Source organism: Astatotilapia calliptera, chromosome 3 (genome assembly GCF_900246225.1).
Source record: "Astatotilapia calliptera chromosome 3, fAstCal1.2, whole genome shotgun sequence".
In the NCBI taxonomy this organism is placed as follows: Eukaryota; Metazoa; Chordata; class Actinopteri; order Cichliformes; family Cichlidae; genus Astatotilapia; species Astatotilapia calliptera.
Genome location: NC_039304.1, coordinates 48,285,259 through 48,429,437, shown reverse-complemented (window position 1 = coordinate 48,429,437; position 144,179 = coordinate 48,285,259). Strand labels below are relative to the sequence as shown.

Sequence of the window (144,179 nt, the reverse complement as noted above, 5' to 3'; positions counted from 1 at the left end):
ACTGTTGCATTTAGTGGATCTAAAGTGTAGTGTTTTACAAATTTGAATAACAAGCCAAAAACCTCCAGTTGGATGTCAGAAGGAGAACAGGAATCTAGTGGAAGAAATCAGACAAATAAACGTTATCTACCTGCTGTTGGACCCTCATGAATAATACTTGATTTATGGTTGTGATATTGTAATTTTTTGTGTTGATATTTGACTTTCAAACTACATAAATGTGCTTCTTTAGAGTACTCCAAAAACCCAGCAGTGTGTAGGTCAAGTGCTGCGTTCACTGGGAGTGGGATAACTGTGAAAAAACAGAAAATTGAAAAAAAAATACAGCAGACTGCAGTAGACCCTTGTTGTCACTTCAGCTCTTTGTATATTATGAATTTTTTCTTCTCCCTGGCTGATGTGGACCGACAACAACAAAAGCCCACAGTTATACCAGATCCTTATGGTCTGCCATTCACTGCCAGAGGATTTTTCTTTGTGTGTGTGTGTGTGTGTGTGTGTGTGTGTGTGTGTGTGTGTGTCTTTGAAAACTATGTAATAGTGTTATCCTTTCTTTTTTCTTTGTAATTATTTGCCAAATCGTTATATAAACTGTAGGTTCATACTTGCTTACGAAATAAATCTAAAGATTCATGTAAATTCGTTAGTCTTGTCTTATTGTTTAAACTCTCTAGGTGCATTTCAGACTATGAACAAATACATTTTCTTTTAATGTAAACTTTTGCTTTTATTAGATAGTCATGGTCCAATCAAACTACCATTTAAGCTGCAAGGCTTCTGAACTCTGCTGTGAAACAGCTAACAGATCATCTGCAGAGGAATGGTTTATTTGAAGAGTTTCATTCAGGTTTCAGAGCTCATCACAGCACAGAAACAGCTTTAGTGAAAGTCACAAATTATCTTCTTATGGCCTCTGACAGTGGACTCATCTCTGTGCTAATTCTGCTAGACCTCAGTGCAACACTCAATACTGTAGACCATAATCCTCTATTAGTGCACTGCTGTATTGATTGCTGGGCTTTTTGTTTATTACTTTTGTTGCTTTTCTTGTTTAAAAATAGAGAAAAACAACATGGGTCAGACTTTTTAAATCTGTTTTAAGAACCTTTGACTGATGCTGTTGTCCTAGTCTCAATGTACTGATGGATACTGATAATGAGTTTTCTTTGAATTTCACCATGTTATATCATTAATTTAAGTTTAAGTGACTCTAAAAATCACATGATTGATGGCTCTGGCAATATTTTGCACACCATGGCTAGTCAGCAGTTCAACAGCACCGATTACACATGGAATATAATTGTTACAATGCGTTGTGTGTATGTTTGCACTATATATACACATCTGATTTATGGCTATAGAGGCTTTTTGTATTCACTGTTTTAAAATTAACATTTCAAATATTTTGCTTACTTTCTTTGATGTTGTTAGTGTCATGGTCTGCGGAGGCAGACCGTGCGGGAATGTATATGGTGGACCCAGGTGCGAACACAAGCGAGGATGCAGGAGTGGATTTAAACAAAAGCGAGCCTTTTATTATGGCTGATGAAAGGAACAAAACAGAGTGAAGGCAGCATATGAGTAGTAGCTCAACAGAAACCTAAACTGGACAAACTAAGGAAAGGCTATGGCTGGAAATACGGAACACAGGGGGTGGGAACACAGACGACGCGACACAGACTGTATGAAACACAGAGACTAAATACACATGAGGGATGATCAGGGGAAGTGGATGCACACGGGGAACACAGGTGACACTGATAATCATAACAAGAAACGGCAGGAGTGAACGTAACACTGATGGGAGATGGGCAAAGTAAAACAGGAAGTACACAGAGGTTCAAACAGGAGGAGAGAGAGCACGGGGAGAACGCAGACATAACGGGCTGGGGAAAACATAGAATAAAACACAAAGAGAGACGAGGGCTCATAAATACACAGAGGGGCACACAGGGGGTAAGAGTCACGAAGGGAAAACACATAAGGAACAACGTAACAGATCAACCCAGGAAGCATGGCCTAAATAAAGAACAAAATACAAAAGTACATGAAAACTAAGAATACTGGGCCCACATGGCCCAGGACCATGACATCACCCCCCCCTAAAGGGCTGGCTCCCGACAGCCCAAACCCGAGAAACAAAACAAAAACAGAAAACAACCCACCCAGGATAGCTGCGGAGACGAAGGAGACGACGGAGCAGTTCAGGGGACCGACCGCGCGGAAGGCAGCGGCGGCGGCTCTCCAGTGTTAGGCGTGCTGGCCATGGCCTGGTGGGCACAGGACCAGTCGAGGTAGGACCAGACGGTGGCGATGCGGGGGCCGGACCAGGCGTCGCTGCAGAGGCTGAGGCTGGACCAGGCGAGGACGAAGACTCGGCGGAAGCTGGGCCAGACGAGGACGAAGACTCGGCGGAAGCTGGGCCAGACGAGGACGAAGACTCTGAGGCTGGGCCAGACGAGGACGAAGACTCTGAGGCTGGGCCAGACGAAGCACAGGCTGGAGCTGCAGCAGACGAAGCAAGGGCTGGAGCCGCAGCAGACGAAGCACGGGCTGGAGCTGCAGCAGACGAAACATGGGCTGGGGCTGGACCAGGAGGAGCAGAAGCAGAAGGTGGCTGGATGGGCGGCTCGGGCCCCCCAGCAGACGTGGCATGGTGCTGGAAGGGCGGCTCGGGCCCCCCAGCAGACGTGGCTTGAGGCCGGATGGGCGGCTCGGGCCCCCCAGCAGACGTGGCTTGAGGCCGGATGGGCTCCTCGAGCCCTCCAGCTGACGTGGCGTGGGACTGAACGGGCCCCTCGGACCCTCCAGCTGAGACAGGAGGCTGAACGGGCCCCTCGGACCCTCTAGCGGACGAGACATGAGGCTGGACGCGTTCAACTGACATCTTACAGTTAACAGTCCAGAAGCAAACAGATGTCAGATGTCCTGAGGCAAAGACCAGCTCATTCACTTTAAGACTTATGTAGGCTGACATAACAGGCTCTAAAACAGAAAGTCCTGTTTCCATATTCCTCCCTTCAGTCTCGAGCAATGACAGAGCTTGACGGCCCAGATAAGCCGGGTCAGCCACAGGGAAAACAAGGACTACAACATTCCCCAGAAAAACACGACTTAAGCCTTCGCGGATAAACTCCTGGGCAAACATGAAATGTTCAGGAATGAATCTGGGCGATGAGAACTGACTAGCATGATGGCAGTAAGTGTTATAGCGACTAGGAACCATGCGCGAGGTGGACTGTAACTTAAGGGTGTTATGTAGTGTGTATGGTGAAATGGGTACAGCTAATGCTGTGCTAGCATTCCTAGCTGAGACGGGTGATGTTACACAGCTCATGTTACCCTGATTTGACTCCATGTCGTCATCTTTAGGTTCCAACTTGAGTTCATGATCAGCGTTCTCAGTTTTTAGTTCATTGGGAATAGGAGCAGCATGCAAAACAGGATTACACCTCATCTCACACTCAGTACTCTTACACTTTACGTCATGACCCTCCTTTAAACAATCCTTATGTGCTAAGGAAGCACAGGGGCCTACTTTAAGTAGCTCGTTGGTGAGCGGAGCGGGCTCGGGAAGGGAGGCATTAGCAACAGGTAACTCAGTCTTAGATGGAACCCCAGGCACATTAAATGACACAGAAGAAAACACTTCCACCCCACCCCCCACACAAGCAACATCATGGCCTGTGGAACTCTCTTTCAATCCAAGTGTGGTGTCAGGGGCCCCTACAAGATCACTAGGCCTGTCCAAGATCCTCTCTGAAACAAATTCACTTGGCTGTGACTTGGTTAGCAGAGCATTACTCAGCCTGAAGTTAGCACTGGCTAATTCTAAAACAGTGATTTTCTTTTCACAAACAGAAACACACGAAACAGGGGATTCCCCGGTCGGCTTAGAGGCTGGACAATTAAACACCTGTTCGGGTGGCGGTGACAAGAACACCGGCTGTGACTCCCCAGTGTTGGAACTCACAGTCTGAGTGGGTCTTACTCCCTGTTCGTGGAAGCCAGACGAACAGACCACACCATTCACAGTACCAGAGTCAGCCATTTCCACACTATGTGTCTCTGTTAACTTTGACCCGTGGCTCTGTGATTCTGAGTCTAATTCATCTTCTATGGCTTCGATGGAGGCTGGTGATGACAGGTTGCACTCACTCACCTCCGGTCGTCGCGCGATGCGGTGGCGACGCGAGCGCCGTTTCCTCTTGGCCGTGAGCCCCGTTAACGTGGAAAGTGGAGCCTCTTGCGGCGTCGCAGAGGCTGAGGAGGCAAGGGTTGGCGGAGCATCAGGCGGGGGCTCCTGGCAACTCCGGGGGCCCCCAAAGGCCAGGCGTGTCCCGCGGAAAATCTCACCGTAGTGAGGAGCGAGCCCTGGCTTCCCCTGTAGCTCCTCCTCCAGTTGCGCGCATGCGGCGCGCTGCCGCTCCTCGAGGTCGAAAGTCATCACCTCCACAGCCTCCTCGTGTCGCTCAGTGGAGGGCGAGACATGCCGTAGCGATGAGCGACGGCGACGAGAACGCCGCTTTCGTCTTGAAGTGGACGCGGACGTAACTTGGATTTCTGTAGGCGACCGGCTCCTCGTCTTCCGACCACATCCGCGCCAGATAAGAAGCGGGAGAAGAGTAGTCCGATCGAGGCGGCGAGGATGGGCGGCCGGTCCGAGGCGGGGCGGCTGGCGGAAGCTCCTCCTCGGAAATGAGCCAGGGCTTCCAGCGTAGCTCGTCCTCCCGATACGCCCGCAACACCTGCTCTTGCTCCTCCTCACCGAAGTCGACAGCCTCGGGCATCTCCGTGCAGGCAGGCGGTGGCGAAGATGCGGAAGCTGATGAAGTGTGAGCCAATGGTGTGTCGGTGGTGAGCCTCGCTGTTCCGACTCTGACCGCTACCGGCTCATGAGGCCGCGGGGTAACATCGCAACAACATGGCTCTGGCGAAGGCGCACGCACACCGGGCCGCTGCGGCTGCGGACGGAGTTGGAGAGTGGTGACGAGAAAGTCAACAATCAGTGGGTGTAGTGCCTCCCATAACCAGGGAAATACAGACACGCATACTCCCACTTGACGGGCCAACTCCTCCCGTTCCTCCACTCCGGAACACTGCAGCCATTTAGTACAAAGCGCCTCCACCGTCTGGATGATCTCCCTCTCGTGTGTCACTGGGTCCAGCATGGTCGCATCGTACTGTCACGGTCTGCAGAGGCAGACCGTGCGGGAATGTGTATGGTGGACCCAGGTGTGAACACAAGCGAGGATGCAGGAGTGGATTTAAACAAAAAGCGAGCCTTTTATTATGGCTGATGAAAGGAACAAAACAGAGTGAATGCAGCATATGAATAGTAGCTCATCAGAAACCTAAACTGGAGAAACTAAGGAAACGCTATGGCTGGAAATACGGAACACAGGGGGTGGGAACACAGATGATGCGACACAGACTGTATGAAACACAGAGACTTAATACACATGAGGGATGATCAGGGGAAGTGGATGCACACGGGGAACACAGGTGACACTGATAATCATAACAAGACACGGCAGGAGTGAACGTAACACTGATGGGAGATGGGCAAAGTAAAACAGGAAGTACACAGAGGTTCAAACAGGAGGAGAGAGAGCACGGGGAGAACGCAGACATAACGGGCTGGGGAAAACATAGAATAAAACACAAAGAGAGACGAGGGCTCATAAATACACAGAGGGGCACACAGGGGGTAAGAGTCACGAAGGGAAAACACATAAGGAACAACGTAACAGATCAACCCAGGAAGCATGGCCTAAATAAAGAACAAAATACAAAAATACATGAAAACTAAGAATACTGGGCCCACATGGCCCAGGACCATGACAGTTAGTCTTAGAAGCTGTTATTGAGTTTGCTTCAGCTGGGCCAGAAACTTATTATTATTATTATTATTATTATTATTATGTATTCACTTAATCTGAAAAACTTCTTGACACTCAATCTTTACCTAGATACCTTTGGTGTAGCAAAATAATTTATAATTGCAACTACTACCATCTGTTTATAAACACAGAGATCGAAAAGTTTCCTAGTGATGAAGAACCACAGAATAGAAGCCTGGATAAAATATTCTCTTTTCCTGAAGAGCCAGAAAATGAAGCTCTGATGAAGCAAGAAAATGTACAGGGTGGGCCATTTATATGGATACACCGCAATAACATGGGAATGGTTGGTGATATTAAAGTGCTGTTTGTGGCACATTAGTATATGTGAGGGGGCAAACTCCTCAAGATGGATGGTGACCATGGTGGCCATTTAGAAGTCGGCCATCTTGGATACAACTTTAGTTTTTTCAATAGGAAGAGGGCCATGTGACACATCAAACTTATTGGTAATGTCACAAGAAAAACAATGGTGTGCTTGGTTTCAACGTAACTTTCTCAGAGAGACAGCAAATGATTTGTGCAGAAATGAAGACACCCAATCTGGTAATGGGACAAAAGCACAACCTTTACAATTTAATAATAACACTGAGAGAAGAAAGGATGAAAACCCAAATCAGAGTCAGGTGGACAAGAAAATCAGCCTAAACAAAGACACAAGTCAAAGACTGATACCTGTATTAAAGAAAACAGAAAACAAAACACAAAGAGTTCACCTACTGAAAAGAAGAAAGTAAAAAAAGGTAGAAGGACAAAAGGCTAAATTACAGATATTTAAAGAGAGAAAAAATGATTGGTTTTTTGGTTTTTTTTTTAATATTTATATTTTATATTCAGTGTACGGTTGCAGTTACTAGGTCCATAGTGTGGTGTCTTGCAGATTTGCTTAACAAGCAAAAATCCCAGTGGGAGATACAAACCCCTTAGGTCTTGTGTCAGGACGGACATCCAGTGGAACAATCTGATCAGTTGAAACATGAGTTACCTGCTGTTGAACCTCCTCAATAATACCTGTTTTGTAATCTTTTGTGTAGGCATTTACATAAACTACATAAATGTGATCCTGTGCTTCCAAAGTGCAGCAAGGTGTATATCGAGTGCTGAGTTCACCGGGAATAAAAGAAGAATGAAAAACACAAAAAAAATTTAAAAACACAGCAGACAGTGGCTGCAGTGGACACTTTTCATTGTTTTTAACCCTTAGTGCAACTTCAGGTCTTTGTATGTTAGAAATGTGTTGTGCTCCATAGGTCTCATGGACCAACAACAACACCCACCCACCATCTCTATGGTGTGCCAAAAGGTTTTGTGTGTGTGTGTGAGAGTGTTCATCTTTTTTTTTAAATTCTTTTCAGAATCATTATTTTAATTGTATCATGTTTATGAAATAAATCTAAATATTCCTCTGAATCCCTTAGTATTGTTTTCATATTCAAACACTCATACTAATGTCTTTTCACATACTACTACTACTAATAAAAATATATGAAATATTTCGATGCTAGCTGCTGGTATTCTGAAGTTTAGGCAGATTTTAGACAATGGAGCATCAGATTTCTTTGAATTTCATTTGAAGTTTGTGCCTTTATTAGATCGTGACAATTAGTGAAAGGCGGAGAAAGTGAGGGGTGGGGGGTGACATTCAGGGCTAATGGAGAATCCACACGTCTGTATTGAGCACAAAAATAATGCATACATTTAAAAAAAAAATCTAAATACCAGGTAAGCAATAAAACCTGAGAAACATTAGTGTGATCCTGGCACACACAGATTCCTGGGTTTCACTTTTAGAGCTGATCACTCAGTTTGGCTCCATATGTTACTCCAGCTCTTTTCCAGGTCAGCTCTCTGCCCACACTGCTGCACTCCTCCCCCGCAGCTGAGCCACAAACCACACTTCCCATGAACAGAACAAGTTTATTCTTGTTTTTGTTTCTTTTTCTTTAAAAAAAAATGAAAATGAATGATGCATTATTTAACTTCAAGTGGCAGCAAAGGATTTACATGTGTGACAAATTTTGTGTTCGCTAGACTTCACTTCCCATTTTGGTTATTTCTTACATGTTTCTGTGATGAGCATTTCACAAGTTTCAAAACCTTTTTTAGAAAATAAATCAAATATTAGTTATTTTTCAACAATTTTTATTTTCGTTTTTTAATTTCAATAACAAACCAAACAAAAAACATATTCTTTATTTGCACACCAAACCCCACTCCAAACACTTTCCCATTACCCCTTGTAATCTCATGTGATCTTGTGAATTTTGTGAGTCCAGGCAACTTACCACTCATGGAGCAGAACCATGCAAAGATAAGCAACATGTAATTACACGTTTATAACATGTGAGAGCTTTGATTTTAATAAAATGGACATTGGATGGCAATGTGCATAGACACTCTACTAAAAAAACATAACAATTGTTAAAATGTTACAATTTTAACAAAGCAATTTTTTAAAATCTCCTTTACATATCAAGTATGGCTTTAAGTGGGTTTTGTCAGGATACACTGTGTGGCAGGGAGATTTTAAACCCAATCTGTAGGACTGCAGAGACAAAGGGCAAACACGAGAAGAATGCCTTATAACTGGAACTCACAGAAGAATGCAAAACAAAGCTGGGCTTCAGCCAGAAGTGCAAAAACCAAAACCATGGAACACAAAAATATAGCTTTTTATTAAAAGTGTAATAGAACACAACAGGGAACTGAGGAAAACTGAGTGATTAAATATACGCACAAGATAAGAGCGACACAGCTGGGGAAGCAGAAACATTGGCAAAATAATAACATGAGAAGACCTAATTTAGTTGTACACAGGAAACATGGAAGAGCCTGTGAAAAAATAACAAAAGACAAAACCAAAACACCAAAAGCAGAAAACTAAAAGAAAATGTTTAATTCAATTTAATTCACTGTTCAATTCAACATTACAACAACAGTCACCACAAGGCACAAATAAACATGAACTGAAACTCGACTAGATCATTACCATAAACTTAGAACTATAATTTAAAAAACACTGGAAAAAAAGAAAGAAAGAAAACTCTTAAATCGGAACAAAGAAGAGTAAACTCGAAGCACCCAGTCAACGACCCAGGAACCATGACAGGTTTGCCTCCTTTCTGCAGTTTACTGTTCAGGTGTTTGAAGTTTGCTCATTGTGGCCTGTAAGAAAGGGGACAAAAATACTATTATATAATACTTAGCTTTTAGAGGAAGTTGATGTTCAGGCTCTTTTTTTTAACTTAATGTAGCCAGATGGGCTACTGTCCATTGCTCTCTCATGCTCTCACTTTCTGTAGCGCTGCTAGTCAGGTAAGTCAAGTTGCACTTTAATTGGAGGGTGGGGTCTGCAAAGGGCCATTACTTTAAAAGGCAACATCAGAGTAGCTTGAAATTGACATAGAATCCCTGTGAGTTTGTATACTGTCAATATAAACTGCAGTTAGTCTGTGGAAAGATGAATTTTCATTTTAAGAGCATTCTGAAGTCATTGAAGAGTATTAACCAGTTTTATTTTTTACAATTATTATAGATGTTTTAAGGCTGTAAAACCCCTCACTACATACTTTATACACTTTTCTCAGACAGGCATGAACATTTTCACACTTTTTTCTCTTGTTTAAACACTATCAAAGTTTAAAGCTTCACAGAAAAATAAGTCCAGTATTGTAGAATGAAACCAAAGATTGAACCCTGTTTTCAGGACCAGAACATGGGAATAGACCAGCTGTGAGAGAATTTAACATTAATGAATCAATGGTACGGAAGTACAGGAAGCAAGAAGAATGAGTTGAGTAAAGTTTGACTTATCTCCCTGCTTTAAATAATGCGTTTTATTATGCGCCTTATGGTCCAAAAAATACTAACTTCTACCTTCCTTTAGAAGTCTGACTTTTTTGTGTGATGGTCAGCATCCTGCTCTGAGCGCTACCACAGGTGCCTTTGACGGTGCAAAATGTTGTTGGTTTTTGGGGGGAGAAAACTTACAAACATACAGTACAGCACTGCAGAGTCACACTGCTAGTGATCAAAGATTTATGTAAACATGTAGTAGTCTAGGGCCAGGCAACAACATGAGTGAAGCACTCGCTCCCCCCCAAGACCCAAGCAGCCACAGGAAACAAATCCGTTCTTAGTAATGTGATTTATTTATAAAGTGGAAAAAAGAGGAACAACACAACGGGAGTGTCAACACTTCAGGGTGAGCCAAGGCCAAAATAATAAACAAAAACAAATGTACACAAATCCCGCACCCCTGACCTTACCAAAACAAAGTCAAAAATAAAGACAGAGTCTGACCTCCTTAACTAATTCAAAACAGGAGAAAACTGGTGATCAAAAGAAACGGCAGCTCACCCCTACCCACTCCACTTCCACAATATTCAAACAGCACTGCAGCCAGCAGCTGCCAAAGGTACACTGTTGGGTCGTGAGGGGAAACGCGAGGACCTCTCCCACCGTGGCACTCCAGCCTCCTTTTAATGGGCGGGTCCTCCAGCTGGATCCAGTCATGTCAGGGTGGTGTATCCAAGCACCAGTTGGAGCAGGGTCCTGGCACAGCTGAATTAGCATAAACAGATGCATTACCTGCACAGAACAAACACATGAAAATGTAAGTTCGTAACACCCCCTTCCATAAGAATTCAACAACCCTCCTATTGTTTAATTAGTCTGTGGAAACATGATTTTCATATTAAATACTGTTTTGTAAAATGTAGCTCACCTTAGGCCAAAATAGTCTTACTGTCTGGATGGGTGAATAAATGATCTCCTATGGTGAACTCGACTCTTCACCTGCTGGGGGACTCAGGGGCAGTGTGGAGCGTGATAATCCTGAATCTGCCATTGTAATTGAGAATATGTTTTCTTTTAGGAAGCAAGCATTAATTTTTTTTAATATAAGATCACTGTAAATATTTGTGGAATGTGACTTAACTGTTCTGGCATAATTTTATAAAAGGAAGCAAATAAAGAAAAAAATAAAAATCCAATAAAATGTCCAAATGCTAATAACATAAGAACCCAGTTCTTGAGTTTGTTCTGTCTTGTTTATGATCACAGTGGTGTAAACAGGTTGTTCTGAGATATCGTCTGAAGGGGAAGAATCATCTGTAGGCAAGAGAGGTTATTATGCACACTGAAAAAAATATGTTGTTGGATTTACTTAATTCAATGGTGGACATTTGTTGCACACAGATGTTTTGCTTTGGCAGCAACTTAAACAATTGAGTTAAATTAACACAATTTATTCATGTTCAATAAACCTGTGCAATTTGTGTTGATAAAATGTGACTTAAACATGTTTTGATGAAGTAATTTGAGCTCTTGAAATATTTTAATCCTTCACAATTTTCTCACTTTATCCCAACACCATTCAATAACTTTTACCCAATACTACTTGGTCACTTAAATACTACATGTTATCTTCAAATTACATTTTGCTATTATATTCTAGTATCAAATACACAATTTTCAAATGGAGGCCTTATAACAGATTGTATTGTTCTCTTCCAAGATGGTTGCTGGCATCCACCAGTAACCTTTCAAAACAAAATGTCTAATTTCACTGCATTGACAGTAGGTAAAGAATTAAACTGACATTACTCCACTACTGAATCTATATAAACCAACAGTTAAATAATGTCAGTTCTTCCGTGTTCTCTGGAATCAATCACAGCAAAGAAATTAGACTCTTTCTTTTGAAAAATGTTGGGAAAGAACAATACAAAACATTCTATTTAAGGCCTCTGACGTCAAGATTCAGTTAAACAACAATTATAACTAAACAATTTGAGGTAATGTTAGTTTCCATTAACATTAAATTAGGTTACTGAATTGGCAAACACCTTCCTATTAACATTACCCATTTTACCCCAATAACTAAAGAAATTAGCACTTGCAGGTCAAAACCTTTATTCAAGAGATGCAAAAATAACATTGATACGGTGAGTGACTGTCAAAAATTACGGCACTGATCATACTGTGACATCTTGGTTCAAAACAGCAAGCTTAGAAATATTCAACGTTCCTTACTTCAACTGAATGAAACTGAAAATACCATTTCACACGGCCCATATGGGATATTTAGACTGCATAACTGTTCATGCTACATCTCTTTACTAGTAAAAGGAAGAAAAAATACAAAGAGAAATTTAAAAATGCTGCCAAACAGACAGAGAACTTGTACAGAGCAAAAGGAAAAACAAACAACAACAACAACAAAAAAACGGCTCGTCCTCATGGCAGTTGCAGTGTATATAAAAATGAACCCTGCGATCTGTTCCTGGAATTGAGCTTCAAAAATGCAGCAGAACAAGTGTGAGATTTAAATGTCCTCTCACCTAGAGCTGGTCACCTCACATGCATAACAGTGAGCTTCGTTGCAGGAGCAGTTTTGTCTTAGTTGTGAGCTTTTCTTGAGAGCTGAGTTGCTTCCAACTCCATTACCACCCTTTGAATCACCTCAAAAGTGTAGCAGAGTTGTGATGGGTAACTCATATTGAAGGAATAAAAAAGGTCCAAACAGCATGGCTACGGCAAAGGTCACGTTATCCAGATCTTGAAGAACTACTATACCCTCGATGATGATGCCAACGTCAGAAAAGTCATTGCCTGGTGCATCCTCTGGAGACAGATGTTCATTGTGGTTTTCTCAATCTGTGCAGTGGCCTCAGTCAAGTCCTGGTTAAACACAAAACATTTCTTTAAGATTCCTTTTTAAACTCATCTCTTTTGAATCTACCAGTTCTAATGTTAGAGTAATTTAAACCAATGCAAGCAACATAGTAAATAGCTATAGCCAAAGAGTGGCCTGCCATGCTGCCATTCATGGTCTAACAGAGTTTCTAAGAGAGGGTGAAAAACATAATTTCAAATGCTTTACATTCGTTTTTCTTAGAAAGACACCGGCCCATCAGAAATCCAGGTTTTGTCACTCAGAAGATGTTAGAATTTAGACTTTCAGCCCCACAATTTGGTTAGCTGTTGGTCTTTTTTTTTTTTTTCAAACAAAAGCTAATGTAAATATTGGTGGGATTTTCCTTTGTTCACTAGAATGACAAATTTAAAGTTTTTTCACACTGATGTGACCCCTAATACAGGGGTGGGGCCTCAAGGGCCGGCAGCTGAGTTCACTACCAGGCCTCATGTGAACTTCAAATTATTAAAGAGGACTACTGGTCCTAACTGGTCCAATGAGGATCAAGTGGATAACTAAATGCATTTTAAAATGTTGCAAAGCCACAATCTACTCATAAAACACTCACCATGAACTCCTGCACCAAGATGTTGCAATTGTCTTTCACACAGATGCGGAGCACTTTGATGAGACTCCCTTTGAGCATTAATGTCATCCTAAAGTATTATAACAAAGAAAACAGAGATTTGTGAACTTTTCAGTAGCACAGAAGAAAATGATCCCAGACCAAAACTTAAACCAGTCAACATGCAACACCAGCATCTACAAAGCAATATCAAAAGTTCCTGTTTGACATCAACTTTATGGATATATAGTTTCCAGAACATTTATTTTTTTAAAAAGATCAATTTTTCTCAGTGGGCCAGTAAATGCATGACGAAAATTATGGCATCCTTTCGGTGGAATCAGTACTCACAGGTAATAGTTGACTGTTTCAATGGATGCAGCATAAAAATCTTTTACTGACCTAATGCAATACATATACACTTTGTAGTTAAAGAATTTTAAAGTTCTTACTGTCATCATGGCAGCTACATCCTTTAGCTTTGTGCCCTGTTCCCCCAGTCACTTTGCAAACACTTTCAGCAGACTGTCAGAGAGAAACTCAGCTCCGTCAGAAACCTTGACTGTAAAGGCATGGTTGGGATGCACTGGAATGCTGCATTTCATCTGAAATGACATAAAATTATTTTGAAATAACAGCAGGCACTGTGCTTGGTTAATCAGTAATGTTTTGTTGAATAAAAACTGTGTTTCCAGATCTTATGGGATTAAAAAAATCCAAAGATGTTTATTTCTGATTTGCAACCCAAGAACCCACAAGTTACAACCTCATTTTAGTTCAAGTGTGCATTAATGTGAGTCCAGTAATCACCTTTCTGACAATACATACAGGTATAAGTCAAACCTATGGCAGATTTTGGATTTCTCAGTTGTATTAATAGGGTGGTCTATTTGAGTATGCATGCACCTAATAATTATAAAAAACCTATTATAATTAAGTTACAGAAACCTTAAGCGAAAATAGAATATACTTTCTTACCATAACACCTTGAACCCACAATCCATCAGCTGACTCCTGGTGAAATGCAGAATAGATGTGGTCTCTCAATGTGCATCAACAAAAACAAAAGGACAGCAGGTGAGGGCAGGAGGGGTAGGGATGTAAGCTAGCATAATGCCGCTGATGATATTAGCTAAAGCTGTTCAATGTCCAAAATCTCACTAACACCACGGTGCAGTAAATACACAATGTAACTGAAGAGTCAGTTGACAAATCTATTCACACAGAAAACCAAATTATGTTATGAGTGCCTCATAATTAGGTTTAATGTGATATTACGGCTCTTGTGCCAAAGACAAATTCAAATGAAAAAGCGCCAATTCTTTGATAACAGATAAAACAGCAAATAAGCTAACGGCTCTTTTTTAGCATGTTACATGGCGGCACTTTAGACGTTTAACTACATTTGGCTGAAATATGGTAAATATTAATTCAAAAAATCAAGACATACCAAAAAACGTAGAGTTGGCTGCTCGACTTGACTGAGATGGATGCATTTTTTAAACCACGATCCAAAGCCCGCGAGATGAAATCACGCGTGGTTTCACGAGATTTAACGTTGCTATCTTATTGACTTACTTCACCTGAACATGATATAAACAATTTAATACACCCTTTCTGCATATCATGTAGTTTTTACACTATATAGTTACATTTATCTTTAAAACATGAGGCAATTGTGTTAAATACATGCAAGATGCTTACATAAATCCAAGAGATGGCCAGTCCCTTTTTTCAGTGCATGTATGTATTAGAATATATATATTTATACAATAAAACTGTTCTTTGGTAGCCCTCACGCTTTTCTTTTTCTGGCTTTGTGCTGTGGTTTGACCTAAGACAGTTTTAAATCATCAAAGCATCAGCAGTGTCGAAAACGAAAAACCCACATACGACATACTGAGCAGACACAAAAATAATCCCTCGGTGGAGCATATGCCATGTAAAAATACCACACTTCACTTTAAGCTTTTATTTTTTTAATTTAAGATTTTAATTTTGTTATATATAAACTTACTAGAAATTGTATCATTCAGTCTCTCAAACATGCGATACACTTTTAATCGATTTAAATTGATTAAGACAAAAGTCATCCAGTCCCACTGTGACCTTGACTTGGACTGGTTAACAAATTGGATTAAAATTGGTAACAAGCATGAAACTGAGTAATACAGTAGTTATAATTATTTCTCTCTCACCTCCTGGATGGTCTTCATCTCAGTTTGATGTTGCTGTTGATGTCTTTGAGGAAACTAATGAATAGAAGAAAAACAACAGCATTAGAAAAAAATTAAAAGGGAATAAAAGACTATTCTAATAAATCATGTGAACTGAAAAACTGATTACCTCTGTGTTTGCAAGTATTAAGAAATCTGACTATCAGCAGTATCATCATTAAAATAAACAACAAAATCCAACGCAGGAAGAAGACAGGAGTAGAAATAGGGTCATCAGACTGGGTCTCTCCTGAAGAATATGCTGCAATGACACAACTTTATAAATATCTTTGTATGTGTAATTGTGTAATTTGTCTGACTTTAAACATTAAAAATTGCGATATCATTTTTATAACCTAAACATTTTCATCAAGACCAAAAAGCAGAAATCTAGTTGTTAGAGTCACATTTCTCTCTCTATGAAGCCCAGCCATAGAAATAAGTAAATATAGTTTTAGCCTTACATCTGACATGAAGCCAGCTTTCTGGTGATGTTCCAACACCAGAAATGCTGCACTTGTATCGTCCTTCATCAGACCTGGAAACACTGTTAATTTCCATGTTATCAGAAGGGCTCCGGTCTATGAGGCCATCGTCTTTGTAGAAATTTGCTCTTTGGTTGGTGTGAGTTGTCTTGCTTATGCAGCGCAGAGTCACATTGTTTCCCTCAAAAACAGGGAAAACTGGACTCTGTAGGATCACAGAACCATCTGAAGAAAAAGCATAGCATTGTATAGTCTTCACAAGAGAATAGAATATAATAAAACTTCAGAGGCATGGTCTACATACATATCTATATACAAACATAGATAGATAGATTGACAAAAAAAGTCTGAATGACAAATACATTCTGTACAATACAAGACAAAGTGGATAATAAATCTCACCTAATTTTAAAATAAAACTCTTTACTAATTTCACAAATATGATGAACTTACCAGTTATGGTAATGTTGACACTGTTGCTTCTCTGACCCCCTTTATCCTCACACCAGTACTCTGCACTGTCTGTTACATACGTTTGAGTAATTGTGCATGAAGAGGAAGTTGTTTTACTGTTACACGCTGGACTAAAATGTTCTAACAGTTCCTCAGAGGTTTTGACTCCTCTCAGTTCAGCAGAACCATCAGGGCTCTCACAAACAAAAGATAAAGACTTGAATTGAAAGTGTTGGAGTCTGTTAGGAGTCACACGAAGAGTAGCTGCACCTGAAAATTAGAAACATCACAAGATTAATAGTTAACAGAATAATCAAAATTCTTATAAAATGTGTTAGTAAAAGATGATTAAACTTAAAAGGATTTTAATAAACATCATCAACAGACTTGTAAGATGTTTAAGTCAACCCCAACTTACTCACCCCCCAAAAAGTAAAAAGATTATTTATTTTATTAACGTCTCTAACGTACTCACCCATTTTTTGGGTCAAGCTATTTTGAACATGTGTCCCCAGCAGAATAACTTCAAGCATTACTAGATCAGCACAGGAAAACTTTAAATTATTTCATGTACAGACATATATACAGTAAATCTGAAAATATAAAAATAAACCTAACAACAATTACTCACATAGTCTGAAGCAGGTAGTTGTAATCACCATGTTGCTGACTGCTGACTGACTGAGTAACAGACTAAAATACAACTGAAGAATGTCATTGGGGGAGGGCAGGTTTCCTGTTCCTGTGCAGTTTGTTTAGTCATAATGTCTTCAAAATATATGAGTCTGCAGAATTAAGGTGTAAAAGAGGTCCCCATTACTGGACCTGTTCCTCTGGTTCACTTGAAAAAATGAATTGTGTGCTTATTACATTTCCAAGAGTCCAACTAGTTGCCTGGACATGTGATATCCCAAGATCTCAAACCACAGGAAAATGACTGGGGTTATAATAAGGCTGAAAATGAATACACACTCCACATGTATGCTATTGCTACTTATTGTTGTTTAACCTATCAAGGATTTAAAGTAAAGATAATTCTGTAACAAGCCTTGTAATCATACCTTTCCTACTTTTGGGGGGGTTTGGAGGGACACCTCAATTGCAGAGATAAATAACAGAATAAAATACTTTCTAACAATTTACCATTTCTCTTGTAAGCAGTTGTTACCTGCTATATAGTGCTATTTTTGGAGTAGTTAGGGAAACACTAAACAAAATTAATTAACAACTCCTTGCTTTGTTTCTCAGTCAGTCTGCAGCATGCTCATTTTTGTGTGAAATGTTAATGTCATCACCGCTGAGTGCAGACATTACATTATAAGTCATGAATGCATCCCCACACACAGCCCCAACAGGTTATTAATTCCTAGCCAATTTCTCATTGACATTGCTCCCAACTCTGCATCTGAGCCACTGACTGCACTAGATCATCATGCTGAGCCTGGGAATCAACACCACTGTAGCAGGACATGACCAGATGCTTGGCAATGTGGTAACAATGTCTTTTATTTGCAGCGTTCTTTCTCCTCTGAGTGTCTATGTTGGCAGCTTTTCAGCGCTCCTTCTGCAGCCCAGCGTTCCTCAGCTGCGGCTCCCTCCACTACTCCTTTCTTCTCCAAATCCTAGCAGCTACTGAAATTGTCACGGTCCTGGGTCAGTGACCCAGTGTTTTGTGTATTGTTATTTGTGGTTTGAGATTTCTAATGTTTAGTATTGGTTTTGTTCTGTGCCAGTTTGTTTCCTGCTTTACTTTGACAGTCTGTGCCCTACGTTAATCTTTCTCCCTGGTCCCATCTGTTAATTGGTGTACGCTGTGTCCTCCAGGTGTTTTCCCTTTGCCCTGTTTTCCTCTTGTATTTAGTGTCTATGTCTGCTCCTGCTCATTGCCGTGTTGTACCCTCATTCTGCCCTGTGTGTTTTTGTTTCCAGTTCAGTTTCCTGCCCTCTTAGTTTTGTTCTGTTTCTTGACTTATGCCTGCAATAAAGCAGTGGACTTTGAGTTTAAATTCTGCCTCCACGAGTCTGCATTTTGGGCCCTTTTTTGTGCATGCCCGCCCACAACCATGACAGAAATAGGGAAAGCGTGGTTAGAGTAATGGCTATGAATTTCTACTTTCAGCAGCATATACAGTTTTTCCACCTACCGATAACAACTTCATCACTAAAATCTGCAATCAATTCAGGAATGAAGCACCTGTATGTTCCTTCATCAGCCTTACTTTGGTGAGTTTCAGTGATACATCTCCTGTTTTCAGTTTCTCAGTGGACACTGACGATCTGTTCTTGTAGGTTGAGTTTTGTATCAAAAAACATTTTTTCTCCTTCATTTATGTCAAACAAAGCTGTATGAAACGTTTCTCGCAGTTAGTATCATGGTTGCTAGGCAACCTGAGCAGCTCGACGAAGGCTAGACGGTCCCATTTCTCAAGCCTCTCACTTCCGCACTTCTCGTACATGCAGCTTTGTGTGACATAAATGAATAATAGCTATAATAAAAATAATAAAAATAATAAAAGCCCTGGAGTTTTAGAATGTAAATCCAATATATATCTATATATCTATATCTATCTATCTATCTATCTATCTATCTATATATATATATATATATATATATATATATATATATATATATATAGAGAGAGAGAGAGAGAGAGAGAGAGAGAGAGAGAGATACACAATACATTGGCATTATAGATCTTGACAAATTAGACATTTTTAATTGAGCTATTTTATTATTTTTCTGAGAATTTCACCAAAATAGGTATTTTTGCATTTACACGGAGAGAACGAAGCATATGAAGGATGAGTCTGGAAAAAAAGGAGAAAGAACAGCTCATTGCAGAAAGTAAGAATAACACAGAAAGTGCAAAGACCAAAGGGATACATGGATCTGGAAAACATAATAATGTAAAGCAGAAACAAATTCTTAGGGAAAAGACACACCTATGCAAATTTTCAAATGGCCACTGAAGAACTTTTGCTTTATACTTAGCAGGTGTTACGAAATTAGTTTCACATCCAGAGACGGCACCGGACTCAGTAGTCATTTCACAAAACCTTTATTCATCTTATTAAGCATGCATCTTCTAGAAGGGGAGACGTGCAAGGCCGGTGTCCCTCTGCAGATCTTCCACTCTTTTGTTTGTTACAGTCAGCTTTATAAAAGCGATCCCATCATAAAACCCCCATGGTGTGCTGCAAACTCTGTGTCTGTGTGTGTATGCACGAGCACGTGAGTGCCTGTGTGTGCGCATACCCATGTGTCTATAAGAGTGCACATGAGTGAGTGTGCATGTAGGTGTGGGTGTATTACAGTTAAAGCACTATGTATGTGTCTCTGTATCTGTGGCTTCCTGTCGGTCACAAAAGTAATCTCCTCACCCAAGCTACACCAAATTCCTTTAGACAAAATACAAAACACAGTTAACATATTGCAAACACTGAGACCCCCACTCTGCATCCACTGGGCCATTGGACTGTTATTGTCTTACATTTACAGATAAGGTGGAGAGTCTCCTGCAAACCTGCTTCCAAGTTATGGCAATTATGAACTTTTATTAAAGGTACAAGCATCAGCAACCCCCAACTGTAACTTCCTGTTTCCAGTGTCCATAAATTCCTCTCCCTCTAAACAATTACACACACTCTCAAGCCTACAGCTAAGCCAAACTAAAACACACAGCCAAATCCTCCCTTATTCCTATGATCTACAGCTGGACCCTCTCATCTAAGCAAATTTAACACATTGTATCCTAATAATTATTTTCTTGTACTCACACAGGTAAATGTCAAAATGACAGGCAGGAAAACCGAAGTAAAGGAACAGAGGGAAAAATCAGTTTGCACGTGGCTGAGATACACAAACAGAAAGACACAATCCAGAGAAACATCATTTAGAGCAAATCCTGGAAACCTTGAACATTTAACTACAACATATACAACAAACTTTAAAGGAAAACTAAAATAGTTCAACATCATGTCAAGAAGTTTGCTAATGTCTTAACATCAGGTTTATTAATATACTCTACATACTTTTAAAAACTTGATTTTGACAGTAATCTAAAAAGACAAATCTTCTGTTAATAATTTTATTAAAGGATGAAACACATCAATGGCATTCACTTACAGTAGTGTTCTGTAAATACTTCCTGTTAATGATTCCCTAAAGAAGGACACTGTACTACATTAAAGTCACAGCTCGGCAGTAGTATTTGGGCCTGGATTTTAAAGTCATTGGCCTTCTGTGGGTGGTTGGAGCGCTATTTGAATGGTCATCTAGCCTAGCAGACATTGCACTCCTGTGGGTGGTTGGCCTACAGGAGGGTGGGCCCATGTCCCCTGTCTCTTATCTGGCTCTAAGGTGATACAGTATCACCTTTACGATTTATTTTAATACTCTGGTTCAAAAGTTTTGCACTGTGAATTGGACACTCCATATCAAAAAGCGGCTACATGTCATGCAAATAAGTGCCTGAACATGGAGTTTTTCCACCTATAACTATATAAGTAATTATATAGTTATAGGTGGAAAAACTCCATGTTCTGACAGGTAACAGGTCTTATGGTGCCCCTTCTGACTAGTAAATACTGTCAAATTTTCAGGTTATATGAGGCCAGAGTTTAATAAAGCAGCTTACTGGTGCATGGCTGCAGAATTTTATAATTGTGGTGGTTACAAGATCAATGTATAGCCTCTTAGTCATATGTAATCCATTTTAGAAGGAGCTATGAACAAAAACTAGAGAAAAAATAACTCAAACACACACAAATAGATAACATAGTCGTGAATGTTGTTAAACTGTTAAGTGGATTGATAACTATAGTGAGATTTTTCTGTCTTATTAACTTAAGCATTAATGACTAATGTTTTCTTATCACGGCATTAAAGCAATGTTTGTGATACTCAACTTTTCCGGTTCAGTAAACCGTGCATACTGCAGAAGTGTGTCCCTGAAAACATTTTAGACCAATATACAGGTGTGGAGTACTGCTTTTTACAGCTCAGTACACAACATTGAACAGAGTAGATTTTAACAGTCTGACAGGTAGATAAGATCTGAGCAGGCGCAGTTCAGGTTATTTGAAGTAAGGACTTGGCGAGCGTGTTCAACTGGTAACGTACTGACTGCAAAGTGAGCCAACATTTTCTCTGGAACATGCCTCAGCACAAGGGCAGACGATTGTGTAAATCTCGACTCAGTGTATGGAGCACGGTGTTTTTCTACACGGTTATCATTCTTCAACTGACACACATCATTGGAGGTAATGGATCCTCATAATTGATGAAAACAGCCAGTATACTTTTGATATGTGCACTTATAATGCACACAATGTCACAGTGTGTGCAAAGTATTATTAACACCTCTGTTTAACATATGTTAATTAGCACCATCATGTGTGTGACACTGTCAACAAAAAATGATCAGCAGAGGTGGCAATAGTGCAGATACTACTATTAAAAAATACTTCCGTAAAAGTTATGTAATGATTCATCTTCTTTACTGAAGTAAAAGTGAAAAAGTACAGGCTCTGAAATTTACTCAAAGTATGAACGTGAAAAGTATCTCTTTGTAGGACATTTCTACCAGCTATTTTTGGACAAGGATAGCTGAACCTTAAACCTTAAACTATATTAATGTAATAACAAAATTAATTAATAAATGGGAATTCTAAATTTACTCTAATTTTATTTTAATTATATTCTGCTTGAATCAGTTACGTAGAACATGAACAGAGCAAAAGAAGGAAAATGAAATAATATCTTTATTTTCTATGTCCACATTGTTGAGGTCTACTTTGCCTATAAACTGGAAAATGAGTAGGGATGAAGTTAAAGCAGGATTCAGCAGGTGGAGGAACTATAAAATTGGCTGTCATGGTGGGGAGAACAATCATCACTCAAAATAGTTTCTATTGAGAGCTCCAGTAGATTCTATGGGTGTGCAGGCTGTGATCAGCTGACCTGGGCTACTACCAGTGGCGGTCCTGGCCTGTTTGGCGCCCCGAGCGAACAGTCCCCCCCCCACACACACACACACACATAAAACATATTAAGGATTGTACATTAACATAAAGCTGTTGTACACACACACACACACATATGAAGAGAAAGAGAGTATGCATTACATGCAAACAGCTACCAATCGGCCATCATAATTCGTCATACAATGAGAACAATTGACAATGACTAATTAATATTCAAATCTGTAACATAATATATTGTTTGGAGTTTAAACAACCTACTGTTGTTATTTTTACCATTTCTTCTTGGAGCAACTGTAATCCACATTATTTCCTTAGTGATTAATAAAGTATTCTGATTCTGGTTGTTTCAGGATGACCTGCCATTATCCAATGACACATCTGCTTACCTGTATCTTTTGCTCGTTTCTCTTCCTCTTCTTTTCTCTTTTTTTTAAACTGAGGACCTGATGACTTTGAACTTTTCTTGTCCATCTTACATTGGTTTTCATTTTGCACTCCAGTATGAACATAAATCCCTCAACCCAAGGATCACCACAACATAACCTAACACACTTACACCTTAGTTCACAGATTCACTTTGTCTAAGGTTTATTTCTGGGATTTCGCACAACCCAGGATTCAACTCATGAATACATAGTGGGTTGTGTGAATCCCAGTTGTATGAAATCCCAGCAGTGAGCAGGCGCACCGAGGGCTCTCGCGCTCACTCGTATAGGATTTCGAAAAAACATCGGTGCAAATTATAAGTCTGTATCATAATGTCTGGTGTTTTCGTGTTTGTTATTTTGTTTTTATTTTGTTTTATTTTGCGAGTTGGTTATTAGATGCTGCTCCAGCCACCAGTGAATCCCTCACCGCCCCGCTCTCTCCTCTCTGCGCCGCAAGCAGCAGGCACACCTCGCAAACGGAGGGCGCCCTTACTCCCAGCAAATGGGCGATAGAAAACCGATCGGTGCCTATGCCATTCCCAATATGCGCTGGCTGATGTCGGGGCAGCATGAGTACGAGCAATTTTTTTGTTTGTTTGTTTTTTTTGCCGATGCCCGTGATGCCACACGATGCCGCCCCTGGCAACTGCCCATGTCGCCCGTATCAAAAACCGCTACTGGCTACTACTGCTGCTCTGAGGTTCACAGCTCTTTGTGGATGTACACAACTGAATTCAACAAGATGTCAGCAAAAGTTTCACAAGTTGTCCTGGCTGATTTAATCCAAAATGACAGTACACTCTTCATGCTCTCTTTTTTTCTAGATGGTATGAAGGTGGAATTCAGTGAATTAATCTGAGCACGATCAGCTAATGATCATATTAGTCTCTGCTTCCCTTTATGTTACCTAACATGAGCACAGCCACTGTGCAGCAATCACACGCTGTTCTTTACTTTAAACCCATCACAGTGCAGAAAACTAACCTGTTTATCCTGCACTAATATGCAACTTTTAAAACTTTTTAAAAAACACAGTTATTCTACCTCAGTTTTTTTTTCAGCACATTTTACAATATGAAAAAAACATAATGTCACATGTGCAGATTGCATATCTGATTTTAAAATATGTGGAGCTACATGTAAAATATCTGTGAAGGTTCTCAGTCATCCAGGTCATTGTAGTCAAAGGAGCTTGTGAAGAAAAGCGTCTGGACTTCTTTAAGTTGCTTGAAGACGTTTCACCTCTCATCTGAGAAGCTTCTTCAGTTCTAAGGTCCGAAAGAAAACTCCAAAACACAGACTTAACAATGTGGTGTATGCTGTACAGTGCAGCGAGGAATGCCCAGACCTCTACATTGGAGAGACCAAACAGCCACTTCACAAGCGCATGGCACAACACAGAAGAGCCACCTCCACAGGACAAGACTCAGCAGTCCATCTGCATCTTAAGGATAAAGGTCACTCTTTCGAGGATGCCAGTGTTCACATTTTGGACAGAGAGGACAGATGGTTTGAAAGAGGAGTGAAAGAAGCCATCTATGTCCACTGTGAGCGACCATCTTTGAACAGAGGCGGGGGTTTACGACACCAACTCTCTGCCATCTATAATCCAGTTTTGAGTTCCCTCCCCAGACGGCTTAACGCCCACTCACATCCTGGGCCATCTGACCTCAGGAATTCGGATAAGGTGGGGCCAGGTTTCACAATGAGCCCACCCGAAACCCTGGCTGATTGGGACCCACACCCAGTTTCACACCTTGGCTCAGGCGATTAGAGGATCATCAGGGGTCCTTTTGTCCCTCTGTGGGGGGTCACTCCCACTAAGTTACATGTAAACTTTACATTTCCAGTTCATCAGACACCATGAAGTAGTCCTTACCTTTAAATCTAACCCCTTTTCTTTCTCTTCTGTCTTGTCTTCATTATCTTTCTCCATCTCTGAGTGAAGTTAGCTCTCTTTCTTACTAATACAGCAGCTAGACCTTTAGCTGACATTTGTTGAGCTGATAAAAACGAAATAGAAGTTACCTGCCACAAACTGCCCTTTATGCTTGCTTGTCTTTTGGACACATTTGGAGTCATTCCAATGATGTGCAAAAAAAATAGAAAAAGAAAAAAATACAGAAATAAAAAACAAAAAAACAAAAAACAAAAACAGCCCACTTTAACCCCTGACTTTGTGTCACAATTTTACCTCTTTCAATCTTTTTATACGTCATCCCCTGGTGATTAAAACATGAACAGGACACCTTTCATTTGTTTCTGTTTAGGTTCAAATATGTTTGATATATGAAAGCTCACGGTGATGAAATAATAAGTCCCGTCAAATGCTTTAAAGCAAAAGTAACAAGTCTGTTTTGAAAATTTAAGTAGTAGAAGCAGTACCAGTATCAGCAATTCTTGCCCACTACTTGCACCCAATGTATATTTACAACAATATGTGTATATATTCACCATAAATTTTCATAACTTCATCAAATGCTGACCATAGAGTGTTGTCACAAGACTGCTCTTCAGGGAAATCACTCCCAATGCTGACATAAAACAGGACCAAGCAACAAGATTTGCCAACACCTCCATCTGCTGGACCATCTCGGACTAGTCCAGCAGTTTCTCTAGCTCCTCGTGATGCACAGCTGCCTGCTCCTGGTGCATTGCTACCAACTCTGCTACCATTTGAGCCAGTGCCTCCACTGACTGCACTAGGCAGATCATCATGCTGAGCTTGGATACCAACACCACTGTAGCAGGACATGACCAGATGTTTGGCAGTCCTTTACAACAGTATTTTATTTTATTTTTATTTCATGTATTTTATTTGCAGCGAGCTTTCTTCTCGGAGTGTTTACGTGGACAGCTGTTCAGCTCCCCCTCTGCAGCCAAACGTTCCTCGCCTGCAGCTGCATCCACTACTCCCCTCTTCTCCAAACCCCAGCAGCCACTGAAATAGGGAAAGTGTGGCTAGAGTAATGGCTATGAACTCTTAGATAGGGACGTTTTGAACTCAACAACCAATAAAATTTGACTAAACACAGACATTTTAACTTTCATTCTTAGTAGTGCCCTGACCTGCGTATTTGAACAAATGCATCTATATTACCAAATGTGACACCGTTTTGGTAGTTTTATCTTCTTTTGCTCTGTGTTCAGTCTAATTCAAAATAGGATAAAAAATTCTGGCTTGTTTGGAAGCATTTCCAGGAGAAAGCTGTCATGGTCTGGAATCTGTGGACTCTGTGTTTATGTTTTGTGTTTATTAATATCCAGTGTTTTAGTGTTCTCTGTGCCTCCCTTCTGTTCCTTGTGTTGTGTTTAGTGTTTTTGGTTCTATGTTCATGTTTTCTGTTTTGCTTCCTCCCAGTCTTGTCTGATTAGAGTCAGCTGTGTTCCCTGCCTGTCTGCCATTTCCTCGTTCCAGTGGCTACTGAAATACAGAATGCATGGCCAGAGTAATGGCTATCAATTGTGTCAGCCAGCCTTCCCTCGCACTGTCCCCTGAACCCACTCCTCCACCCCTCCCCTGCAGCTGAACCGTGAACCACACACTGGCAAATATGCATTTGGATATTCTTTGGGTGATAACTGCATTTAAAATTGATATCAGCTGATGGACTGTTTTGTTTTCCACTACAAATTTTATCTTAGCACACGACCTTTTGAATGTAGAAGTAATATCACCAGTTTAACTAGTTTAACCATAGTTTGCAGAAAATGTAAAGACAGTAAACTGTTAGGTAGACCTGAAAAAGTAATAAAAGATAGCTATTTTAGTAAGTTAAAGAAAGACAAAAAGTTCATAAGGAACTGAGAAACTTTCCTTTCAGATAGGGACCTAATGAACTCAACTAGCTATAAAATTTGACCAAACACAGATATTTTAACTGTGTTAAATGTTCAGATTCATGACAATACAATTCAAAATAGGATTAAAAAAAAATTCTGGCTTGTTTGAAGGGATTGCCAGGAGATAACATGTTCTTTCTAAAGAGACCTTGACAGTATCACTTTAAATTTGCAAAACTGCGTTTGGTAAAATGCATCGCTGGGTTACCACTAGTTCTGAAACGGTTGGATGCTGGTTTTGCCCAGACCAGTTTATCTCTAAGTCTAGCTGTTGAATGTTTACATGTGCTGTCATATGTTGCTGATTTATTCAAGGTTAAATCTAAACATACACAAACATCATACCTGTCACGGTCCTGGGTCTCCTGACCCAGCGTTTTTAGTTCTTTGTGATGTTTGTATTATTTTACTTGTGTGAGTTATTCTATGGTTTCTAGTTTCGATCCCTTGCCCTTCATGTTGTTCAGTGTCCCCTCTGTTCTGTGTAAGTCTGTGTCTGCATGTTTGAGTTCCCCTCTGTGTCTCTCGGTTCTTAGAGTCCTCTGCCTTATGGTTTATGTCTCTGTGTTTCTTAGTTGCTGTCTCCACTGTGTCAAGTTCGCGTCTCTGTGTGATCCTTCCTGTTTTACTTTGAAGGTCCGTGCCTTAGGTGAATGTGTCCTGCTTTGCTTGTCTCGTCAGTCCTGATTTCTCCCAGCTGTGCCCTCCTTCTGTGTCTCATTCCCCTCGTTACTCCCCAGTGTATTTAAACCCTGTGTTTCTCTGAGTCAGTGTCGCGTTGTCCCTCATGCTGTGTGGATCGCCCTGTGAGTTTTAGACCATTGTTTCCCAGTTTAGCTTAGTTTACTTTGTATGCTCGTTTTTCTGTTACCAGCCAATAAAGCTGTGATTTTGAGTTCATCCCTTGAATCTGAGTCCTGCATTTTGGGTCCAACTCCTGCCTGCCGCACAGCGATTCATGACAATACCAATAAAATGTCGTTATAGGGCGTTGGAGTTGACGTCACGCATTGTGGGATCGCGGTGCCATGTCAGTAGGCCAGAAAGCAAAACAAGCGCATAGTGTTGGAGTGTTGGAATCGGGACTGCCAGAACCATGCTCAAAATCAGCGCAAAAGACAAAGGGTTGTATCGCCACCGATTGCGCCAAGATGCCAAGAGACGGTACTTTGAAAAAATTGCGTGCATCGGTAATGTGGACTCGTATGAAAAAAGGAAATGGAGTGGAAACCCAGATGACCACTGTGACCTCGTTGTGTGGACACAGAGAGACCTTGCTGTGATACGCATCTTCCCTGATGTGGATTTCTTGGAACCGCGTTTAAAGCAACCACAAGAATTAAAGTGTGCCTTCCTGAACTTGTTGGCAAATACTTCTCCAAACAAAGTGCTGCTCTAAATAACCATTAGTGTTTCATTTTGTGGTTCACGATTGATGCCAGCTGTGTGTTGCCATGTAAATAGTTTGCATTTCATGTTTATGTACTTGCTAAGTACATGTGAACAGATCTTGAATAAAAGAAAAACCAAAACATACTTTTCTCTTTTATTGAAACCACTTTACAGAAAGTACAATTATTTACAATGAACTACACATGCAACACAGCACAGCATGAATATTCAACAAGAGCAAGTTTCATTTGGCCCTGGTTTGACAACCACACTGGGGCACATATTCACCAAAACACAGCAAACCTTAACAATCTTATCAAGCAGTGTTGTGTCTTCACCCTCACATGATATGAGTAATCGGATTGGCATTGTAGTGTGTAGCATTTTGAACTTGCTGCGCAAACTACCTATTACTTGCTCAACATGAATTCTGAGGTGGGCAATTGCTCTCGTTTGTTCAATGTCCCTTGCATCAAGTTGACAGTTGCCTTTTGTGAAAGCTGGAATCTTGACCTCCGCACACATCATTCCTACAGCATCTCTGATGTCAAAGCCTCTGTCAGCCAATACTACGTCCCCTGGTAACAGCTTTTGAAGAATGCCACATTTCTCTGTGATGTGTTTATCTGATGCACGCCCCCCCATCCCCTGGAAATGAAAGAAATAGCTCCATGGGGTGTAATCCCAATGAGGTATTTTATGGTGTGTGTACCCTTATAATGAGAGTATGTTTGTGCACGTGCCTTTAAATTAGATGGTCTTTCTGGTCGAATCTCAAAACAGTCAACAATGGTGGCTACTCGTTTTCCAAAAGTTTCAGTAAACTGTGGAGGCATTGTGGCCTGCACACAGTTTCTTCGATATTGGCAGGAAATCTTTGACAGTGTTGAAGAGGGACATTAAGACAGCATAACAAGGTAGTCCAGTGTAATATCTTACTTTTTTGGTATCATCCTTTAAGAAATGTTCATTCAGCTCTGTCTTTTGCAACTGTGATCGAAGCAGTCTGTTCTCCTCCAACAGCCGGTTTATTTCTGCTCTGCCCTGTTCATTGCACACACAATCCTTTGTCTGCCCTTTAGCTTCCGTGACGCTGTCTGTCCGATCACCACTGTCCACATTTGCATCTGGTACCTCAACCTCCACTTGTCCAACACAACTGCTGTCCACTGTCTCCATGACATTGTGATTTTGTTGTTGGTCTTCTGTCAGATCTTCATCGATCACTTCTGCACGGGGCACATCTTCAGACTCTGCAGCTGCATAACGAAAGCCTGTAAGATAAAATTAATGCATACACATAAGGTAAATGTACACCAATATTCCAATGACAGGTGTGTGATTCATCTGGAAGTTATGTGCGGATTAGTGTACAGTGATAGCAATTTAGTATGTTTTTAGAGGGAGGGGTGGGTTCTTTACCTCCGATGGGTGCTCTTTTTCGCTTCCGTTGCGTACGCCTTGCGTGCCGGTCCGAGTCTGACACAGGTATGTTGTCGTGCCCCATGTGCAGTGTTGGAGTGTGGATTTGTTACACCCATTTCATATGCTGGTTTGCCTGCAATAATGCCAAATCATAAGCTACTCAGTCAACATGACGTGGTTCTGCAGCATCACACATTAGTTTTATCTCATTATCTATGACCGCAGCGCATTGAAAATAACACTAAAAGCCTTTTAAGAGTGATATGAATTAATTTAGAACTCATCGGAAAGAATATGCTGCGAGCAAACCAACAAAAAGCTGGGGATTGCAGAGAACTCTCACCGCTGCAATCCAAGCCTGACGTCTTTGTTTAGTAATATCGGATACATGGGATCCCTCACGTTGCCTCCAGGATGGAAAACGATTAAAAGAGAGCCCATTATCCAGCTTCTTGCCTTCACGATCATGTGATCTAACGTTGCAACTGACAACACAACACATATGAACCATAGCTGAAGCTGTATCCTGTGTCTGGCCTACTGTCATGGCGGAAGGGGGCGTGGCCCACCTCCCGTGACATCACGCTCCAAAGCCCTATTCACATGTTACGTTATAGACTATGTGCATGTTAGCATATGCTACTTCTGGTGCGGAAACTCCTGTGGGGAGCTTTGTTTCCGGTGTCCTATTCGCGCCTTGTTTACGGTCCAAAACAAGTTTTTTTTGTTTTTTTGTTTTTTTTTTAAGTCCAAAACAAGTTAAGCAAATGAATGAATCAAGGGGCGATTTACATTTCTATAGATGTCTTGGGCATTTACCCAATATATCTGTAAATGATGTTCATCGACTTGTCGATATTTTTCCCCCGCACCTCAGAGCAAAACAGAAAAGGGATTCAAATGTTATATTTCTCAGCTGTCCCTCGTTTATCGCGGGTGTTATGTTCTAAAAATAACCAGCGATAGGTGAAATCAAGTAGCCAATTTTATTTTTTGGCAGTGCAAAACGTTTCGTCGACATCCAGTACTGCAATTCAGAGTCACACTCGATGCAGCGATTCTGTAGTGTACAGGAGAGACGTCACGGAGGAGATTGTCTGCAGCGATCAGGACGCAGGACACAATGTGACGTAAAAAATGTGCAAACTTGCACTAAAAAATCTGTGAAACAGCGAGGTGAAAGGTGAACCATCTTATAGCAAGGGGCCACTGTAATTTTGAAAGTCACAACATACCCTTCTTAAATACTAATGTATAGAAACCGTTACCAGCAATTATTCATTTTTTGTGTGGCTTTTTTTCACGGTTTGTTAACATGCTGTGTCGGTGTGTACTTGACTAGCTGATATCGACATAACGGGGAAACATCTGGTTTGACTATTCTTCACCTGTAGTTTGAATGCTGAACGTTTGCCTGTTTTCAAGTTCTGGACATGATTTTGGAGTATATCTTCGCAGTAGTGATTGACCGCAAAGTAAAGCTACCGGAAATGTACAACCCTACATCCGGTCTCAAACCAGGAAGTTAGCATTTTCTCGTGCACAGGGTCTATAGTTAGAATGCACTGTTTGTATGTTTGCATCTGATTTATGCCTATAGAGCCATTTTTGATTCACTGTTTTAAAATGAACATTTCAAATATTTTGCTTTCTTTCTTTTATGTTGGTAATCTTAGAAGCTGTTATTGAGTTTGGTTCCGCTGGGCCAGAAACTTATTGTTATTATTGTCATTATTATATATTCATTTATTAGGAACATTTTCTTGTCAGTACATTTTCACTTAGATACCTTTGGTGTAGCAAAATATGCAAAATAATTTAAAATTGTAACTACTACCATCTGTTTCTACACACAGAGATTGAAATTTTCCCTAATGATGGAGAATCACAGAGTGGAAGCATGGATAAAATATTCTCTTTTGCTGAAGAGCCAGAAAATGAATCTATGATGAAGAAAGAAATTGTAGAAGTGAATGACACTGGACATGTCAGTACAGAACCTGAATCTTCATGTCAAAATGAGGTGGAAAAGGAGTATGATATTGCCAACAAAAATATTCCTCAGACAACAAAAAGTGGCACACAACAAAAGTAATAACCAACCAGGAAGAGAGACAGCAAATGCTCTATACAGAAATGACGAGGCCCAATCAGGTAATGGGAGACAAGCACAACCTGAGCAATTTGAGAATAACACCAAGAGCAGAAAGGATGAAATCCCAAATCAGAGTCTGATGGATGACAGTGGACAAGAACATCACCCTAAACAAGGACAAGAAGCAAAGAATGATACCAGCACTGAGGAAAACAAAAATAAAACACAAACTATAAATGATGAAACAGCATGTCAGATTCCAATAGTGAGAAAATCCTCTCTCTACTGCAGGGGTGGGCAGTTGCAGGCCCCGAGGGCCAGTGTCCTGCAGGTTTTAGATCTCACCTTGGGTCAACACACCTGAACAGAGATGGGCAGTAACGCGTTACTGTAATCTGATTACTTTTTTCAAGTAACGAGTAAAGTAAGGGATTACTATTGCAAAAACGAGAATGTCTCACGACAGTGACGTAACCGAGTGCGCCATTAGTGACAACAGCTGTGCGCAGATCAACAATGGATCACATATGGATTGTGGGAGAGAGTGTGAGCGTGCAGCATTTAAAGCTGGATAAGATGGCGCCTGTGTGTTAGGCACGCCGTCTATCGCTCTCCTTTATTTATTTTGTTTTATTGTTTTTAGTTAACTTTGTGTTACATGTGTGTTGTACTTTTTCCTATGATCGCCAGACATTATTGGAAATAGGTTTATCCATCCGGATGTCTGACTGGCCTGAATATGACAGTGTAGCCTAGTACAGGATAGGTTAGGGGAAATTAAAGTAAGATGGAGAGAATGGGCCAATAGCTAGATTCGTAGGAGGGATAAAGTGAGTTGCGCGGAAAAGAATGACTGGAGCCACAGGTAAAGTTGCTATGAATTGTATTAAACTATTTAGCAACAATTTAACAGCATTTCATGAACAGGAATGAAAAAATAAAATACAGTGACAGCAATAATAATAACAATCAGAATCCTATCTGAGCTCAGATATGTCAGTCTTGCCGGCTTAATAGTCAGTGTTCAGTCAAGTCAAATCCAATAGGTCAAAAGTTTGTGATTGGTGCAATTTCGTCCTACCGCACTGTTGCAATTGTTCGTGAGAGAAGAGCAACCTGCCCTTCTGGGCCAACTCAGAATGGCTGTGGTTCAGTTCAAAGGGAAAGGCTCGCCATCTTCCTCGTCAAGAAGAGATCCAGGTCTCACGATCCCAAAGAAAACCTAGCCAGCACACTTCTAATGTTCAACTCTCAGAGAGGATCTTGTCCACTTCATCCGCTCCCGCGCAGATCGCGATGGTTTCAAGGTCCGAAATGTTCACAATAAATCAGGTCCGTTTCTCCAAGGTCCATGCAGATCTCCGGTATGGATATTTGCTCAATTTATCAAGTTTATAGTTATTTTCCAGCGAAAAGATTGGCGGTGAAAATCAGCGATGGTCTCGTGCACCTCCGTCTCTCTCTGTGTCTGAGCACGTGATGGTACAGAGCAGGGGAAGGCGGGGCTTGTTCCTTCCTAACCAGTAGGGGTGTTAAATACACTCTTTGGGTTTTATTCTTATATTTATAGTATTTATCTTTTACTATTGATTTACTTTAGCTCAACTCAGTGATTAACAGAGTAATGATAAATCCCAATTAACAATAACATGTTGTAGTGCATTACTGAGTCGTGTAAACTCACTGGGTTACAACAGCCAAGGCTTTTTTCCTCCCTATCTGGAACCAATACCACCGTACTGGCGTTCCCTACCACCGTCACCGGATCTGCGGAAGCGACGCAGGAGACGGGGTAACCGTGGAGGTCGTCTTGTGAAGCTGAAATCCTGGATTTCTCATTTTCCCCATGAGCTCCGCTGCATCCGCCGCTTTTGTCCGCGACTATTGGTGCCATTGTGTGCCTTGGATCCGGTGGACTCCTGGCTGGTTCCTGTTGTTGGGTCTTTCGAAAATGGTCCAGCAAAACTCTCTCCTCTACGGCATATGCGCTGGCGCGGAGTTGACAAGAAAAATCTTCGACCGGTGGATCTGGTTGCTAATACCTCGGAAGTTTTAGACCCAGTCCCTCTCAGGCTGGGTCTAATAAATACCAGGTCGGTGGCCAACAAGACCTTCATATTGAAAGATTTTTTTCTCTCTCGTGTTCTGGATTTACTCTTCCTGACTGAAACCTGGATTTCTCCCAGTTAGTTAAGCGCTTTCATTGAACTTGTACCCACTGACTGTACCTTTTTTTAATGTTCCGAGAGCTTCTGGTCGCGGAGGAGGGCTTGCTGTTGTTTTTAAGGCTCACTTGGACTTGAAGCAGCTGAAAAGTGCTGATTTTCTAACACTGGAAAATAACTCGAAATGTTAGAAATATTCCAGTGTTAGAAAATCAGTACTGCTCAGTGTTAGCCATTGTTAATCTTCAAAACTGACTAGGTTACTTTTAAACGTATAACACTGTCAAAAGTGTTAATTTAACACTCAACAGTGTTGTATTTAACACTCAGAGGTGTGGACCCATATAGACACTCTCTAGTGTTAATTTAACACTGGAGATTTTGCTGTGTGTGCTTGATGTTGTTGCCCCTTTGAGACTAAGAAAATGTAAATCTAAGACTAATCCTTGGTTAACAGATCATACCCGAGCTATTAGAAGACAATGTAGGAAATGTGAAAGACAGTGGAAAAAAGACAGCATGTCTCCCTGGAAGCCCTAAAGATTAGTTGGAAAACTTATCAGAGGGCAGTTAAGGCCGATAAACACTCCTACTTTTCTCAACTTATTTCGGCCAACTCTCACAACCCTTGTGTTTTATACAATAAGATTAATTCTGTACTTAACTTGGAGGGTTACAACCTTTTGCCGTCCTCTGAGGCTATGTGCAATAAGTTTATTACCTTTTTTGTGGACAAGATTGCTAGCCTGAGGCCTCTGATTCCACCTATTGTTGATCCGGCCATGCATGCTCCTTGCTCAAGCCTATTCCCTGCTTTTGCACCAATTTCTCTGCGTGACTTAGAGGAGTTGGTGCTACATGCTAAGCCCTGTAGCTCCCCGAATGATGTTGTTATTCCCGCTTTCTCCAAAAAGTATTTCCCATCATTGGACCTTATATCCTGAAAATTATCAATACTAGTCTGTTAACCGGTCAAGTTCCTAATGGGTTTAAACATGCAGTCATACACCCCTTACTTAAGAAACCTGGCCTTGATAGTTCTACTATGTCAAATTTTAGACCTATCTCCAAACTTCCCTTTTTAAGCAAGATCTTGGAGAGGATTGTACATACCCAACTGTTGGATTATTTGAGCGACTCGCAATTGTCTGAAATCTTCCAATCTGGTTTTACGCCCTTTCACATTACGGAGACAGCTCTTGTTAAAGTTATGAATGACATTCTTGTTGCTACTGATCGTGGTAAATATGCTGTGCTTGTGTTATTGGATATGACAGCTGCATTTGACACAGTGGACCACGACCTGCTGATCTCCCGCTTACATCACTGTGTGGGAATTTCTGATCTGGCATTGTCATGGATAAAATCATATCTTTCCGAAAGGAGTTTTTGTGTCAAGCTGGGGCTGGCCGCTTCCTCTGTGGCCCCTCTGCTTTGGGGTGTGCCCCAGGGATCTATCCTTGGGCCATTATTTTTCTCGCTGTATTTACTCCCCCTTGGTGCGATTTTTCGTAAACACGGAGTGTCATTTCATTTGTATGCCGATGACTGTCAGCTTTACTTACCTTTTAGTCATTTGGATACCTCCCCATGTCAATCACTGCTTGACTGTCTTAGCGATATCAAATCAAATCAAATCAAATCACTTTTATTGTCACATCGCATGTGCAGGCACACTGGCACAGCACATGCGAGTGAAATTCTTGTGTGCGAGCCCCACAAGCAACAGAGATGTGCAAACACAACAACACAAACCAGCAAATACAAGAATGGCTACATCTGAAACTATATATGTACAATATATAATAGTGTATGCATTTCTGGATGTGTATACTAAATATTATCCTACGTGTGTGTGTGTGTGTGTGTGTGTGTGTGTGTGTGTGTGTGTGTGTGTGTGTGTGTGTGTGTATACACATTTTACAAATTAAATAGTAAAAAAAATAATAATAATAATAATAAATAAAATATATAAAAATATACAGAGTTGAATATGTGCAAAACAAGTGGCATTTATATACAGTGTGGAGTGCATAGTGTTGCGATATTAAATTATGGATGGCAAATAATTTTTTTGAATTTTAATGGTCGCAAAACGGAAGCAATTTTATATGGCCCGCATCGTTCTACTGATTCTCCAAATGTTGATTTTGGTGATTTGACCTCTCATCTGAAAAGTTCAATCACTAATCTTGGTGTTAAACTTGATTCTGCGCTTACTTTTGAAGGTCATGTAAATGGGGTGGTGAAATCAGCTTTTTATCACCTCAGACGCCTGTCGAAGGTTAAGCCTTTCCTTTCCAAACCCAATTTGGAAACTCTTATTCATGCTTTTATCACCTCACGTCTGGACTATTGTAATTCCCTTTTAATAGGGGTCGGGTCGGGCACCTTGTCACGCCTGCAGTTAGTGCAAAATGCGGCGGCGTGATTTTTAACCGGTAGTAGGAAATTCGATCACATCACTCCGGTTCTGGCTTCCTTGCATTGGCTTCCCATTGAATTTAGGATTTGTTTTAAAGTCCTTTTATTGGTTTTTAAATCTTTAAATGGTCTGGCTCCTGTCTATTTATCTGATTTGCTGAAGCCACATGTTCCTCCTCGCTCGCTCCATTCAGCTGAGCAGCTGCTGATTTTAAGGTATTTTTAATTTGGTTGTTGTTTTGATCTGTGTTGTTCAGCACTTTGGTCTGCCTGGTGTGTTCGTAAAGTGCTATACAAATAAACGATGATGATGATGATGATGAAAGCATGGAAGCACTGACCTTACTTTGAGTTTGATTCCATAAAAAGTGACAAAAACATTAGCGTCCGTTGTGGGTGGGAAGAAAACTTCTTTTTACAGCGAAAAAAAACCCTAAACTTCCAAGCAAGCACCGAGTGCGCAACGACGTAATGGGGAAACTCACAGAGTAACTCGCGGATTCTTCAACTGACCGCGGCACACCTGCACCAGGGTAAACCTCCGCCTACCGCAGTCCTGCTTTACAGGTGAAAATAGAGCAACAGGACCGCTGAGTCTTTGACTTTATTTATTTTCTGCTGTGTTTTACTTGCATCTATTTGAAAGAGTGAGTGTAAACACAAAAAATATTTTAGTTTATGTGCTGGAATGTGCAGAAAATAGGTTTAAATGTTAAACTAATTTATTCAAGTCAGAGAATGTTGCATATAATTTTTGCTTGATGCATAAAGTTAAGAGATTAAAACTGATAAAACAAGTTTAAAAAGGAGACTTTTCCATTTGATTACATTTTGTATGATGGATTATGCAGAAAAAGTAGAATTGGGCTGAAAGATCTATCGCTTTATCACCTCTTCAGGTTGTAAATCATTTTTTTTATAAGTAACTAAGTAATCAGTAAAGTAACGGGATTACTTTTTTGGGGAAGTAATCAGTAAGTAGTTACTGATTACTTTTTTCAAGTAACTTGACCAACACTGCACCTGAATCACATGATTAGTTCATTACCAGGGGCCCGTTCTTCGTACCTCGCTAAGTAGGTTAGCCGGATTAGATTGTTGACGATTTCGCGTGATCCTGGATCAGTCGGTTCCCCGAAGCTCATCCGGGACTTGCTGTCATAGCAACAGAGCCGTAAGCGTAAACCTGCTCGGGAGCAGGTTTACTTTATGTAAACAGGATTAGATCGCGGCCACGCAGGTATGTCCGCTTCATTTATACGAAAGCAACAGCGATATTTTTCCACTGTTTCACCATAAATAAATATTATCAATGTAACTAAAGATAATGCAGCACTTGATCCTTTTATTGATGTCACACAGATACATACAGGTCATTTCCTAAAAAAGGGAAATGAACTATTAACATTCTATTACATGTATGTGATTATTACAGATGTAATTCATATTTCAGAGTAGTAATTGTAAATTACTTCGTGTAATCAAGATGAGAGACCACGGCTATAAAAGCGAAGGTGGATTTGGGAAGCCTGTCGCAGCCATGTCCTGTCCGTATACGCGACCAACCCATTGCGGAAGGTGCAAGATTGATAAGGAGAGTCCTCAGAATTCAGCGTATATTGCGGGATAGACAGGATCCTTTAGCTCAGCGCGACAGTGTGCTCATAGAGAGATATCGATATTCCCGTGAGGGTATTATTTACTTAACCAACTTGTTGACGAGGGGGTGCAGGACCACCACCTGTCTTTTTTTCCTCTGCCCTTTTCTTGGTTGCTGTTATGAACAAACTAACAGAGTATTACAGGCCAGTATTACCTTGCCAAGAGACGCAAAGCAATATAAGTGATAAATATTACCATTCTGTAGAATACTCCTGTATTCCACTTTTACTTGTTCCCATGTTCTTGTGGGTCCTGTTGTGGCTCTAATGTGAAAGGGGATATAATATAACATATTATAATATAATATAATGCCATATGATATTGGACAATATAGTGTCATATGATAGATCTACCCTACCGCCTACTGGTGTTGGCCAGAGGGGCCGATGGCGCGATATGGCAGCCTGGCTACAACCGTAGCTGCCTCCACCAGTGTGTGAATGTGGGAGTGAATGAATAGTGGTATCGTAAAGCGCTTTGGGTGCCTTGGAAAGCGCTATATAAATCCAATCCATTATTATTATTATTATTAAATTACCTACGAGTTTGATTTGTCAGCAACTTTCTGCCAGCCCTCTCTCCTTGCTTTTGCAGCCTTTGCAGTGTTCTCTTGCGTTTTAATTAAACTCTGAAACTCCTGAAATCCCTCACTCATGAGTTCTTGCTCTGCTGCCGGAAAATACCGAGCACGCCCCTTCGACATTTTCGCCGACCAATCAGCGGGTTGCCGATCAATGTTTCTACTATCGATGCGTAGCCCCTTTTACGACACCCAGTGATGTCACATTCCTGCGTCCAGCTGTAGTAATCGTCAACAGCAGGTGTGTTCGGGGAACCGGATTAGCGAGCTCACGGTTAGCGCGATGATTTGATCTTGGATGTGTCATTTGATCTTGGATGTAGTAAGCGACGTACGAAGAACGGGCCCCAGGCCTCTGGAGAACTTCAGGACATGTTGAGGAGTTAGATTTAAATTAGCCATTTAAATCAGCTGTGTTGGTTCAAGGACACATCTAAAACCTGCAGGGACACCGGCCCTCGAGGCCTGGAGTTGCCCACCCCTGCTCTACTGTGATAAAGAAAGAAAGCAAAAACAAACTAAAAAGAGTTTGTTTAAAGTTTGGACGAAGGAAAGTCAATCTACACCCAATTTAACAGCAGTATAAAGGACGGCGGTGGATAATAACAGCTAATGGACAAAAGAAGGGCGATCGTGGCTCAAGAGTTGGGAGTTCGCCTTGTAATCGGAAGGTTGCCGGTTCAAGCCCCGGCTTGGACAGTCTCGGTCGTTGTGTCCTTGGGCAAGACACTTCACCCGTTGCCTACTGGTGGTGGTCAGAGGGCCCGGTGGCGCCAGTGTCCGGCAGCCTCGCCTCTGTCAGTGCGCCCCAGGGTGGCTGTGGCTACAATGTAGCTTGCCATCACCAGTGTGTGAATGGGTGGATGACTGGATATGTAAAGCGCAGACAGTGGCTTCAGTGGACACTTTTCATTGTTTTAACCCTCAGTGTCACTTCAGGTCTTCGTATGTTATAAATTTGTTGTTCTCCGTATGTGTAACGGACCAACAACAACACACACCCATCATCTCCAGGGTCTGCCAAAAGCTTGTGTGTGTGTGTGTCTGTGTGTGTGTGTGTGTGTGTGTGTGTGTAAAACTTTAAATTTTATGTACAGTAAGTGTGTGTTTTTTGTTTTGTTTTTTTTTCTGAATCATTAATTAAACTATTTCATATTTATGAAATAAATCTAAATATTCCTCCAGCTGAGACTGAAGAAGTCATTTGGATGTGAGACGAAACAACAGCTAAAAACGCTAAAAAATACCTGAATGATTGAGAATGTATCAAGACGTTTGTCTGTGTGTGTATAAAAGATGAGGGGCAGTGGCCATGGCCAGGGATGATCCGAGTGTTTGGTTGGGATGTTTCTCTCCACATTGCAATGTGTTTATTAAACACACTCCAAAACACTCACTGGGTGTGTTGCAGGTTATTGTTAAAATTGAAGTACGCTTAACTATTGAATATTAACATAAACAAGCCTAAAATACAGCTTTTTATTTCCCACCACCTTGATAGCTACAGATACAAAATGTGAAAGTTCCGTTACTGTCAATACTGTTTCAGACCTAATGATAATTTCTTAATTTTTTAACAAAGCAAATTTTCTTAATTTCCTGCACATATCAAGTAAGGCTTCAAGTGGGTTTTGTCAGGATACACTGTGTGACAGGCAGATTTTAAACCCAATATGCAGGACTGCAGAGACAAAGGGTAAACTCGAGAAGACAGTTTTATTATTGGAACTCACAGGAGAATATAAAACAAAGCTAGGCTTGAGCCAAAAGTGCAAAAACAAAATCACAAAATAGAGCAATAGATAATAATAACAAAAAATATAATATGTGGGAGAACACAACAGGGAACTGAGGAAAACTGAGTGCTTAAATATACACACGTGGTAATCAGGGAGAGAGACACAGCTGGGGAAGCAGAGATACTGGCAAAATAAGACATGACATATCATAACTTGAGAACACCTAATTTAGCGGTACACAGGAAACACGAAAGAGTCTGGGAAAAAATAACAAAAGACAAAAACAAATCACCAAAATCGTTATACTAAAAGAAAGAAATTTAATTTAATTCAATTTATTTATAAAGCGCAAGATCCCAACAACAGGGACCGCAAGGCACAAACAAATATTAACTAAAACTCAAGGACTACATCATTACCATAAACTTAGAACTAGAATTTCAAGAACACTGGAAATAATTAAGAAAACTCTTAAGTGGGAATGAAGAGAAATAAATTCAAAGCACTCAGTCAACGACCCAGGAACCATGACAGGTTTGCCTCCTTTTTGTAGTCTACTGTTCAGGTGTTTGAAGTTTGCTCATTGTGGCCTGTAAGACAGGAAAAAAACACTATTATATAATACTTAATTTTTACAGGATGTTGCCCTGATGTTCAGGCTCTTTTTTTTTTTAACTTAATGTAGCCAGACGGGCTACTGTCCATTGCTCTCTCATGCTCTCACTTTCTGTAGCGCTGCTAGTCAGATTATTCATGTTGCACTTTAATTGAAGGGCCATTACTTTAAAAGGTAACATCAGAGCAGCTTAAAATTGACATGGAATCCCTGTGAGGTTGTATACTGTCAACATAAACTGCAGTTAGTCTCTGGAAAGATGAATTTTCCTTTTAAGAGCATTCCGAAGTCATTGAAAGAGTAGGTTGTATATGGGCAATTTCAAAGGGCTTTTATTTTGGAAGACAAAATAAATCGAACGGACTTGATATTGACATGGTATGCCTGTCAGGTTGTATACATTCGATATGAACTGCAACTATCCTGTGGTAACACGATTTTCTTTTTAAGAGCATTCTGAAGTCATTGAAAGAGTAGTTCACATGCCACAGGGAGTTGCGCGGAATTCCTTTTTGGGGTATGCTACGATCAAATATCACAACAACTATAACCGGTACAGGCCACAGTTCACTCGTGTGGTGCCAGTTACTAGGCCTGTGTATGTTTTAATTTTGTTTTTAAATGTGTGTGTGTGTGTGTGTGTGTGTGCGTGTCTGTGTGTTTGTATTAAATGTTGAAATATATATCAGTGTTCTTTTAGGTTTTTATGACTTTTAATGTGTTTTTTTGTCGTTGTTGTTTTGTTTTTCTTGCAGTGAACTGAGAACACAACAGTAGCTGTGGGACCTTCGGTGATGGGTCGTTTTCCACACCTCCTGTGTTTTACAGCACAGGGTGTAGATTTGGTTTTTATGTGTGATTTTCTTCTTTTGTGGTCCTCAGCTACTGGTAAGTCCAGTTCAATATATGGTGGCTTTATTTAATTTAGGACACTGTTACAGAATAGGCTGTGCCACAGTCAGTTTTTGTTGTTTTATTCTTTTAGTTTTTATTTTAACAAATGCAATTAAAGATATATTAGTATTGGAGGCCATCTTCCTCAGTCATGCATCTTTGAACCTGTGTAATCTTTTATTTAATTTTTTATTTTAACTTCTTTGATCACTTCATCACATTAAGTTAAATTTTTTCCTTAAGTGTTAGTAGGTGGAATAAAAAAAGGTATATAACTTGGGTCTAATGATAATACCAGAGCAAATCACATAAACTAAACGGGACCATAAAATATGGTTTACAGTAATAAAATTAAATATTTATTTACATTAAAAATATTATTTTGTAAATTCTAAAATGTAGCTCACTGTAGGCAAAAATAGTCTTACTTTCTGGATGGGTGAATAAATGACCGTCTCTGGAGAACTCGACTCTTCAACTGCTGGTGGAATCGGGGGCAGTGTGGAGCGTGATAATCCTGAATCTGCCATTGAAATTGAGAATATGTTTTCTTTTAGGAAGCAAGCATTAATTTTTTTTAATATAAGATCACTGTAAATATTTGTGCAGTGTGCTTTAACTGTGCTGGCATAAGTTTATAAAAGGCAGGAAATAAAGAAAGAAATGCAATAAAATGTCCAAATGTTCATAACATACGAACCACGTTCTTGAGTTTGTTCTGTCTTGTTTATGATCACAGTGGTGTAAACAGGTTGTTCTGAGATATCGTCTGAAGGGGAAGAATCTGAAGGGGTTATTATGCATAGAATTAGAATATATATATTTATACAATAAAGCTGTTGTTGGTAGCCCTCACACGTTTCTTTTTCTGGCTTTGTGCTGTGGTTTGACCTAAGACAGTTTTAAATCATCAAAGCATCAGCAGTGTCTAAAACAAAAAACCCACATACGACATACCGGGCAGACACAAAAATAATCGTTCTGTGCAGCATATGTCACATAAAAATACCACACTTCACTTTTAGCTTTCATTTTAATTTTGTTATATCTCAACTTACTGGAAATTGTATCATTCAGTCTCTCAAACATGCGATACACTTTTAATCGATTTATACTGATTAAGACAAAAGTCATCCAGTCCCACTGTGACCTTGACTTGGACTGGTTAACAAATTTGATTCATAAAAAGATAGAAAGCCATAAAATTGGTGACAAGCATGAAATAGAGTAATACAATTGTCATAATTATTTTTCTCTCTCACCTCCTGGATGGTCTTCATCTGAGTTTGATGCTACTGTTGATGTCTTTGAGGAAACTAATGAATAGAAAGAAAAACCCAGCATTAGAAAAAAAAAATGAACAGGGAATAGAAGACTATTCTTAGAAATTAATCAAAGTGAAAAACTGAATTACCTTGATGTTTGTGAGTATTAAGAAATCCGACTACCAGCAGCATCAATATTATCACTAAAATAGGCAACACAGTCCACAGCAGGATTAAGACAGGATTGTAACTGGAGTCATCCGACGGGGTCTCCGCTGAAGAATATGCTGCAATGGCACAACTTTATAAATATAATTGCATGTGCATTTTTTTCTACTTAAAACAAAAAGTTTCAATGTGATTTTTATAACATAAACATTTTCATAAAGACCAAAAAGCAGAAATCTAGTTGTTAGAGTCACATTTCTCTCTCTATGAAGCCCAGCCATAGAAATAAGTAAATATAGTTTTAGTCTTACATCTGACATGAAGCCAGCTTTCTGGTGACGTTCCAACACCAGAAATGCTGCACTTGTATCGTCCTTCATCAGACCTGGAAACACTGTTAATTTCCATGTTGTCAGAAGGGCTCCGGTCTATGAGGCCATCGTCTTTGTAGAAATTTGCTCTTTGGTTGGTGTGAGTTGTCTTGCTTATGCAGCGTAGAGTCACATTGTTTCCCTCAAAAACAGGGAAAACTGGACTCTGTAGGATCACAGAACCATCTGAAGAAAATGCAAAATGGATTTTTTGTTTTTTTTTTTAAACTTTTTTAAAAAGGTAAATGACAAATACATTCTGTACCATACAAGACAAAGTGGATAATAAATCTCACCTAATTTTAAAACAAAACTCTTTACTAATTTCACAAATATGATGAACTTACCAGTTATGGTAATGTTGACACTGTTGGTTCTCTGACCCCCTTTAACCTCACACCAGTACTCTGCACTGTCTGTTACATACGTTTGAGAAATTGTGCATGAAGAGGAAGTTGTTTTACTGTTACACGCTGGACTAAAATGTTCTAACAGTTGATCACTGGTTCTGACTCCTCTCAGTTCAATAGGACCATCAGGGCTCTCACAATCAAAAGATAAAGGCTCATACTGAAAGTGTTGGAGTCTGTTAGGAGTCACACGAAGAGTAGCTGCACCTAAAAATTAGAAACATCACAAGATTAATAGTAAACAGAATAATCAAAAATTCTTATAAAACGTGTTAGTAAAAGATGATTAAACTTAAAAGGATTTTAATAAACATCACCAACAGACTTATAAAATGTTTAAGTCAATCCGAACTTACTCACCCCCCAAAAAAGTAAAAAAAAAAGATTATTTATTTTATTAACGTCTCTAACGTACTCACCCCTTTTTTGGGTCAAGCTATTTCGAACATGTGTCCCCAGCAGAATAACTTCAAGTATTACTAGATCAGCACAGGAAAGCCATAAATTATATGATGTACAGACATATATACAGTAAATCTGAAAATATAAAAAAAGAAACCCAAACCTAACAACAATTACTCACATAGTCTGAAACAGGGAGTTGTAATCACCATGTTGTCTTACTGCTCACTGACTGAGTAACAGACTAAAATACAACTGAAGAATATCACTGGGGGAGGGCAGGTTTCCTGTTCCTGTGCAGTTTGTTTTGTCGTAATGTGAGGTTTGGGAAGGTTACTTTTAAAATGTATTCCATTACAGAATACAGAATGCATGCCCAAAAATCTATTCTGTAACGTATTCCGTTACGTTACTCAATGAGAGTAATGTATTCGGAATACTTTGGATTACTTAATATATTATCATGCTTTTTACAACTACATGAATGTACCATTGCTGTGTGATTTTATTACTATTACTGAAGGTTACTCGCCATACCAATACCAACTAGATTTTTAAATCTTAATATAAAATGAGTAACAGTAGGGTGGACATTAGGTAAGGCTGCATGCTTTGCAGCGATTTCGTATAGAAAACAGGGCCGTGGCTCCAAACCGTAGTAAAGGGACCTCTGGCTAATACGTTGGGTTCTGTGTCGGGCTCGTAACCAAAAAGTACCTTTACTTTGTTGTCTGGGTCAACTTTGCTAGCGAGAGACAGAGAGAGGCGTTGAAAGGCTGCTCCAACAGAACTTGTTGTTTCAGAGGAAAACACAAACACTAACAGTTGAGTCTTAATAGCTTACTTACAACTGGACTCGTCAGGCACTCTTTTTGGCTGCAGTGGTTATTATTATATTTACATGCTTCATACATGGTATCCCTGTAAAACTTTGCCTCTTGCCTTCATATTAAATAATTTTTTCAATAATACTTTTTAAAAATATTTTTTCACATCATTGTGCGGGCAACAAGTAGAGGTGACATGGGCTGCAAGATTGAAACACAGGAATGAGAGCCTCTTATTGTGTGTTTTGTTTGGGTTTCCACCAGCGTGCAATTACCAAAAGAGGGAATAGATTTCCTGAGGTCAGATTGCCCAGGATATGAGTGGGCGTTAAGATGTCTGGGAAGGGTTCTCAAAACTCCATAAAACTCCATAAATTAACTTTTGCATCGGTTGGATGAACTCAATCAAATCAAATTGGACTCAGCTGCAGTAAATAAGTTAATTCCTCAGTTAATTAAGGTGTTCCAACTCAAGTACACTGAGATGGAATAATAGAACTGCATAATGCTAAGATAGCGCAATTAATCATTTGGCAATCCTATCCATGATTGTTTAATGCTCATTCAAATACTTTTTATTTTTTTTTAGTTTTGGTTGAAATACAGTAATTACCGTAATTGTCGGGCTATAAGCCGCTACTTTTTCCACAAGCTTTGAACCCTGCGGCTTTTAGTCAGATGCGGCTTTTCTATGGATTGTCCCTGATTTTTGTCATATCGTAAGACGATTTGTTTTGTTTGTTACGCTGTTGTATGGCACTACATTGCCTGGCGGAAGGGCATGTGATCAGACACACAGTATCGGGGTTCAAGAGTGGTATGTTGGTCACGTGTCCATCCGCCAGGCAACATAGTGCTGTACAAGTAGCGCGAAAAACAAACTTCAAAGTAGCGCTAAGCGTTCAGCGGGAGGCGTGGATGACGAGCGGCGATAAACTTGCGAAAAGCAAGTTATGCTCAACTCCACCGGTGGAATCTGACAGTGTGGAAAAGTGTGAAAACATCCACGATCACCAACGGATTTGAAGGGCTGGACTGCTGCATGATGGAGAGGAGGACACCGCCACGGCCCTTCTGAGGCTCTTCGACTCTGACACTGACAACGAGGAGTTCTTTGGTTTTGAAAGTGACAACGAAGGAAAGAAGCTGAGAGTGGATGATGAAGCCATCCTGAGCCTGTTTGTTTCCGACACTGGAGAAGAGGACTTTGGTGGTTTTAGTGCGCAGGAAGAAGAGTGGTGGTGAATGACTGACTTTTCTTCTTGTTAAAGCCGTGTCACTGCACCTGAGCCTAAAAGGTAGGCTGAATCTATTTTTCTGGTGTGCTGTAGGTTATTGTTATGTACTACATTTGTTACTCATTTATGAATGTTTCGTACTTGTAATTACCGCTACTTGTACATATACCTAAAAAGTTATGCAAATATGTACCCATAACTTGTTTTTCAAAATATTAATAAAAGAGGTGTGTCTCCAAACAGCCATCTCTTTCCTGACAATTCGCTTTGTGCATATTCTCTTACATATGATAAGTCAACATTGAAACACCTGCGGCTTTTAGTCAGGTGTGGCTAATGTATGTACAAAACAGGATTTTCCCCTGATTTTAGCTTGTGCGGCTAATATTCAAGTGCACTTTGTAGTCCGGGAAATACGGTAATTGATTTTATTTATTTATTTATTTTAAGATTTCAAGCTCCAACCTAGCAAACACATGCTCATGGAGCCCATGTGGGGACACTGTGCAGACTCACAAACCATAGGTGTGGCCTCTGTAGCTGACGGTCTGATCTTCGTTACCTTGAAACTCTGGCTTTGTGTTGAATAATTATGTCTTTTACCTTTAACCATAGTACGACACATTGTTGTTATTGTCATCCAAAGACCTCTTGGTTTACTCATGTCAGCTTTCCTTGAGCCCCAAGTTTTTCTTCCTCATTCCCATGCCAAACATGCCTTATTGTGTTCCTCTTTTGGGCTCATTTCTCATTTAGGGCTTTTATTGCATCATTATTTGGGAGTTGTGCTTTGTTGATAGGTGGAAATCAATCCTCTGTTTCCCCACATTTTCCATATTTCATTGAGGTGTCTTTCCAATTATGTCTGTATCTTCGTCTCTTTTCTCCTTCCAACATCTTGTTCTTCACAAAGTTCTTGAGCTGTCTTATATTTCTGGGAGGTCCTGGTTCTTCTTTGAGAAATCTTAGTTGTTATTTAATTTCCTTTTCTGTTTCATTGTTCTATTAAATTTGTTCTATATAATTAGACCTTATTGATGTTGTTTCTTATGTATTCATTTCCTGCTTTTATTTTGTTGTTATTTATTTCAGCTTCATTTGTAATTCAATATTATTATTGTCAATTCCTTTCTTATAGTACTTAAAATTTTTCAATTGTCTCTTTTACTGTATGTTTTGTAATTACTCTGGTCTTTGTTAATCAATTTTTCTTTTCTCTTTCTAAAAAAAGAGTTATTAATTATTATTTTAATTTTAAGTTATTTATTTGTTTTTTATTAATGGTTCTTATTTTATTTCATTTTCATTCTATTTTTCACTTCTACCTGTGTCCACCAGGGATGATGCTTGACCTCCCTCTGTCAGATGGAGCCAGATGGCGCTTTATCTCAATCCTACCACTAGATGGCACTAACTCACTCTTTTCGTTAAAAAATTGCACACACGGTGTGGCACTCTATTGAATAGACATGTGGTAACTACTCATGTAAGCAGTTGTTACCTGTTATATAGTGCTGTTTTTGGAGTAATAAGGAAAACACTGCATCAACAAAATTAATTAACAATTCCTTGCTTTGTTTCTCATTCAGTCTGCGGCATGCTCATTTTTGTGTGCAATATTGTTAATGTGAAATGTATTTATTTTTCATAATTCCTTCTTTTTCTTTTTTATTTTATTTTTTTCATAATTTTATCAATTATGCACTTATTCCTCTCTTCTCCAAACTCAAGCAGCTACTGGGAAAGCGTGGTTAGAGTAATGGCTATGAACTCTTAGATAGGGACCTAATTAATTCAACAAGCTATAAAATTTGACTAAACATGGACACACTAAATTTTCATTTTTAGGAGTGCCCTGACCTGCTTATTTGAAAAAAATGTATCTATATTACCAAATGTGACACTGTTTTGATAGTTTTTTTTCCCCCTTTGCTCTTTTGCTCTAAACACTACTGGAACAATGTCCTTTGGACAACAAAGACCAAAGTGAATAGGTTATTACATGCCCAGTGCCAACCAAACACAGCATAACAGCAAAAACATCTCATACTAGCTTTTAAGAATGGTGATGATTTAGACTTGTTTTGCAGCCACATGACCTGGGCATCTTCAAGTTATAAACTCCTCATACCAAAGTTTTCTAGAGGTAAATATATGGCCTTCTGTTCAACAAATTCAAAGTAATGCAACAGGACATTTAACCCAAGCACACCTGAAAATCTACACCAGAATGACTAAAAAAGAGATGGAGTTGCCATTGTCCAGTCAAAGTCCAAACCTCATCCTGATGGAAATTCAGAAACGGGACATTGCAAGACCTGTGCACAAATTACCACAAACTTCAATGAACTGAGGCGATATAGTACAGAAGACTGAGCCAAATTGTTCCGCAACAACATGAAAGACATGAAAGTAATTTGAACTAATAATTTTCTGTATGATTTTTTTAGCAATCTATTGCTGATAAAAGTCCTCCTTTAAGTTATCAAATGGGTTGTACTTAGATTTTCACACATTTTTTCTGGATTTGAACCCTATTTTTGTCAACTAATAACATGATATCTAATTTTACCCCATCCTAAAGACCAGATTATATGTTTCATATGTTAGGCTATGCCCTCTCTATTTTTGGTAATTCCATGCCTTTGGACCCATGTCACCTCTACTGCGGCCCGCATGATGATGAGAATAATTTAAAAAAGAATAAAAAATTTAATATGAAGGCAATATGTAGAGTGTTACACGCATAGCCCTAAAGAATGTAGCCTCATGGGCAGTGTAGTCTGTGCTGCAGGGAGAATGAACTGCCAAGTCAAGTAAACTACTAATACTTGACTGTACACTGTGTTCGTATTTTCCTCCGATACAATAAGTTCCGTTGGAGCAGACTTTCAACGCCTCTCTCTGTCTCTTGCTAGCAAAGTTTTCGGTTACAATCCCAACATGAACCCAACGTATTAGCCAGAGGTCCCTTTACGGTTCGGAGTCGCGGACCTGTTTTATATAAGCGCAGAATATATACGAGATCGCTGCAAAAAAAATGCAGCCTTACCTAATGTCCACATTTTATATTAAGATTTAAAAATCTAGTTGGTATTGGTATGACGAGTAGCCTTCAGTAATATTAATAATTCACACAGCAATGGTACATTCATGTAGTTGTACAAAGCATGATAATATATTAAGCAATCCAAAGTATTCCGAATACATTACAAAATACATTTTGGGACATGTATCCTGTATTCTGTAGTGGAATACATTTTAAAAGTAGTCTTCTCAACATTGAGTATATATATATATACACTCAACAAAAATATAAACGCAACACCTTTGTTACTGCTCCCATTCCCCATGGGATGGACGTAGAGACCTAAAATTCATTCCAGATACACAATATAACCATCCCTCCCAAACAGTGGTCACAAATCAGTCCAAATGTGTGGTAGTGGGCACATCTGCTATATTGAGATAATCCATCCCACCTCACAGGTGTGCCACATCAGGATGCTGATCTGACATCATGAGTAGTGCACAGGTGTACTTCAGACTGCCCACTTGACCTGTTGAACTTAGGGAGAGGTCAGAGGTCAAACTTTTAAGGCTTTTTGTCAATTTTCCACTAACGAGTTATAAAGTTGACCTTGAAGACCTCGGTAGATGTAAGCTAGATTTTAATGGATTGTTATAACATGATCCTGCTCTACACCCTACAGAGTTTTATCAGAATACATTCAAAACTTTAGAGCTGTTGTGTTTACAGACAGAATGAAATGTAAATGCTACCAAAAACATGACCTTTTTGTTGAAGGTAATAAGAAACTCCTGAAACCATTTTGAACTCCTCTTTGGTTTACATGTGATCTGATGCAGTTTGCAATCAAGGTCAACTGTCCGTGTGTTCATCATGCTCAGTGTTTAGCTGATAAATACCAAGTGTGTAAGGCAATGAACGTTAGAAACTGATCTGACCGGAATGTCTGGTTTGCAGTAACTTGTTAATCATTGTCTCAGTTTTTGTTTCCTGCTCGGCTCCAGCAACTCGTTTCACTTTGACAGTTTGGATCAGTGTCGGAGTCTGGGTCTTTTCCTGTGGTAAGTCTTTGCCTTTATTTGTTTCTTTGATTTCTTTATTGTTTGTTTTGTTTTTCTTTAGTTTTTAGTCAGAGAACAAACAAAAAAGAACCTACTTCTACATCTTCCTGAATTAACTCTGAATTAAGTCAGACTGTTGTTTCTTTGTCAAACTGTGAGCACATACAAGATGAAAAAATGTCTGTCAGTTGTTAAAAGCTCCCACAAAGCTCCAAATGTAGCAGCAAAGTGTGAGAAAAGCTGTATTTATGTTTATAAAGAACTGTTCCTGGAGTCGTGCAGAGACCTGCACTCAAAGCAGGACTTTGTCTATCGAGGTGACTTAAAATAAACTCTGAGCTTTCAGTTTTAGTCATGTGCTTAAGTTACACTGATACTGGGCAAGTTAATTTTAAACTAAAAGATCATAGTCTAAGCTGATCTGTGTTCCTGGTGAGTGTTTGAAGGGTCACCTCCAGCCTTGGCTGAGTCTTTGTGCTTTTCTTTAACGTATTTGCCAAATAGAGATAAAACACAGAGCTGACTCACTGCAGCAACAGGTTTCTCAGATTTTCTTACTGTCATGACAGCCACATACCCACAAACTGCTGCTGAGTGGGTGGAGTCAACTCACATGAATTGTTTTGGTTTCTTCTTTGAAAATGACTGTTTGATACAAACTCTGGAGCCCAGCTGTCTGAAACAACTGAATATGAAGCACATTTTCTGGAATTCTTATACTTAGACTTATAGCAAAACCACTCACTGAGTTTGCAAAACTAAAAGCACAAAAACTGCTTTGCACTCAGTTTGCAATTTTGTAACACACACTTTGCAAAACTGTAGGCACAATTCACTGCACAACACTCAATTACCAAATTTCCAACACACTCCTAGCAAAAGTATACACATGTATGGCTATCATTAAAACTAATTTGCCAACTGTCTGGCACACTTTCACATGTGAAAACTTTCTTAGATAATTAGTTCACTTTGCAATCAGCCTAAGCACTATAATACAGGTAAGCTGTGTGTGCGGAGTACAATGGAGGGAGCAGGAAGAGTGAGAAGTAGAGGAGGCCGAGGAAGAGGACATGGAGGTGAAGAAGTAGGATGAAGAGGACGACAAGGACAAGGAGGAGCAAGAGGAAGACGAGGAGGGGGGAGAGGAAGATGAGGAGGGGGGAGAGGAAGGGTAAGAAGAGTAAGAAATAGAATTGCTGATGACATCAGAGCTACAATAGTGGACCATGTAATCAACCGTGGAATGACCCTGAGGGTAGCTGGCCAACGGGTCCAGCCTAACTCGAGCCGCTACACTGTAGCAAGCACCATAAGGACATCTTGAAATGAGAATCAGTTAGCACAGTCACTTTGCACAAAGAGTTGTAGCACTGCCATATGCCAATGAGAAACACACCAATACCATTGATGTAAAAATACTGAAGTTGTTACTTTACAGAATTGCTAGATGACCAGATGCTGGGGCAGAGGAAGCATGTTCACTGCAGACCAAGTAACCCATAGAGTCATTATGGCGATTGCAAATAATCCTATACTTGGAAATAAACACTTGTGTTTGTTTTGATGTGTTTGAATAAACACCAGTGCTTGAAGTTTGGATCCCTCTATGCTTATGGATCTATGACAGAAGTATGAGCTCAAACTGACATAGCCTACGTTGTGCACAGAGAAAGCAAAAGCCAGATGTGTTTTGTATTCATACCATCAGTGTGCAGTTGGTGCATTGTGTGCTTAGTAGATGATGGCTTGTGTGTACTGTTTGATACGGAAACACCATTTTTACGAAGGTGTGAAGAGTTAATCTAGCTGTGTTTGCTTTTGCAAGAGAACTACAATGTTTTGATGATTGGGTGACAGGTTTTTTTATTTGTGTGTAGAGTTTTGCAAAATTAGCCAATAGTTACAAAAAATGTGCTTAAGCAATCAGAAAAAACTGTAAGTTGGAATAACAGAATAACATAATCCTAAAATAAAGCATTTTAATTTGGCAGTTCTCTACAGGATTGTTTTCTGTTCAATATTTATTTTTTGAGTGTTAGTCGAAATAAATAAATAAATTAACAAAAGTAAAGGCTTTTTTAAGCTCATACCCAGCAAATGTGAACACATGGTACAATGAACCATGGTACATATAAAATTTGACCTGACACACTGATATGTTTTTATCACTGTAAAGCGTTTATTGACGTGACCCACACCTCCCTGCAGCTGAGCCAGGGACCACACCTCCACAGTACATTACTGCCACTAACTGGTGTGTAGTATGGAGTAGAACATTGCTCTATATTCCACTGAGAACTGTGGAGATGTGTGGGGAGGGCAAACTTATATCTAGCGGGCCCCAAGTTGTAATGAAGTGTAATGGAAGTGTTGAGGGGCAGAACTACCATGGGGCCATGGACTAACCCTCAGGGAGAACAAAGAGGATTTTCTCTGAGTAATCTGTCCATTTGGTTTACCAAATGGACAACACTGTCCGAGCTTTCTTTCTTTTACTTTGTTTTTTACAGTTTAACTCTTACTTTCACATTTCTATAAGATTGTAAGAGATTTATCAGCAAATCTGCTCCCTGCAGCAAAAATACAGCAAACAACTACAAACTCTTTATGAGCTTTATAAGATAACAAAGAAACAGTCCTCACTAACACTGTTTTTTTATTGCCGCTGCAGTGTTTCTGAAATTTATGTGTTACTTAGTAACAGCCTCAAAGTTCACCTACACAAAGACAGTGAAAGTGAAACTATCACTGATCATTTGTACTTGTTTTTCTTTCACAGTAATTCAGTGAGTTGCAGAGAGAGAGCACAGTCAACAGGTGCGTTGTCTTCTAAATTTAATGTTTTATTAATGGGACATGTAGTTTCTGTCTAAAAAACTGTTAAAACCGTTAGAGTCAAACTTGGTTTGAAGAATATAGTCCAAGTGTGAGTTGTTCTGAAGCTTTCATGTAGGTCAGGTCATCTATAAACCAGATGTATCTGTAACTTTACAATAGGTGAAAGTACTGTAATTGCATAAGGCAGATAGGATGATCTACACTCAGTGAAGTACTGCTACAAAGAAAAGCATGATTTATGTAGATATGCAAGTTAGATGACAGAGCCCAGGAATTCATTTAGTCCTAATTGTACAACTTATGTTACTGAAACACAAAACAGAATTTTCCAGTCAGCAGTGGTTTCTATTGTGTTAATGTTTTCTGTCTGTTTTCAGAGCTGCAGGATGGCTCATCAGCAGAATGGACTGTTTCCTCAACCACTGCTCAAAGCTTTCAGTGTTCTGATCTTCCACATTCTCCTAAAGGATGTCTGTAATGGTAATTCATGCATAAATAAATATTGTTGTGGTTTTTTGTCATATTTGAAGCACACATTTTAATTATTTATATTTGTGCTTGAAACATGCCTTCATTGAGATCCATGTTTAATAAGTCACACTGGCAGGATACAGAACAGCTTTTCAGTTTCTGTCAGCAGAGGGATTTGAATAGGATAGGTATACAGTATTATACATCAACATACACTGTACTCTGACACCAACATAATCTTAATAGTTTTAGAATCAGAGAATATGCTTGTTAGAGACATGGCTGACTGCACAGCTACATCTTGCAGGGAATTGCTGAAAAAATTTTAGCCCATTACAAATTCATAGTGATTGTGATATTTAGAATCAATTCATGCTCTTCGCTCATCTGCCATAATCCACTGGCAGAGGCCATGTGATGCTGTTGGCCTCTGCTAGCACCAATTTAGTGTAGACATAAATACATGACAGTTTGAGGTGAATTGTCTCTTAAAGGGAAATAACAACTTGGGGTGAACATAAAAGTTTACAGTTTAGATACATCGAGTCTCCACATCACACCCTTAGGTTCAGTAATTTAAAAAAATATTGTGAGATAATGCTAAAAACAATCCCTTCTGGCCATTTCTTATTTAAGAATTATGATTACTTGTTTTCAGGTCAGCCTCAGTTGATTGGTCCATCTCAGGCACTGGTGGCAAGAGCTGGTGATGATGTAATTTTGCCATGTCATCTGGAACCTGCATACGATGTTTCTACAAAGACACTGGAGTGGACAAGATCTTCGCTTGACCCTAGATTTGTCTATGTTTCACGTGCCAGTCAGGAACTCGAAAAATTAAAAAATCCTTCTTTCAAAGGAAGGACGTCATTGTTTGTTGATGAACTCAAGTATGGAAATATTTCACTGAAAATATCCAAAGTGAAATTTGCCGATACAGGGACATACAAATGCTTTATTCCAGATTTGGAAAAAGAAGCTTTAGTCAAGCTAGTTGTTGGTAAGTAGCTTCATGTTGATGGTCTTGCATTGTACAGTCTTGTCCCTGGGATCATTTGAAAGTTCTTTGTTCTTGCCCATGGTGATGGAGAGGTTGAATTGGAAGAAATTGATTCTGTAACATTTTATCTGGGCTTTTGGTTGATGGTCTTTTTTCCTTGTTTAAAATTAAGACATGACAAAAAAAATTGAGACATTTCATTTCTTTGTAAGTGACCAAACTTAGAAATTCAGAACTCTATTAGCTTTACTGGTACACAAGTATATTTTTGAATCTTATAATATCATTAATGCCCCTTGACTTTTAAATTTCATGTTTTCTTTTGCTCAGCATCAGATGCTGCCACCTCACCTATCATCAGTTTATCAGGGATTGACAAAAACAGAGGGGGAGTGGTGTTACAGTGTGAGTCTGCAGGCTGGTATCCAGAGCCTGAGCTGCTGTGGTTGGACGGTGAGGGAAACCTCCTCTCTGCTGGACCTACAGAGACCCTCAGAGGTCCTGATGACCTCTATACTGTCAGCAGCACAGTGACTGTGGAGAAGAGACACAGCAACAACATCACCTGCAGAGTCCAACAGAGGAACACCAACCAGAGCAGAGAGACACACATACATGTTCCAGGTTCAAATTAAATTATTACATTTATCAGTGGCGGTCCTAGCCTGTTTGGTGCCCGGGGCGAGCACTCCCTCGCTCCCTCCCTGAGACTTTAAATCATCAAGCTGTATATTATGCGCTGGCATGACATCGGGGCAGCATGAGTACGAGAATTTTTTTTTTTTTGCCGATGCCCGTGATGCCGCCCCCCACTATGATGCCACCCCGGGCAACCGCCCGTATCCAAAACCGCTACTGACATTTATGATAGAAACACTTTTTGAACATCTGAATTCCAGAATTCTAGAAATGTGTTTTGTTTTTTACTATTTCAGAGGATTTCTTTGAGATCCCGTCCAGTTCTTCAGCTGTCATCATCGGTTTGGCTGTTAGTTTGGCTCTTTGCATCATGCTGTTAATTTTATCAGTTGTTGTTCTTTTACGTAGAAAGAGGAAACACATGATGAGTAAGTCACTGATTAATTATTATTTTTCACTACTATAAATCAATGTTTTCATTGAGACTCTGATGAGAGGTTTAATATTTTAATCCAAGTTTGGGCATTTCCTTCTTATTTAATTTTAATTTCAAAAAGAGAACAACAGAAGGCCAAAGGATCAGACTGACTCAGTAGATGATAAAGGTTCCTCTGAAAAGAAAGCCAGAGAGACAGAGCTACTCAATCCCAGCAGTTCTTCTACCACAACTGAGAAGCAGACTTCATGCGTGAGTAGATAAACACAAATAAGTTAAATATAAAAATGTTTACTGTTTTTCAAAAATTAAATTAAATACTTCTCAGGATTTCACAATAAAACTACCTGAAATAATGCTCAACAGAAAAAGAAAAAAACTGCACACGGTTACCACACAGACATTATGTACATTATGTGCCTTATGTGCATTTACTAGAGTGAGTAGAAAGAGTTCTCTTTTGATATTAAAGGAATGAAGCAGAAATAATGTGAAAACAGTGTGTTTTCATTTATCATTATCAGATTACTACTTCAGTAATGTCACCACAGTCTCTGTTTTAGTAAAAATGTTGCTACTGATGAAATTATTTTATATAATGTCAGGGGTTTAGACATTTGTTCACAAGTAAGAGAAATAAGACACTGCAGACCGACTCAGAGAGTTTTAAGACATGCGCATGGGTGTGTGCCTCTCAGCAAAATCACACACACTCAAGCGCAGGCTGGTTGCTTTATTTATAGGGTAAGAAACTGATTACATAGTACTTCCTCTTTTCAGTTACAGGAGGAGAGGTCAGGCATTATCTCAACCTGTCTGACCTTTCAGACTGGGGTAAAGAATACAGAAGTTTATCATGCTTATCTGACATCACAGATACTAAAAAAGAATACATTGCGTTTGTGTTAACAAATAGACTCAGTTATGTGAAAATATATGAACACTTGAAAGTAAAACACACTTGATTATATTGTATTTGAATATAAAGCACATTTGATTTTACTTGATCATATTGCATAATAAAAATCCTCTATCATATAATCAAGCTTTTCCTGGACTTTGGTTGATGACAACACACATCACCAACAAAGACAATAGGCGTGCTCATTAATAAAAAAAAACCCATATTGATTTAAAAATACAACCCAAGAATGACAAACAAGTTTTTCTATCGCATCATTGTGTTTTATCTCATATGTGCAGATTTATTGATTGTGGCTTTAATCAGTGTTGTGCTCATGCTTTAATTCCCGTTACACTTTAAAGTAATGTGTTACATTATTTATTACCTGGAGTAAGTAATCCATTACACTGTGTTGTATTAGTTTTGTGTTACTCCATAACAAATGCCGAAATGCACCTTCACATAATTACCATTGATAATATAAACATTAAGAGTACAATCTCACAGACTGACACAAATCTTCATCCTAATGACACCAGTGGTGACAAGGTCCAGACATTCTGTCCTTAAGTAGAAATACAAACACTAGAGTTTAAACATACTCAGTAAAAGTTGAACAACTGATTCAATTTCTTTACAAGTAAAAACTCTGAAATGTACTCAGAGTAAGAAAGTAAAAGTAGCTCTTTGGACGTTTCTACCAGCTATTTTTGTGCAAAGCTAACTAATAATGATAATAATAATAATAATATCAGTAAATGGGAATACAAACATTAATTCACTGTAAATTTTAATTCTAATAAATGTAATTAGCTTGAATTACTTAAGTAGAGATTGAGCGACATTGTAGAGGGTTTGACTTTTACTCTGAACAGAAGATGAGCAATAAATAAGTTAAAGTGGGATTTCTCCATCTCCGAGTGAAGTTAGCTCTTTCTTTTCAGTGTCTGTGAAATACAGCAGCATTTCTAATCGTCTTCTGTAAGAAATAGTTCTGTTTGTGGTTTCATGCTCATGTAGTAACTTTATGAAGCTGGAAACCTGCAGTCAGCTGAGACTGAAGACGTCACTTGGTTGAGTCACGAAACGTTTCTCCCACTGAAAACGTCCAGATGAACAGAAACTATTTTTTTGGTGCACACAAATATGTTTTGTCTGCTGATGTTTGTTGAGCTGACAGAAATATCTCATTTGAAATTACCTGGCTCGATGCTGAAGTACCGCAATATAGACAAAAAGTAAAAAACGTTAACTCCTGACTATGATACTCAGTTTTGCCTCTGGTATCTATTTCATCTCATTTTATGCAAAATCTCCGTGTGATTAATAAACAAACAGCATCGCCTTTCATATGTTAGCGCTTATGCTCAAAGCAATGTGATGTTTGAAGTGACCTGAAATAATAACTCAGTTTTGTTAAACCAAAAGTAATAATGAGCCCGTTTTGTGTGACAAAGTCATGTGCTACCCCCCCCCCACCCTCCCCCCCCCCCCCCACACACACACACACACACTCTTTAACCCCTGACTTTGGCACATGTCATCTGTATTTATGCGATATCCTCATCCTGGCTCAAATTGGTTTGATGTTTGGAGGCTCAAAGTGATGAATATCCAAAGTGCAAAAGCTAAAGTAAACTTAAAAAGTTCTCAGAAAAATAAATACTCAAGTAAAGTACAGATACCTGAAAATTCTACTGAAGTACAGTAACAAGTATTTGTACTTTGTTTGTCTGCCATCTCTCAGTTGCCAATAACTTCAAAGAGGAAACTCCTGAAGGAACAAGGGAGGAGGGAGGAAGCTGAAAAGAACCTACAGAACATTAAAGAAAAGGTTCGTATTTGTTATTTGTTATTTATTTGTCATATGTGTCTTTGTGTTCCTATTAAATGTCTCTTTATCTCTGTATTGTAAAGAGTTATGAAAGAGATTATTTTGTTTATTTGTTAACAAATGTCTGAAACTGGAACTTTTTCTATACATTGAACAAAATTATAATTCATGTTGACATTCAAAGAAAGTACTGACTTGCAGAAATGTAGCAACTTTCTCTGATGATGTTATGGACTCTGCTGAGACAGCATCTGTGCTCGACTTCCTGGATGGATGGAAGAGAAGTCCTGATGATCTTCTCTGCAGTGATTTCGTCTCTGAGGCCTTGAAGCTGTCAAACCAGATGGAGACACAGCTGCTCAGCACACTTTTGATGCTGCCTCAGTAGGAAGTGGAGATGATGGAGGAGAAAACTGTGCTCTCCTCATCCAAAATGCAAAGTGCAGAGACTGCCGAGACTGTTTAACCAGTGCTGTTTAATGACCAATCCAGGCTGTCAGTTTTGCATGTTCTCCCCGTGCCTGCACGGGTTCTGTCCAGATAATCTGGCTTCCTACCACAGTCCAAAGACTTGCAGTTAGGGAGTCTAGGTTTACAGATTACTCTGAATTGCTCATAGATGTGAATGGTTGTTCTCCTCTGTGTTTATTGAGGAGTAATGGGTGAGGGGTGGTGTAGGTTCAACAGCTAACAAGATGGTGTGTCGGTCAGAACACAGGAAGGAGGACAAGAGGTTTCCACTTTGCTGAACTGTCACAGTCAGCTGGTTTATCGTCACTGCAATGCTCAATGTTGCCAATAGTCTGTAGTAAATAATAAGTTGCCGTTTGACCAAATATATTACAGCAACACTGGTTCAACTAATATAAACTCAAAATATAAAGTAAGATAAAGTTACACATCCATCTATCCATATAATGTCCATGACATAATATATAAACCAATAAATATTACATTACTGGGTTCAACAGTAACATACAGAGAACTCAGATTAAACACAGTGGTAACGTCATACTACAAGCAGAGACATTCACTGTCTCTAACCATCATTAAATGCGCCATCGTGTGGCTGAATAAAATTACTACACTATGGCGGCACATCCCTTATTCACCACATGAAAACGCGCTATAACCAATGTTCCCTCTAAGCTGCGCGCATTTGCAATCGCGCACTGCTGGCACGGTCTCTGCGCACAAAAAAAATCTAACCTGAATTGAAATTAAAATAAATACTTTAACAATTCATTCTGTTTTCCAATGTGACCGGTGACTGGCTGCTCCAGCCAATGATGCGATTCACATTCGCATATACACAGCTAATCAACATTGTTGACAGGCTATAACAGCGTCCTTATGTGCCGACACCAGTGTTTTAGCTAGCAGAGCGGCGTGGCTGATGTGGAATGAAGCTACGTTAATGACAACGTGCAAAACCATTGGAGATGTGAGCAGGACAGAACAATTGACGGAAAAAGTGTGGACTTTATACCAGTTTTTAAATTGTGTTGATAGGCCACGTAAAACCAGAGTTGTGATTTAAAAAAAAGTATGCAATGTTTGTTTTTTTCCCCTGAATACTATCGTTGTTTATATACCGGTATACTATAAGGAAAGTGCTTAAAGGCACTCTCCTCCTGTGAGCAAAAACAAAACCAAAAAACAAACAAACTACTGTTTTCTATTGGTGGGAAAATGTACCATGTCGACCAATCAAAAAATGATATAGCAACATGGTATTTAGTTGTTTAGGAAGGGGGGGAGTTTGACTGCGGTGTTTTGAGATGTGAGAGATTTGCAACGTTTAGCGTGTTTGGAGGCTAAAGTTAGTGTGTTGTCTTTTGTAGTTAGTGTGTAGTGTAGTCAATAGTTTTGTTGTGTGTGTCAGAACAATGAGGCAACTACTGAATGTTACGGGTGTTACAGGAGTGATACATCTCCTGCTGCCAGGCCTGCAGGTATCAGGCTGTTGTTCTCCTTTATCTCATAGTGGACAGAAATAATTTTTTGGAGTGGCACAAATTATTTGTGTGGCATCAAATTTGATGCCGAACAGCTGATTGTTCTGTATATAGTTTGAAATGTTTATCTAAAAAACACCTTGGCTGCATTTTTAGGTAAATAGCTGCAAAAAACTTTGTTTGCAAAACTCAGTAACTTTTTTTTGAAGAAGTAACTATATAATTAATTGCCCAACATTGGTCATTATTTACTATATTTTGCAGACAGAGTTACAGGACTCTCTCCCAGGCCACAGACTCGTATGCATAATACAAGTCAGAGCTTTATAAAAAAAAAAAGAAAAAAAAGAAAGTTGTGAGTTCAAGTTATTTTTACTTCCAATAGTGTTAACATAAACAGGTCATGAACAAGATTTGTTTTTTTTAATTTTCATTGTAAGTGGGTTAATTAAATTAGCCCTTAATTAAAAGTAGTCTAACATAAATGTAAATGCTGTAATTTGATTATTTTAATAAACCATGTAACTTGGATAGATCCGATGCCGGCGTGACCACAGTGCACATGTTTAATGTTGCTCACAGTGGTCCAAGGGATCGCTCAGGGACTTTGTGTGTTTGCTTAGACACATGAAAAATTAGAGGGAACATTGGTTATAACCAGTGTTGGTCAAGTAATCAGTAACTAATTACGGATTACTTCCCCCCAAAAGTAATCCTGTTACTTTACTGATTACTTATTTTCAAAAGTAATTAACTACTTAGTTACTTTTTAAAAACACGATTTCCAACCTGAATAGGTGATAAAGCGATAGATCTTTCAGCCCAATTCTACTTTTTCTGCATAATCCATCATACAAAATGTAATCAAATGGAAAAGTCTCTTTTTAAAACTTTTATAGTTTTATTAATTTTAATCTTTTAACTTTATGCATCAAGCAAAAATGTAATTATATGCAACATTCTCTGACTGGAAGAAATTTGTTTAATATTTAAACCTATTTTCTGCACATTCCAGCACATAAAATATATTTTTTTTGTGCGTTTACATTCACTCTTTCAAATAGATGCAAGTAAAACACAGCAGAAAATAAATAAAATCAAAGACTAGCGGTCCTGTTGCTCTATTTTCACCTGTAAAGCAGGAGTTGGGTAGGCGGAGGTATACCCTGGTGCAGGTGTGCCGCAGCGGTCAGTGGAAGGATACGGCAGTTTCTCTGTGAATTTCCCATTACGTCATAGCGCACTCGGCGCTTGCTTGGAAGTTTAGGGGTTTTTTTCGCTGTAAAAAGATGTTTTCTTCCCACGCACAATGCTAATGGACGCTAATGTTTTTGTCACTTTTTATGGATTCAAACTTAAAGTAAGGTCAGTACTTCCACGCTTTAAACGCTGCACGCTCATACTCTCTCCCTACTTGATATATGATCCATTGTTGATCTGCACACAGCTGTTGTCACGACCATGGCACTCGCTTACGTCACTGTCATGAGACATTCTCGCAAAAAAATCACGGTTTTAGTAACGCAGTAACGCAGCGTTCCTATGGGAAAGTAAAGGTAATCTAATTACCGTTTTTGCAATAGTAATCCCTTACTTTACTCGTTACTTGAAAAAAGTAATCGGATTACAGTAACGCGTTACTGCCCATCTCTGGTTATAACTCAGTAGAAAGTAATTGAAGCCACGGTAAAACTGGAGTTTGTAAATAAACATATTTAAGGTAACTTACTTTCAGGCATTGACTTAACACTTGGAGTATCACTGTGAAGGATTGCAAACAGGAACACAGCTTACATCATGAGGCGATAACCAAAAACTGACCCAGAAGTACCCTCTCTCCCTCTGGAGCAGCAGCACAGCACATCAAACTTATGCTTACGTCATTTCCCATAAACTCACTCAGAACAATATTTCAGGAACATAAAATCTCAGAGCCTTTTATACAGTGTTAGCCCTGTGATAGACACCTGACCTCTCCAGGGTCTGTATTTATTTACAAAAGGCTAACACATAGAAACAGACAACCATTCACGTTCACACCTACGGGTGTATGCGTTAGCCCTGCGCAGACTGGCAGCCTATCCAGGGTGTACCCTGCCTCTCGCCCTATGACAGCTAGGATAGGCTCCAGCCCCCCTCAACTCTGGGAAGGATAAGCACTAGAGAATGGATTGATAGTTTTCTTGTGTTTGACTGTAAATAAAATAATTTACTTTCTTTATAAATTACTCTGTACAGTCTGTATTAGGGCTGGGCAAAACGATTATTTTCCTAATCGATGAATCTAACGATTAATTTTTCAATCCGATTCTATTTTGATTTGATCCTCAATTATTTCCCCATTATTTGACTTGTACAGCAATTTCACATTTACTAATTTATGTATCTCAATGAAAAACACAAATTTCTTCATTTGAACACCTTTTAATAAAAAAAATGCAAAATGAAGTTGTAGTAGTAGTACAATCTTATATTAGAGATAGCATTTAACAAGAAATGAAATGTGAAAACATATATAAAATTAAGGAAAAGTTAACAAAACATTTAAAATAAATAGCAGCAATGGTGTCTTTAAACAAAATGTAACATTCACTTTGCTTTCTGCAAAAAAGTGCTCTTCATTCACAAAACAAAATTCATTTTGTTGCCGTTTCTCACGTTTCTCTGTGTGTGTGTGAGTTCAATCATCAATCATGTTAATTACATGAAGTAGGTATGGATTGGAGATTTAATAAAAACAAAATCCACAATAAAATTCTAGTTCAGTTTTCTGTTTTTAACAAAAAAATTAAATGCTGTGCAAAACAAATATGAATAAAGGAAATCATAGCCAAAAATTAATAAAATATAAACAGCAGCAATGGCATCTTTGAACAAATGAAACTTAACATTCACTTGCTCTCTGCAAAAAAAGTGCTCTTTGTTAACAAAATATCCATTTTGCTGCCTTCTCTCCTATTTCTGTGTGTGTGTTCAATCACGTTCATCAGATGAAGTAGTTATGCATTGGTGTGGAGGAATGTTAGCATTTCTATATGCTCAGCAGTCAGGCTTGCCCTGTTTTTGGTGACAATGTTTCCAGCAACTGAAAAAAGCCTTTCACATGGTGTTGATGTGGTATATACAGCCAGCAAATGACTGAATCACTTCCTTTTCTGTTAAAATATCCCCATTCTGTAGAACTGCGTGTTCGGGTGGAGTGATTTAAGTCGACTGCGGCTGCCTCACTCATGTTGCTGCTACTCGCTGAACCATGTCTGTTTTGAAAGTGACAACACATCGACGCACAGCAACGTATTTTACGTGTCGACATAATCGATTACGTCGACGCGTCGTCCCAGCCCTAGTCTGTATCATTAAAAAGACACCAATCAGATTGAGTAAGGGGACACAATGGTTGGAAACATGTTGCTCACAGTGTGAAACTTCAATAGTTTTTTTCACTTTAACCAACAAAGTTCTGCAGAAACATCAACATCTGTCTGTCTGTGTTTCTTTCTGACAGATGATCGAATCTGAGATAGAGAAGACTGAATTCATTCAGAAGCTGATGCAGACACTTCTTACACTGGATTCAAAGCTCAGTGAAAGCATCACTCAGCAGACAGAGGTAAACATGGACATATGTGATGCTGTCATCCTCCCAATGATCACAGACCTGTGCACTTATATTCCTGCAGTTTTGTCCAGCAGCAGTTTGTGTGTCATTAACCAAACACAACTTTGACATCCAACAATCCAAGATTTTTCACATCATCCCACAACACTTAATGTTGTTAACATCAGCACCCTTATATTTACATCATACAGCTTTAATGTGATTCTGGTTGTGTTTCATTATTGTGTCTTAAACATGAACATTTCTTCCTTCTGCTCTTTCTTCATGTAACATTTCAGCTGCAGTTAGAGAAGAAAACTGAAATCATCAATCAGCTCCAAGAAACATCAGAGAAACTGAAGAATCAGCTGGAGAACAAAAATCCAGAGGTTTGTCTTTCAGTTATAAACATTGTGATTTTGCTGTTTTAACTCTCTTTGTGAAAAGTATAATTGTAAACATCAGTATTTACTCACCCTTTTGTGACCTCCAGGTTGGATTATTGTAACTCTTTGTACTATGGTCTTCCCTCTTCTCTTCTTCTTATACTGCAAACAGTCCAAAATGCAGCAGCCCGCCTTTTGACTGGTACCAGGAAATGTTGCCCTATTACTCCTGTTCTAGGTAGCCTGCATTGGCTGCCCATAAAGTACCGTATTCAATTTAAAATATTACTCCTAACTTTCAAAACTATTAATAAATTAGCACCAAGTTATCTTAGTGAACTTCTCAAACCACATACTCCTGCTAGAACACTCAGATCTGCCACTCAACTACTTCTGACCCAACCCAGATCTCGACTGAAGTCCCGGGGTGACCATGCGTTTGCTCTGGCTGCCCCGGTACTGTGGAATACCCTTCCTCTCGACCTCCGCGCATCTGACTCCATTGCACTGTTCAAATCACGATTAAAAACCCACTTATTCAATCTTGCCTTTCCCTCTAGTTAATATTTCTTTTATGATTTTATATTATGCACTTTTATGCTCATTTAAATTCTTGTTTGCTCTGTACCTGTTGCTTTCCTATGTATCAGTGACAGTTATCTGCTTGCATACTTAGTACTTGCTTTGGTCCTATTTCTATTATCCTCCTCCTATACTCTATCTTACTTGTTAAGCACCTTGGGATACCCTTGGTTTTTAAGTGTGCTTTATAAATAAAGTTTATTATTATTATTATTATTATTATTATTATGAGACTCAACTGTATAAATAAACTAATCTAAATCTAAAAGTCTTAAATATGAGAAAAAGAACTAATGATATGCAAACTGTGGATCTCAGTAAATGAACACAGTCACCTCCTTTACAGAGATTTTATGGATGTGGGAAAAATAGGATGACACAATGTAAAAAATGCTCCACAGCAAAGAAGAAAAAGTCTGTCCTAAAATCAATGTGTCATCAAATTTGATATGTAGCAGTCTGCCAGAGCTGAATATTTATATGTTCTTATGTTAATTTTATTTTCTAAACTGACAGCATTTTGTGTTGTTGAAATTTGAGCGTCATATTAAATATTGATGTTATCACGCACCTGATCAAATAGCAGTAAGTGAAGTGAGATTTAAAACTTCTGTTTATTGTTATGTTTGATGTGATTAACTGTGTGTGAAGAGACAAAGATAAGAGTGAGAATATTGCACATGTTCATTTCATTAAAGACACGTTACTGGATCCTTGTAAAAGCTGTGATTATGTTTAAGTTCATTATTATTCTACAAACCTTAAACTGACAACAAAAATAAATGTGCTATTAGACTGTAGAGTATATGAGACTTGTGTGGTGTAAGGTCATAAGCTGGAGCAGAGTAGCACTAATCCTCAGTAGTTGTGTTTAAATACAATTTCTAAAAAATAAAGTGATTTTAGTTTTTGTGTTTTTAAACATGTTGCTCACACTGTGGAGCTTCAACAAATTTGTCACTTTATCAACAAAGTGCTGAAACATCAACATCTGTCTGTCTTTCTTTCTGACAGATCATCATATCTGAGAGGGAGAAGGATGGAATCATTCAGAAGCTGATGGGAACATTTCCTACACTGGAATCAAAGGTCAGTGAAAGCATCGCTCAGAAGATGGGGGGGAAATAAAGTGGAGATGATGGAGGAAGGTTTCGAGAGGGTTTTCAAAATGCTGCGTTTTTCCTTGGGGACAACGCCATCTCAGTTTGGATGGGAGGCCGAAACGGAGAGAAAAAGATGCTTTTTCAAACGAAAAAGCATTAGTGTGGACGTAGCCTGAGTGAGTTTTGTCAGTGAGGAAGACCAGCAGCCAGATACACATGGGGGTGTTGATACCTGGGGAAGGTGTCAGTTTTCTCACCAGCTCCTGGGGGATGATCCACCAACAAACAGCACTTCAACGTGACTGTATCACGTTTACACATCTGTAAAGCTCAGGTGAAGAGCACAGGACAACAGCTGTGGAGCTGTTTGGCCAGTACGAAGACTGACGTGGAGGGGACTCTACCAAAACATCATTATTAAGGGAGTTAATGCAAAGGGCAGGTGTCATCAAAACATGTGATGGTGGCAGATTTGAAACATGATGGAACAACAGTCTGCCACAGCGAGGAGTTAAAGATGTCTGTAAGGAAGTGTGAAGGCTCGTTAGCACCAGTGTTGATCACGATACTTGAAAAAAGTAATTGGTTACTTATTACTGATTACTCCTCCAAAAAAGTAAACCTGTTACATTACTCGTTACTTGAAAATGTAATCGGATTACGCGTTATTGCCCATCTGTGCTCAGCACTCTCTGAGGACTCGTCCTTGAATGTTGTCCTGATTCCTTCCAAACATTCACTCTCCTCAGAGTTTTACAGACATCAGTCACGTTCAGATTCAGTGTTTTCTCATCAGGGTGAAGACTGTCTGTTATTGCAGGGTGTTGTTGAGAAATGTGTTGACCTCATTAAGATGGTGTGTGTTGTTGTCACACATACTTGCTTCTTATATGAAAACTCTTAATTTAAGACAAAGCTTAAATAATTTACTTATAATGAAATTCAAATACAGTTGTTTCTTCAGGTTCTCCATTCTAAAATTTATATCATATCAAGCTCTTAATTCAATATAGTAACTGATTTATTGACTCTGTGTAATCACCCAAATGCTATAACAAAAAACATAAAAATATATATTTGTCTTCTATGTTTTTGTTTCTTTTTAATTGCAGCTTTGTGAAACTATCAGTCAAGTCCAGGGAGAGAAACAGAAGATGGAGAGAGAAATGAAGAGACTGAACAATGAGCTCAACTCCACAAAACAACAGGTTCATTTTTTATACACTAACTTCCTGCATTTACATGACTGTCATGTTTAATCAGATCTATTTCTCTGGTGATCGAAACACTCTGAAGAAATATTAAGAAATTCAGATTTTATATAATTACTTGAACATAAGCAGAGCTGTACTGATTGAAACTAGGCTGATTCATCCGCTGTTTGTAATGATAATGTGATTAACTGTCATTTATTTGCAACAATCATTGTTATTTTCTATTCTTCGTGCTTGAAAGTGTTTATTTCATTTATTTCCCAGGCGGTGCCTCATAGATTTGAAACATAAATTCAGAAATTTGTCCACAAATTTCATCATAGTTGCTGTAGGACAAAATTGAACTGCAGAATGACAGAAGCATGTTGCCACCTTGTTCTTTATTTATTTTTTATTTAGGAACATGTTGATCTCCAATTATATGTCTCTGAGCAGACATGATGCTTAAACTTGATGCACAACTGTGACCGATTTGCTAACTTTGGATCGACCTATTGATTGATTGCCTGCTACCAGGTCATCTGTGCAACTGCCTTGTATTAAACCCGATTCCTTGATCCCCATGATAGAACAGAGAAAACCCGACTCAGGAGTGGTCAAAACATTTCTAATTCTTTATTCGATCATCTTCCGGAAGAGAGAGCCCTTCACAGCCCAAAGCCAGTTGGAGAAACTCTAACATTAGAAGCTAAAAATGTGTCTCATATAGGTGTTATTTTGGTACTTTACACGTCACACACAGCCTCGATACAAACAACTCCTTATATGTTACTAGTTCCTCTTTTTTCTGTCTGGTTTCCTGTTTTTATTTATATGCTTGTACAGCTCTACACTAACTTCCTATTTTTCAGTCTGGCTGAGCACTTAGTTTGTGAGTCAAAAGTGGCCTTGGTTTACAAACCTTTATTATTAAAATAACATAAAACAATATACTCAGAAAATAAGAACTAAGAATATATGTTTATTCCATAACACTTGCAATCAAATGTTGTTGCCTAGATATTGTATAATCATCCTCTGGGGTATATATTTTTCAGTTACTAAAAGTGAAAACAAATCAAAGCAATAACTGGCAAAGAATAATTTTTCTCAGATGAGGTTGACGTCCTAGTGTGACTGAACCATGAAATAAACCTGACACACAAAATACTAGAAGTCAGCTCCAAAATGATCAGTAAGAAGATATAAATAGAGAATACTAAAAGGAAATCCATTCGATAAATCTAACAAATATTAGAGATTAATCAAATCTAGGATTTTAAAAAAGAAATTTGTGAATTAAAGAAATAGAGGTGTTAAGGCCCCCGGGCTGGTGTGTTTGCAGTGTTTACCAAAAGCAGACACAGGAGAGGAAAACTAACAAAAAGTGAGCCGTTTACTAGGCTGAGAGCAAAAACAAAAACCAGGCAAGGTGAAATAGGGAAAAATTAACCTGAAACCTGAACTGGGAAAAACTAAAACTAAGACATGAAAAACTATGACATGAATATAGCCTGAATATGAACATCAGGGAAACCCAAGACATGAAGAGCTTAGACTCACGGAACTTGTAGTAAGACGAACAGACAACCCAACACTGAACAGAGGAACACAGAGAACTTAAATATGCAGTAGAGTAAAGAGGGAAGTGAGAATACTTGGGGAAAACACAGCTGACAAAAATGAACCTGAATGAACCTGAACGTCATTGGGGGGTGACAAAAAGGGGACGTAGACAACATGAGCTTGACAAAATATTGAACACACAGATATAAAATACATTGTAGGTCCAAGTAAGGTGCATTACACTTAATTCTGACACTGATGCTGTTAAACTTTCCTGACCAACACAAGACACCAAAAACCTTTTAGTGACACTGAAATCCAGCTGCACTCAAGTAAAAGATACAAAAAAACCTGTGAATATTTTGAAATTTTCTTTGTTTTATAAATCTAATTTGATAAATGTTATAATTTTTTTTAATTTATCTTTTTAAGCAATAAATACTTTTATTTTGGGAGACACTACATTCAAAAGCAAGTATATCCATTGGATCTTTATTTATTTGCTTTTTTGTATCAGCCAACTTATATTTACATCAGGGGTAGCCAACTCCCAGCCTCGAGAGCTGCTGTCCTGCAGGTTTTAGATATCACCCTGGGTCACCACACCTGAATCAAATGAGTAGTTCATTACGAGGCCTCTGGAGAACTTCAAGACATGTTGGCTGTGTCCCAATTAACCCTTTAAGACCTACCATAGAACCAAGTCCGCCAGAGCTTATATTATATTTTTACATGCTGTGGAGCCATTTTTGGGAGCATTTCAAGTTGCTATACATCAATACAACCATTATAGCCCAGATTTTAATAATATGTATTCATTAGGTGCATAGTAATTACATAAATTGCAAAAAACTGCAATAAACTACAAAAAAATTGAAAATCGTTTTTGATTTTTTGACATATATTTGTAGTTAGAGAAATTTAAGAGTCTTATCCCTCAAAACTGTAAATACAAAAAAGTTGCACAAAATAGTTTCCCACCACAGGAAAATTATTTTGAGTGTCTTCATAGTTTTATTTTTGAAATACACCAATTTTTATACACTGCAGGAAAAACGAAAATAAATATTATACTGCAAATTTGCAAAAAAGCAGCATATGCATCAAAATAAACTATTTCCAGCAGTGCAATATGAGTCCTAAGCATCCCATAAACGACACAGAAAGTCATAAAGTCAAAGATAACTTTTAAAAAGAGCAGTATAGGCCCTGAGGCCCTGATCGCAAAAAAGACTACATTTCCACGAAAATGACGTCACTTCCGGTTTCGGGCAGGTAATGGCGGAAATGCAAAAGTTCGCGCTGACGTCTATTCCAACGTAGGAAGTGTTATGAACAGCTGATCAGATCGGTAAAGCGTGTTTCTGGAATATTATATTTTTGTTCCAGCAAGCGCTTTTTATGCAGTTTTTGCAAAGCTTTATGTGGAAGGAAACCGTGACCTAGGACAAGCTGATGGCATCAGATGTAAGTACAACTCCTCCGGTTTCATATGCAAAAAAATTTTTTGCGCTAGCTTACGTGGTTGCAGTGCTACTGGGATTTAAAAATAGTTACGCATAACAGAGCGTTCCCGCTCCGATCGGCTCTAAAGGGTTAAGAGACCGCACGCTTGAAGTACGCGCACTACGCGTACTACGTACGGTGCGTACTACAGGGAGTGCAGAATTATTAGGCAAATGAGTATTTTGTCCACATCATCCTCTTCATGCATGTTGTCTTACTCCAAGCTGTATAGGCTCGAAATTAGGCATATTAGGTGATGTGCATCTCTGTAATGAGAAGGGGTGTGGTCTAATGACATCATATCCGGTGTGCATAATTATTAGGCAACTTCCTTTCCACTGGCAAAATGGGTCAAAAGAAGGACTTGACAGGCTCAGAAAAGTCAAAAATAGTGAGATATCTTGCAGAGGGATGCAGCAGTCTCAAAATTGCAAAGCTCCTGAAGCGTGATCATCCAACAATCAAGCGTTTCATTCAAAATAGTCAACAGGGTCGCAAGAAGCGTGTGGAAAAACCAAGGCGCAAAATAACTGCCCATGAACTGAGAAAAGTCCCTTTCTTATTCAGTGACACTTCCTCGTGGTCAGCAGAAATACGATTAAACTGCACCTCAGCTGCATTCTCAACACACTCCACTACAGTAAGCACACCAAGTCTGGTCCGGGGAGCCAACCACACATCTTCCTGAGAGAAGTTCACAACTTGAACTGGAAACACGTGCCTGTCAGTTTCAACAAGAGTAGGAACAACAACCAAACCGCTGGGAACGAGCGTGTTGGTTGGCTCAAGTAACATTAAGGTCTGGTCATCTGAAACTTTCCCAAGCCCTCTAGCAAATACTGTGGCCACGGATGATGCTGGCACGTGTACAGTATTTTTACCAGCTAACCGGGCGGTGGATGACCTCTCTAATATTTCGCAGGCTTGCACCCCCTGAAAAGCTTCTCCCCAAGCAGCATTTAACTCTCCTCCGAGAGTTGAATCAAAACTAGCAATGGCTAGCTCCTTACATCTCTTTATTATGTTCATTCCAACAAGAACAGGGGGGAATCCCTCTAGTCTGCTGGCACCTTTTTCCACCTGCTGTTCCACATCATTTTCCTGCACCTTAACTTTAGCTGACATTAGCTCTTGGTCCTGTGGCCCTCCGGGTTCTGGGGCGGGGTCCCTGAATACCAAAAACCCACACTCCTGCACTTTTAACCCCATGACCTGCACATCCAGCTCAATGTAACCTATATAAGGAATTGGCAATGAGTTAGCTGCAGTCAATTTAAGCCATTTAGCTGTAGGGGTTACATCATCATCTTCACCCATTAGGTGTTGTCGGAAAAATGCCTCTGAGATGGTGCTAACCTGGCTCCCTGTATCAAAAAGGGTTCTAGCCTTAATCCCTCCCACCTCAATTTCAACTTCAGGACATTTACCAACTGCTCTGTCAAAAAATCTCTCACGAGTTAGGGTCTTTGAGCCAGTAGTCTCCCCTCGAATTGCCCGGCTCTTGGCAACCGAGGTAGCTAGTTTCCCTGAGCAGGTGCAGGAAAAGAAACTGGAGAAGCTCCTTGCTTAAGGGTTTTGGACTCCCCAGCAATGTGTCCAACTCCCTTACACTTGAAACAGATGGGCTTCTCATCATCAGTGAACTGGAACTTTGATCTGGGAATCCCACGTTTAGGGGCCCTTTCTTCGGATGTAACACTCTTCCGAACCAATTCAATTCAATTCAATTCAATTTTATTTATATAGCGCCAAATCACAACAAAAGTCGCCTCAAGGCGCTTCATAGGCGCTTCCACACTGAGTAACTCCCCAATAGCCTTGCCCTGCTCAGAAACCACCTTAAGGATTTCATCTAGAGTTGCAGATGACCTATCTGGAGCTCCACGGGTACTCTGATCCCCTGCAACCGCACTGTCACTTAAAATGGGCCTGCTCTTGGCAACTCTGGTGCCACTAGGTTTTTCTTCCATAGACAAAGCAATTGCTTCCTGACATACATCAAAAAGCATAGACTCTGGCTTTTCCCTCACCATCTGCGAAGCTCCCTTCGCAGAGTGGAGTCTCTTACTCCCTCCACAAACTGGTCTCTAACTGCCATCTTTGTGTCAGGCCTTTGTTTAAGGGCTAAGCGGAGGATCTGGGACAGAGCGTGTGAGTACTCAAAGAAATCTTCACCTTCTAGCTGGAAACGGCTAAAAAAGGTTTGCAGTAACTGTGCTACACTGCGCCTCTCACCATAAGCTTCTCTGAGAAAACAAAAAATTTCTTCGGGTTCAATCTGCTCTCCCCCAGTACATAACTTGATCTCTTCAAGTGCAGAACCCCTGAGGAGGGAAAAAAATGAAGTCAACCTGATCATCATTACCCAAGCCTCTAGTTATGATACCCCTCTGTACTTCATCAATAAATTCCTCTACAGGACGTCCATCTACGGTTGCATCCCCTCTAAAGGGTTGAATAGGTCGCTCTCGCGGCAGATATACATATGACCTACTTACCGTCACTCAAAGCAGTTACCCTGGCCATAGCCTGGTCATATTTGTTACTCAGTTCTGACAATTTTGCCTGAAGCTCAGTGACAGGGTCCCTTGCGGTGGCCACCGCCAAACCCTGGTCATCGTCACTGTTTGTGTCTGACATAATGAAATGTCTGTGTCCAGATTAGTCTTTGGTCAGGATGCAGAAATTGCCTTAGCAGTCTATTCAGCTAGGTGCCACTGATGTCCTCTTGTCCTCTGGAAAGAATCCTTCCCTCGATCGAAATCGGCTTCTTCTGGACAGACTGGCCACTGCTCCTCTGCACACCTCTGGTATGGCCCCAATCGTCAGGTCCTTTCCAATCCCTCGCGCCGCGGGTGACCACCACTACAGTTATTTTTTTGCACCGTAAAATAGAGCTGGGCGATAGAACGATAACGATATCTATCGCGATATAACTTTTACTCGATAGAGAAATTAAGCTATCGCGATAGACCTCGCCGCTCTTGTCCTCTTAAAAAAAAAAAAAAAAAAAAAAAAAAAAGGTCGGCCGATCCAAATTAAGTAGCGCAGAGCCGAAACAATCACAGCCGCAGCTTCACGTCGCGTGACTTGTTACGTACAGCACAAGTGCCAAGCCGCACGTGTGTTTGTTTGGGAAGCAGCCAGCGGGTAATGGAGGAAATGAGTGTACCGACTAGAAAAATCAACCGAGCGTGACCGAAGAGAAAACAGATGATGGTTCCAATGCCGGAGAGATTGTCGAACGGAAGAGCCATAGAAGTTCCGTAGTGTGAAGGTATTTCGGCTATTTCAAGTCTGACAAAAACAGAGTAGCATGCACTGTAAATTGTGCCGAAAGCAAGTCTGGAAATACAATAAACTGGTGCATGCGTCACACTGTGCGCCACGTTATTGTTTCGGTGAAATGAATTTCTACAATACTGTTACTGTTAATTCTACTCTCTGCAGTGTTTAAATGCTTACATATACACACAGTTACTGTCCGTCCACACATACGACTCGGTTCTGCTTCTATGCCCCAGCTTTGTTTACTTTTTCCCACCGAGGCTTCTAGACTTCTGATTGGCCAATATTTCTGCACGGTTAGGAATCTAGCGCCACCTGCTGCTTTGGCATGTTCATAGCACCGTTTTCCTTCATTTCTGCCTTTACGTGTGAACGGGATTATTTTTTTAAAACGAAAACGGAAAATCTCCGTTTTCAAAAATACCCGTGTACGTGTGGACGTAGCCTCAGTCTCTGACTGGAAGCGCTAATTCGTCATTCGGCTTTTGTCAGACTAAAGTAACTGTTAAAACTGTTTGAAAAGCTCAGCTATACAACAAGGAGAGATTGAGAATTTCCTTTTAGTTCTCAGTTTATTTGATATTGACAAAAGTTAGTCAGTTTTGTCTGTTCTTCTGTAAAACAAACTAAGATTTATTTTTAGAATTAATACTTTGTTTCTAAGTGGAATTGACAATTTAGTTTGTTTCGTTTGTTCTATTTTGAAACTTAAACGCTTTAGCGGCTGCCTTTTGTGTAGTTTGCAATATTTGCCTTTATTTATCTGAAAAAGTCTCATGTTCCTTAAGTACATCTACCCTGTTGAACTTATTATGGGAAATAAATATTTAAATAAAAACAAGCTGCTGATTATTTCACATTTTACTTGTGAGCAACAGCACATTTAAATCTTACAAATATAGTTATTTGGCTTATATCGTGATAGATATCGTTATCGCCTGAAATGAAAAAAACATATCGTGATATGAAAAAATCTCATATCGCCCAGCTCTACCGTAAAATAACCTACTTAAACGGAAACCCATAAAAAACAAAATCACTGAGCTGCACTTTTGCAGATACCCCACTCCTGGTACCAAATTGTGTAGCCTGGCTAAATTAACCAGCCCAGAACACAGATTATCTTTGGGGTTCTTTAAATCTGAATGATAAAGTAAGCGCTCAGAAGAAAATAAAAAGGTTGTAAAAATAAAGAAATAAAATTGTTACAGACAGTTCTTATCCAGTAACAGCTTCGTGCACTGGTAACCCACTGCTACTGCAGGTTATTTCCCCAACTTTCTCAGCATCTGGAACTCAAGGACGTCTAGTGTCATTTTGTGTCTGATATAAACCCATACATAAATAAAACAAACTTAGCAGTGCAAAAATAACTGTAGTGGCTTCTGCTAAGACACAGAGCCAAGATTAAACAGTTAACAAGGTACATTTCCCTCTTATCCACAGAGATAGTATAATACAAGTGTGAACTCAAATACATACAGTGCATTAATTCAGCAGAAAACGGAACATAGATCCCTCTGAGATGAACGGCAAAATTGGTTGCAGCCACTCCTGGTGCCTTAACTGTTGCACACTTTGCATTCAAAACAGATCACACAGCGAAAAAAGGCATTGCACACCCACATAACACCAATGCAAGCTAGCACTCCCGTGAATGTCTTTGTAGATCCCCATGATCCCTTGCGCTCTCAGGGGTACCCCAAAAGAAACAGCGCCATCCAGTGGCAATGTCCCATAATATCGAACTTCCACCTGGCTACACATTAATTTTCTCTGGGTTGCTGTGACGACTAAAGACAGACGAGAGGAGCTGAACAACATCATTAGTAGTAGCAGAAGGTGAAAAGGCAAGCTGAGGCCACCAGCAGAGAGCTCTTAATCTTTGTTTTGTGTTCACAATCCTTTGGTGACTTTCATGTGCTACTGCAATCAATGTAGGTCTCACTGTACATGGTGCAATGAGCCTCTGAGAACATAATTACTTAGAGTTGAGAGTTCATTATGCCCTATGAATTCCTTTGGTGCTCAGCAGCATTGTCAGAGCTTGGTGGTCTGTCCTCGTGAAACATCAGCCTCACAAATATGTTCTTCTTTTCTCTGCAGTCCACACACAAGAAAGAGCTTCTTTTTCAAGAGTAGAACATGTTTGTTCTGTTGCAGACAGTTTGCAGGAAGTAAACGCCGCAGGTTTCTCTGTGCCATGTGGTGGAAATTTCTTTATTCTATGTATTGATCACATATTTTAACCATATCACTTTAGTAACAGTTGTATCATTTTGTCACTTAGGTTAGCTTCACAAACGTGTCTTATGCTCTATCACATGTGTTCTACACAGACACACACAGCGGCCGTGGCAGTAAGTCAGAGACGTTCAGGTTTGTGGGGGGTTAGATGATAGATAGATAGATAGATAGATAGATAGATAGATAGATAGATAGATAGATAGATAGATAGATAGATAGATAGATAGATAGATAGATAGATAGATAGATAGATAGATAGATAGATAGATAGATAGATAGATAGATAGATAGATAGATAGATAGATAGATAGATAGATAGATAGATAGATAGATCGATCGATCGATCATCTGTGGAAGAAGGGAGGCAACAGCTCAGTGAAAAACAGTCGTAAATGTCTCTCCTTGAAGGGAAGGTGAGACGAGGCAACGTGTAAGAGTTGTGGAACATCTTTGTGTCTGTGTGTATATAAGATGTGAGGGCGGCGGCCATCATCAGAGAGGACCCTGGTGTTTGTCTACAGTAGTGGTTCCCAAACTTGTTTTTGGTAGGCCCCCCTTTGTTTTACAAGAAAATTCTGCCTCGTTCGGAGGCATGAGAGTTGTTTTTCAGAGTTGTTTCACTTTATGCACACAGTCAATATCTGGGCAGCAGGGATGCAGGAAGCAGGTGATGTGTTTGTAGAGATCACAGAAGCAGTAGGAGCAGCAGGTAGAACAGTGTTGCCTAAAAGGGTGATGTTCAGCCTAACACAGGAATTATTTTCTTTGTGTATGTAACCGGTTGAAGATCAGGTGGTTTTAGTGGTGTATCGCTGAAGTGCTCTTTCCATGGACTTCGTTTGTTGAACTGCAAATTCCGTTTGTGTTGCCAGTGTAGCAGCTTTATCCAGAGTCAATCAGGTCTTTCTCCTAAATAAATAAATATATGTCATTTGTGCATAAGCGAAAAGCATAAAGTACTAAAACAACATTGTTTCTCTGTTAAAAACGGTGATGTTTCTTCGTCCTGTCTGCAGCTGGAAAATAAACTCAAGGATGAGGAAAAGAGGGATGAAGAAACAAAGGAAAAAGTCAAAAAGATACTTTTATGTTTTTACATTTAATTCTGACATTGATGCTGTTAATTTTTACCAACAAACACAAAACAGTTGTTTCGTTTTATAAATCAGATTTTATAAATGTTGTATTTTGTGTGTGAGTGTGTTTAAGTAAAATCTGCTTTTATTTTTGGAGACACTACATTCAAAATCAAATATATCCTTTGGGCCTTCATTTATTTAAATTATTTAGATAATTCAAATAAAACATTTAAATAAATAAATTGTTACTTATTTATATGAACCAACTTATATTTTCATAATTCAGCTCTTATTTAAAGCTTTAATGTGACTCTGGTTGTGTTTTCATTATTGTGTCTTAAACATGAACATTTCTTCCTTCTGCTCTTTCTTCATGTAACATTTCAGCTGCAGTTGGAGAAGAAAACTGAAACCATCCGTCAGCTCAAGCAGGAGAAACAAGCAGCAGAGAAACTGAAGAATCAGTTCAAGTCCAAATGTCACGAGGTTTGTTCTTCCACTGTAAACATTTTTAATATGCTGACAAAATCCTCTTTATCTCTGTATTGTAAAGAGTTATGAAGGAAACTTTAGATATAATTTTGTTACTTTTATCAACAAAGTGCTGCAGAAACATACATACATATGTCTGTCTTTTTTTCTGACAGATGATCAAATCTGAGAGGGAGAAGGATGGAATCATTCAGAAGTTGATGGAAACATTTCCTACACTGGACTCAAAGGTCAGTGAAAGCATCACTCAGCAGACAGAGGTAAACATGGACATATGTGATGCTGTCATCCTCCCAATGATCACAGACCTGTGCACTTATATTCCTGCAGTTTTGTCCAGCAGCAGTTTGTGTGTCATTAACCAAACACAACTTTGACATCCCACCACTGCAAGATTTTTCACGTCATCCCACAACACTTAATGTTGTTAACATCATGCTACATCAGCACCCTTATATTTACATCATACAGCTTTAATGTGACTGTTTGTGTTTCATTATTGTGTCTTAAACATGAACATTTTTTCCTTCTGCTCTTTCTTCATGTAACATTTCAGCTGCAGTCAGAGAAGATTACTGGAATCATCAAACAGCAGCTCCAGCAGGTGAAAGGCAGAGTAGAGAAACTGAAGAATCAGTTGGAGAAGAATTCTCCTGAGGTTTGTCTTTCAGTTGTAAACATTCAAAATGTGCTGACTCAACTCTCTTCATGAATAGAATAGCACATCAATGTTTACTCACCAAATCTGAAGGTCTGAAATATAAAAAAGAATCCAGGATGTATCCAAGTAAGAATATGTGCTGGATCTCAGGGCCTCATTGTCCTAACCCTCCCCACTCAGTTTAAGATCTGCATGTTGAGGCAGTCTACAGCCAAGCATCAGTCACAGCAGAAATTTCTCTGCACAGAGATTTTTTGTATGTTGTGGAAAAAATAAATCAAAGTGATTTTCTGAGATTTTTTAAAAGAAAGTTAAAACCTTTGCAAAGGGATCAATACAGCATGAACAGGGTTCTTACAAGCAGTGACAAAGAAGCAAAATAATAACATCTCCTTTGAGACCGCTCTCTTTCCCAACGTGTAACATGCCAGCGTTTTGTCACATCCTGAGGCAAAAGGTTCTAGAACAAACCTTCAGTGTCCCTATGATACGCTCCTGGTGGTAAGACACGATCCAGCTGTTTATTCCAGGCCTAACTCGAACCACAGCCTTAATCGTGTCAGACAGTGTTTTTCAAAGCGATGAAAAAGTAAAATAAATGTACATGTGTAGATTCATTCCACACGGTTCTCATGTTTCCAAACGTGTAACACACAGACATGTTGGGTGGGCGAAAGCGCAACATACCGACGATTTGTCACAGTGTCGATATGTTACGCTTTGGGATAAGAACATGTTGCTCCTTTATGGCCATCGTGTGGATTCAGTCTTTATCTGTTCAGTTGTAGGAAGCAGGATGTAGAACCTTCACTCATTCTTTGTTTAACAAACTTTAGCCACATACCAAAAGCACAATGAGGGTAAAAGAGGAGGAAACACTGTAAAACCTGCTCCACAGTAACGTAGAAAGTTTGATTTTTTTTATTTATTTTTTAAACTGAGGGCATTTTGTGCTGTTGAAATTTGAACTTATTCCTTATTAAATATTGACCTTATCACACACCTGATCAAATAGCATTAAGTGGAAGTGAGATTTAAAGTTTCTGTTTATTGTTACGTTTGATGTGATTAACTGTGAGTGAAGAGACAAAGACAGGAGTGAGAATCCTGCACATGTTCATTATATTAAAGATGCAGCTGGAACCAGATATTTACAGACACTTCAGAAAAAAACATTTTGCTTTACTGTCAAACATCAAATCAGAGTAACATTTTTTGTTAACATATGTTTTGTATTTGTGAAATGTCCGAATAGAGAAAGATATTTGTTGTGGGTTTTTTATTACTTTCATCAGAGTCAGAAGCATACATGCACATCTTAGTATTTAGTAGAATTACTGTCAAACTGTTTCACTTCAGCCAAACGTTTCAGATTTCCTTCCACAAACTTTCTCAATAGTTTTCTGGAATCTGGGCTCACTGAGAGACAGAACTGGTGTAACTGGGCTGGGTTTGTAGGCCTTCTTGCTGTCACTCACCTTTTCAGTGCTGCCCACAAATCTTCTGTGGGACTGAGATCAGGGCTTTGTGATGGCCACTCTGACACCCTGACTTTGTTGTCTTTAAAACACTTTGTAACTAATTTGGAGGAATGTTTGGGGTCATTGTCCATTCGGAAGACCAGTTTACATCCAAGGTTCAACGTTGTGGCTGATGTCTTCAGATGTTGCCTAAGCGTGTACTGTTTACGTTCCATCTATTTTGTGAAATGCATCAGTCCCTTCTGCAGCAAAACAGCTCCACAACATGATGCTGTCGCCTCCACACTTCACAGTTGGGATGTTGTTCTGAGGCTTCAAAGCTTCCTCCTTTTTCCTCAAATATACAGTTTATCATTACAGTTCAGTTTTTGTTTGGTCAGACCTCAGGACATGTCCCCAAAGATTAAGATTTTTGTCCCCATGTTGCAAACTGTAGTCTGACTTTTTTATGATGGTTTTCAAGTATGGCTTTTTCCTCCAAGAGTGACCTTTCAGCTCGTGGTACAGGACTCACTCAGTGACGCTGTTTTTCTAGTGTCAGTCAGCATCTTCACAAGGTCTTTACCTGATGTCCTGGGTTTGTTTTGCACATTTCACACAAAAAAATTCCTCTTTTGGACTCAGAATCTGTCTCCTACACGAGCAGTATGACAGTTGTACGTTCCCATGTTTTTATACTTGTGTATTATTGTCTGAACTGATGAACGTGGGACCTTCAGTTATCTGGAAATTGCACCAATAGATGAGCCACACATGTGGAAGTCCACAGTTGTTTTCCTGAAGTCTTGTTAGATAAAGACACAATAAACTTAGTGAATGAAAGTAATGAAAAAACATGTGTTCTTTGTCTTTATACTGACATTACACAAATACAAAAATATGTTAACATTTATTGATCTATAACAAAACAAAAAAGTTTGACGGTAAAGAAAAAAGTTTTTTTATGAAGTGTTTGTAAATATCTGGTTTCACCTGTGTACTAAAGTATCCTTGTAAAAGCTGTGGTTCTGTTTAAATCCTTAATTATTCTATAAAATTCACATTGACAGAAATAATAAAGGTTTTTTTCAGGCATCAGAGTCTACAATTTATTGTCAAGGTCATAACCTGGAGCAGAGTAGCACCAACACTCATTTGTTGTATTTTAATAAAGTGCTGATGAAATAAATTGACTTTAGTTTAGTGAGTTTGTGACTGTAATTAAATTAATCATTACAATAACTGCACCAATCAGATTGAGTAAGAGGACACAATAGTTAAAACATGTTGCTCACAGTGTGAAGCTTCAATAATTTTGTCACTTTTATCAACAAAGCACTGCAGAAACATCAACATCTGTTTTTCTTTATTTCTGACAGATGTTCAAATCTGAGGAGGAGGAAATAATTCAGAAGCTGATGCAGATATTTCTTACACTGGACTCAGAGGTCAGTGAAAGCATCTCTCAGCACACAGAGATAAACATGGACACATGTGATGCTGTCATCCTCCCAATGATCACAGACCTGTGCACTTATATTCCTGCAGTTTTGTCCAGCAGCAGTTTCTGTATCATTAACCAAACACAACTTTGAAATCCTACCACTGCAAGATTGTTGACGTCATCCCACAACACCTAATGTTGTTAACATCATGCTACATCAGCTCCCTTATATTTACATCATACAGCTTTAATGTGACTCTGGTTGTTTCATTATTGTGTAGCAAAAACTCCAGGTTGTGAAACAAGCAGCAGAGCTGCTGAAGGCTGAGCTGGAGTCCAGAAGTCTTGAGGTTTGTGTTTCCATAAACATTATGAATTTGTTGACTGAATTTGTAGAATCAAAGTGCACACCAGTATTTTTCTACAATATGTGTAGAAAAAAAATTCTAGGCTATATTTATTTAAGAACATTAAAAAGTCTCTCTGCATATTATTAGTGAGTTATTATTAGCATATGACAAAGATTCTATGATATGCATATTATCACAGAATCTTTGGATCTTTGAGTTTAAACGTGTTGAGACAGTTTACAACCAGAAAACTGTTTCTGATAGAATGAAGAGTAGACTGATATATGAAATATTCCTTTATTGGGGGAGAAAATCAGACCGTGTCATAACTGCTTTAAGTCATACAGAATAGATATCAGAGCCTTACACACAGTCGTAAATTCCCACAGTGTGCACTATGTGCTTCGAATATTGTGTGTAGGTTTTGTTTCATACAGATCACCACAAAACATGTTGCTCACAGTGTGAAGCTTCAATAATTTTGTCACTTTTATCAACAAAGCACTGCAGAAACATCAACATCTGTCTTTCTTTCTGACAGATGATCAAATCTGAGAGGGAGAAGGATGAAATCATTCAGAGGCTGATGGAAACATTTCCTACACTGGAAACAAAGGTCAGTGAAAGCATCGCTCAGTAAGTAAAAATAACACGATTCTAGTTCATCTAAACCTAAATCTATGTTAACTGGAAGTAGAGTTTAGTCAACAGTCCACAACTGATTCTCTTCATAGCTGGATCAGTATAAGAACAGGTCACCCAGATTAAACTACTTGGTGTTACTATAAATCACCACCTCATGGTCTCAGCATAGAGACTCTGTCATCAAGAAAATGAGACAGGCCACAGCTGTGGTTAGGAAATGCTCCGTCTAAATAAGATGTAATTAATGCACGATCGAATAGATAATAAACGTTTTTAGCTTCCAGTACAAACTAAATTACACTTTGGCTTCTTTTTATTTATAAAGAAAGCAACACTGTTAAACACAACACATGTTTTCTCTGCTCAGCTGCAGTATCGTATGAAATACACAATCATGCTACACGGTGTGTATCAAACTGCAATTTAGAAATTCCTTGATCCAAAAGCAATTTTTAAAAAAAATCGTTATATTGAGAGCATATTTTAAGAGGAATAAACTGCCTTAGAGAACTAGCTACTATTCCTAATTTAAAAAAAATAAAAATCTATTTACACAGTTTTTGATTATTGTAAATATTGTAAGAGGGTTTTTGATTTTTATGCATTGTGCACGAAGACCAGCAATCTCTGTTGTGGAAGCTAATGGGGTTCCTTATATATAAGTAATAAATAAATAAAATAAAAGAAAATGTTGTTAACATCATGCTACATTTCACCTGCAGTGGAAGAAGAACACTGATATCATCAAACAGCTCGTGCAGGTGAAACAAAAAGCAGAAGACCTGAAGAAGCAGCTGCAGCGCCAAACTCATGAGGTTTGTCTTTCCATTTTTCTATAACTGAATAGAATAAAAGTGCACATCAGTACTTACTCACCAGCAGACTTTACAGTATAAACGAAAAATAAACAAATCTAAATCTAAGGGTCTAAATATATCATCCATACATGATATTGAGGCAGTCTACAACCAAACCTCAGTCAGTGTCATGGTAAATTTTCTGTGGGAGGCAGAGTTGTGGACTCTCAGGCAAAACTGTGCTGGAAATAGTTTTATTGCTAAATTCTCAGAAAACAGTGACGTGAACATGAACTGGGAACTAACTCTTTGAAATATTACTACAGAAACTTTCTAAACAGACAAGACACACAGCTAGACAGAGCTCACAACACCAAATAGATGAGACACATACATCATATACACAAGAGGACATCAGGGCAGAGAGGAGACACTCGGGGAACACAGCTGGACATGATGCACACAGGACAGGAGACTGAAATAAAACAGGAAACACGAGAAACACACACTGAGACACACTGAGTGCAAATGAGACGGAGAGACGTGACTGGGGACCAGAAAGGCAAATAAGCATGGAGACAAGACTGAGACACAAATAACAAACAACTAGACACAAGAGGACGGGGAACACAGAGGGAGGGCTTATTCTAACCTAAACACACTTAAATCATAAAATAAATGAAACCAACATAGAATATCCAAACATTATAAAGTCCAGAGACCTGGAACCACTGTGTCACTGACTCAGGACCATGACAGTCAAAGCAGAAACTTCACTTCTGGTGTTTGTGATCATGCAGAGGATCAGCTGTGTTTCAGCTTCTCATTAAACTAAAGCTGCTGCTTCACTTTACATACATGATTTGTTGGCTTTGTGTGATGGTGCTGCTGCCGTAGGCTGATGGAGAGGAGCAGACTCACTGCTGTGTAAAAGGATCGTTCCTGATCCGTTTGTCATTCACATGTTAGAAGCAACAACTTTCAGTTTTCCAGTTTAGATTTCAATCTGGAAAGTCTCCTGTTGGTCTCAGTAGAGAACATTTCTTCCTTCTGCTCTTTCTTCATGTAACATTTCACCTGCAGTGGACGGAGAAAACTGAAACCATCCATCAGCTCCAGCAGTTGGAACAAGCAGCAGAGACCCTGAAGATTCAGCTGGAGTCCAAAAATCAGCAGGTTTGTCTTTTCATCATAAATATTCTGAAATTGCAGACTCAGCTCTGATGAATTATTATGAATAAAATAATAGTCCAAATCAGTATTTACACACTAACAGACTATTTAGATAAATAAGTAAATGAATAAATAAATACAACTAAATTTAAAGGTCTAAAATATATTTTAAATACGAATTTAGAAGCTACACATGCTGCTGTTGATCTCAGTAAATAAACAGTCACCTTCCTCCCTATTCAGGGATTTTTAGATGCCAGTGAATACAAATGTATTTTACGATAAGATTTAAAAGATTGACAGTAGGAGTCTGTCTGATGTGTAGGCGTCGATTATTCCACAGTTTAGGAGCTACGACCCCAAACGCTCAATCACCTCTGTGAACCAGCTTTGACCTTTGTATGGTTAAATGCAAAAGATCATTTACTCTAAGAGACCTAGAAGGTGGTCAGACAAATACCTGGGAGCCTGTCCCTTCAGGGCTTTGTAAGTTAACAATAAAATTTTAAAATTAATTCTGAAGTGAAGGCAAGCACCGGGGAAATATGGGAAGTCGTTTAGTTCGTGTTAGAAGACGAGCTGCAGCATCTGGACCAACTGCAGCTGGTCTCCAGCTAGGATGTAATAAAAGCATGGATCATCCTTTCAAAGTTTTTAAAAGATAAAAATGATTTCACCTCAGTTTAAAAAAAGGCCGCTGTAAGTTAACGTTGTAAGTTAACAATAAAATGTTCAAATGAATTCTGAAGTGAACAGTGTGCCAGTGAAGAGAGGCAAGCACCGAGGAAATGTGTAGTTCGTGTCAGAAGACGAGCTGCAGCATTTTGGACAAACTGCAGTCTTGCAAGACAGTTCCGACTAACTCCTACATATAAGGAGTTACAATAGTCCAGCTGGGATGTAATAAAACCATGGATCACCTCTTCAAAGTTTGTAAAAGATAAAAATTATTTCAGAGACAGATATAAGGTTGGAAAAAGACCGCTGGGCTAATCTGTTTTTTCAAATGCAAACTTTCTGTCAATTATAACCCCCACATTTTTGGCATGCAATTTTATAAAAGGTTCAATACTGTGCAGGTTAACAAGAGAGGTGCTGGGATTGCAACTTGGTCCAAAAGTTATCACTTTGGTTTTGTTCTTATTAAAGTTAGAAGACATCCAGGCTTTAACTTCACCAAGACACTGAAGTAAGGGTTCAGGTAGGGCAGAACAGTTTCTGTTCAGTTGAAGACAGATCTGAGTATCATTGGCATATGAATGGAAACATGTTATATTTTCCAAAAAATTAGACCTGGAAGCAGCATAAAAATAGATAATAAAATTGGCCACCACAAGTAAGGGGAGCTGAGGAAGAGATAAAATCTCCAAAGCTCACAGAGAAAGTCCTGTCAGACAGGTAAGACCTGAACCACTCTGATGGAATGACCTTGATGCTGCAATGCTCCAATCATGAGATGGAGATGCTGTGGTCAACAGTATCAAAGGCAGCGGTCAGATCCAAAAGCAAAAACAGAGCTGAGTCTCCTGAGTCAGTAGCTAATAAAAGATCATTAATAAGAACTTTTAAAATTGTAGTTTCAGTGCTGTGAAGAGGATTTAAACCAGACTGAAACCTCTCAAGAACATAGTGTCCATTTACAAAAGATTGCAGCTGAACAAATACAATCTTTCCCAAAATTTTTGATAGAAAAGGAAGCTTTGAAATAGGCCTGAAATTTGGGAGAAACGAGGACTCGAGATTAGGTTTTTTAAATACAGGCTGTACAACAGCATGTTTAAAACAGGCTGGCACAACAACTGTTAAAAATCCTTAAAAAAAAGAAAAAAAGAAAAGACATTAAAATTAAGATATTCAGTCTGAAGGTAAAGGTTCCATAAAACAGATGGACTCACCTGCCAGGCTTCGGTCACAAAGATTAGATGCAGTTCCTGATTAGTGAAGAAGTCCTTAAGAATGAAAGTTTTATTTGTTAGCGATCGAGCACTAACAAGACTTATCCTTCAATTCAATTCAATTTTATTTATATAGCGCCAAATCACAACAAAAGTCGTCTCAAGGCGCTTTATATTGTACAGTAGATACAGAGAAAAACCCAACAATCATATGATCCCTATGAGCAAGCACTTTGGCGACAGTGGGAAGGAAAAACTCCCTTTTAACAGGAAGAAACCTCCGGCAGAGGCTGTACACACTGACGCAATCTTGGTTTCTCTCAGACAAAGTAGAGAAATTTTATTCTATACAGTGTGTATCATTAAAAAAATAGAAAACCACCAATCAGACTGAGTACGGTTGGAAACATGTTACTCACAGTGTGAAGCTTCAATAATTTTGTTACTTTTATAAACAAAATGCTGCAGAAACATACATACATATGTCTGTCTTTTTTTGTGACAGATGATCAAATCTGAGAGGGAGAAGGATGAATTCATTCAGAAGTTAATGGCAATATTTCCTGCACTGGACTCAAAGGTCAGTGAAAGCATCTCTCAGCACACAGAGATAAACATGGACACATGTGATGCTGTCATCCTCACAATGATCACAGACCTGTGCACTTATATTCCTGCAGTTTTGTCCAGCAGCAGCTTCTGTGTCATTAACCAAACACAACTTTGAAATCCTACCACTGCAAGATTGTTGACATCATCCCACAACACTTAATGTTGTTAACATCATGCTACATCAGCTCCCTTATATTTACATCATGCAGCTTTAATGTGACTGGTTGTGTTATCATGATTGTGAACATTTCTTCCTTCTGCTCTTTCTTCATGTAACATTTCTCCTGCAGTGGAAGAAGAATACTGAAATCATCTATCAGCTTCAGGAAGTGAAAGAAACAGCAGAGAAACTGGAGCAGCTGGAGAAGAAAAATCAGGAGGTTTGTGTTTCCATTATAAACATTTTGAATTTACTGACCCAACTCTCTTTGTGAATAGAATAATTGCACACATCAATATTTACTCCCCATCAGACTGTACATTATAAATGAATCAATAAATCTAAATCTTAGCATCTCAATTATAAAAAAAAATCCCAGATATAATTAATTTAGCTTAAAAATTAAAAATTAAGCTTTTTAATTTAGCTTTTACTTAATTACTTAACGTTTATTTATTTTATGCTTATTTATCCTGTTATTCTATTTATATTATTAATTTAGGTTTTACCTAATATTTATTGATTTTATTCTTATTCATTTTTTATCTTCTTACTCTTCTTATATTTATATTGTATCCCATTCTTAATTATTTTATCTTTTTATAAAAGATGTATGTATCCATGATCGTTATGTTAATGAGAGTGTGGGGAGTGAGTTGGAGGGCGAGGTGGGGTGGGCTGCCTTTAACCATGTAAAGCACTTTGTATGAAAAGTGCTTTATAAATAAAGATTGACTGATTGATACATGTAAGAATGTAAGAAAAAACAGTGTGCATTCATATTCCCAAAAGGTTGATTCTGTTCATCTGGACGTAACGTTTTCAGTGGGAGAAACGTTTGTCACTCATCCAAGTAACTTCTTCGTCAGCTTCAGCTGACTGCAGGTTTCCCCGACCTTATGAACAGTAGATTTATATAATCAATTAAAAAAATCAGCAGAACTGATGTGTTGTGGGAATTATATAATTTTTATATCATGTTTATTCTTCGATATCCTTTTTATTTAAGCATTTATTCAATTTATTAAACACACGTGTGGGAAGATACGCAGCACTACATTGTCAACACAGATCTCTGCTCAAAGCATACTTTTAAAATAGTTTTATTATGTCAGGGTTCACGCCCCTTTTCGCGTCAATAAAGAATATAACAGGCATAAGTTATAATTAATGACAGTTAAACACGTTTCCGTGTTCAACAACATTTTACCCTATATGGCTGTCTCACCCTCCAGATGTTTCCTGTCGACTTATTCATGGCATGCTTATCTTTAACACCTTCTGCATCAATAGTTGCTAAGCAAGCATAAAGCAAAATATGTTTCACCTTTGTGCATATTATTAGTAAGGAAAAAGTAAAGGCTGGTTTTGGTTTTAGAAACTAAATTGAACAAAAGATATTTATTTACAAATATTAATTGGTGTTTTCCAGCTTATATTTACATAATACAGCTTTTATTTCCAGCTTTATTTAAATCCTATTGTGGTACTAATATTGTGTCTTAAACATGAACATTTCTTCTGTCTGCTCTTTCTTCATATAACATTTCAGGGTAAGACAGACAGTGAAATCATCAAACAGCTCCAGCAGGACAAAGAAACAGCAAAGAAGGTGGAGCAGCTTCAGGTTTGTCTTTCTGTTATAAACATTCTGAATTTACTGAACTCTATTTATGAATAGAATAACTGCACACATCAATATTTATTCACCGTCAGACTCTTTAATATAAATGAATAAGTTGATATTAGATTTAAATCTACGCGTCTCAGTTAAATAAATAAAAAAAATCCAGGATATATATATGTAAGTGTATAGAAAACAAATTGTCCATGCATATTCCCAGAAAGTTGATTAGGTTCATCTGGACGCAGCGTTTTACATAATTCATTAAATCAGCAGCACTAATGAACGATGGGCTGTGCGTGCATATTATTAGTAAGTAAAAAGTAAAAGCTGGTTTTAGTTTTAGAGACTCTACATTGAAACTAAGATATTTCCTTGCCATCTTCAGTTATTTACAAATATTTATTTATATTTTCCAACTTATATTTACATTATACAGATTTTATTTCCAGCTTTATTTAAATCCTATTGTGGTATTAATATTGTGTCTTAAACATGAACATTTCTTCTGTGTGCTCTTTCTTCATATAACATTTCAGTTCCAGGGTAAGACAGACAGTGAAATCATCAAACAGCTCCAGCAGGACAAAGAAACAGCAAAGAAGGTGGAGCAGCTTCAGGTTTGTCTTTCTGTTATAAACATTCTGAATTTACTGACTTTACTGAACTGAATAATTACATACATCAATATTTATTCACCGTCAGACTCTTTAATATAAATGAATAAGTTTATATTAGATTTAAATCATCTGGACGCAGCGTTTTATAATATAAAACACTAATTCATTAAATCAGCAGCACTGATGAACAATATTTACATAATACAGCTTTTATTTGACTCTGATTGTGTTATCATTATTGTCTTAAACATGATCGTTTCTTTCTTCTGCTCTTTCCTCGTGTAACATTTCAGCTCCAGGGTGAGACAGAGAGTAAAATCATCGATCAGCTCCAGCAGGACAAAGACACAGCAGAGAATCTGAAGAAGCAGATGGAGTCCAAAAATTGGGAGGTTTGTGTTTCCTTTATACTCAATGAGAATTTGCTGACTCGGCTCTCTTTGGTAATGCAGAATAGAACAGAACAGCCACATTATTGTCATTCAGAACATATACAGTTAGTGTCAGTATTTACATCTAATTGTACAATATAAATAAACATTATCCCACCACACACTGATTTATTATTATTATTATTAAAGTGAAATGTAGAGAGTCCAGTTAGAGAAAACGTCTTGATGCAAAGATCCAGATGATCATAATGTCTCATTATTTTTGTTAACACTTAAGCACATCAACACTTCATTGAGCTTCATTTGCAAATATAACTCAAGACACCTCGGATAGTCTTTGATGAGTGTCTGGATCTTAGATGAAGCCATGTTTGATCCTTCTTCCATACAAAAAAGCAGAAAAGCATCAACAGCCTGCTTCAAATCATCCCACAAAATTTCAATGACCTCCAAGTCAGGGAATGTGGTGTTATTCTTCCACACACAGTGTCAATCTGTCTCATCTAAATGAGCTTTTATACAACCAGCGATTCAGTTTGTGGTGTGAGTGCAGAAAGGCCTTCTTTTCATTACCTCCCACACATATGTACAAATACACATCTTCAGCAAGATGCTCTGCAGGGTTTTGGAGGTGATTCATTCTCACAGTCCGCTGCATTTGCAGCTCCTGTAATGTTCTTGGCCTGACCTGAGTTCAGCCACAGCTGTGCCTGTGCTCTTCTATTTCCTGATTACTGTCCTTTTAGATGAAACTGAGTTTAAACCTCTGAGAGATGTTTTTGCAGCCTCCCCCTGAACCACAGTACTGACAATCTTTGTTTTCAGATCTTTTGAGAATCCAGTTCTGTCAGTGTTCAGTGTCTAAGAGAAGCACAACTTGAAAGTTTCCACCTTAAATACATTTTCTTATGATTGGACATGCTTGCCTATGAAGTTCAAGGATTAACAAGCTAATCCAACTGATTTAGTGTTGCAAGTAATCAGTATTCAGTCAGTAAAATTACAACGATACCCAAATTGTTGCACAGCCAGCTTTTACAACTAACTCCATTCTGTACGTCTAAATACTGCTTCACTAAAAATAGATGTTTGTGAAACACTCCAGTACTCAGATGTAGGAAATGAGGAGGAAATGAAATGCATGCCACTGTTATCTTTTTGTTGAATGAAGAGTGAATATTTATGCAGGGAGAGAGGTTCCCAGATATTTTCATATGATTGTGCATTTCAAAACCTTTTAACATATAATTCAAAAACAGCTTTGGTGACACAACATAAAACTGAACAGATATGTATGTGTGCCTGCTGAAATTCTCACCATATAAATATGAAAACTGCCCACATTTAGATTAAGTGCTTAACTTCAGAAAAATTCATTAAAGAGATAAAACGCTTGAATTGTCCCTTTTCGGTTTAAATCCTGACTAAACAGTCTCAACTTTACAGAGAGATCTCAACACTGGGTCCAGATCTGGTCCACGTTCTGCCTGATGTCTGATGTAGAGGATCAGCTCTGTTCCAGCTTTTCATTCAGACAAAAAGCACTGTTGTTTCACTTACATGCATGATTTCTTTGCTTTGTGTGATGGTGCTTCTGTCATAAGTTGACAGAAACGAGTAGACTCAAGAGGAAGTTTATTTTTATTATTTTATTATTACGTTTGATTGGATTAACTGTGTGTGAAAAGATAAACACAAGAGTAAGACTATTGCAGATGATCATTTCATGTAAGAGATGCTACAGTATCCTTATAAAAGTTGTGGTTATATTGAAATTCATAATTATTCTATAAATGTTGACAGTAATAAGAAATGTGCTATCAGATGTCAAAGTAAATGGGACCATTATTTGTTGTGGTTCAAGTTCATAAACTGAACTCAAAGTACACAGAGCTGAGTTGTGCCAACCCCAATAGTGAAGACTCAATATGAAAGTGTTGCTCAGAAGACAGATAAACATGGACTTTATGAAATTATGATGCTGATATGATTTGTTTGATGTGACCAAGCTGCTAATTTTTGACTTTTTATTGAGAAACAAGAAACACAAGTTCAAAAATACCATAGTGCCCCAATACTTTTAGTTATTGATTGATGAATTGATTTATGTAAATTGGATTAGTGTAAGAAAATTGATAGATGGGAAGTTTTTAATTAAATAACTTTTTATTAAAATTCAAATACATGAATTGTTTTAGTCATATTTTTCTATAAGCAGGCCTGAAAAATGACAGAAAGCACTCACAATATGTCAACGCATGAGACTTTTTTCATATCTTTTAATGTGCAGTCGGAGAAAAATGATTCTATAATTAGCATCAGCTTCATCAGGACAAAGAGAAGACGAGATGCTGAGAGGAAAATGTAGGATTTGAGGGATGAGGATCATCTTTCCTTTATCAGCTTCCTGAATGTGTTTATTCAACTTTGTTTATTACTGTTATGTAAAGAAAATTTTAGATTTTAATCTTTTTTGGATTATTATTTTTGTAAATAAGGAATTTGTATTTACCGAAGCAGATGATTTTACATTCCAGCATAAACCAACCAACAAACCCATAAATATCCATCCATCAAAAACTAACTAACTAAATAAATAAATAAGAGAAAAAAGAGCATGTGTTAATAAAAATCAAGGAGCTCATTAAATGTCAGTTAAACACTTAAAAATAACATGTTTTCTAAAACCTTTGACTGGTGATCTACATAAGAATGACAGCTGTTTTACTACATTAAGAAATAAACTAATCTAAATAAATTAGGATATTGAAAAAGTGATTAGAAGAATATTTCCATTAAAAATGTACTGATGTTTTCATTTCTCTCTGCTATTTGGAAAAGATGCTCCAGGCTGAGAAGAGGAGGAATGATGAAAGTGACAGAAAACTCAAAGAGGTAAATCTTTTCACCCAAAGCAGTTCACTGCTGTCATCTCTCTTTTATCTCTTTGTATTCAATCCAAATTTGGAATTTCTTCGCAAACATTAATTTTCCAGCACAAAAACATATTTCAGTTCATAGCTGTGATCTTTGTCTTCATCTCTCTTCTGTCCTTTAGTTGGTAAAGCAGCTCGAGAAGGAGAAGACAAAAACTGAGAAAAATCTCAATGAGGTAAATCTTTGTCACCCAAATCAATCACCTGCTATTATCTCTGTTTTCTACATGTTCAGGTTACAATCACACATGAGAACAAACCTCAGACACCAAATAACTGTTAGTGAAGCTCAAGTTTGTTCTCACTGCTTTCAAACTTGAAACTTAAAAACATCATCAAACACTTTATATTTACATAACACGTTTTACTTTACATTTAAACAGATTTTTTTTTTCTTTAGTGAAGTTTGTGAATGTATTGTTATGTCATGTCTTATAAAAGAGCACGTCTCCAGTCACGTGTCCTCTCAACTGATGTCAAAGGAAAAGTATTAAAACTCAGGGATTTTATCTCTCTGTTATAATCCTCCTGAATTTCCTTCTAAACATAAAAAACATAAAATCCAAATGCAAAAGTGTTTCAAACACAAATACAAAAAACTATTAACTTGGATATTTACCACACAAACCAGTCAAAGAAACGTTTTAATTCCAGTTCATTATTTTATCTCTAAGCACTCTCTGTGTTTCTGTCTAAGGTGACGACTGCACATTAGATTTGTACTGGATCCATTTAAACAATAAAGGTCACTGTCCACTGTCCGATAAAAGAGAAATTGCTCACACAAGTGAATTTAATTAGACTGAACAAATATTCTCGCTGTGTGACTTGTGTTCTAATAGCTGCAGTGTAAAAGAGACTCAGCAGTATTTATATGTTTTTGCATCACACAATTAATGGATGCACACTGACCATTCAGTGGTTTTAGTAAGGTGCGATTACCAGGTAAAAAGAGAGACACATTTGTGACACAGAAAACTCTGACTTTAATGTAAACATGAAATATTAAACCATGGAGCCATCTTCTCAAAAACTGCAGACAGTGTTAAAGCAGATTTAACTCTGTCTGTAAGGCTGGATTTAAGGAATAAGTGTTCTCTGTTATAGTTTGTTAGAATGTGTGTAGATCAATCTGGATGAGTACAATACGTGACATCACTGGTTTGGTTGGTTGGTGCTAATAGACTGACATTAGTGGTTGTTAGCGAAATATAGCTGCAACAACGAGTTTCATGCTGAAAAGAAAAACAAGCATATACTTCCCAGTTTCACTGTCTGTCTCTGAAGCAGTCAGTGGTTCTTCACTGATGAAAAACGAAACTCCACCTGTTAGCTTTAAGGTCTGCTTTATGGACTTTATGGAGTGTGGAGAAGAAGCTGTTAGGTGCACTGGTGGTTCACCTGACTAACAGCTAAAGTCTGACACTGTAACCTGTTTGATTTAGATTTTTCTTGGTGGGCTCAGGTTTACAGACTGAGAGGTGCTATGAGGTGGCAGAGCAGATGTTCACAAGCTGTGAGCAGCAATATTTTAGGCAATATTCAGGTCATAAGAAACTAAAACATGTTACAACTCCACTGTAATAAAACAGAGAAATTATAAACAGACAAGACTATAAACTGTTGTTGGGAGGAGTTACATTCAAATGATTCTCTGGAGTTTTTGTTTATTTACATTAAGCCAGTTGTATTTAAATAAATTGGAGCTGTAACTGGAGCTTTAGTGAAGTGTGGAAAATATAGTGCAAATCTGGAAGTTCTTCACAAAAATTATTTTTTCCTCCAAAAAATATCTTTCACTTCCTTTTCATAGCTGTGATCTTTGTTTTTATCTCTCTTCTGTCTTCCAGTTGGTAAAGCAGCTCGAGGAGGAGAAAACTGAGGTAAATCTTTGTCAAATGAAACACCTGCTATCATCTCTCTTTTCTACATATTTTATGTAACAGGTTCCTACATGTGCATCATGGGTACATTTCTTACTGAAGCATGATTGGGAATACTTACATTCATCATCTTACACTCACCTTAGACGTTCTTTGGTTTGTTTGCTAAAGATTAATTTTCTTTCCAACATCCATTAATTTCTTTTCTTTAGCCATAGCATCTTAGCCATCTACTTAGATTTTTAAACCATTGTTTATCCCGTGGCCCCGGATAAGCAGAAGAAGGATGGTTGGACATTATTTTAAGAATTCTGGTCGGGTTTGTTTCTTATCTCCATAGTTACTGTTGTTACTTCCCCATACTCTGGGGGGGGGGGGGGGGGGGGGATCTAACAATTTGTTATTTTAAAAACTGACTTGGAGTTCATACAGACTTGGTTCTTTTTGCTTTCAGAATAAACATCTGAGCATCCTGTGTTACTTTATTTCTTTTATTTTCTCATCATTCTAAAAGCAGGAATCTGATGAAGTACTATGATAAACCTTTAATCTTAGAATCACTGAACTTTATATGTTGCTCTATAGAAACCAAACTAATATTACAGGGCAGCTGAGGGTGTTGGGACAAACACTTTAAATCTGTCTTCCAAGTTTAGAGACTGTAGTTTTTACTGATGTGATGAATTGTATTTACAAACAAAGAACACTAACTGGTCTCTGCCAACAGGAATCCCTTGGATCTCGGTTGAAATTTTGGAAATGATCCGATCAAAACTAATCCAGAAGTTGCTCAACATGTAACTGAGGAGATCATGAGATCAAAGTGCTTCATCATGGAGAAACTTGATGTCTGTTATGTCAGTGATTCGTGTTTAAATAGTCAGTGGTTCAACTTGAAAAACTTTATTCAGTCAAAACTCGATTAAGTGAAGTAAGCAAAAGCTCTTCCCATCCATCTAAAATTCCCAAATACTAAAGTTTTTCAGTCCTTGTTCAGTTCTACAGAAAAACTAATAAACCTTATCAACTAAAAATATGCTGAAAATGCACTGCTGATTTATTAACTTAATTTTGTTTTTTGAAAGATTTTAAACTTGTTTTAAGTTAGTAAACCAACCGATCAATAAAAATTTGATCAGGTAACAACTCCTGAGCCAAAGCACTATTCTGGGAACATTTTTGTGTCTATGTGTTTAATAGGGTTAATATTTTGTTCATTTTTCTGTGTCAGACAAATAGAATTGTAATGTTGCTGTACCTGTGTTATTGTGTTTCAAAACCATGTTTATATACGTCTGAGTTCAAATGTTAATTAAAGTGAGAAATGGAAGAAACTATGTTGGATTTTTAACGCTAAATTTCAAACTTATTACTAAAATAAATATAGTTCTAGTTTTTCCTGTGTTATATATAAACATATTTTGTTTCTTTCTTTTCTCATACATTACATTTTCACTGGGTGTCAGGCGAACAATAGCCAAGCCCGAGTGCATAACACACACACACACACACACACACACACAGTGGGGCAAAAAAGTATTTAGTCAGCCACCGATTGTGCAAGTTCCCCCACTTAAAATGATGACAGAGGTCAGTAATTTGCACCAGAGGTACACTTCAACTGTGAGAGACAGAATGTGAAAAGAAAATCCATGAATCCACATGGTAGGATTTGTAAAGAATTTATTCGTAAATCAGGGTGGAAAATAAGTATTTGGTCAATAACAAAAATACAACTCAATACTTTGTAACATAACCTTTGTTGGCAATAACAGAGGTCAAACGTTTACTATAGGTCTTTACCAGGTTTGCACACACAGTAGCTGGTATTTTGGCCCATTCCTCCATGCAGATCTTCTCGAGAGCAGTGATGTTTTGGGGCTGTCGCTGAGCAACACGGACTTTCAACTCCCGCCACAGATTTTCTATGGGGTTGAGGTCTGGAGATTGCCTAGGCCACTCCAGGACTTTCAAATGCTTCTTACGGAGCCACTCCTTTGTTGCCCGGGCAGTGTGTTTTGGATCATTGTCATGTTGGAAGACCCAGCCTCGTTTCATCTTCAAAGTTCTCACTGATGGAAGGAGGTTTTGGCTCAAAATCTCACGATACATGGCCCCATTCATTCTGTCCTTAACACGGATCAGTCGTCCTGTCCCCTTGGCAGAAAAACAGCCCCATAGCATGATGTTTCCACCCCCATGCTTCACAGTAGGTATGGTGTTCTTGGGATGCAACTCAGTATTCTTCGTCCTCCAAACACGACGAGTTGAGTTTATACCAAAAAGTTCTACTTTGGTTTCATCTGACATTCTCCCAATCCTCTGCCGTATCATCCATGTGCTCTCTGGCAAACTTCAGACGGGCCTGGACATGCACTGGCTTCTAGTGATGGGTCGTTCGCGAACGAAATGGCTCTTAGAGCCGACTCTTTGATGTGAACGACGCGAGCCGGCTCCTTATCGCGAGCCGTCACGTGTTTTTTTTTTTTTTTTCTCTCACCCTCTCTCGCACTTTTTTTCCGCTTCACTCTGCACGCGAGCCTGGTGCTTTACGCTGGGCAGACGGGGGAGGGGCAGTAGTTACACTCAGTAGCACAGGAACAGAGCCAGAGGGAGAGAGAGAGAAAGAGAGCCAGGAACAACAACATCACATTAGAAAGTAATCATCCACAACTATTTTCGGTTGCAGATGATAAAGGATTCAGAAAGTGCGGATTCATGCGGCCCCATATGACAGAGAATGTGCATCTTCTTTTTGTTTTCATATTATAATTTATATTTAATTGTGTTGTGTTTTGCAGTGTTTTGTGTTGTTTTCACTTTAAATTTGTAAAAGTAAACAGCTGAAAATTTAAATAGTTAAAAGTTGAAATGTGAATAGTTGATTTTTGTATTATATGATTTATTTATTACATTTTATGTGGAGTGAATAAATAAAAGTATATTTACGGTGGTCCCTAGAGACAAAGCACATACAAACTTCAAATCACGTACAAACTCTGAAGCACGTAAAAACTCAAAACACGTACAAAAGACAATAGAAGTACTCCAGGATGCTGGGCGCAGTGTTGAGCTTTTGTTGGCTTGTGGCTACACAAGCCAGCAAGTACCAACGACCGGATTTGGTGTGTGATAGTAACAGGTAGATGAACTTTTTTTTAAATTATTTGAATATTGTTACGAGTTCAAAATTGGGGATGGAGACAAGAGAAAAAACCACAATAACAACACTGGTCCGGCCGGGTTGAGTCAAACGATGATTTTAATGATCACACACGTGGGAGATGGACACTGTATGCAGACAGTCTCAGATCTCAAAATGGTGGAGCATTGCTCAAACTCTTATAGCCTCTGGTTCTCCCACCTTATCATAAAAGCCAAAAGATTCACATTCTTTCTCTCACACGGCGCCTAAGCAACGACCTTGGCTCCCCGTTTATCTGCTCCTGCTGAAATGGGGCAGAAAACCTCTCCAGCATGTTCCGTTCTCTTCTAATCAGACAAATAAGGCGATGACTTTCTGCAAACAGTATTTTCTTATAACATCATAAAACAATATCATTCTTCCACAATAAATCAGCAGTCTAATGAAATGCAAATCAGTTTAACTAATGCAATAGTTATCAGCTTCTTCTAATTCAGGAGAATAATGCAAACTAAAACTACATAATAATTCACAATCTTTAATTAGGGGAATAACATGGCATAAAATAATATTATAATCTAACAATATATATGAGTGCCTGTGTATAAATACACAAACAATACACACATGCTTTCAATTGTGTAATTTAAGTGATCTAGTAGCTCTGCTTTGGAAGTTCAGTTCATGCTAGAAATGTGTTTTGGAGTTTGTACGTGTTTTGTCTCTAGGGGCCACCGCATATATTTATATATAAACATATATAAATAAAACCACTTTTTTTACGTTAGTAATTCTTTTGTGCATAATTTTATATTATTGTGAATAATAAATTAATTAAAGCAACAAAACAACCTGAAGAGCCGGTTCGGAGCCGAAAGTGCCGGCTCTTTTTAGTGAGCCGAGCCGAAAGAGCCGGATCTCTAAAAAGAGCCGGAAATCCCATCACTACTGGCTTCAGCAGCGGAACACGTCTGGCACTGCGGGATTTGATTCCCTGCCATTGTAGTGTGTTACTGATGGTGACCTTTGTTACTTTGGTCCCAGCTCTCTGCAGGTCATTCACCAGGTCCCCCCGTGTGGTTCTGGGATCTTTGCTCACCGTTCTCATGATCATTTTGACCCCACGGGATGAGATCTTGCGTGGAGCCCCAGATCGTGGGAGATTATCAGTGGTCTTGTATGTCTTCCATTTTCTGATGATTGCTCCCACAGTTGATTTTTTCACACCAAGCTGCTTGCCTATTGTAGATTCACTCTTCCCAGTCTGGTGCAGGTCTACAATACTTTTCCTGGTGTCCTTCGAAAGCTCTTTGGTCTTGGCCATGGCAGAGTTTGGAGTCTGACTGTTTGAGGCTGTGGACAGGTGTCTTTTATACAGATGATGAGTTCAAACAGGTGCCATTCATACAGGTAACGGGTGGGGGACAGAAAAGCGTCTTACAGAAGAAGTTACAGGTCTGTGAGAGCCAGAGATTTTCCACGTTTGAGGTGACCAAATACTTATTTTCCACCCTGATTTACGAATCAATTCTTTACAAATCCTACCATGTGGATTCATGGATTTTTTTTCACATTCTGTCTCTCACAGTTGAAGTGTACCTCTGGTGCAAATTACTGACCTCTGTCATCATTTTAGGTGGGGGAACTTGCACAATCGGTGGCTGACTAAATACTTTTTTGCCCCACTGTATTTGTATATCCCTCCTGAGGGAAAAACAATAGAGGCAGCCGTTACACACGTATCCCAGCAGGCATACACTCACACTTTCTGACTGTGCTTGAAGACTGACGTGAAGTCAACTGCAATAGTCCCACGCTGGTGGAAGCTCCATTGCTCTTCTAAATAGCTCCCCAGACGAGCCCAGGTGAGGAGCAGGTGTGTGGCAAGGACTTAAGGTGTGGGCAGTCCTCAAGCTAGGCCACGCCCCTCAGGCCTGACAGTGCCTGTAACATGGCCACAGAAAACAGCAACACACACACAACTGCCTACATACGGATGTGGACAGAGATAAGAGGCAGTGCAGACAACACACCAAATGATAATAATAATGACAATAATAATAATAACAACAGTCATAGTCCCCACTGCCCACGGACCCCGAGTCCCCAGAACCGGGTCCGTGACAATATATATACATACGTGTATTATTCACATCTTAAACCACAAGCTGAGACTGAAATGATCACACTGAAGTATTTTAACTCTACTGTGAACAAACGTTTTCTCGTGCGGTTTGTCTCTAAGAAGCTAAAATTACTCGAGTGTCTGCAGCATCTAAAATCACTACACGCTGAGTAAACTGAGATACTGAGAGGTCTTTAAACATGCTCAGCAGGCCTGTGGTTTTAAACTCTTCTGTGCATGACAAGTTTAACAGCAACCAACAAAGTCAACAGAATACTGCAGGAAAAAAAGTATATAGTAAAAAAAAAAAACTGAAGTCGAAGTATTTTTTACAATATTTGCAATCACCCGTCATAGTGTAGCTCTTATAATTGTCCAGTTTACTGCACTGTTCTATTATCTAAATGTTAAAACTTCCAGAACATTCTCCATTAGTCATCAATCAGTCATCTTTATATACAGATTAGTGATGGTACATTTGATTCTTTTTACTGAATCGAGTGTTAATGAGTCACTCACCAAAGTGAATCGGGTGTTTTGAGTTATTTGATTCACTGAGTCAGTTGACCAGAGTGCAAAAAATTTTACATTTTCACTCAAACTTAATTTGTTTCCCTTTTCATGTAAATCCCCCTGCTAACATGAATGATTAAAAAAAACAAAAACAACTATTTTATAGAGGAAAAAAAAGAGCAAAAACATTTCTAAAATTAAACAATTTCCTATCCAAATTGCTTAACCCTTTAGGACCTACCATAGAACCAAGTCCGCCAGAGCTTATATTATATTTTTACATGCTGTGGAGCCATTTTTTGGAGCATTTCAAGTTGCTATACATCAATACAACCATTACAGCCTAAATTTTAATAATATGTCTGCATTAAGTGCATAGTAATTACATAAATTGCAAAAAAGTGCAATAAACTACAAAAAAATTTAAAATCATTTTTGTTTTTTAACATATATTTCTTATCCCTCAAAACTGTAAATACAAAAAAGTTGCACAAACTAGTTTCCCACCAAAGGAAATTTATTTTGAGTGTCTTCATAGTTTTATTTTTGAGATACACCAATTTTCATATACTACAGGAAAAACGAAAAAAGATATTATAGTGCAAATTTGCAAAATAACAGCATATGCATCAAAATAAAATATTTCCAGCAGTGCAATATGAGTCCTCAGCATCCCAGAAACGACACAAAAAGTCATGAAGTCAAACATAACTTTTAAAAACACAAGTATAAGCTCATGAGGCCACGATGGTAAAAAAAACTACATTTCCGCAAAATGACGTCACTTCCGGTTTCGGGCAGGTCGTGCGGTCATGTGATAGTTCGCGCTGATGGACGTAGGAAGTGTTACAAACAGCTGATCGGATCGGCAAAGCGTGTTTCTGGAATATTATGTTTTTGTTGCTACAAGTGCTTTTTATGCAGTTTTTGCAAAGCTATATGTGGAAGGAAACTGTGACCTAGGACAAGCTGATGGTATAAGATGTAAGTACAATTCCTCCGGTTTCATATGCAAAAAAAATTATTGCGCTAGCTTACGTGGTTGCAGAGCTACTGGGATTTAAAAATAGTTACGCAAAATGGAGCGTGTCCGCTCCTACCGGTTCTAAAGGGTTAATAAACATTTATTTTGTTTATTTGTATTTTATTAGTATTTTCCTTAAGTGTGTCAACTATATATTTTCTCATCTAAATGTCCACTGCGCTGTGAGCCAGGGGGCGGTAATGCGCCTTAACACTGGTTGCCAACCAAGAAGAAGAAGAAGCTGTGAGCCAGGAGGGAGGGGGTCAGTGGTCGTGTCCAAATTCATGGGCTGCATCCTCCTGAGGACCTGGCCTTCGCGGTCTACGTGGGCCGGGTCCTCAGAAGATCGGGTACGCCGGAAATAAACGGCCGTGAAATTGGACGGTCTAGCCTTCTGATTAGCGTCACCGCTGTCTCGGTGGAGTTTAATAAACTCAGCCGTCTGATCCTTGCTATCTAAAGTATAACAGGACACTGGCGTAAATTCTCAACTGTCTCATACTTCTGTTTAATCAGTTTTCTGTTTGACGTTTAGTCAGCTGTGTAAAAATCAAGGAGGAACCCACCCGGGGGATTAATAAAGTTTTATTTTATCTAATCTAATCTAATAACTTTAATCTCAGCCAAATCGATTTACTTGCGAACAAACAAAACACTGAAAAAAGCCCAACAATAACATTTTTAGGTTGTCTAAGTGACTCATATATTACGTTTAACCCGAGCAGCGAAAGTCCGCGGTGATCTGAAAATGATGTGCCGGGAGTTGTGCCGTTCTCGGCCGCATCAGTAATCCTCGAGCTCCCGGCTAGCTATCGAGCTGGTGGGTAGCAGACGTCTCTGAAAACGTCGAAGCACTTTTGCAAATATGCGATATCTTGATAACCCGAGCAGATATTTGATGTTTACACAACTACTTTCTCGCCTGAAAATATGTTAAAAGTTTATTTTGTGACTGTTGAAATTCGTTCTATTTGGGTAAGAGAAGAAAGCAGGCCGAGTCCAAGTAGGTGGCAAAAACAGTGATCTTTATTTTACACACTTTGCGCAGAGTGTGGGAAGAAAACTTGCAACAACAATCTCCGCCGGGCGGCGGCTCTCCATCCTTATATTACCCATGATGACGTCACACAGTTAGACCTTACTGGAAATGATAACAGTTTCCCCACACTCAAAAAGTTCTCCTTATATAGACATCAGATGATACTTTAGAGAAAAACAAGTGTGATATGGTTGTACATTTTGTGAGACTGTGTGTCCAATATGACGGAGTACCGAAGATTTGTGCCCCAGTTTACAACTATTGCGGCCCCTCTTACTGCGTTGACCCGCAAAGACCAACGGAATCCTGTCATATGGACAGCGGAATGTGAACAAGCCTTCAAAGGGCTGAAAACCTGCCTGTGTACGACCCCAGTTCTCAGGAGCCCAGACTTCAGGAAGAGATTTCTGGTCCAGGTAGATGCCTCCAAAAGCGACCAAGGGGACCCGGGAGATGAGCATCCGGTCCTATACCTAAGCCGCAAGCTGCTGCCACGGGAGACCAACTACTCAACGATGGAGAAGGAGGCCTTGGCTATTAAGTGGGCACTGGAGAAACTCAGGTATTATTTACTTGGAAGAGAGTTTGAGCTGGAAACTGATCATCGAGCGCTCACCTGGATCCATTCCATGAAGGACCATAACAGCCGACTGACACGCTGGTACCTTTCACTGCAGCCTTTCAGATTCATCATCCGTCACAGACCAGGCAAGCTCAATGTAGTGGCAGATTATCTCTCCAGGTTGCCGCACAACGCCAACCTCCGGGTGGAAGGGGATGATGTGAGGAGTTACACCGTCCCGAGCCGCCGACAGCTGATCTGGGCGCATACACGCACCACCACCATTAGTTTCTACAATTATCGTGGCTGCGCGGCTTTTCGGCAACCGGGCAGATAAACAAAAAGGGCTGAGAGGTATATTTTGAGCAGCGCAGAGGGTGGCCAGCGTATTTTCCCACTTACCTTCAATAAAGCCAGTCGCGGAGACTCGCTGTGATCGCCGATTATACGGGGGTTATGCAAGCCGATGGTGTTCCGGGGTTTAAATAGTGGGTTTGCGCGTGCTTGAAGGGTCACGTGAACTGCATTATTCTTTTGGTTTGTTTGGTGTTATTGTGAAACGCTGTAGGCTGCCTGGAAGTGGCCATAAATGTCTGTATATACATATATGTATTGTAGGACTACAGCAGGAAATAAGCTGAGGGGGAAAGACGGTTTGATAAAAGAAATAATAAAGAGATGACTATTACGCCTAGTGGGAGGGGCTATGGGGTATAGGGCTTTGGAGCGTGATGTCACGGGGGTGGGCGTGGAAAGGATTTTGGCCCGATCCGCCATTTTGGGGGTCTAAGTGAAAAAGGAGCGAAAGCATAGCCATGGTTCGTTCTTGCTGTGTGGTCGGCTGCAATGTTCGATCGCACGACCGGCAAGAGAATAAGCTTGAAAAGGGTTTATCTTTTAATTCTTTCCCAACCTGGAAGCGACATGAGGCAGCTCGTGTATCGATGTTACCAAACGAAGGCGTCCAGCCTGGATAGCAGCTGTGAGACGAGCTGACGTGCAGCTCTCTTCCATCTCCAAATATCTGTTGGTGCTCCAGACATTTTCATTCCGGTAAGTTCTAAATATGTTCATATCTCTCTTTATAGCCTATTAGTTTCATTTTCTATGCGCTCTGAGGTGGTAGCAAATTAGAACAAACAGCCTACTGAGTGTAGAACTACCGTCTATTTATAGAGTTGCTAATTATTTGGCATTATTGCAGCAAACCAGCCGATGAAATGGATGAAACATCATGACTGAGTTCCAGCGCTACACAAGGGACCTGCTTCAAACAAACCACCATGCCAATCAGATTACTTCTTCCATGTGAGGGTGAAGAGGTGACCCTTCTGGATAAGATGGTGAAGGTTTGCTGCGTTTTGGTGAACAGTGTCATAATAAAACCAGGGAAGAATGAAACCTGCTCCTGTTAAATATTCTTAAGTCTTTTGCTGTATAAATAGCAGTATTTTTTCAAAAGATACAGTAAATAAAGTAATGTTAGTAGTGGGTGATATCATGTAAACACTCATGATTTTGTGTGAACATTTTGTCATTTGTAAACTTTCAATGACATGGATTCTACACTGTTACTGATGTGATGTTCTATAAAGTGGTTTCAATAAAAAAAAAAAAAGAGGCAAAAATTAGTTTGTTTCTTTATTCAACATTTGAACAGTGGGACTCAGTCAGTACATATTCAGTAAATGCAAATTATTTACACAGCAGTGCACTACAGGCATAAATCTAGACCCCTAGATAAAACATCATGGCATTATAGCAGTGACAACTCCTCCACAGTAGCAGGTGGGATTTTTCTGTTTTGAGGACGGCTCCTTTTACCTTTCAATACAGATGGTCTGTCTATGTTTTGATCAAGAACCTTTTTTGGGCAGCTGAAGAGGAGAAGTCTATCTTATGGCCAATCTCTGGCTGTATCTTGGTCATATTACCCAGCAAAACCCAGTATGCAGGTTCATCTGTAACAGTCCTTGTGCCACGGATCAACACTGTTCCGTCTACTTTAGACAGAAGAGCAGTGACGTGGGTGCAGGTCTCTGCGACTCCGGCCATAAAGCTGCAGCGGGCGGCTTCAACCTTCCCTGTGATGCTCACAGTGACCCATGGCTGCAATGCTGGTTCATTCAGTCTTAGAGTGCAGCACCTGAAACACAGACAAAGTTCATTTAAAGACAAGAACTATGAGCCAAGGCCGACACAAATGTGTTTTATCTACTTTATCATAAATGTAACAAAGTGTCTAGAAAGTTAGCACACACATGTAATTATGCATTTCTTTATGTGTCCATCTATAGAACGCTGCATGTTAGAGTCTAAATCTGCCTGTTCTCTGTCAGAAACCTGCCAGCAGAAAATGAACCTAAAGTATGTAATGCAAGGATGTCATCACTTTAGAGATGGAGAAAGCATAAAGTGACAATTATGAATCCCTTAATATGATAAGGAGATTCTGCAGGTCATTAATCAATGTATAAAACTAAAATAAAATGTATTTTTAGTGATACAGGATACAAATATGGAAGCAAGATGTATAATTAGAATTATTTATAATAAACATTAATAAATCATTGCAATTTCTTTAACCATAGAGAATAACTAAATCCTTCAGGACAATGTCACATCAATGCACTGAACTCACTGTTATCCACCTAACAGCCTCCACACGTTCGCACTGTAATTTCCCCTCATGAATGAATTTATGCTGCACTAATGTGAATGTTTGCAGGGAAATCAAACGCATTTCACTCGCAGTACTCGAGCTGACTTACCTTTGTTTGAATGACGACTTGTACGCGCTGACTCCACAGACAAGGTACGAAAATATGTCAGGCTACGTCAGTAGCGCTAGGTGTTCGGGGTTTCTACTCCACTGCTGTATTTCATACGGGTCCACATTTCCAATGCACGCTATTTTCTGCAAGTACCGCCGCTTCGCCTCTGGACGCAATCGGTCTCTATACAGTCCATTCTCTATTGAGCAGCTTTTAAGCATCTTGTAATCGTCGTTCCAACACAGTGTGTTTGATTTGATTCGTAGACCCCGAAAATGGTGCCGCGCTCCCACAATGCATTGCGGCGTGACGTCAATTCCAAAGCCCTATAAGAGAAGGCGGTCAGGGCCCACCTGTTGTCTTTTTTCCAGTGAGCTGTTACAGAGAGGGTAACATGCAGACTGTGTTTTGTATATAGATGTTTGTTTGTGCTGACTTAAGTCAGTTCTATTTTCTTTGTAAATAACTTTTTGTGCACCTGGGAGGCCGGCAAAATACATAAATTATCCACACTGAATGCTTTCCGACTACGCCTGTATTTGTTCGGGAGAAGTTTAGGAGAGGACCCCGCGACAGTCCAACAGAGAGGATGTCCTGAGACGACCTCCCTGTGTTAATAAGTGTGTATGTGAACGTGCGTGTTTTACATAACTCTCTATGTGCGTGTTTGGTGTAGGCCTGCAAGTGAACTAGAACAAGGTCCTGCTGGACCCTCCAGCTCGAGCGGTGAATACAATGCTGTGGATACCATTTGAGACTGATTAAAAAAATGATAATATGCATACATTACTCTTTGCTCAGATTACCATAGATATAATTCAGAGATTATACTGTCATCAGATTCAACAATGATGAATGATTGATCAATGATAGTTATGATTATAAAATGTCACCATAAGAATACAAAGTAAAATATCTCTTGTCCACATGACCCAGAAAGATTAGTATGAGTAATTTTAAAACTTAGTAGCGGCCACCATTGTTGGAAACTGGAGTTTGGCTGGGCCGCGCTATGAATTCTGGGATATGGTAGGCCACGAAGGACACACCCGACCCATCCTTCAAATTCGGGGAAAAGGAGGACGCATTTGTCGGCTGCATTCGGAGGAGTCTACGAATTTGGACAGCCTTCGGCGCGTCGCTGTGACGTAATCGGTCTACAAATGCGGCCTCAGGAGGATGCAGCCCATGAATTTGGACACGACCGATGAGTGATTCGCTCGCTCGCTCTATGATTCAGCACAGGAGGGAGGGGGTGAGTGAGTCCTGAGTGATTCGTTCGCTCTTTGATTCAGCACAGGAGGGAGGGGGTTAGTGAGTCCTGAGTGATTCGCTTATGCTTACGATTCAGCACAGGAAGGGAGGGGGTGAGTAGCTCAAATGTGCTGTTAGCATGTTAGCAGCGCGATGCTACTGTGAACCGAGGAGCTATTTTCTTGATGTGAGCTTCTACTCAGGGTTTTTTCTTCCAGTTCAGGGCAGAAATGCTTTTGTTACGAAACTGGCTGTTGTTTCCCCCCACGATTTTAATTATAAGCTAGATATATTTCTACTAATGGAATTAGTTTGCTAACAGCACAGGGATGAGTCAGTGAGTCAGTTGGGCTTGTGAATCATGATTCACGAGTCAGTAAAGTGATTCTCGAGTATTGAACAATTCGTTCACGAATCGAACATCACTAATACAGATACCATTTTACAGATATGTCTGTGTAACACTGAGTTTTCTAAAGTGAAGTAATCCCACTAACTGGGGCGACCGTGGCTAAGGGGGTTGGGAAGTGTATCTGTAACCGGAAGGTCGCCCAGGCTCTCTGTCCTGGTCGTTGTGTCCTTGGCCAAGACACTTTACCCCACCGCCTACTGGTGTTGGCCAGAGGGGCCAATGGCGCAATATGGCAGCCTCGCTTCTGTCAGTCTGCCCCAGGGCAGCTGTGGCTACAACCGTAGCTTGCCTCCACCAGTGTGTGAATGTGAGAGTGAATGAATAGTGGCATTGTAAAGCGCTTTGGGTGCCTTGAAAAGCGCTATATAAATCTAATCCATTATTATTAATAACAGCAGCAGAACCACCAATAGTCCTCAACATTAGGAACACCTGGACGGCAGAACAAGAAGATGAGCAGGTCTCTCTGTGAAGTGCTGCAATGATAAAAATACATCTGCTGTAAAACAAATAAGGTTCACCTTTAAATGACAGAATGGGAAAACTGATTGTCTCCACTTAATTATATTTAGCTACACTCTAAAATTATCATTTATTCCAGCTCTTAATTTCTGATTTAAAATGACTGAATTTGTACCTGTGACAGTCAACAAGCTCTCTGGTGATTCTCCAGTATCAAACATCTTACACTTGTAGAGTCCTTCATCAGACCTGGAAACTTTGTGGATGGTCATCTCTCCTGTGTAGCTGTTCCCGATGAGGAAGCCATCTTTATAGAAATCAGCTGTGAGGTTTGAAGTCTTTGTCTTGTTCCTGCAGCACAGAGTCACATTGTTTCCCTCCTCGACAGGGACAACAGGACTCTCTAGGATGACAGAACCAGCTGAAAAACAAGACTTTTTATCTGATACAGAAATCTGTAACATTTCAAACCAAGCAAGGAAAACACTGAAATAATAAGTGGAACAATTTTTTAGTTAACAGCTGCCATGGTAACGACGTTTTGGACTCATTGATAGTCACTCATTTTAATGTTAATTTGTATTAATAGTACATAAGACTGAACAAATACTGTGGCTTGACTCATCAATATTGAGGCAACATTTGAATGGAATCATTATGATTCATTAAAATAATTAAAATGCTGTTTGCAATGAATAATACTAATAATAATAACAATAATAGTTCCGAATACTACAGATATAGATGTAAATAGAACATTTTTATGTTATAAAATGTTTCTGAATGACATAAATCCATCAGGTTATAAATGACGTCATCTTTTCATAATAAAATATTTTGGTCACTCGAGTGTTAAACATACGAGTTATTGTGATGTTGACACTGATGCTTTTCTCTCCTGCTCCAGTCTCACACCAGTATTCACCGCTGTCTGTTGCATAGGCTCGATGAATCGCACACAGTAGTGTTGGTGAGCTCTCATCACACACTGAAATGAAGGCCTCAGTATTTCTGATCCCTTTTAACTGAGAAGCTCCATCAAGACCCTCACAGTGAAAGAAGACAGACTCCAGTTCAAAGAACTGCAGTCTTTTTGGGACGATGCGAAACGCAGCATCTTAACCAGAAAGACATCAAATGAAGTTACTGTATAGAGTAAAGGAACAATCAATCATTTTTGTAGTAAACAAAGTTTTGTTGGAAAAATCGTTTGATTTAAGAGAGAAACTTGCTCAGCTGCTTACCCCTGTTTTCAACATGTGTGGCCAGCAGAATAAATACAAGTAACACTGAAAAATTAAAGAAATTATCAGTCAAAGAGTTTGTTACTCCAAATATAAACTCAGTTACAAATGAACTTCTGCACACGACCTCCTGCTGAAATATTTATAAATGATGACATTTTAATCTGTCAGACCTTCAGTGAGTTTTATTTAATGCAAACTGAACATACTGACAAACATGACAACGACCAGATTGACAGAAACACTGTAATTAAATAAGTTTCCAGTGTTAATGCTGTTAAAACAATTTGTGGAAGTTTTATTCAAGTACACAGAAATGTGTAAAACCAGAGAACTCACACATTGTGAAGCAGACAGCTGTAACCTTCATGTTGTCCTGCAGCTGAATGTCTGAGCCTGAAATACAGCTGCTCTGTGCTGCAGATGAAAACTCCTCTTCCTGCAGTTTGACTTTAATAACATGAAGCCTGACTCACTGTGGTTTTACCAGAGAGCAGGTAAAGGACAAAGAGAGCAGTTAGGAGTTTGATACTGACCATGAACTGCAAAAACAAGTCCAGCTGAAACTATTCTTTACATACAGATGAGTTACAATATATTTGTGTCTTTGTTTTAGGTTTTGAGTATTTATCGCTTCCTTTAAATTCAATCTGCAGATCAAACAGCAGTTTAAGATTAATATCGACCTCTACTGCAGTCTGCACGTGAAAGTGTCCTTAAGAAAGATATTAAACGCCATGTTGCCCAAATGCATCCACCAGAGTGTGAGTGAATGTTAAACTGCTTAAACACCAAATGCTCTATGAACGTCTGTGTGATTGTATCAATGAGGCTTGTAGTAAAAACAGCTATGAGCCCTCAGTCTGTCAGAGGTTGTGTGTGGAGGCGTGGAAGATATGACCCAAACGCTGGACTCACGGTGCAGAAGTGAAGAGGATTTATTGAATATGTAGACAACAGATGATAGAACGGATGGCTGGCTGGCTGGACTTAACGGACTGGTAGACTGGCTGGCTGACTAACTGAACATACAGACTGAGGGACGACATGAACATCAACATCAATGACACGACAGAGAACTGGTGAAACCGAGGAACTTAAATACACAGGTTGAATGATGACAATGATTGGAAACAGGTGAGTACAGGGCTGAACATAATCTGACTAATGACACGGGAGACAAGCTGACACGGGAAAAAACAGGAAGTGAGAGCGTTAATGTGGCGAACTAAACTGAACATGAACAAACTGAAATCACTGGGTCAATGACCCAGGAACCCTGACAGTACCCCCCCCCTTCAAAGGCCGGCACCCGACGGCCAAAAGAAAAAGAACCAGAACAGGGCGGGCGGAGGGGGCCCAGGACGGAGGGACGGAGTCCACACAGAGACAGTTCAGGTGGGTGGCCACGTGGCCCGAGGCCGAGACGAGACAGGTCAGGTGGGCGGCCACGTGGAAGGCAGCAGCGACCACTGAGCCGGTCCGGTGGGCGGCTGCGGCGGTTGAGACGAGACTGTTCCAGTGGACCGACTGTGCGGAAGGCAACGGCGGCGACGACAGCGCAGGTCCGGGGGCCGACCGTGCGGAAGGCAACGGCGGCGACGTGGACACAGTTCGGGAGGCCGGCCGTGCGGAAGGCAACGGCGGCCACTCAGGCGAAGGCGGTCCGGGGGCCGGCCGCGCGGAAGGCGGCGGCGAAGGAGACGACGGAGCAGTTCAGGGGGCCGGCCGCGCGGAAGGCGGCGGCGGCTCTCCAGTGTTAGGCGTGCTGGCCATGGCCCGGTGGGCACAGGACCAGGCGAGGACGAAGGCTCTGAGGCTGGGCCGGGCGAGGACGAAGGCTCTGAGGCCGGGCCGGGCGAGGACGAAGGCTCTGAGGCCGGGCCGGGCGAGGACGAAGGCTCTGAGGCCGGGCCGGGCGAGGACGAAGGCTCTGAGGCAGAGGCCGGGCGTGGGGTGCAGCTGAGGCAGAGGCCGGGCGTGGGTGCAGCTGAGGCAGAGGCCGGGCGTGGGTGCAGCTGAGGCAGAGGCCGGGCGTGGGTGCAGCTGAGGCAGAGGCCGGGCGTGGGTGCAGCTGAGGCAGAGGCCGGGCCGGGCGTGGGTGCAGCTGAGGCAGAGGCCGGACCAGGCGTGGGTGCAGCTGAGGCAGAGGCCGGGCCGGGCGTGGGTGCAGCTGAGGCAGAGGCCGGGCCGGGCGTGGGTGCAGCTGAGGCAGAGGCCGGGCCGGGCGTGGGTGCAGCTGAGGCAGAGGCCGGGCCGGGCGTGGGTGCAGCTGAGGCAGAGGCCGGGCCGGGCGTGGGTGCAGCTGAGGCAGAGGCCGGGCCGGGCGTGGGTGCAGCTGAGGCAGAGGCCGGGCCGGGCGTGGGTGCAGCTGAGGCAGAGGCCGGGCCGGGCGTGGGTGCAGCTGAGGCAGAGGCCGGGCCGGGCGTGGGTGCAGCTGAGGCAGAGGCCTGACCAGGCGTGGGTGCAGCTGAGGCAGAGGCCTGGCCGGGCGAAGTTGAAGCCTCTGGCTGGAGACAGGCCGGGCCAGCGGGTGCGGAAACCCCTGGCTGAGGAGCAGGAGAGCTCACAGCTGGCTCTGGGTGCTGTGGCTGCAGGTCCGGGAACTGAACAGGATGGTAGACGGGCGACTGGGCTACAGGTGAGTGGACAGGAGCAGACTGAGCTACAGGGGACTGGATTAGAGGTGAGGGAACTGACTGGAGGGAAAGCTGAACAGCAGGTGAGGGAACTGACTGGAGGGAAAGCTGAACAGCAGGTGAGTGAACTGACTGGAGGGAAAGCTGAACAGCAGGTGAGGGAGCTGACTGGAGTGGAGATGCTAAGGGATGAACAGAGGTAGGCGAGGCCGACGACGGAGCTGAGGTTGGTGTGGCTAATGGCTGAGCTACAGACTGAGCTAGTGACGGGGATAAAATTACGGCTTGGGCTAGTAAGGCTGGTGCCTGGGCAGGGGACAGTTCAGCTAATCTAACTAGGGATAGTGCGAGGGCGTGAAAGGCTGGGTCAGGAGGTGGATGAAGTGGTGACGTAGCAGGTGAACCGGTTAGCTCTTCCAAGTCTCTAGGGGGGTCAGGCTGGGTTCTGGCTGCCCTTAGCCTGGGCGCTGGGACGGGCACGGAAGGTGGCTGGACACCAGTCCCCCCCACCTGAGAAACAGAAGCAGGTGTGGAGGTAGACCGGGTCGCAGCTGCCCTCCTCCTGGGAGCTGGCACTGGTGTGGGCGTGGACTGGGCCCCCATGCTGGTGGGAAATGGCTGAACAATGGGTGTGGAAATAGTGACGGTGTGTGTGTTACTGGCAGGTTTATTGGAGAATGTTCGGGTTTTTCTGCCACCACTATTTACAGTCTTTGGGGAAGAGCAGAAAAACTCTTCCCAGTCCACGTCCTCGTCTAGGAGGGAGACACCCCATGAATTAGAGGTGAGTGTACTATGCGTTTTAAGGGAGTAATCAGATGAAGGGTGTGGAAAACAGTCACTGGAACTCACCACCGGGAGTTGCTGAAAGGAGTCCAGTCTATGGCGGCGTGTGCGCCACTTTCTTCGGGAAGAGACAGCAGGCGGGGTACACAGCTGAGCCTCTGGCACGGGAGCCTCCATTGAGCCGAGGTGGTAGGCGGAGCCGCTGTGCCATGGCGAGGTTGAAGGTCCGGTGAGTAAAACGGCTGGCGGGCGAGCGAGGAGTGGAGCAGCGGGAGAGCGAGCGGCCGAAGCTTGGCCTGCGACGCCCACTCTCCGCGGCGAACGCTCCGATGCAGGTGAGGCAGCAGGTGGAGGACCGCGGCGTCTCCGAGGCCCGCCCAGAGCCAGACGAGTCCCCTCAAAGACGTGCTCCCTCTCTGAGAAGAGCCGCTGTTTCCACCTGAGCTTCTCCGCCCAAATGGAGAGCGCTGCGTCCTGCCGCTCGTAAAGGTCCGAGTCCGCTGGGTCAAAAGCGTGTCTTCTTGGCACGGGTCGTGTCATTCTGTCAGAGGTTGTGTGTGGAGGCGTGGAAGATATGACCCAAACGCTGGACTCACGGTGCAGAAGTGAAGAGGATTTATTGAATATGTAGACAACAGATGATAGAACGGATGGCTGGCTGGCTGGACTTAACGGACTGGTAGACTGGCTGGCTGACTAACTGAACATACAGACGGAGGGACGACATGAACATCAACATCAATGACACGACAGAGAACTGGTGAAACCGAGGAACTTAAATACACAGGTTGAATGATGACAATGATTGGAAACAGGTGAGTACAGGGCTGAACATAATCTGACTAATGACACGGGAGACAAGCTGACACGGGAAAAAACAGGAAGTGAGAGCGTTAATGTGGCGAACTAAACTGAACATGAACAAACTGAAATCACTGGGTCAATGACCCAGGAACCCTGACACAGTCAGAGTAAGAAAGACTGAGAATGCATCATCTATATTTATTCAAAGTATAAACTTTATTTATAAATGTCTCACATGTGAAGTCTCTTTAAACCACATACTCTATTGTTTTTATTACATGTGATTAGCTGTTTCCTATATGACAAATCAAACATAACCGTTTTTCAGCCTTGTTTGTATTCAAACACTGAGTGATGATGATTCTAAGGGCCTGTGACTGACTGGAATCTAGAACACAGGTGAACATTCAATTAGTCTTTTTTATTTTTGCTTCACGAGGTACTTAGAAAGAGTTTTGTTTCCTAGCATTAGTTTTGTTTTGTTTTTTTTGCAGCAAACAATAAATCCAGTCACTCTGACCCCGCCTCCCCCTCCTTATTTCATGATTTGGTTTGGTCCAGGTGCTGCTAGCTGATGCTGAGCAGTAAGATGGTAGGATGCTTCTGTTAATAGTGATAATAGGAGCCTAAGTTTAAAAACAAAGGGAGACGGGTGGAAATGAAACTCGTAGTGAGGTCCACATAAAAGAAACTGCTTGACTTTGCTAGTTGACTTTGACTTTGATAGTTCACTTCACTTCTAACAGAAAAGAATGTGTTTGTGTTATTTTAGCAAACATGTAATTGGTGCAGGCAGACCCTTTGTACGTATACTGCAAGTCTACGAAATCACTGATCTGCCGACCTGCTGCCAGGTCAAACAGATCAAACCTCTTCTTCAGGCTCAGCTGTTCAACTCCCATCTGCATACTCCGTACACTGAACCACTGATACCTCAAGAAGTTGATGAGTTATTTTATGTCAACAAATGAATAAAAATAATTTTTAGATCTCTGTCTTTGAGCTCCACTAAGTCTCAGGACAGAGACATATTTTTGTTGCCTATACTTTGTTTGAAATCTGATATACAAACAATTGTTTTAGTTATAATTGCCAATACGTAATATTATTTTTTAAAAAATCTGATAAAGTTATAATTACAATGATTAAAATGTAGTGTCTTGCACATATTTCATCAGTCATACACAAAATCAATAAATCTATTTCTCTTACCAGAATATTGATCCATGTCTACAGAGTCTTATATTTTTAGGGCTGGCCTGGTTTGCAAAATTAATACCATGGGGCCGAAAGTGAAATCTTTTTTCACAGGACCCCAAATCACCGGTGGCACCCCTGCGACACTGAAATGGATAACAGATGATATAAAACAATCCTGAGAATCTTATCAGTGTGTACTTCAAAAATCAGTCCTGTGCTGCCACCTTGAGTATGATAGCTGAGATAACACATCACATGTGAATGTTTCCCCCTTTTTGAACACCATAAAGACAGATATGGTTTCAGCTCTATTATTTTATAACAGGCTCAAAGTTCAGCATTTGACACACTGTATACCTGATCTAACCAGATTCAACAATGAATCAGAATCAGAATCAGAAAGGGGTTTATTGCCAAATGTTGAGCAGGTTTACAACATTAGGAAATTGCTGCGGTGCTTCAGTGCAAACATAGTGTCATAAATTGCGATTAAATAGACATGAAAAAAAAAATAAAAGTAGGAATAAGAATTAAAAGTGCTATGTAGAAAGATATGTGCATGAGATATACATGAGATATATACATGAGAATAAGAATTAAAAATGCTGCATAGAGAGATATATACATGAGTGCAGGTGGTGATCAGTGCCAAGCCTGTAATGATGCAGTGACACAGCGTAGGGTCATGTGTTTGTGGCGGGGACAGTCATATGGTTATTGTTCATGTGTCCAACAGCAGAGGGGAAGAAACTGTTCTTATGGCGAGAGGTTCTGGTGCGAATGGACCGGAGCCTCCTGCCTGAGGGGAGCAGGTCAAACAGACTGTGTCCAGGGTGAGAAGGGTCAGCTGAGATCCGAGCTGCACGCCGCAATGTCCTGGAGGTGTACAGGTCCTGCAGAGATGGGAGTCTGCAGCCAATCACCTACTCAGCAGAGCGCACAACACGCTGCAGTCTCTGTTTGTCCCTGATAGTGGCTCCAGCGTACCACACGGTGATGGAGGAGGTGAGGATGGACTCGATGATTGCAGTGTAGAACTGCATCATCGTCCGTGTTGGCAGGTTGAATTTCTTCAGCTGCCTCAGGAAGTACATCCTCTGCTGGGCTTTCTTGATGACGGAGGTGATGGTGGGCTCCCACTTCAGGTCCTGGGTGATGGTGGTACCCAGGAAGCGGAATGAGTCCACAGAGGTGATGGGGGTGTCAGTCAGGATGATGGGGGGGAGTGGGGCTGTGTGCTTCCTGAAGTCCACAATAATCTCCACTGTCTTCTGGGCATTTAGCACCAGGTTGTTGTGGCTGCACCAGGACACCAGACGTTCAACCTCCCTCCTGTAGGCAGACTCGTCCCCGTCCGAGATGAGTCCAATAACGGTGGTGTCATCTGCAAACTTGATTAGCTTGACAGACTGGTGGGTGGAGGTGCAGCAGTTGGTGTACAGGGAGAAGAGCAAAGGAGAAAGAACACAGCCCTGAGGGGAGCCGGTGCTGATGGTCCGGGAGTCCGAGACATTCTTTCCCAGCCTCACATGCTGCTTCCTGTCCGTCAGGAAGTCAGTGATCCACCGGCAGATGGGATCAGGCACATTCATCTGGGAAAGCTTGCCTCGGAGATGGTCTGGAAGGATGGTGTTGAAGGCAGAGCTGTAGTCCACAAACAGGATCCTGGCGTAGGTTCCTGGGGAGTCCAGATGCTGCAGGATGAAGTGTAGGGCCATGTTGATGGCGTCGTCTACAGACCTGTTGGCTCTGTATGCAAACTGCAGGGGGTCCAGGAGGGGGGCCGTGAGGGTCTTGAGATGGGAGAGAACTAGGCGCTCAAATGACTTCATGACCACAGATGTCAGAGCCACGGGTCTGTAGTCATTTAGTCCAGTGATCCTAGGTTTCTTGGGGACAGGGATTATGGTAGAGGACTTGAAGCAGGCAGGCACATGACATGCCTGCAGTGAGGAGTTAAAAATGCCAGAAAACACTGGGGCCAGCTCGTTTGCACAGTGTCTGAGGGTGGCAGGAGACACGCCGTCTGGGCCGGGAGCTTTCCGAGCATTCAGACTCCTAAACTGCTTCCTCACATCTGCTTCATGAATATGAAGAGTTGTGGTGGGAGGAGGTGGTGTGAAATCCTCTTTTGTGTGGGGTGAGGAGGGGGGTGTTGTAGGTGAACGGTTTGAAGGTGGTGATGGCTCTATGGAGGGGGGAGAGGTGGGGGAATGAGTGTCCAAAGTGTCTCTATTGTTGGGGCCGTTGGAGGTGTGAAGGCTGCCTGATGGCTCATCAAAACGGCAGTAAAAGTCGTTGAGGGTGTTGGCCAAGAGCAAGTCATCAGTGGAGTGGGGGGTTTTAGGCTTGTAGTTTGTGATATTCCTAAAACCTTTCCACACAGAGGCCGAGTCATTCTCTGAGATCTGCTGCTGCATCTTCTCAGAGTGCTGATGTTTAGCAATGTCCACTTCTTTAGTGAACCTGTACTTGGCCTCTCTGTAGCAGTCCCTGTCTCCGCTTCTGAACGCCTTTCTCTTTTCCAGCCACAGCTTTTTGAGTTTAGGGGTGAACCAGGGTTTGTCATTGTTATAACTCACCCTGGTGCGAGTGAGTGAGTGTTAAACTGATAAATTAATATTTTTCCAGCATTATACTTTGATTAACAAGAACTTTGAATTTTAAGGGCCTGTTTTTTTCCATAAAGCTGAGCATATATGATGGATCTGGAGTTGATAAGCCAACGTAAGTTAACGCCATCAGGTTAAGTATTGTCAGAGACCTTGTAGTCTCACACAACTTTCCACAGTTTCGTCTCTTTCAAATTGTTTATTTTTAGGTTCTTGTTACAGCCTGTGGCCATAGGAAATCTGTGTTAGCTGCTGTGCTGTGTTTTAAGAATCTCTGCAGGTCCTTCCTCTAATGAAGAGCAGTGGGCTGCTGATTGGATCATGGATCATGTGACTGGGTTCAAAAAGCCGCTCTGACAGCTACCGGGAGAGAGATAAGTGAGCGAGAGTGAACCAGTTGACAGCAGCCTGGCCCTTCCAAATTCTTTGTGTGATTTTGTATACAGTGGGGCAAAAAAGTATTTAGTCAGCCACCGATTGTGCAAGTTCCCCCACCTAAAATGATGACAGAGGTCAGTAATTTGCACCAGAGGTACACTTCAACTGTGAGAGACAGAATGTGAAAAAAAAAATCCATGAATTCACATGGTAGGATTTGTAAAGAATTTATTCGTAAATCAGGGTGGAAAATAAGTATTTGGTCAATAACAAAAATATAACTCAAAACTTTGTAACATAACCTTTGTTGGCAATAACAGAGATCAAACGTTTACTATAGGTCTTTACCAGGTTTACCAGAGAAAGAGAGCCAGGGACAACAACGTCACATTAGAAAGGTATAGTAATCATCCACAACTATTTTCAGTTGCAGATGATAAAGGATTCAGAAAGTTTATTCATGCAGGTCCATATGACAGAGAATGTTCATGTTCTTTTTGTTTTCATATTTTAATTTATATTTAATTGTGTTGTGGTTTGCAGTGTTTTGTGTTGTTTCACTTTAAATTTGTAAAAGGAAGAAGCTGAAAATTTAAATAGTTAAAAGTTGAAATGTGAATAGTTGATTTTATATTATATGATTTATTTATTACATTTTATGTGGAGTGAATAAATAAAAGTATATTTACGGTGGCCCCTAGAGACAAAGCACATACAAACTTCAAATCACGTACAAACTCCAAAGCACGTAAAAACTCAAAACACGTACAAAAGACAACAGAAGTGCTCCAGGATGCTGGGCGCAGTGTTGAGCTTTTGTTACCTACTGGCTACACAAGCCAGCAAGTACCAACGACCGGATTTGGTGTGTGGTAGTAACAGGCATTATCATTACTCTGACCTTCTGGTTGATCTGTTGGATTTAGGGAGAGGTCAGAGGTCAAATCTGATATGATATTTTAAATCTTTATGCTATGAAAATGTTGACATTACACAGCACACTTTTAAGAATCATAGTTTCAAGTTTTAAGGCTTTTTGTCAGTTTTCCAACAACAAATCATAAAGTCTACCTTGAAGACCTTGGTGAATTTAAGCCAGATTTTAATGAATAGCTATAACATGATCCTGCTCTACACCCTACAGAGTTTTATCAGAATACATTCAAAACTTTTAGAGCTGTTGTGTTTACAGACAGAATGAAATGCTACCAAAAACATGAGCTCCTTGTTTAACCCTTTACAGCCGATCGGAGCGGGCACGCTCTGTTTTGCGTAACTATTTTTAAATCCCGGTAGCTCTGCAACCACGTAAGCTAGCGCAAAAATTTTTTTTGCATATGAAACCGGAGGAGTTGTACTTACATTTTATGCCATCAGCTTGTCCTAGGTCACAGTTTCCTTCCACATAAAGCTTTGCAAAAACTGCATAAAAAGCGCTTGCAGCAACAAAAACATAATATTCCAGAAACACGCTTCGCCAATCCGATCAGCTGTTCATAACACTTCCTATGTTGGAATAGATGTCAGCGCGAACTTTTGCATTTCCGCCATTACCTGCCCGAAACCGGAAGTGACGTCATTTTCGCGGAAATGTAGTCTTTTTTATGATCAGGGCCTCAGGGCATATACTGGTCTTTTTAAAAGTTATCTTTGACTTCATGACTTTCTGTGTCGTTTCTGGGATGCTTAGGACTCATATTGCACTGCTGGAAATAGTTTATTTTGATGCATATGCTGCTTTTTTGCAAATTTGCAGTATAATATTTATTTTCGTTTTTCCTGCAGTTATAAAAATTGGTGTATTTCAAAAATAAAACTATGAAGACACTCAAAATAAATTTCCTGTGGTGGGAAACTATTTTGTGCAACTTTTTTGTATTTACAGTTTTGAGGGATAAGCCTCTTAAATTTCTCTAACTACAAATATATGTTATAAAAGCAAAAACGATTTTCAATTTTTTTGTAGTTTATTGCACTTTTTTGCAATTTATGTAATTACTATGCACTTAATGAATACATATTATTAAAATCTGGGCTATAATGGTTGTATTGATGTATAGCAACTTGAAATGCTCCCAAAAATGGCTCCACAGCATGTAAAAATATAATATAAGCTCTGGCAGACTTGGTTCTATGGTAGGTCTTAAAGGGTTAAAGTAAGAAGAAACTGCGGAAACCATTTTGAGGACCTCTTTGGTTTACACATGATCTGAACTGATCTGATGCCATATGCAATCAAGGTCAACCGCCCCTGTGTTTGTCATGCTCAGTGTTTATCTGATAAGATAAGATACCTTTATTAGTCCCACGAGTGGGAAATTTCATAGACAGACCAAGGAATGTGCAGCAATGAACGTTAGAAACTGATCCGACAGGAATGTCTGGTTTGCAGTGACTCATTAATATTGAGTTTTTGTTTCCTGCTCGGCTCAAGTGACTTGTTTCACTTTGACAGTTTGGATTACTGTGTAGTCTGGGGTCTATCTGTGGTAAGTCTTCTTCTATTTGTTTGTTTTGTTTTGGGGGTTGTTTTTGAGTCAGAGAACAAAAAAAAATAAGCTTATAACAAAACACTACAATTTGTGGTAACAAAAACTAAAAAACAGGGATTTTTTTTTACATGTTAGTGAGTAAACTCTGAATAAAGTCAGACTGTTGTTTCTCTATGAAACCGTGAGTACATACTACATGACAAATGTCTGTCAGTTGTTAAAAGCTCCAAATGTAGCAGCAAAGTGTGAGAAAAGCTGTATTTATGTTGATAAAGAACTGTTCTTGGAATTAGAGACCTGCACTTAAAGCAGCACTTTGTCTCATCTGGGTGACCGGGTGAAACTCTGAGCTTTCAGTTTTAGTCATGTGCTTAAGTTACACTGCTATGAAGCAGGTTCATTTCAAAATCAAAGCTCATAGTCTGAGCTGATCTGTCTGATGAGTGTTCTATTGGTCACCTCCAGCCTTGGCTGAGACTTTGTGCTTTTCTTTAATATATTTGCCAAATAGAGATAAAACACAGGGGTGTGACTACTGTTTACTACACTGTCAAAACATGTATGCCCTACTCAGGACTTTTGATTTTGGCTGTGTTACAGCTTGTGATAGGGATGTTTTTCTTTTTAGTCAAATTTTTGAAATCGTGTGTCCCTTACTCTTGCATGTCATCCGTAGCCTGCTGATGTATTTTGCACCATTTCTACTCCTTTATGTACAAAAATAACGCCGGTGAGGTCGGCTGCCGTGCTGGATGCTCTGCCCCGACTTCTCCACTTTTTGCAGTTTTTCGTCACTTTTTGCTATATCTGCCATAATCTTGCATGGGCATCATGCAAAACACACAAATTCGCTACAGTAGAGACACTTTGGTTTCTATTGGTCTACAATACACGAACATTTCACCATGTTTAACTTCGGACCCAACCTGGCCAAAGGAGATCCTGAAAGAGAACAAAAGACGCGACCCTAAGCGACGGCCTCGGGGTAAGCGAGCCGGCATCAGGAACAGGCTACGGGCTTGCGCACATGCCCATGCCCAGTATCCTGCTAGCCAATGTTCAATCCATCGAGAACAAGCTTGATGACCTCAGAGCCAGAATCAAGTTCCAGAGAGACATTCGGGACTGCAACCTCCTCTGCTTCACCGAGACTTGGCTGAACCCAGCGATACCAGACCACGCCGTGAAGCCGACGGGGTTCTTTTCGGTTCACCGCATGGACAGGACAATGGAGTCGGGGAAGAAAAGAGGTGGTGGAGTGTGTTTGATGGTGAACAACAGATGGTGCGACAGCACAAACATCTCCCCACTCACACGCTCCTGCTCGCCCAATCTGGAACTTTTGATTGTTAAATGTCGCCCCTTCTATCTCCCTCGGGAATTCACTGCGGTCATTGCCTGCACTGTTTACATTCCGCCTCACGCGGACTCGGACACTGCCTTATGTGAGCTACATGAGGCTCTCGCACATCATCAAACACTTCACCAAGATGCTGCACTCATTGTTATGGGAGATTTTAACAGAGTGAATCTCAAACGGACATTTCACAACCTTCACCAGCACATCAACTGCCCCACCCGGGGCACTAGGACATTAGACCACTGCTACTCCCCGTTCAAGAACTGTTACAAGGCTCAGCCCCTGCCGGCATTTGGAAAATCGGACCATGCCGCCATCTTCCTCATGCCTGCTTACAAACAAAGGCTAAAGCAGCAACCACCAATCAGGAGGGAGGTCGCTCGCTGGACGGACCAATCAGTGGCCACGCTGCAGGACGCACTGGATGACGCAGACTGGGACATGTTTAGGCGCAGCTCTGATGACATCAACATGTTTACAGAAGCGGTTGTGGGATTTATCGGCAAACTAGCGGACGACACAGCAGAAAGAACTATCATCCGAACATTTCCCAACCAGAAGCCGTGGGTGGATAAAAACGTAACACACAGTATCTATCTATGAAAAGTAATAATCTGATAGCTAAGCTTTCCTTGCAGCCCATTACACAATCAAAACAATCAGCAGCAGAGTTCACGTCAAAGATAAAGATGCCACTGACCAAAAGTTATTCCCTAAGCTGCAATTTAGCACCATGGTAAAGTAATGTGTCCACTTTAATCAATAGCAAAATGTCTGGTGTCTTAACTCTGGAGTTAATGGAACACAATAGTGCTAAGTGCATGTTGATGACCTCATGACAGTACTTAACATATTAAAACATATTAAACATGTAAAATATGTTTTTAATCTTGAATAAGTTGATTTTAGATATGAAATAAACACATTCTTATTATTTCTATGACCTCTTGCATCACATCTTGTATCACTGATGTATTTTCAGAGGAAGATGCTTCCACAGATAGATGTGCTCTCCCTCTCTCCGCTTAAAGTCTTCAGTATTTTGGTTTTCCATCTACTAATACACTTAAATAGAGGTAAGCTTGATGTTGCTTGCATAATATTTTTTTACAGTGCATATAAACAAAACATTAAATATGTTACATTTGGTACAAACAGTAGTTCATATTTTGATTTTCATGATTTGATGATTTGTTGCCTATATATATGTATATGTGTATGCATATATATATATATATATATATATATATATATATATATATATATATATATACACACACACACATATAGGCATTCAAACTGGCTACAAAAATTAGTAAACGCGTCTTTCTTTCGTTCTTTGTCTTTTCCTCCTGTCTACAGCGGAGTCTCAGGTGGTTGGTCCACATCAACCAGTAGTTGCATTAGTTGATGATGATGTTATTTTACCGTGTCACGTGGAGCCTGCAGAGGATGTGACAGCTGAGATATTGGAGTGGACAAGATCTGACATGAACCCAAGATTTGTCCATGTGTGGCGATCCGGTCAGGATCTGGTGAATACAAGAAATCCTTCATACAGGGGAAGAGCATCACTGTTCATCAATGAACTGAAGCGTGGAAACATTTCACTGAAACTCTCCAAAGTAAAACTCTCTGATGAAGGAACATATGAATGCAGCATTCCTTTAATGGAGAAAAAATCTTTTGTTAAGCTTGTGGTTGGTAAGTAGATACACGTCATATGTTCATGGTGTAGTGGATTATGATATGATATAAATCATAAATCCAGCCAACAGGATTTTGGTAGAACTGTCAATGAGGAGCAAATGGTGAGATTTTCATATTTAGTTCCAGTGAAAGTTCATATTTCTGTAGGTTGAGGAAATATTTTATCACAGAAATGTATATTAATTTAGCATTGTGTTATTATTTATGATTAACATTAGAAAAAACAACACACCTAATGCATCAGAATTTTTTAATAATTTAATAATTGGGAATTACTGTCCATAATAGGTGTTTTTTCACCCACTAAGAACTTTTCTAAACTCTTCATTTTACTCAGCATCACATGCTGCCAGGTCACTTCTCATCAGTTTATCGGGAAGTGGCGAAAATAGAGGAGGAGTGGTTTTACAGTGTGAGTCTGCAGGCTGGTATCCAGAGCCTGAGCTGCTGTGGTTGGACGGTGAGGGAAACCTCCTCTCTGCTGGACCTGCAGAGACCCTCAGAGGTCCTGATGACCTCTATACTGTCAGCAGCAGAGTGACTGTGGAGAAGAGACACAGCAACAACATCAACTGCAGAGTCCAACAGAAGCAAATCAGCAAGAGCAGAGAGACACACAAACATGTTCCAGGTAAATATCGGTTATAAAATGTATGATATGCTTAATTCAGCCTAAATCAAAATCTGTTGAAATAACATGTAATTCTGTGTTTATTGTTTCAGATGAATTCTTTGAGCTCACATCCTGTTCTGCTGCTCCCATTGTTATTGCTTTGGCTGTTAGTTTGGCTGTAAGCATCATCTTGATTTTGATTGGAGTCTTTTTCATCTGGAGACAAAACAAAACAAGTAAGACACAAATTGATTCACCATGCTGTCTAAATTAATATCTCAAGTTATTCTAACAAGTTTTGAAGCAACAGAAAGACACATTTGTGTAAATTACACTTATTTTTTATAAGCAGCTAAACATCATTGTGTGTTATGAGATAAGGCACAATATATGCACTTCATAATTTAGTTTAAAATGAGATGATTATATGCTGCGTTATCATTTTAGCTCAAGACAACATCATATTGTAATCTTGTCTATGCCTTTAACAGATGTCAGGAGAGCTCACTGCCCTGAAAGTGACAAAACTGAAAGAGACCAAGAGAAAGATAAGCTCATGTCACAGGACATCGTTGCAGTGAGTGATATGAACGAAACACAAGAAAATGAACAGACAGAAAATTTTGAAAAATAATCAGGATATTACATGTATATGGGGAAGAAAGAGTGTGAGTGGAAAGAAAAGAGAGAAAATGAAAATGGCACAAATAAAAAGAATATATGAATAGCATGTCCAGGGTTAGCTAACAGTGAAATAAATCTTTTAGAGCAATTATACATGACAGAGAAATAGTTACCATCTTCTGTTATAAGAACAGATGATATTTTTCTGCCGTCCTGATATTCACATCTTTTGTTTTGTCATGTGTCATTGTGCAGTTTGTTATGCAGGATCTCACAACAGAACTTTTTCTATTTTCTCTTAAGTCTGGAGCACTTCCCAAAACCCAGCAACTGATCACTCTTAATCTCCACAGTTTCTCATGAAGAAGAGTCCAGAGTTCTTCTGTAACTAAAAAGCCATATTTCCACAAATCCACAAAAGATACAACTAAAATCACATGTATTCACTTTTAAATTAAAAACCTTACATAATGTTAACATGTTTAAGCTATAGAGGCAGGATGGTGGTTAGCATAGTTGCAACAACACAGTCTTGGGTTCATACTGTTAATTTCTTAAATGGAAACGGTTAAATTTTGCATATTTTGTCATAAGCTAAAGAGAACATTTGATAAAAGCACTGACACTTTATAGATGAGAGATAATAAAATTAATTCAGTCAGTCTTCAGTTTGATTTTAATATTTTATTCTTGCTCTCATATACAGTTACCTTAGTTTAGGGTCAGTTAGAGGTCAGATTCTCTGTGCGAGCTCTTTTAAGAAAGAGAGATTTGAAACAAAACACAAGTGCCTCAATGGTTTTCAGACTGCTATGGTTTAACAGTCCTTAAAGATGTTATAAAATAAAAATATGAGCATGAGTAAAACATTTAAAAAATGCAAAAAATGTTGGTGTGCTTTTCAAGCTGAACATTTGTGTTGATCTGTTTGTCTGTTAGTGTGAGAAAAACCATCATGCAGCTGAGGAGAAGCTGAAGGAGGAACATCGACAACTGGAGAAGAAAGATGCAGAGATCAGCAACATGAAGAAAGAAGTAAACACACAGATAAACATCCACATTTCCATTATGTTGACTCATATTCATTAACAGAAACCTTGTCCTAACACTAACAAACAAATGCACAGATTTACATGTATGCATTAGTTTCCATTTTGTCCTCAAAAGAAAGTAATCCAAACTCCAGTCGGGCAAAAGCAGATTTATTATCCAATGAAATGAGTGATGAACAAACACACTGCCAAACAACAGACACAATGTGCTACAGCTGGAAACATTCATGTTCCTAATGACAGCAGCACTCACTGTTCGACCACACCCATAGTAAAGTTAAGGCTAAACCGTTGTGTTGATCTGTTTGTCTGTTAGTGTGCGAAAAACCAACATGCAGTTGAGGAGAAGCTGAAGGAGGCAGATGAAAAACTGAAAGAGGCTCATCGACAACTGGAGAAGAAAGATGCAGAGATCAGCAACATGAAGAAAGAAGTAAACACACACAGACTGTTGTTTTGAACACTTCAGGACAAACACACATTCATTTACTGGGACCTCGCTCTGTCCTCAACCACAAACAAACAAACATGCAGCACATTTACATTTATTATTTATTCTATTGGCTTTTTAATGGCAGGAAAGGAAACAAGGACCCAAACTGAGTGTGTAAAAACAGATTTGTATTACAAATTCAAACAAAGACTCACATCCACACAATAAGAGACAGCGGAGACAGAAATTCAAGGTTTCCTGCACAAACCTCTGAAATCATTCAGCAATCACAGAACAGAAGTTAAAGCCAAACAACCTGAACATCTCAGAGACTTTCAGGACTCTTATTTCCTCGTCTCACAGTTCACACAGAAAAAAAAAAAAAATTTAAATCAAAGTGCAAATTCCTGAAAGGAAACAAAAATACTTTGATGATTTTGTACAAAGTGTTTTGGTCAGACTAGTTACCTCTGACTTCAGTCTCTGCTGTCTGTGATCAGGAGGAAAACCAGGAAGCTGACAAGATGTTGAAATATGATAAAAAACAGGATTTCCAGCAGGAGGCAAAACAACCAGAAGTCACAGAAGTGAAGAGGCCCCTGAAAACCCCAGAGCATGAGACCCCCAAAAGGACAAACACATTTGTGGCCACAAATCAGACAAGAGCAAAAGAGAGCGCTGGATGGAGACACCCAGCAGGCACAGAGCAGAAGCCCCAGGAGTCTGTGGTTACGAGCTCACAGGCTCAGCCAGCAGCCGACTGCACCACAGCAGACCGACCTCTGAGCCCAGAGACCCAGGATCCAAGGGCCCCCCACACCCCAACAGGGGCTCTTCAGAGCCAGGGGGGCCAAACCCGACCAAGCAGCTACCAGGTACTTTTGAGATCGACTCAAATTTTGATAAAGTTTACAAAAACGTTGACACCAGATTTTAAATGATATAATTTTTATATTCTATCTACACTGTACATGGACACATGCATATTTCTTTTACCATAAAGATATTTATAGAAACACAAATCCTCAGCTTGCTCTCATATTGAGTGACATTATTGGAGTTCAGGGTCAGTCAGAGGTCAGATTTCCTGTTTGAGCTCTTTAAGGAAGAGAGATTTGAAAGTAGGGCTGCCACAAACGATTATTTTGATAGTCGACTAGTCACCGATTATTTTTGCGATTAGTCGACTAATCAGATCATCATCCATTGGACGTAAAACTACAGCTTATTGCACCAGCAGCATCTGCTCTTATATAACTATCATTAGCTTACAGCTTTAAGCTTTTAAGGTGCTAACTAAAAATAAAGACAAGATGATAGTTTGTTAAAGTTTATTGAAATTTGCAGATTGTTTCGGTGAAGTTTAATAAACTCCTTGCTATCTAAAATATAACAGGACACCGGAGTAAATTCTGGAGCATCTCACACTTCTGATAATCAGCTGTCTGCTTGACGTTTATTCAGCTGTGTAAAAACTATAACTTTAATCCCAGACAAACTGATTTACTCAGGAAATAAAATACTAAAAAAAAGCCAACCAATAACATTTTAAGTTATCTAAGTGACTCGTATATATTTAACCTGAGTAGCGAAAGACGGCGGTGGGTTTGAAAACGATTTGCGGGGAGTCCGGTGTTCTCACTGCGCTAGTGACCTAGCCCCCGGCTAGCTATCGAGCTAATGGGTAACAGACATCTCCGAAAACGTCGGAGCGCTTTTGAAAATATGTGGTGTCCTGATAAACTGAGCAGATATTTGAGGTTTACACAGCTACATTCTCGCCTGAAAATATGTTAAACGTTTATTTTGTGACCCAGAAAGAATAATAAGAGTAACATTAAAACTAACTAGCTCCGCCATTGTTGGAAACTGCGCTGGGCCGCGCTATGAATTCTGGGACACAGCTACTGCTTCTTCTTCTCCTTCTTCGGGGTTTAACGGCAGCTGACATCCTTGTACATGCAATGCTGCCATCTTCTGTTTCAGTCCGTTATTACACTCTTAAATCCTGCCACGATTTGTCGACTAGTCACGACGCGTCGACTATTAAATCAGTCGTCGACGATTTTGATAGTCGACGTAATCGTGACTAGTCGACAAATCGTGGCAGCCCTATTTGAAAGCAAACAGAAAATGTGTGAACAGTTTTGGAGACGTGTTCAGACTGTTATGTTTGACAGTCCAGATAGTTTTGTTCAGGCTGAACCTTTGTGTTGATCTGTTTGTCTGTTAGTGTGAGAAAAACCAACATGCAGCTGAGGAGAAGCTGAAGGAGGAACATCGACAACTGGAGAAGAAAGATGCAGAGATCAGCAACATGAAGAAAGAAGTAAACACACACAGACTGTTGTTTTGAACACTTCAGGACAAACACATTTATTTACTGGGACCTCGCTCTGTCCTCAACCATAAACAAACAAACATGCAGCACATTTACATGTATTTTACACTTTATTAATGCTTAAAAAGAAAACAAAAACCCAAACTCAGTGTGTAAAAACAGATTTATATTAAAAACACAGACAAAGACTCTACTGTCTGTTATCTAAAGAAAAAACAGAAAGACGACAAGAACCAATGTCGTGTCGTCTTCTTGAGAAACTGGACTGCAAATAAAAACTGGAGATCGAATTTTTTAAATGTTCAAAATATTTTCACTGCGTTTAGCAAACACTGTTTCTCATAGGCTCAAATATCTTGTCCATCTCTCCCTCTCGCACACACTAATCTGCATATGTCGTCTCTCTCTCAGCCAGACACAAGCAAACCACCTCCTGAGAAATCTCAGACCAGTTTTGAGGAACAGAATAAGAGCGACTCAGCCAATCACAGCTCAAAGACAGGTGACATCACGTTGGTCGAGGTCGAGAAAAATGGCAGCTATATCTTTCTGAAAAACACTTCCAGTGAGGTACTGCTGCTTGCATGCTGATGAACAATGAGTACTACCTAAACACAAACCACATGTTCCATGTATTCAGAAATATTTTAAAAAGGTCCTTTTCACTTATGTGGACGTAACACACTCATTGATAAACACTTTGGATTTAACACACACTGAACTTTGTTATTATTGCCTCATTCATTTTCCCCCTTTTTTATTCTCTTGTTTTCCTTTTACAGAATAAACTTTTGTCAGGTTGGAAGTTAAAACTACAGATCAACAACAGAGAAAGTGCCGCATACAAATTTAAAGAAAACTTTATACTGAAAGCTGGAGAGACACTCCTTGTGAGTCTCTGTGTTACTAGATTTTCCGTTCAGTCTCTCTTATTGTTACTTTTAACTTGGACATCTGTGACCTTTTTATTGGTTACATTTACAGTTAAAGCAAGATGCTGTCAAGAAGCCAATTAAACCTGATGCTGACTTGGTGTGGATATACATGGTCAACTGGAACATTGGAGACGACGTGAAGATCGACCTCATAAGCAACACTGGAGAAGAACAGATGCTGTTTAAAAACAAGATCATGTAAAATAATCAGAGTTACTTTTCTGAGGGATAAATTAAATAAGAGCATTATTACATTTTATATATTTCATATCATTTTATGTCAGTTAAAAATTTTGTGTTTTTATTGAATTAAAAATATGTAAATAAAAATATCTTCAAAAAGGAGTCTTTATTATTTAGAGGTGCAACACAAATATAGTTTAACTGCAACGATGTGGGCAATGGTGAGACTTCGCTGTGTGTTTTAAAGCTGAAGGTACATGAGTGAGAACTTCACAAAGAGAAAATCTTACAAGATCTCAAGATCTTTTTTTCTGTTTTACTTGGAAAAGTGATTATTATTTTTTTTTAAACATAAGTCACAGCGACTACTTCCTAGTTTAGACTATTTGCATTAGAGACGTAATTTTTTTTGTTTTTCATCCTTTAGCACAGATTATAGAACAGGAGGTGTTTTGTAATTAGCATAGTTAACGTCATCAAGACAAGAGCGCTGAATCCAAAGTAGAACAAACAACAGGTTGTTGTACTTTGGACTGATGACTGGCCGAGCACTTCAAGTCCTGATATCATCATCCAACATCATAACATCATACAGCTAATATCCTAAAGTAACAGTTAAAACAGTGCTCAGGATAATTGCATTTGAGTAAAGCACTCTTTGAAGGTAGCACTGTTTTAAGATGTGGTTCACCAACATCAGATATGCTGCACTTGTGCCATCCTTCATCAGATATGGAAACACTGTGGCTCACCATATCTCCTGTTATTCTGTTGTCTATGAGAAGTCCATCCTTATAAAAATCAGAGAGGAGGTGGGAGGATGTGTTCTTGTTTTTGCAGCTCAGACTCACACAGTTACCCTCCAGCCCAGGAAAATCAGGCCTCTGCAGGATCACAGAGGCAGTGGAAAATTTAGCTAGAATATATTTTATTGCCTTATAGGCTCTCTAGAAATTAACTGGTTGAGAAAACTAATGACCAAAATGTAACCAGTAGCACCCCGCCATGCTCAATACTGCCGAGATTCCCATTAAAGTCTCGAGTCACTATTGCATTGTGTCTCCCCAGTACTTTGCAGATTTCTGTTTCATGTCACATGCTTAGAGAAATCCCTCAGTATTCCTGATCCTTCGCAAATGAGTGGAGCCATCAAGACCTTCACAGTGAAAAAAAGAAACTGAAACAGCTGCTGTCTGTCTGGAGTGATGTGAAAACCTGCATCTAAACAGAAACACAAAGAAAGCAAAAAATGTGATATAATGAAAATACAAACAAAAACATTAATTTCTATTGTAAACCTGAAGAACAATACAATACAATTGACAAAAGCAATAAAAAAATTGTATAGTATAAAAATTTGTGGAAAAACTATTTACTGCTGTCCTGGACATGTGCACTCAGCAGAATGAATATGAGCATGGCTGCACAGACAATGGTAGAAAAAACAGAAAAAAATAATAACAGTATATTAGACTAAAAGTGTAGTTTTAACTTGAAATAATTAAAACATGAAAAGAAGAAATAAATAAAGGAACTTGTGCAGCAAACACTAATACTAGTGTACTGCAGAGAGCTCTAACCTCCATGTTGAGTTGTTGCTGACTGACTGAGAAGACAAAAGAGAAAACATCATAAACAACAGATATTAACCCCGATACAACATAAAAGAGAGGAGCTAAAGTGGTTTGACAAATCTTACATAGATAACATGATTTTACCTGATAGATGCTAAACTTGACCTGTCTATTATGAATCCCTTTGTACTTAATTGATAGGTCTTCACCTAGAAGTAGTATTGTAGTTATTTTTCAGTTAGAGCCATGTCCAGTCTTTGCAGTGATGTGCTCTAAGTTAAATTTCAAAGGCACAAATACAACAGTGTCTTAAAAATCATGGGCTGAGTATAATAAATGTTTGTGTGAATGATATAAATACAATTTTGGAAAAATTGATTGACTTGCGCATTTGTGTAACTGGGGCGAGGTGTGATTATGTACATGGGATGGAGATTCAAAGATTTTCAGCAATAACCAATATTTTTTATTTAGTGTCTTTTCTTGCTGGCAACTTCTTCAGCTTTCAAAAAACACAGTCGCTCAGCACTGAGGCGTTGCAAAGCATCTCAAATGGCGTAGCACTAGTGATGGTTTTGTCATCGGTTACATGTGATTATTTCCCACAAATGCAAGGTTTTAAGGAGTGGCTCAAGGAAAATCCAACTTCGAGTTTGGAGCTTGTATGAGAGCACTGCTGTCATATGACTTTTACTACCTTGTACTTACTTTTGCCTCTTTATTCCTTCAGTTCCCTTCTGCAAAACTCAGATTTGACTCACCTGCAGTGCAAACTCCTGGATGCTGATCGTTCTTGTTGAACTCACTGAGTCAGACTTCAAACACCCCGATTGCCATGTGTTTTAAATATTTATATGAAAATCATAGTATTCTATGATGATTACTGAAACTTTTATATTAAAATTAGATTCAATTATATTGTGCAATTTCTTCCCATAACCAAGATTGGTCCAGTCACCAACTGGACCAGTCGTGGTGACTGAGGAGTTCTGTTGTCCCCATGATCTTTCCTCCTGTTGATCAGATTAAAAATTGACAGCACAAATTTAAATTATGACAGCAGCAAAGTTATATGGTTGTGTATTTCATTATGCTAAAGAATAAAATAAGCAAAACATTTCAATTCATGCAGTAATTAAAAAACAGCTTGGACATAAATATATTTTTAAAACACAAGCTTGGAAAGGTACTGTACAGTGCTGTACAGTTTCACTTGGTTGCAGTTTTTGAGTGAATTTGATTCATTATTGTGTCTTAAACATGAGAATTTCTTCCTTCTGCTCTTTCTTCATGTAACATTTCAGCTGCAGTTAGAGAAGAAAACTGAAATCATCAATCAGCTCCAGCAGGTGAAACAAACAACAGAGAAACTGAAGAATCAGGTAGAGAAAAAAAAGCATGAGGTTTGTCTTTCAGTTCTAAACATTCAGAATTTGCTGACTCAAATCTCTTCATGAATGGACTGCACATCAATATTGACTCACCAAATCTGAAGGTCTGAAATATAATAAAAGAATCTAGAATATATACAATTTACACCCAAGATACAACATTGTGGCTGATGTCTTCAGATGTTTCTTAAACATGTACACATGATTGTTTTTTTCTCATCATGCCATCTATTTTGTGAAATGCACCAGTCCCTTCTGCAGTCCCTTTTTCCTCAAAGATACTGTTTATCGTTACAGTCAAACAGTTTTGTTTGGTCAGACCTCAAGACATGTCTCCAGAAATTAGGATTTTTGTCCCCATGTGCAGCAGCAAACTGTAGTCTAACCTATTTTATGGTGGTTTTGAAGTAATGGCTTTCTCCTCCCAGAGTAACCTTTCAGCTCCTGGTGGTACAGGACTCGTTTTACTGTGGGTGGTGACGCTGTCTTTCTAGTGTCAGCCAGCATCTTCACAAGGACTTTTCATCATGTCCTGGATTTGTTTTGCACATTTCAAACAAAAAATGTTCCTCTTTGGCACTCAGAATCTGTCTCCTTCCCAAGCAGTTTGATGATTGTACGTTCCCATGTTTTTTATACTTGTGTATTATTGTCTGTACTGATGAATGTGAGACCTTCGGTTATCTGGAAACTGCACCAATAGATGAGCCACACATGTGGAAGTCCACAGTTCTTTTCCTGATGTCTTGTTTGATAAAGACACAATAAACTTAGTGCATGAAAGTAATAAAAAAAAAAAAACATAACTCTGTCTTTATTCTGACATTACACAAATACAAAAAATATGTTAATATTTATTGATCTAAAACAAAAGAAAAAATTTCACTCTGATTTGATGTTTGACAGTAAATAAAAAAAATGTATTTGTTTTTTTTCTGAAGTGTATGTAAATATCTGATTTCACTTGTATGCTAACGCAGCAGTCCCCAACCCCCGGGCTGTTTGGTATCAGGCTGCGAGAGTTGAGGCTTTTATCATTTTTATTATCTGGTTTTATTTTGTTGTATTCATCCACGACACCTTAAAGGCCGGTCCATGACAATATTGTCGGACATCAGAATCAGAATCGTTTTTATTGGCCATGTATATGTGCAGACACATACAAGGAATTTGGCTCTGGTAGATGGTGACTCTCAAACACAGCAATGTAAATCTCACACACACACACACACACACACACACACACACACACACACACACACACACACACACACACACACACACACACACACACACACACACACACGTCTATATATATATTACACATGCATACATATACATATACAAACATACACAATGCTGTGTAAACCAATAAATAACCAATCTAAACTTATATACATAGAATACAGGATGACAGAAATGAAATGAGGTGGAATGACAGACAGGTCAACTGTTAAGAAGGGAGACGGCGAGGGGAAAGAAACTGTTCCTATGTCAGGTGGTCCTGGTCTGCAGGCTTCTGTACCGTCTGCCAGAGGGCAGCAGCTCAAAAAGTCTGTGTCCACGGTGTGAGGGGTCTGTGATGATTTTCCCTGCCCGTTTCCTGGTTCTTGAGAGGTACAGATCCTGGATGGAGGGCAGGGGGGCGTCGATGATCCTTTCTGCTGCTCGTACAGTCCGCTGCAGTCTGCTCCTGTCCTGTTTAGTGGCTGCATGATACCAGACTGTGATGTGTAGAAAAAAAAATCTAGGATATATTCATTTAAGAATATAAAAATTATTATAACTATATAATTATATAATTATTATATATTATTATAACTATTAGTGAGGAAAAACTGTGCTGGATCTTTGGGTCTTATCGTCCACCACACTGACATTGTGTTGTGGAAAAATAAATCAAAATGATTTTCTGACATTTATTTACACAGAGTAATAACCTTGAACACAGTTTACAATTAGTGTGTTTTCAAATCGTCACTGATCATTAGTTCAAGAAAGTTACAGCCACATACAAAAACATAAATTTTCTATTACATTTCTACACTTTTGAGTATTATTAAGAATTTTTAATACACTGTGAACCCCAACAGTCTACCTGACTTATAAAGTTTGTGGATACAACAATTGAAATTCCTCACAAAGTTGAAACAACTTAAAACTTTTCTGTTCTCTTAATGATTCAAACAGTTATAATTGTACATGGCTTAGAAGTTAAGAGTAAATACTGCTTTTTTAATTATGATTTTTGAGTAAATGTTTTTTTTTTTTCGAGCTCCGCATTTGTACGTTAAGTACGTCATGACGTTTTCTCTCTAACCTGAACGAAGTTGACAGAAAATTCTGTTCAATATGGCTGCCCTTCTCGAGCGACTGGAGAGCACATTTGGAGAAACTTTTAAATCATGCTTTTTATTTGTTTTTTGTTTCTAATGTCTCTGTAAAGCACTTTGAATCACCTTGTTGTTGAATTGTGCTATACAAATAAATTTGCCTTGCCTTGTAAGTAAAACTGAACCTTCGTTATGTTTATTTTTTCCGTAAAAAAGCAAGTATATTAATATGTTGCAGCCATTAACTTGTTTTCGAATGCGCTGTTGTGTTAAACAGCACAGACCCAGGTAGTGAATTGTTGTTCGCTGTTGTTCGCGCTCTTTTTCAAACCGATGATGTCGTCAGTTTTACAGTTTTAACCGATTAAAACACAGTTTTAATAAGAATTGCACATAAAGAAAGTGTCTTAGTGATATTTTAACGACCCATTGCCAACGCAAGAATGTTGGCGTTTTTACAACAGCAGCCTCATTGTTCGGCCGGGTTCAAAAGTGACTTAGCTAGCAGTGGCAACTTCTATCTTAAACAATTAAAAGTAATACCCAGATTGAAATATAGCAAGGTGTTGTATATGTAGTGTGCTGATAAGGTTTTCAGTATTTTTATTTTTTATTCCAAGGCTGAAGACCGATGGCGTAATGACTGCACCAATGGCGTGCAGTCATTACGTGTTGGTTTCCAAACTATCTAGTTGAGCTCCAACTAGTGTGACTAAACGTTTGTAAAAGTCCGCGGATGATGACAACAAAGCACAACCAAGATGCTACCAAGTGCTTGGAATTCATAACAAAACAGTGGGAAAATAATGGCGTTTTGTGGCAGGTTATGCTTTATGTAAAAGCTGCAGTGTCTAGTGCCCCAACAACTTTCATTATATGGATATAGGCTGGTCAGGAATTGATCTAAATATCTCTCAAAGGACTCAAAATAGCACCTAAGTTGTGTGAGTGAGTAAACAAACATTTTGCATTCCATAAGGCTCACGTTGCAAAAAACGGTAGATCTCCTTGAATGTTTGTCAAGAAACTGGCAATTATATAAATATAGAAATAGAATTATTTGCATGGTAAAGTAATAGATCATCTAAGCAGGTGTGATTTGCACTTTAAAATTGTTCTTGAAAGGGGAAACACTAAGGATGTGCCCTCTAGTTATAAGTAGTTGAAATTAAAAACTGAGCTCATTTTTTTTCTACATTTATCTTTAGATTGAGAATGTTGGACAACGTTTGGCCTTTTACAGTCACCATGCAGTGATTGAAAGTTTGAGCATTAATTGTAATTACTTTGAAATTGTGTAATCAGTTTTTTCCTTTAAGAACTGTAATACTGATGTTCACTGAAGTTTTTCAAATAAGCCAATGGATTGGAAGTGCAAATTGTGTGCAGTCACCTCAGACACCCGGGCACAGTTATTTAAGCATTACCGTTTGAACCACAGCATTTATTGGTTAGTCCCTTGCCTTGTCTCTATGAGTCTTGCATTTGTACATTCAAATCATTTAATGCATTGAAAATCCATTTGTCACGGATTCACAATGAGCCATCGAAAACTGGTGCAAGTCAAGGTGCACAAGAAGCTCTTGTGTTTTTTACATGTCCCTTGTGCAAATTAAAGCAGCCTTTCTCAGAGACTGCATTATTCAGTCATTTACGAAAACACCTAAAAAACCATGAGAATGTTGCTTGCCCTTATAAAAACTGTAGTTACCTCACAAATGTGTATTCATCCTTTAATACACACAAAAGTAGAGCACACACAGGTAGTCTGGACATTTGCGATGACCTTGTGTCAACAGAAAACAGCAGCCCAGTGGAAAGCACTGGTGAGCTTGCCCTTGAGGATGTTAATGAGGAGCATTTGGAAGCATTGGCTTTTCATTTCTTTTTCAAACGAAAGTGATTAGTATTTGACTTTTTATTTTGAATTTATGTATTTTGAGAAAGATGCAATTAGGACTGATGTTGTCCTTTGTGATTTTATAAAAAGATAGATGTTCTACATTGAATTTATAATGCTCACTTTATGGTGCCAGTGTCCATGTTAGTGGTTTTATAAAAACATTTGAGATGTTTTTACATTTCCATAAAAAAATTTAAATAAACAAAATGTAAAGTAAATGAATTTCTCTATTTTTTTTTACTAGTCTACACTCAGACATTTAAAAATAAATATCTTTTCATTAATAATCATATAATTTGCATTTAGTTTGTAATATAATTGCATTGTGTTGGATCAAAATAGTAAACTACAAAAAACACAAAAATATTAAAATTAAAGTATAAAGCTCAATTAATAAAATAAAAATATAATTTAAAATTTTTAAGTTAACAATAAATACAAATTTTGAGTACCCCCATACTTAGAAAAGATGAGTTTGTGTGCTTAAAACTTTTGAGGTAATCAGTTTCCACAAATGTTTTAAGTTCAGTCAACTGATTCGGGTTTACAGTGTAGTATAAAATGTGTATGCAAAATAATATTATAATATTTTAAAATATTTAAAAAAAGAAAGTTCCAAAAACATTAATGATAGGTTTGTAGCTTGAACCCATTCGCTGGAACGTTGAAGACAATATAATTACACAGCAAGCAAGACACGAAGTAGGCAAAGTTCTTCGTGTTACTCATGCATGAGGGAGACCTGCCTGGAGCCAAGTGTTGTTCCACCACTTGACCCCCATCAGACTCTCAGCCAGGTTCCCCATAGCACTCCTTTTATTGTGGTTACATGAATATGCATAGGGTCATTAACATATGACGTCTTACATACAAACAAAGAATACCTCGGGGGCGATCATGGCTCAAGAGTTGGGAGTTCGTTTTGTAATCGGAAGGTTGCCGGTTCGAGCCCCGGCTTGGACAGTCTCGGTCGTTGTGTCCTTGGGCAAGACACTTCACCCGTTCCCTACTGGTGGTGGTCAGAGGGCCCGGTGGCGCCAGCCTCGCCTCTGTCAGTGCGCCCCAGGGTGGCTGTGGCTACAATGTAGCTTGCCATCACCAGTGTGTGAATGGGTGGATGACTGGATATGTAAAGCGCTTTGGGGTCCTTAGGGACTAGTAAAATGCTATATAAATACAGGCCGTGTGTGTGTGTGGTCAGAGTGTGACCCCATAAATGACTTCCCTAAACCTGCTGGTCTGGAAGTCCAACAGTTCATCTAAACGAAAGGCACTTAGCCTAAAACAGATATAGTCACGTTTATCCTACCATAAAACAATAAAACAAGGTACGACCTCTTCCCATGTTCCCAGGATGTAGGTGTGCATTCCAGTGTGGAATACACACCAAGCCTTTGCAGCCTGTTAAAGATCACACATCCTATCACTACACAATCGATTATACACCTCTAAGCATGGTTATGGTTAATGGTTAAATATTTCTAAGCATAAATGACAATCAACAATACAAAACCTAACAATGACAGATTACAGTTCTGCAGTTTAAGTGAACACATCATAAACTGGAATTATAAATGACCATTAGTGGTTTAACTGTAAAGAAAGACTTAAAACTTGATTTAATTGAGTGATTGTTGTTCAAGTAAGGAAAACATTCGGTGTCAGACATCTGTAAATCCATTAGCTAATGTTTCTAATGTGGAAAACAATCATCAGCAGAAGCATTGTTAGGAATAAAGTTTCTATATCTATCACCACACATCACGCACAGACTTTGGAGCTGTTTGATCATCAGACCGGCTGCTAGAATTTGCTCTCATACAGCTTTAAGTGCATGTCTAGTGAAATTTTCTGCTTATAAAATCTGTAATTTGTTGCTTGTCTATCACAGAACAGAACAGCCATGATGTCAATTCTGAGGCAATTCAATTGTGTGCTTTATACTTATCAGTGACCCCTTGAGAAAGACCCATGGTGTGTATATACACTTTGGAGTCAGCTTCAAAGATGTCTTGGAACATTTAAACCTATCATGAGGGGATAGTGCCTGTGGTTTAACCTGTGAATAAATCCTGGTTTGTTACATTAACTGCCTTTAAGTACCTTTCCAGGTTTAACACCAGAAGCAGCCAAGCTACAAGGGACAACTTTTACCCACTCTGAGAACATGTCAATAACCTGGAGCAATACTTTTACCTCCATATGGTATTAGTTCAGTGAAATCCATTTATAGTTGATCACAAGGTTTATCTGATCATATTTGTGCTACCTGTAGAGTTTCAATACCTGTACCTGGATAGGTAGTTACACAGGCAATAGAAGAATTACAAAATAACATTTCAGAAAACACTTTAACAAGTCTGCAACAAATTAACAAGTGGCTCTTGGCGGAAAGGGATTGTCTGAAATACCGGAAGTGAATCAACGATTAGGCTTACTCCATATTTGTAGTACAGAAAAGTGATTTGTCACAGGGTTTTAAGAAAATCCCTGTAGTCACACTTTCACAAGCAGAAGAAAAAGAGACTGAAGGAGCCTTAGAAAGAAGTCAAGGAACAGCCCCAAAATCAGTGCTGTCCTTTCTGATTTGATTTTTATTTTTAAAGAATTATTTTACATTTATGTTTACATCAACAGCTGGTGTGCTTAAGCCACCACACATTCCTTTATATTTTACTAAGGAAATTGGAAATAAGCAGAGCAATTTATTGAAATGTGTAGTGTAGAACCACCAGATTACCAAACCTCCAAACCACCAAGGGGCGCCCTTTTGATCCCACCCTGCAACATCAGCAGTATTAGCAGTCCTTTCTTAAAGGAGGGGTTAATTGTCACCTCATACTTCTAATTAAAATTACCAGTTACAATTTTGCAAGTATTCAAGATGAATTTTGAGGTGTTTGATTAGTCTGATTTTATCACATTTTTGACATGTATGAAAACTGGACTGAACAGCTAATTGTCTACATTTTAAAACTAACCTCACAGTTGGCTCCAACAAAGTAAGAAATGCATTGTAGTAAATTAATTACTGTAAAAGTATGACAAAGTCCATCACAAACTTCACAACTGCCTTCAATCACCAGACCTGCAGCCTCCCTCAGTCTCCAGCCCTTGACCTACAATTTTACCCTTCACTTCACCAACTGCTACTTGGTTTATGCAGATTTTGCGTCCAGGAAAACAAGACAGTCAGCCACATCAGACCCTCATGCAAATGGAAATTACCAGTGTGGCAACTACACTAGGTGTCAAAATACAAGTAAAACTACACACTTTTCTCATCAGCAAACTGGAAAAATGTTTCAGATTAGAAGTCTGATTACTTGTGCATCTACCCATGTTATACATATGATAAGTTACCCGTGTGATCTTGCATATACCAGTAAAACTAACAGTGAACATAACCTTCCTGTCGTGTTCGGGTCTCATCTAACTGATTTACAACTTAAAACACGTATAAATAGCATGGTGGCACGGTGGTTAGCACTGTTGCCGCACAGCAAGAAGGTCCCGAGTTCAATTCCACCATCAGGCCGGGGTCTTTCTGTGTGGAGTTTGCATGTTCTCCCCGTGTTTGCGTGGGTTCCCTTCAGGTACTCCGGCTTCCTCCCACCGTGCAAAGACATGTAGTTTGTGGGGAGAGGTTAATTGATTAATCCAAATTGCCACTAGGTGTGAATGTGAGTGCGAACGGTTGTCTGTCCCTGTGTGTTAGCCCTGCGACAGACCGGCGACCTGTCCAGGGTGTACCCCGCCTCTCGCCCTAGGACAGCTGGGATAGGCTCCAGCGCCCGCTGCGACCCTGAAAAGATAAATGGATGGATGAACACTTATAAATATTGTGTTTTACATCTGATTGCCTCAAGGCCTAATGACATCCTCCACACTATGCACTTGAACATATTCTGATGAAGTTGTGATAAACATTTAATCTTATAATCACTGAACTATATATTTTGCTCTATAGAAACCAAACTAATATAACATGGCTGTTGAGGGTGTTGAGACCAAAACTTTAAATCTGTCTTCCAGGTTTATTGACTGTAGATTTTATAGCTCTGATGAATTATATTAGCACAAAAGAAGAACAACTGATCTCTGCCAACAGATTTCCCACAGCAGCCGTGGATTTCTGTCATTTCTTATGAGATGATCTGACCAAAACCAACCCAGAAGTTGCTCAACATGTAACTGAAGAGTGCTTGAGGTCAAAGCACTTCATAATAGAGAGACTTGATGTCTGTTATGTCACTGATTCATGTTTAGATAATCAGTTGTTCAACTTGTAACACTTTATTCAATCAAGACTCAGTTAAGTGAAGCAAAAGCTCTTCTCATCCATCTAAATTTCCCAAATACTAAAATTGGTTTAGTCTTTGTTTAATTAAGTAGAAAATGGACAGGAGAGCTGTGGATCGAGGGCAGGTAGTTAAGGGCAGTTTCCAGCAGGTGAAGAGCCGCAGATGTCCTTACAGGTGGGCGACAGCGTGGGAGAAAACCAGGTGAGGCTTGGATCCGCTGATCCGGATGACACTGGGATTGTCTTTATATATATATTTTTTGTCAATTATTTTAAAACAGTTAACAAATTTAAAGGTGAATGAATGAAACGAAAGTAGTAACTGACATCCACACCCCTCTGTTGGGTCATTTTAATTTAAAAAATGTTAATATATATATAAGTTATTGTTCTTGCCATGCTTACTATTTAGCTGCAGAAGATACACTGACATGTTTGCAGCTACAAGGCTTTTTTTAAGCCACAAGCTGGCACTGAAATGATCACGCTGACGTATTTTAACTCTACTGTGAACCAACATTTTCTCATGCGGTTTGTATCTAAGAAGCTAAAATTACTGGAGCATCTGCAGCATCTAAAATAATCACACGCTGAGTAAACTGAGATACTGAGAGGTCTTTAAACATGCTCAGCAGGCCTGTGGTTTTAAACTCTTCTGTGCATGACAAGTTTAACAGCAACCAACAAAGTCAAAGCAATAAAAAAGGAAAAAAGTATATAGTAAAAAAAACTGAAGTCGAAGTATTTTTTTATTTATTATTTATATTATTATATTATTTATATTTATTATTTATATATTTATTTATATTTTTATTGTGCACTCACCTGTCATAGTGTAGCTCTTATAATTGTCCAGTTTACTGCACTGTTTTATTATCTAAATGTTAAAACTTCCAGAACATTCTCCATCAGTCATCTTTATATACAAATACCATTTATGTCTTTGTAACACTGAGTTTTCCAAAGTGAAGTAATCCCACTAACAACAGCAGCAGAATCACCATCACAATGGTGAAAATAGTCCTCAACATTAGGAACACCTGGACGGCAGAACAAGAAGATGAGCAGGTCTCTCTGTGAAGTGCTGCAATGATAAAAATACATCTGCTGTAAAACAAATAAGGTTCACCTTTAAATGACAGAATGGGAAAACTGATTGTCTCCACTTAATTATATTTAGCTACAATCTAAAATTATAATTTATTCCAGCTCTTAATTTCTGATTTAAAATGACTGAATTTGTACCTGTGACAGTCAACAAGCTCTCTGGTGATTCTCCAGTATCAAACATCTTACACTTGTAGAGTCCTTCATCAGACCTGGAAACTTTGTGGATGCTCATCTCTCCTGTGTAGCTGTTCCCGATGAGGAAGCCGTCTTTATAGAAATCAGCCGTGAGGTTTGAAGTCTTTGTCTTGTTCCTGCAGCGCAGAGTCACATTGTTTCCCTCCTCGACAGGGACAACAGGACTCTCTAGGACGACAGAACCAGCTGAAAAACAAGACTTTTTATCTGATACAGAAATATGTAACATTTCAAACCAAGCAAGCAAAACACTGAAATAATAAGTGGAACAATTTTTTAGTTAACAGCTGCCATGGTAACGACGTTTTGGACTCATTGATAGTCACTCATTTTAATGTTAATTTTTATTAATAGTACATAAGACTGAACAAATACTGTGGCTTGATTCATCAATATTGCGGCAACATTTGAATGGAATCATTATGATTCATTAAAATAAGTTAAATGCTGTTTACAATAAATAATACTAATAATAGTTCCGAATACTACAGATATAGATGTAAATAGAACATTTTTATGTTATAAAATGTTTCTGAATGACATAAATCCATCAGGTTATAAATGACGTCATCTTTTCATAAAAAAAATAGATCGGTCACTCGAGTGTTAAACATACGAGTTATTGTGATGTTGACACTGATGCTTTTCTCTCCTGCTCCAGTCTCACACCAGTATTCGCCGCTGTCTGTTGCATAGGCTCGATGAATCGCACACAGTAGTGTTGGTGAGCTCTCATCACACACTGAAATGAGTATTTCTGTATTTCTGATCCCTTTTAACTGAGAAGCTCCATCAAGACCCTCACAGTGAAAGAAGACAGACTCCAGCTCAAAGAACTGCAGTCTTTTTGGGACGATGCGAAACGCAGCATCTTAACCAGAAAGACATCAAATGAAGTTACTGTATAGAGTAAAGGAACAATCAATCATTTTTGTAGTAAACAAAGGTTTGTTGACAAAATCGTCTGATTTAAGAGAGAAACTTGCCCAGCTGCTTACCCCTGTTTTCAACATGTGCGGCCAGCAGAATAAATACAAGCAACACTGAAAAATTAAAGAAATTATCAGCCAAAGAGTTTGTTACTGCAAATATAAACTCAGATACAAATGAACTTCTGCACACGACCTCCTGCTGAATATTTATAAATGATGACATTTTAATCTGTCAGACCTTCAGTGAGTTTTATTTAATGCAAACTGTGAACATACTGACAAACATGACAACGACCAGATTGACAGAAACACTGTAATTAAATAAGTTTCCAGTGTTAATGCTGTTAAAACAATTTGTGGAAGTTTTATTCAAGTACACAGAAATATGTAAAACCAGAGAACTCACACATTGTGAAGCAGACAGCTGTAACCTTCATGTTGTCCTGCAGCTGAATGTCTGAGCCTGAAATACAGCTGCTCTGTGCTGCAGATGAAAACTCCTCTTCCTGCAGTTTGACTTTAATAACATGAAGCCTGACTCACTGTGGTTTTACCAGAGAGCAGGTAAAGGACAAAGAGAGCAGTTAGGAGTTTGATACTGACCATGAACTGCAAAAACAAGTCCAGCTGAAACTATTCTTTACATACAGATGAGTTACAATATATTTGTGTCTTTGTTTTAGGTTTTGAGTATTTATCGCTTCCTTTAAATTCAATCTGCAGATCAAACAGCAGTTTAAGATTAATATCGACCTCTACTCCAGTCTGCACGTCAAAGTGTCCTTAAGAAAGATATTAAACGCCATGTTGCCCAAATGCATCCGCCAGAGTGTGAGTGAATATTAAACTGCTTAAACACCAAATGCTCTATGAACGTCTGTGTGATTGTATCAATGAGACTTGTAGTAAAAACAGCTATGAGCCCTCAGTCAGAGTAAGAAAGACTGAGAATGCATCATCTATATTTATTCAAAGTATAAACTGTATTTATAAATGTCTCACATGTGAAGTCTCTTTAAACCACATACTCTATTGTTTTTATTACATGTGATTAGCTGTTTCCTATATGACACATCAAACATAACCGTTTTTCAGCCTTGTTTGTATTCAAACACTGAGTGATGATGATTCTAAGGGCCTGTGACTGACTGGAATCTAGAACACAGGTGAACATTCAATTAGTCTTTTTTATTATTGCTTCACGAGGTACTTAGAAAGAGTTTTGTTTCCTAGCATTAGTTTTGTTTTGGTTTTTTGCAGCAAACATTAAATCCAGTCACTCTGACCCCGCCTCCCCCTCCTTATTTCATGATTTGGTTTGGTCCAGGTGCTGCTAGCTGATGCTGAGCAGTAAGATGGTAGGATGCTTCTGTTAATAGTGATAATAGGAGCCTAAGTTTAAAAAGAAAGGGAGACGGGTGGAAATGAAACTCGTAGTGAGGTCCACATAAAAGAAACTGCTTGACTTGCTAGTATTAGATAGTTCACTTCACTTCTAACAGAAAAGAATGTGTTTGTGTTATTTTAGCAAACATGTAATTGGTGCAGGCAGACCCTTTGTACGTATACTGTAAGTCTACGAAATCACTGATCTGCAGACCTGC

At 39.5% G+C, this 144,179-nt stretch overlaps 2 protein-coding genes and 1 long non-coding RNA gene across 4 annotated transcripts; 2 read left to right on the top strand and 1 right to left on the bottom strand.

The window, feature by feature from the left end:
* Positions 1-40,371: 40,371 nt before the first annotated feature.
* Positions 40,372-44,415, bottom strand: LOC113013485 (low affinity immunoglobulin gamma Fc region receptor II-like). 2 transcript variants are annotated; one of them, XM_026154435.1, is made up of 9 exons: positions 44,368-44,415; positions 44,204-44,263; positions 43,722-43,991; positions 43,315-43,560; positions 42,985-43,122; positions 42,833-42,886; positions 42,271-42,354; positions 41,999-42,093; positions 40,372-40,650 (listed from the first exon to the last, which is right to left on the bottom strand). In XM_026154435.1, exons 1-9 carry the CDS (start codon positions 44,396-44,398, stop codon positions 40,615-40,617), a joined length of 1,014 nt encoding a protein of 337 aa, XP_026010220.1. In that variant the 5' UTR covers positions 44,399-44,415; the 3' UTR covers positions 40,372-40,614. The 2 variants fall into 2 exon arrangements, with proteins under 2 accessions (XP_026010220.1, XP_026010231.1); XM_026154446.1 differs by having other exon boundaries at positions 42,271-42,339.
* Positions 44,416-53,136: 8,721 nt separating this feature from the next.
* On the top strand, positions 53,137-128,924 carry LOC113019621 (butyrophilin subfamily 3 member A2-like). Its single transcript, XM_026163388.1, has 11 exons — positions 53,137-53,163; positions 53,562-53,664; positions 54,314-54,655; positions 54,986-55,279; positions 123,377-123,502; positions 123,758-123,843; positions 124,830-124,925; positions 127,609-127,704; positions 128,128-128,286; positions 128,499-128,606; positions 128,701-128,924. Exons 2-11 carry the CDS (start codon positions 53,571-53,573, stop codon positions 128,851-128,853), a joined length of 1,554 nt encoding a protein of 517 aa, XP_026019173.1. The 5' UTR covers positions 53,137-53,163; positions 53,562-53,570; the 3' UTR covers positions 128,854-128,924.
* Positions 89,216-92,385, top strand: LOC113019624 (uncharacterized). Its single transcript, XR_003272063.1, has 3 exons — positions 89,216-89,299; positions 92,141-92,194; positions 92,358-92,385. It is a non-coding gene; the product is annotated as an uncharacterized LOC113019624 (long non-coding RNA).
* Positions 128,925-144,179: the final 15,255 nt, after the last annotated feature.

What these genes read in the sequence shown, in the direction of transcription:
- LOC113013485 (XM_026154435.1), bottom strand. Translation starts at nt 44,398, where the DNA reads ATGGTGATTACAACTCCCTGTTTCAGACTAT. An exon ending in AGAACAAACTCAAGAACGTG is followed by an intron (nt 42,094 to 42,270) that starts GTTCGTATGTTA and finishes TTTCAATGGCAG; the next exon opens with ATTCAGGATTATCACGCTCC. An exon ending in TTTATTCACCCATCCAGAAA is followed by an intron (nt 40,651 to 41,998) that starts GTAAGACTATTT and finishes CCTGTCTTACAG; the next exon opens with GCCACAATGAGCAAACTTCA.
- LOC113019621 (XM_026163388.1), top strand. Translation starts at nt 53,571, where the DNA reads ATGGCTCATCAGCAGAATGGACTGTTTCCTCAACCACTGCTCAAAGCT. An exon ending in TTTAGTCAAGCTAGTTGTTG is followed by an intron (nt 54,656 to 54,985) that starts GTAAGTAGCTTC and finishes TCTTTTGCTCAG; the next exon opens with CATCAGATGCTGCCACCTCA. An exon ending in TCAGCAACATGAAGAAAGAA is followed by an intron (nt 124,926 to 127,608) that starts GTAAACACACAG and finishes TTTGTCTGTTAG; the next exon opens with TGTGAGAAAAACCAACATGC.